The 144,179-nt window shown below is 39.9% G+C and overlaps 8 protein-coding genes and 1 pseudogene across 15 annotated transcripts; 5 read left to right on the top strand and 4 right to left on the bottom strand.

Moving 5' to 3' along the window:
- The first annotated feature begins 37,219 nt into the window (after positions 1-37,219).
- Positions 37,220-67,528, top strand: LOC115693028 (disease resistance protein RGA2-like). Of its 5 annotated transcripts, none has more exons than XM_056305612.1 (6): positions 37,220-37,366; positions 38,378-42,667; positions 42,773-43,125; positions 43,204-43,415; positions 43,448-43,517; positions 67,152-67,528. In XM_056305612.1, exon 2 carries the CDS (start codon positions 38,414-38,416, stop codon positions 42,359-42,361), a length of 3,948 nt encoding a protein of 1,315 aa, XP_056161587.1. In that variant the 5' UTR covers positions 37,220-37,366; positions 38,378-38,413; the 3' UTR covers positions 42,362-42,667; positions 42,773-43,125; positions 43,204-43,415; positions 43,448-43,517; positions 67,152-67,528. The 5 variants fall into 5 exon arrangements, with proteins under 5 accessions (XP_056161587.1, XP_056161586.1, XP_030475865.2 ...); XM_056305611.1 differs by lacking the exon at positions 67,152-67,528 and adding an exon at positions 44,674-44,909; XM_030620005.2 differs by lacking the exons at positions 43,448-43,517; positions 67,152-67,528 and having other exon boundaries at positions 38,378-42,465; positions 42,563-42,667; positions 43,204-43,436.
- Positions 58,801-60,911, top strand: LOC115665709 (glutamine synthetase leaf isozyme, chloroplastic-like; annotated as a pseudogene).
- A 1,211-nt stretch (positions 67,529-68,739) lies between the features above and the next one.
- On the bottom strand, positions 68,740-74,781 carry LOC115691356 (protein FAR1-RELATED SEQUENCE 7-like). 2 transcript variants are annotated; one of them, XM_056305613.1, is made up of 4 exons: positions 73,763-74,456; positions 71,129-73,403; positions 69,299-69,371; positions 68,740-69,196 (listed from the first exon to the last, which is right to left on the bottom strand). In XM_056305613.1, exons 2-4 carry the CDS (start codon positions 73,348-73,350, stop codon positions 69,134-69,136), a joined length of 2,358 nt encoding a protein of 785 aa, XP_056161588.1. In that variant the 5' UTR covers positions 73,351-73,403; positions 73,763-74,456; the 3' UTR covers positions 68,740-69,133. The 2 variants fall into 2 exon arrangements, with proteins under 2 accessions (XP_056161588.1, XP_056161589.1); XM_056305614.1 differs by lacking the exons at positions 68,740-69,196; positions 69,299-69,371; positions 73,763-74,456 and adding an exon at positions 74,500-74,781 and having other exon boundaries at positions 70,542-73,403.
- A 3,297-nt stretch (positions 74,782-78,078) lies between these two features.
- On the top strand, positions 78,079-85,802 carry LOC130134348 (F-box/LRR-repeat protein 4-like). Of its 2 annotated transcripts, none has more exons than XM_056305723.1 (8): positions 78,079-78,490; positions 80,706-80,957; positions 81,224-81,630; positions 82,026-82,211; positions 82,999-83,191; positions 83,972-84,048; positions 84,358-84,508; positions 85,204-85,802. In XM_056305723.1, the coding sequence occupies exons 1-8, from the start codon at positions 78,224-78,226 to the stop codon at positions 85,498-85,500; spliced, it is 1,830 nt and encodes a 609-aa protein (XP_056161698.1). In that variant the 5' UTR covers positions 78,079-78,223; the 3' UTR covers positions 85,501-85,802. The 2 variants fall into 2 exon arrangements, with proteins under 2 accessions (XP_056161698.1, XP_056161697.1); XM_056305722.1 differs by having other exon boundaries at positions 78,079-78,520.
- A 2,227-nt stretch (positions 85,803-88,029) lies between these two features.
- LOC115691361 (pyruvate, phosphate dikinase, chloroplastic-like) lies at positions 88,030-96,445 on the bottom strand. Of its 2 annotated transcripts, XM_056305606.1 has the most exons (20): positions 96,201-96,445; positions 94,913-94,969; positions 94,437-94,670; positions 94,101-94,238; positions 93,696-93,858; positions 93,339-93,574; positions 93,119-93,247; positions 92,690-92,869; positions 92,177-92,314; positions 91,279-91,443; positions 91,044-91,205; positions 90,854-90,943; positions 90,591-90,729; positions 90,289-90,466; positions 89,718-89,847; positions 89,418-89,546; positions 89,166-89,303; positions 88,976-89,053; positions 88,623-88,714; positions 88,030-88,312 (listed from the first exon to the last, which is right to left on the bottom strand). In XM_056305606.1, exons 1-20 carry the CDS (start codon positions 96,270-96,272, stop codon positions 88,270-88,272), a joined length of 2,691 nt encoding a protein of 896 aa, XP_056161581.1. In that variant the 5' UTR covers positions 96,273-96,445; the 3' UTR covers positions 88,030-88,269. The 2 variants fall into 2 exon arrangements, with proteins under 2 accessions (XP_056161581.1, XP_056161582.1); XM_056305607.1 differs by lacking the exon at positions 94,913-94,969.
- A 9,372-nt stretch (positions 96,446-105,817) lies between these two features.
- Positions 105,818-109,783, top strand: LOC115691362 (uncharacterized). The gene is made up of 9 exons (XM_030617968.2): positions 105,818-106,204; positions 106,328-106,517; positions 107,556-107,689; positions 107,943-108,055; positions 108,238-108,490; positions 108,926-109,078; positions 109,220-109,299; positions 109,382-109,431; positions 109,647-109,783. The coding sequence occupies exons 1-9, from the start codon at positions 105,818-105,820 to the stop codon at positions 109,781-109,783; spliced, it is 1,497 nt and encodes a 498-aa protein (XP_030473828.1).
- Positions 109,784-112,552: 2,769 nt separating this feature from the next.
- Positions 112,553-113,414, top strand: LOC130135858 (uncharacterized). Its single transcript, XM_056305668.1, has 3 exons — positions 112,553-112,730; positions 112,818-112,863; positions 112,964-113,414. The coding sequence occupies exons 1-3, from the start codon at positions 112,590-112,592 to the stop codon at positions 113,017-113,019; spliced, it is 243 nt and encodes an 80-aa protein (XP_056161643.1). The 5' UTR covers positions 112,553-112,589; the 3' UTR covers positions 113,020-113,414.
- A 3,648-nt stretch (positions 113,415-117,062) lies between these two features.
- Positions 117,063-118,986, bottom strand: LOC130135820 (peptide methionine sulfoxide reductase B5-like). The gene is made up of 3 exons (XM_056305599.1): positions 118,687-118,986; positions 117,545-117,701; positions 117,063-117,462 (listed from the first exon to the last, which is right to left on the bottom strand). The coding sequence occupies exons 1-3, from the start codon at positions 118,779-118,781 to the stop codon at positions 117,307-117,309; spliced, it is 408 nt and encodes a 135-aa protein (XP_056161574.1). The 5' UTR covers positions 118,782-118,986; the 3' UTR covers positions 117,063-117,306.
- Positions 118,987-134,373: 15,387 nt separating this feature from the next.
- On the bottom strand, positions 134,374-135,678 carry LOC115691363 (S-adenosylmethionine decarboxylase proenzyme 4-like). The gene has a single exon (XM_030617969.2). The coding sequence runs from the start codon at positions 135,550-135,552 to the stop codon at positions 134,482-134,484; it is 1,071 nt and encodes a 356-aa protein (XP_030473829.1). The 5' UTR covers positions 135,553-135,678; the 3' UTR covers positions 134,374-134,481.
- Positions 135,679-144,179: the final 8,501 nt, after the last annotated feature.

The following is a 144,179-nucleotide window of genomic DNA, read 5'->3' as shown; positions in this document are numbered from 1 at the left end:
GGTTTCATCGAGACATTTTAGCGAATGGTTGGTGCGCACATATAAAATGGGAGGACTTCGGGCTATTCCAGGGCTCAGACCGGCTTCGATAGTCATGACTTACCTTCGAAGGCGACAATTAGACTTAGGGAAAGAATGGTATGGGTCGGGATTCGAGCGAAATGGCCAGCACGAATCACAGCCAAACCGCACACAAAAACAGGGCAAAACAGGGGTAGTCGAGGGCCGGGGAAGCTTACCAGTCGACGGCACTTCTGGGGGGTCTTCGGCCGATCTAGAGGCGACTGTGAGGCTACGGGCTCCCTTCTCGTGACCTGTGAACCCTCGGTATACTCTCTCTCTCTCTTTCTTCTCAAAGTTTCTCTCTTCTTCCCTTTCTCTCTTTCTCTTTTTTTTGTTCAAAGGGGATTGACCCTCTCTCTGTCTCTCTTGTCGGTTTATATGGCCGACGTCCTGCTACTTTCTCTACTCTCATCTCCTCTATTAATGGCTTGCACCGGCCTATGCCTACTCAAGACTTTTGTGGCCGTTTAGGCCGGTGCAAGGAGCTGCTCTAGTTTAGGGGAGAAGAGAGGAAGGAGGAGAGAGGGTCGAGCAGGAAATAAGGAAGGAGGTGACTGGCTATCAATGCTAGTCCCCTTGTCATATTTCCCTGTCCATCCTCTGCTTGAAGGGGACAGGGAAGGCCACTCCATCGTCCGTTGGTTGGACGGTGGAGAACAGAGCAAAACAAAGGAAGAGAGAGAGAGGTTGGTGGCGAGGAGAAGGGAGAAGAAAGAGATGGACCGGGCTCGGCCTAGCTCATGTGGAAGGGAAAAAAAAAGAAACGAAAGGAGTGGGCTGGGCCCGCGCAAAGGGGAAAAAAACAGAGAGGGCCAGGTCGACACTGCCCTGACCTAGTCCATTATGAATTTTTGTTAAAAAAACTTTAATTAGTGCAACTAATACTATTTTATCCACTGTCTATATGCAATGCAATAAATAACAAATATTTTTTGGTTTTAGGAATTAAAGGAAATTAACTCCTAAATTTTGCATAATTAATTTTGGGCAAATTAAAATAGGTGTAAACAGTCTGTAAGCGCTTCATCAATTCCTTTGAGTTCGATCTTAGATATTAAGGCCAAGATATTGATATTTTCTTTATGTTTGGATCGAGTCTTGATGCCATCTTCTACTTCTCCAATAATAAGATTCTTCGGATGACTGGATTTATGCTTCCAGTTTTTGTTGAATCTTTCCTTTTAAGTATTATCAGATTCTGATTATTCTGGTTGATTCTGAGTAATTGATGAATCTTCCTTTCCTTCTTCAATAGATTCAACGATCTTTGGCAATTCTTGTTGAGCTTCAGACATTTCTTTAACATTGTGAGAACGTTCAAATTCATCTTTTTGAGTATGAACATTTTCATCAAATCTCACATTCATTGTTTCTTCCACAGTCTGAGAGTTTTTGTTAAAAACTCTCTATGCTTTGCTTGTTGTGAAATATAAAAGGAAAAATCATTCATCTGCTTTCTTATCAAACTTTCCGGAGCGATCATTTGGATTTTTTTAGTATAAAGCATTTACAACCAAACACACGAAAATATGAAACACTAGGTTTTCTACCTTTGTAAAGCTCATAGGAGGTTTTATCAAGAATGGGCCTCAGAAAAACTCTGTTAATGATATAACAAGCTGTAGAAACTGCTTCCGCCCAAAAATGATAAGGAATCTTGCTTTCAATCAAAAGAGTTATTGTCATTTCTTGCAAAGAACGATTTTTCCTTTCCACAACACCATTCTATTATGGTGTATAATGAGTAGAAAAATTGTGTTGAAAGCCATTTTCCTCACAAAAATCTAAAAAACTTTTTCAAATTCTCCCTCGTGATTAATTTTGATGCTGGAAATGGTATAATCCTTTTTCATTCTGAACTCTTTTTGTAAATTTTGAAAAATATGAAAGGGCTTCATTTTTGTGAGCTAGAAAGAATACCCAAGTGAATCTAGTAAAATCATCAACAATAACTAAACAATACTTCTTACCACCAAAGCTTTGATTTCTGGTTGGTCCAAACATATCCATATATAGAAGCTGCAGAGTACGATTAGTAGAAACATGATGTAAAGACTTAAAAGAACTCCTTACTTGTTTCCCTAAGGTGTAAGCTATGCACAATTCTATTTTCCTATACTTTAGACTTGGCAGACCTCGAACAAGTTTTTTGTTTGAGATTTTTGAGATTTGCTTCATGCTGATGTGTCCCATTCTTCTATGCCATAGGTCTTCATCTTCCTTGATAGAAATTAAGCATTGAGTAGAATCAGAATTTACATCAAGAAGATAGATGTTACCATGCATTCGTCCTGTGAATGTTTGAGAGCAGTCTTTGCTAGAGCCACAGCAGATGTTTTCTTGAAATTTTATTTTGAAGCCCGTGTCACATAGTTGACTTATGCTGATCATATTGTAATTGAGACCTTTTACCAATGAAACATCATTGATAGTAAGTCCTCCAATTTCAACGGTTCCTTTTCCAACAATTTTTCCTTTGTTATTTCCTCCAAAGAAAACACTTCCACCATTTAGATTTTGAAATTTGATAAACATTTTTGGATCTCCTATCATATGTCTTGAATAACCACTGTCCAAGTACCATTTCCTTTTTCTTTTGCTGGTAACTTGCAAAAATCATATACATTCAAGCTTTCTTTGGTACACAGATTTGTTTGGGTCCTTAAGAGTTAGTAGTATAAGCTGTTTTTACAAAGTTTCTCCGAATTAGTCTCCAAACCTTAGGACAATCATTCTCAAAGTGCTATGGATCTTCGCATTTTGAGCACTTGAGTGCACTTCGGCCAACAGGTTTTATGAAATTCCTTTGGAAGTGATTTTTGTAAGCTTGTCTAGGAGGTCTTTGCCTTAATCTCTCCTTGACTTTTGGAAAATCAATCAAATGATCACTTTCTTTAACAAATCCGAGACCAAATTTGTTATAGTAAGGAATTTGTATAGAAAGAATATATTCCAGCGTTTTTGAACCATTTGAAAATTTGGAAGTAATATAAGAAACCTTCCTTTTCAAAACAGAATTTTCTTCAACTAGTTAATCTCGATTTTCCTTAATTTGATGAAATTCTTTTTGCAAAAAATCGATTTTATCCTTATTAGAAATATCATGTTGCCTCAACACTGAATTCTCCTTTTTAAGTTCGGAGATTCTCTTAAGAGCAGCCTTAAATTCCAAGCATAATTCATCAATGTAATTTGATACTTCAATTGGAATACCTCAATCTCAACTTCAGTGTCAGAATCTGAGTCTGAACTCGAGTCTGACTTGGCTATCAGACAAAAATTTGTGATATCTTCATCACTGTCTTCACACTCTGTGTCACTTCAAGTTTCTGCTTTCAAAACTTTCTTTGCCTTTCAAATTTGCTCTTCTTTTTCTTTAGAAGTGGACAGTTTGGCTTGATGTGTCCACGCTTCTTGCAATGGAAGCATATTACTTCTTTTGATTTTTCTACATCATTAGGAATCCTCTTTTTCTCAAATGACTTCTTCCCTTTGAAGTTTCTTCCTTTCTTTTTCATCTTTTTGTACTTCTTTATGAAGAGAGCTAGTTCTTCATCATCAACATCTTCTTCTTCTTCTGAATCTACATCATCAAAATCAATATTAGATTTTAAATTAATTGACTTCTTACCTCTGGATTTATTCTCCTTATTCAGTTGGTCAGTTTCGTATGATTGAAGAGTTTCAATCAGTTCATTTACTGATAGAGGCATGATCCTTTGAGTTTCTCAAAGTGAGGTTTTTATGTTGTACCACTCCTTTGATAGTCCCCTCAGAAGCTTGTTTACTTTCATTGCATCTGAGACTGGTTGTTCTTGATATGCAAGACTATTCACTATGTCAGTAAATCTGTCATACATATCAGCAACTGATTCTCTTGACCTATGTTGCACTGACACGCGACACGACACGACACGATACGCCGACACGTCATTTATCAAAAAGTAGAGAATTCCGACACGTTGGGACACATTATATATTTTAAATGTATATTTTTATATATACACGATAAATTATTATTTTTACTATTATTTCAATCAAATAAATTTGATTCAAATCTATAAACAAATAAATAATAACAAAATCAAATTAATTTGATAAATTATTCATGACATAGTTTATTAAGCCATGTGATATAGTAAAGTTCCTTTGGCCATATATATTTTTCTCTTTGTCTATTTTCGTTTTTTCCCCCACAAAAGATTACAAGTATATTCATCCGGTTTCCTTATGAAAACGAGTGATGCCAGCGGCACCGTTACTTTTGGAATAGTAACGGTGCCGTTATCTTAGCATTACTCCTCTCTCTCGGTCAGACGAAACCCTACCCATCTTCTCTTCCGTGGCCACTCTTCTCTTCCATGGCCGAAATCGCAAATTCCCTCCTCAACCCCAAGCCCTAGATTTCCAGATCCTCCCTCTCTTCTCTTCCATGGCCGTTCCTCTCCCTCACTTCGCAACTTGCCCTTCCTCCTCTCTCTCTCTCTCCTCGTAGGCTGTTTTCCCCTGCCATCGCCGCCGCCGCCGCCGCTACGCTTCCTCTCTCGGGATTGCTCTCCTCGTCGGCACTCCACCGCCTGTGTTGCTTCCGCCAGGAAGTGTAGGTTCATCTCGCCCGATTCTCTTCGGTCGCTTTTCTTTCTTCTTTCTCAGCCAGGAGCTCCTCGTCGGCGCTCCGAACTCGCATGTTGCCTGCGCGTTGACCGCGTGTCGGCGTGTCAAACGCTTATCGTGTCGTCGGACACCGACACGGTGGCCTCCGGAGCGTGTCGGTGCAACATAGCTCTTGACTTCATTGTGAAGGATTCATATTGTCCAAGCAATATATTGATCTAAGTTTCCTTGGCTCGATCTGTTCCTTCGTATGTTGGATAGAAGGTGTCCCAGATGTAGTTTACTGATTCACAAGAAGCAATTTTCTTATATTTAATAGGTGCCAAAGCATAATAAAATGAATAAATTGCTTTTGAATCTAAAGCTTCTCTTTTTTATATATCAGCTTGAGATAATGGAACTTCTTCTGATTTGCTTCCATCTAGCTTTTCTTTTGAAGTAGATGCTAGTGCGGAAGACTTATGATTAACTCCTCTGATGACAACATCCCATTTAGAAGCCGCTCAATGATTAGGTGCATACCCAGCGCCACTTTTGCCCAAAGGCCGCTCAATGATCAGGCTTTTACCCCGGCGCCACCTCTATCAAAAGCCGCTCAATGATCGAGTATATATATATTGCCCCGATGCCACTTCTATTAAAGCCGCTCATTGTTCAGGTCTTATGGCCCTAGAGCCACTCCTCGCCTTCATCAGACAGAGTTACATTAGCAACACCAACCTCCACTTCATTCAATTCCGGGCTATACACTTACTAGAGGGGAACCTGCTCTAATACCAAAACTCCACCTCCTACACCACTGTCACGTCCTGGCCAAGACCGTGGCCCGTGGCTCAATTCATGTTGTCATATTCTTATTATCTTTCATTACAAACAAGCAGTAGCAAACATCGGGACAACTACAATCCGAACAATAACGGGGTCAAAACGAACGTTAATAGCAAACCATATATTACATGATAGCTAAGACATTTTACATGCCAAGCCTATTCACATGCCCTTTTTCTTTTCTTACGGGCCGATTTCACACATACTTTGTAGCCACTATAACAAAACGGTTGCGTTCCTTCAAAAGGTTCTTCCACAAAAAGTTTCTTCCCAAAAACTCGCTCAGTCATCCCCAAGTCCGGTTGGCCGTCTAGGCCCCGTTCATGGCGGTCCTGGGTACCGATCCGTTGGCACTACCGAACGGGCCATTAAACCTACGAAGGGGTTCAATTAGTCTACCATCCTCGGTCCACTCATACCAAGGCTCAAACACATGTGGGACGTTTTACTCAAGGCCTTCATTAATCATGACTTGAGAGATGACCTTGTAATAGGCTCTCCCTCCGGCCATATTGATCACATTGATCACATCTACTAGCAATTCCATGGGGGTTCCAAAGCGGACGGGATGAGCCGCCATCCTACAGGTCTAGAAAAACAATGGGAAGTAAGTCATTGACTCAATAAGTAAATCCTCTAATTTCAAATTAGGAAGGAATAATCATTGTCGGACACGAGTCCAACCTTACCGTCTTGGAATCACTAGCATATCAATAGCAAAGGTACAAATACCTTGTCTAAATTCAATTCGCGGCTCACACAACGAGAGAACATCAAGCACGGCATCAAGCTATGGGTGAACATCAAGACAAACAACAACAAGTGAATCCCAACAAAGGCTTGGGTGAGAGCATATGCCAACAACGTATCATAACTTCCTATCCCGAGATTAGGGAATCTACTTACACTACTTGACAAAAGCGAGATTTTGCGTGGACCAAGTGACGTGAGAATGAAGTGGTGATTTGCGTGAGCAAGAGGAAGGTGGCGTGAACAAGAGAGAACCAATTGGTGGGGTAGGCGTGCATGGTGATGGTGTAAGGAAAAATGAGACTAAGGGGGACAAAAACCTATTTATAGTATGGTCCAATCATAGTCCTAATGAGCTAAGGCCGAAATCCATTAATGAAGGGACCCTAAAGTCTAAGCTTCATTATGATGAGACCTTGAAAGTTTTTGGTCATAATTAAGTTTCTTATGCAAGCCTTTAATTGAGACCATTCATCTCAAACTTGGTCTCTAAGTTTCTACCTTAGGGTCATTAGGTCCTATTAATTCATTTGAGGCCTAAGTAAATCATTATAGTTTCTCTCTCTCTCTTTTCCTCCCTTTGGCCGTGAGCCTCTAAGTTGAGCATGAATGATAGTCTTGGTCTTCAAGACTCAATTATTGAAGTCTTTCACAAGATTCCTATCTCTGTTATTAGGGTCTTCATGGTCAAACTTCCTTAGGAAGTTGTTAATTATTTGTGCTATATTTCAATTATTAGACAACTTCCAAAAGAAGTTGCTAATTTGTCCTCTAGTCCATAGCTTCTTCCTTGGGCGTGAATCACATTCTAGAGGTCACAATTATTGGCTCATGTAAGACAACTTCATTATTGACCCAAGCTCTATTATTGGGGGTAGGTCTTCATTATTGACCAACTTATCCAAGAAGTTAGCAATAATGCACAAATAGTCAAGTCATCATGTCTTCTTGTCCAAGAAGCATGCTAGGTGTAAATCACATGAGTATATCAAGAAACACTCAATAATTGGGTCCTTACTTAGTTCTAATGGCACCTCCTTCTTTGGACACTGAGATTTCACTAAACTTGGCTTGGCAAAGAACTAAGAGAATCAAGTTTTCAGGTGCCTTAAACGATCGACCCTCCCATTTGGAACTGAGGTTCGATGTAAAAATATGTCCTAATATGCTTGGACATAACCGAGACAAAGACCGAGTTGAACGGCACAAGGCTGAACCAAAAAAATCATCTTGGCACATGGCCTAGTCGATCAGGCCTGGTATAGGCCGGGCCACTCGGGCACAAAACTGGGCTCACGGCCGAGCCATACGGGTACTAGGCCTGCTGCACGGGCACTGAGCCGAGTGAATAGGCACAGCACCAGGCCGCACGGACGGCGTGCTAGCGCAAGGCTGGGCCACACAAGCAGCGTACTGTGCGTATGGACGAGACGCATGGACGAGGGGCTGATTCATGGATCGGATGTACGCATTGGCTCATGAACGGCACAATGCACAGCCCATAGCCAAGTCTGGCGAGCACAAAACTAGGTTTGGACCGGAACCCATGGGCATAAAGGTAGGCCACAATGGCTGGCACACGGGCAAGTACAAGGCTAACTCGTGGCCTGACTGACAGGCACACTGCTGGTCCATGGCCAGGCGCAAGGCCTGGCACATGACCTGTCCATGGCCTACCCAATTCAACGTAATGATCCATGGCCGATTCACGACCTGTCCATGTTCGAGCATCAACGATCCATGGTCGACCCTCGGTTGTCATGTAGCCGCGTGAAATCGAGTACCACGGAGTCGGTTCGTGGATGCTCGTGACCGGTGCATAGCCGAGCGGAATCACCTGCGACCGACATATGCCCGCACAACGTCGATCCACAGTCGCCCGGGATCGTTCCACTGCCAACCCTTATGGTCGAATGGTAGATCTATGGTCGAATCACTCTAATCGACTAGCGTGATCAGGAAGTCATTTCATTGGCGATCCCTTAACCGATCCATGGACGATCTTTCGATCGAACCATGACCGATCCTTTAGACACCGTTCTGTCCATACTTACCAATCCATGACCGACCCTTGGAATGGTCCACACACCATTTTCAAGGCCTTTTCCTTCAGCCATCTCGGTTCCATTTGGGGGCCAAATTTGGGGATGTTACATGCTTGGTCTCCATAATCAGGTTCAAGATTGACTTTTTTTTTTGCTTACTTCCCTAATTTGGGAGTTTTTCTTTCAATTTGGTCACGTCTGTGCCAACACTTATGGTAATTCTTCTAGATTATATACAATTACAGGACGGTATCAAAAGCCTGACAATGCATAGTTGGAGCAATAGTTATCATGCTTGAAATTTAATTTTTGCGTGACATGATTGTTCCTTGTTACATCGCACTTGACTCCCCTTTAAATGACGAATGTCGAGTATTCCTTTGGAAAGTTGAATCCCGTGATTCTCCGGTGGTATTGCAACGAATAGTGTCGTAGTCATATGTCATTAAGGTGAGGATGCTATTTAACTTGGTGAATCGGCTATCACTTTCACGTCAGTTGAAGCAATGGCTTGACATATAGTACTCACTAATTAGTTGCACCTCACACCTCACAGTGTCCCGATTAAAGCTAACTAATATACCCGAATCTATCTCAAAAATTTAGAGAATGACTGACCATCCTTTGAGAAAAAAAGAAGAAGAACGAAGCCTTAACCAAGAACGGTGATTTTAAACAAATATATCAACTAATCAAAACCTTTCTTATTTTTTTTTTGTCGAAACTAATCAAAACCTTTCATTGAATGATAATTATGACAAAATCCAATTAAGCATGAATTAACCCAAAAAAAACTAGAAATTCAATAAGCCCCTCTGAATCGCTCTCCCAGTGTATTAATAGTAAAAGTCGAGGGTACCTACAATGTTTGAAAATTTGGGAGATTTCCCATCCAATCAAGCTGAGTTATGGAATAATTGTTAGAACTGCATCACAATAAACCATCTATTATAAATGATAATAAAATTTGCGGACATTATTGTAACGTGACATTTAACTTCGCACACCTCGCAAATATGAAGACTTGCCCCATGGTCTACAATCGATCTATAAACTTGTCTCGTGGCAAACATGAAAACTTGCACGAACGGAAAATTTAACAATGAGAATTTTTTTGTCCTTCAAGTAAAGTTTTGTCCATATGTTTTAGCAGTTTGAAATCTATGGATATGTTTTGTCCATATGTTTTGTCCCATGGACTACAATCGTAGGATTACCGCCAACTGTTTTAAAAACTTAAGCTCTCTGATACATTTTTGTGGGACTACCTACCGTCAAGTGTTGTATATGCAGTCGCGCACGGTTTATTATTTAATATTCTAACACATCTTATTAAAAAATCACAACAGTGACAATTTACTTTGTAAGTTCCGTTCATGTTCTGCTACTTCATATTCTTTTTGGAGGCAAATATAACAAATTTGTATGTTAAAAATAACTCTATACTAAAACTAATAAATAAGACACCAAATTTTTCCGGGAAAAAGATGTTGAACTAGTCTTTGAAATGGTAATTTTGGTAAAGGTAGGCAAGGCGCAAATATGAAGGCCAATAACAGCATAATCCTCTAAACTAGCCAATATCCTCAATGCCCAACCCATTGGAGCATCAAAATCAATAATCCCCCCTAGGATTTTGTTTTTAGATTATTTTTAGAAGCTTCTAGAAATCTTGAGGTTTCTCTCTCTTATAACAAATTTTCGTTTGTGTTTGGCTATAACTGAGGGTGCGTTTGGTTCAGCATTTCCAAGGGGCTTTGAGGGAATGCAAATACCTTTAACTTAAAGTATCTTGGGGAAATACAAATTGCATTTGGTAAAAAATATTTTGTGAAGCTAGTTTGGGCCAAATAGTGTTAGGCAAATCTTATTTTGCAAAGAGCTTTGGAATTTTTTTTATTAAAAAAAAAGCTTACCCTTTACCGGAGCTGGCGATGGGCTAGGGCCGCCGGTGAGCTAGATCTGGCGCTGGCGGCTGTCGCATGACCCAGGCTACTGTCGCTAGGGTCACACGACCTCGCCGGCCCCTCGCTAGCACTTTGCCATCCCGATCTTGGCCCAGGCAGCTCTAGCCGGCCGTCCTCAGCCTAAAGAAGATGAACAGTCATGAGGGGCAAAATTGGAATATTAAAGAATTGGTGAGGGTAATTTGAGAAGAAAAAAATTGATTTCAGCATTAGGCAAATGCTGAAAGCTCAAAGCTAGTCCGGACCAGCCTTGGGCTTTCACCATTTCCAATGCTGACTTTCAGCCGAAAGCTCATTGGAAATACTCACCAAATGCCTCATCATTTCCCCAAGGAGTTTTCGACTTGGGAATGCTGAACCAAACGCACCTTAACTCACACATTATGCATATTCACATGAGCAAGAATGGACTTTCATCGGGGGAGCATTTTCGTCTTTGTATATGGGAATTTTTTTTGTGGTCGGAAAATATTATATGGGAGTATAAAATGGAAATTTTTTTGGTTTTCTTTGGGGAGGGGACGGAGGCACACGCTTACTCACAAAAAAAAAACACACAGAGAAGGATGACTCTCGTCTTCTTCTCCTCAACCACAACCTCCATGGCTCTTTGCTTCGTTGTCGTCGCCGTCGTCTCAAACTCAACAGCAGGAACTGATCCATGGCTCAGCTTATCGCGCGACCAATACTCTACTAGGATCTTCATTGACGAAGAAGTCGAAATCACTCATTCTGGCATGTTTTAATAACGGAATCGTCGTCGTTGTCCACGGCCTTTAAGGCTTCATCACGCTACAATGTCTCATTCCTCCTGCCGCAACATCGAGAAGATGACGTCTCCGGCGTTCCCGTTCCTGGAGCCGCTGCTACTGATATTCTGTTCTCCTTAGCCTCGCATGTGCCTGATGTTGTGCAACGAGAGCTCGATGATCTTCTCCCGTTTACGACTTCTCAATTTTTTACCAGCTCCGTGAAGCTACGTCAGCAATGTTGCGGTTCCATGTCACCGAATGGGTATCTCGCCCTCTTCAAATTTCCAGGCCGTGAAGTCCGAAGAGCTTAGATATTCATTCGGAGCTTCTTCGCGGGACGCGGATCACCTTTGACGACGCCTCCTCCAAGTCCTGTGTCCGTTATTCCATCGCTGGTCGTGGCCGAAGACAAACTTCAAGGCATGTACATCATTGCTTTGTTTTTTATTGAGTTGAATCCGAGATTTGTGATTAAGGTTTTGAGTGAAAGTAAAATGATGATTGTGGATCTGTCACTAGTTTAAATACGTTCTGATGTCATTGCAATTGTCTATATTGGAATTGACACTCCGATTATGACTCTGTTATGTTTTTGAACCGATCACCAAAAATGCCCGAATGAAATCGGAATACAATTTTGAGAAGCATTCTTATGCTTTAGTGTCTGGAATGATCGTTGTGTAATATACATGTTCGACTCACTTACGGCGTCTATTTCCGGTGACTTTAGACTGTGGCCGAGATCTCCATATGCCATGATGAAAGACATAATGGGTGGACCGCCCAAGATGGGCCAAACCCAGCCCGTGAGCCACAAGGGCTCACAAGGTAGTTATTTGCCTATCACTATAAATAGTAGGCACCCATATGCAAAAGAACACACTCCTTCGAACATAACATTTTCTCTATTTTTTTTCTTCGAAACGCAAACAAGTACGAAAGACGATCAAAGAATTCTCATGCGCAAAGTGGCACTTAATCTGTGACAATACCAGGTATGTTCGTTGTGTGATATGCCTGTACGATCAGTGATACAAGTTGAAGGTCATCGGGCACGTTTTCTGCATTGATCGAATTCGTTTCGAATATATTTCGAATGTGTCGATCGGGGATTGAGTTTTCCCAACATTGGTATCAGAGCCCACTTACTTATTTCCCGATCATGCATGTGCATCATCTCTAACATTGAAGTGTATACTACTTATTTTTTCATTTCGGCCTCGTTTTTTTGTTCGTTTTCTTCGCGTCGCCGAACTGTTCATGCGTGTTTTGATTTTTGTTTTTCGTCAAAACTTGAATTTTATTGCATAGACAGATAGTGCTCATCGAGACGAGCAAAATGAGCGGCGATGCGTCGCCGGAGGAGGCCGCACGCGCCCTCACACGCTGACAAGGGTCGTGGGTGCGACGGCCCGTGAGGCCCATGCGCGGCCGTGGCGAAACGGCGCGTCAGTCGTCGCCGACCACCGACGATGACGTCAGCGTGGATCTAGGTTCGACCCGTGACCCGACCCGATTGATCGTTGACCCGACCCGATTGACCGTTGACCTGTTGACCAACCCGTTGACCATTGACCCGACCCGGATGACTGTTGACCGGTCAACGGTGGGACCGGTCAAACCGGACTAGTTCAGACTAGGCAAAATGACCCATTGTGTTCTTTCGGCCCGTTCGAGCTCATTTGAACTCCGATTTGGGCGTTCTTGGTATTGACGTGCTCGTATCGGAATGCTCTACATTATGGTATATTCATATGACATGTTTTATGCACTTATGAATGTGAAAATTCATGATAAACCCTATGTACACATACTTAGGGGTATATTCTTTGGCATTTTCTCTAGTATTTCTCTATAATTTTTTGAAATACAAGTGCTAGATCATATGTATATGAATAAGCATTCCTTATCTTAATGTATCGTGGATTATAAGTAATCCCTTTGTTCTGCATTCGTTGCAGGAACAATGGTACATTGGAGACGCACTACGATAATCCCAAGAACGGCAGCTCAAAAGGAGAGGCTTGAGAAACTAAGAATCAAGCTAGCTCTTTATCGATGGGACGCTGGAGATGATATGATGACACACATCATCAAGGTTAACAAAATGATATAGGATATCATTTGGAACGGTTTTGTAATGCCGGAATATGTAATGGTCGGAGCCCTAAAATGCACTATTCTTGAGGAGTTGGGAAGAATGCTTGATAAGGTTAAAGAAACCTTAAAGGGTCCAAGCTATAAGATGTTTGTGAAGAATTTTCTGCAAGCATACATAAGGGTCGGGGGAAAGAGAACATCAACCCTTGCATTGAATGGGTCTCGGCGCAAACCATGGCCCGGATCTAGGGGTTTTCTAGGAGCCTCCGTTTTTGTTCCAAAGAAAATAGAATTTTCTAAAGAATTTTATGAGTCATTTCCTGTCTATGTGTTGGATTGGTACACTTGATATTGTTCTTTTAGGATTTAGAATCAATTATGTACATGTTTCAAGTTGATATTACATGTTCTTAAATATTTGTGAATATGTTATGAAATATATATATGGCTATGAATTTTTGTGATTTCTCATTTTATATTGCCATATTATATGTTATGTCATATGTGGGAAGTTCTTAAAAGTTTGTATAACTTTTGAAGAACCAATTTCTTTACATAAATGATTATGTTAATGATAATGATAATTAGAATTTTTAGACGATGATTGGGAACATAGTGAACTTTCGACTCTAAGACATTTTGTGAAACTATTCATTAATATGATTAGTTTATGTAATCATGATGCTGATGAAGCATTTAGATAGGCTTTAATAATTCGTGCGTATGTGTCTGAAATGTTCATATATGATGACTTCAGCAACTAAGAACATAGTGACTGAACTTAATAAGGGAGAAAAATTGAATGGCGACAATTATGAGATTTGGAGTCTCAAGATTCATTATGTGCTGAAAGAGCAAGAGGCACTCGAAGCTCTTAACTAGATTATGGAAGAACCTGAGGATGGAACAACTGCCCAACACAAAATGGACAAAGATGCCTTTGCCGTTTGGAAAAGAAAGAACTCTCTTGCTCGCATTACGTTGCTAAGCAGCATGGACAATGACATCATGCGAGAGTTCGGACGTTTTAAGAACGCCAAAGACATGTGGGCTGCACTAGCATCAAGATTTGGTCGAACTTCTGTGACCAAACTGAGACAACTCACTATCCGTTTCGACTCATATAAGATATCTCATGGAAAGACTATGAAACAACATTTGAGGTAGATGTCGAATATAATTAGTGAGCTGAAGGATGCCGACCACATACTCACTTATGAATAGCAAGTGTAGGCAGTAATCCGCTCCTTGCCTCAAAGCTGAGAGCACATGAAGATCCATTTGGCCCACAATGAGGGTATCAAGACCTTCGAGGATGTTATGCGGCATCTTGAGCTGGAAGAGGATCGCCTCATGGCAGCTAAGCCAGAAACTGATATTTACTTTGCTGGTTCTAGCTCGCATGGAGTTTCGGGCTCCAAGAGGAAGCACCCTGCTGGGTCAAAGAAGTGGAAAGGTAAGGGAACAAGTCCTTGAGGGAAGAAACCGAGACACAACCAACAGGAGAAAGGAAAGCGTCCTTTCAAGAAGAATATTTCAAGAGTGAAATGTTACAACTGTGGCAAGAAGGGTCACTTTGCTCACGACTGTGGCGAGCCAAAGAAGGTAGAAACCCTTAGCATTCATGAAAATGCTATTTATGTGTCTAGTTTAGTGTTTCTAACTGAATCTAATCCTTTGTGGACTATAGACTCGGAAGCCACAAACCATGTAGCGAAGGATAGAGAAGCTTTCGTGGAGTTCCGACAAGTTCCATAAGGAACGAAGTGGATATACGTGGGGAACAATTCAAGAGTGGAGGTCAGAGATATTGGCACCTGTTAACTACTTATGAGCAGTGAACGCACATTGTTCCTACATGATATGCTATTTGCTCCAGAGATTCGTCGGAACTTAGTTTCTATGTTAGTTTTAATTAGACTTGGTTTTAATGTAAACTTCCATAACAATGGTGTAGACTTGTCTTTAAATACAAGTTATTATGGTTCTGGATATTTTTTAGATGGTTTCATTGTATTAGATGTTAACTATTATGAAGTTAATGTTAGTTATTCCTTATTTACATCATCTTATTCTGATGAGAATGATGTGAATGTGTGGCATGCTAGACTTGGTCATATTGGCCAACAAAGAATGAATCAATTGGCTAAAGATGGCTTATTGGGCAATATTAAAAAGGTTGATTTGTCCATATGCGAGATTGCCTAGAAGGAAAAACAATGCGGAAACCATTTGGAAAAGGAACAAGAGCTGAATTTCCTTTGCAATTAATCCATACTGACATCTGTGGTCTAATGAATGTAAAAGCAAGGCACGGGTCTGTTTATTTCATCACATTCATTGATAATCATACTCAATTCGGATATGTCGATTTGATTTCTCATAAGTCCGAGGCTTTAAATTGCTTTAAAAGATTTATGAGCTTAGTGGAAAATCAATTAGACAAAAAAATAAAAGCATTAAGATCCGATCGAGGTCGAGAATATCTGTCTGATCAGTTCAGAAATTTATGTGATGAAAAGGGAATAGAAAGACAACTGACTATTCCACATACTCCTCAACAAAATGGTGTTGCGGAAAGAAGAAACATAACCTTAATGGAAATGGTTAGGTCAATGATGGCACAAGCTAACTTACCCATCACCTTTTGAGGTGATGCTTTGTTGACTGCTGCCTACATACTTAATCGTGTGCCTTCTAAATCAGTTGCTTTTACTACATATGAGTTATGGACAGGCAAAAAGCCTGATTTAAGCTTTCTAAAACCTTGGGGTTGTGCTGCCTATACTCGTGAGTCTTCTCACAAGTATGGAAAATTAGGCCCAAGAGGCAAAAAGAGTATTTTTATAAGATACTCAGAGCACTCAAAATGATATTTATTCATAGGTGAGCAAGAAAGCAGAAGCATAACTGAATTTGAATCACAGGATGTCACATTCTTAGAGAATGAATTTCCTAAAAATGGCGAAGTTGGTGGAAATTACTCACTATACAAATCTGTGGATCATGATAGTGAAGTTAGTAGGAGCATTGTGACAAATGGATAGTTGAATGCAACCCAGTCTCAATTGCAACCACTTAAAGAGACAACACCACCATTATCTAATTCGAGTGGAAGCGCAATGGAACGTGATGAATCATCAGGAGTACAGCATTCCATACGACAGTCAAGTTGTAATAGGATTCCCCGTCGACGTTTTGACATTGAAGGAGAAACTTTCATAATCGCCACACAAGATGAAGATGAGACGAAGAATGTGAACGATGCTCTAATGTACCCTGATAAGGAAAAATGGATACATGCAATGGAAGAAGAAATGGAGTCATTAAGATCAAACCAAGTTTGGGAATTGGTTGACCTTCTAAAAGGATGCAAAGCCATTGGGAACAAGTGGGTTCTCAAAATAAAGCGTAAGGCTGATGACTCAATAGAGAGGTATAAGGCTCAACTTGTGGCGAAAGGATATAATCAATAGGAAGGAGTTGATTTTAAAGAAACTTTTTCTCCTGTAGTTAGATTTATCTCTATTTGCCTTATTCTAGCAATAGTAGCTAGTATGGATCTTGAATTACATCAAATGGATGTAAAGACTGCATTCCTCAATGGAGAATTAGAGGAAGAAATTTATATAGAACGACCTGTTGGTTTCATTACAAAAGGCTAGGAACACAAAGTGTGTCGACTATTGAGGTCGATATATCGCCTTAAGCAGTCTTCAAGACAATGGTATATACGTTTTTACAATGCCATAATGGCATATGATTTTGTAATGATTAGTGAAGACAATTGTGTATATATCAAAAGATCCAAAGATCAATTTGTGATCTTATCATTATATATTGATGATATATTAATTGCCGGAAGCAGTATGGAGTTTGTTAATACAGTCAAGAATTGGTTATCTTTCAATTTTGAGATGAAAGATATGGGTGAAGCTGCATACATTCTTGGAGTTAAGATTTCAAGAGATCGCTCAAAGAAATCCCTATTCCTTTCACAAGAGACGTATGTGAATAAAATCCTTAAGCGATTTTGTATGCAAGACTGTAAACCAATAGATACTCCTATTGCAAAGGGCGAAGCATTAAGCGACAGAATGTGTCCTAAGACTTCACAAGAAAAGGAGCAAATGGAACAAGTTCCATATGCTAGTGCTGTCGGAAGCTTGATGTACGCTATGATGTGTACAAGACCTGATATTTGTTATGCAGTTGGAATGGTAAGTAGATACCAATCCAATCCAAGTTAAGCACATTGGATCGCCGTCAAAAGAATCATGAGATATTTAAAGGGAAGTGCCGACTATGCGCTGACTTATCAAGGAAGTGATCTACACCTTGAAGGCTATACTGATGCTGACTGGGGAGGAGATTTAAAAGAAAGGAAATCTACTTCTGGATACGTGTTCTTACTGAATAATGGCGACATATCTTAGAGCAATAAGAAACAACAGTGTGTAGCCTTATCTACAATGGAAGTCGAGTTCGTGGCTCTATCAGCAGCGGCACAAGAAGCTGTTTGGCTTGGCAGATTTTTGGGTCACTTAGGTGTTACTGAGAATGCTGTAAACCTAGTATTGGTCTATTGTGACAGCCAAGCAGTAATAGCGTACACTAAGGATCCCCAGTACCATGGAAAGACCAAACATATAGATATCAAATATAACTATGTCAAGGACATGGTTGTACGAAAGGAAATGAACGTGAAGTACATATCTACACAAAGGATGATAGCAGATCCTATGACGAAGCCGATTCCTAGAGAAGTTTTCCATGATCATGTGAAATCTCTAGGACTATGTAGAATATGATGTACTGAATATTGTAATTTTCCCTAAATGTTCACTATTAATGAAGTTTGTTATTATCAATGCCTATAAGTTTGTATGACGTTTGTGAATGTTGATGCTGAGTGCATTTTATTGAAAAGGTATGTCGGACAGACGAGAGATTAGCCCGATCACACGGGTAATCACCTCTACTCACTGTGTGATGAATAGAGATGAGACAGTTTTAAGCTTGTTATCTAGGTGATAATTGAGAGCTCAAGCTTGAAGCATGGACGTCGCCTTAACTGAATGTTAAGATGAGGATATATAGATTATTATGTCCGAAAGTGAAATGACCCACATATTTCACTTTACCTGTCTTTAATGCCAGATGTAAGTTCTGGTAGATGCTTATGAATCGAGTAGATTTGTGAACTCAAGTTAGGCATTGAGTATGTCTAAACTATCATCTATACGGTATTGAGAGTAAAGACATACGCTCCATGGGAAAAGGAGAGAATACCGTAATACGTATTTCATATTACGTATGCATGGGACGACCGATAGAAGTTGACAAAAATTATTATCTCAACTTTTAAGTCGTGTGAGACTCTTGAGGAAAATAGTTTTTTCTCAATTAAAGTGCCCTCACGACTCTTACTTATTTTCAAAATTTCTATTCAGTGTTTGCTATCTTAGGATGTTGCCGATGATCATGATAATTCGGTCTAACGGGGTATTTCTAGAAAAGCGAGTTGGACTGAAATGAAGAGGTTTAAGGAAAGAGGAAGATCAATTTAATTTATGATGTCACATTCTATATTTGTATTCACAGGTTGACCAATTATGATTTTGAGTAAATCATAGTTGTGAATACAATATACGAGATACTAAAAGAGATCAAGAAAGATAAAAAATGTGACTGATTGATCTAGGGAACTGCATATTAATTCTACTTTGGATAATGCTCAATTTGAGCTGTTATATATTCCTAACATATATATAACAACGAGCTCTCGTAGTATGCTAGTCGCACGGATTATTTGCCAATATGAACTTTGCAAGGAAGAGAGTTGTGTTTAACCCATCGTGAGCGAGTGAGAGATGAAAGACATAATGGGTGGACCGCCCAAGATGGGCCAAACCCGGCCCGTGAGCCACAAGGGCCCACAAGGTGGTTATTTGCCTATCACTATAAATAGTAGGCACCCCTTGGAAAAACAAACGTGTTTTTTCATATGCAAAAGAACACACTCCTTCTAACATAACGTTTTCTCTGTTTTTTTTCCTTCGGAACACAAACGAGTACGAAAGATGATCGAAGAACTCTCAAGCGCAAAGTGGCACTTAATCTGTGACAATACCGGGTATGTTCGTTGTGTGATATGCCTATACGATCGGTGATACAAGTTAAAGGTCATCGGGCACATTTTCTGCATTGATTGAATTCATTTCGAATATGTTTCGAATGTGTCGATCGGAGATTGAGTTTTCCCAACACATGACTACTTGATTTGTTTTTCAAATCCATCCATATATGTTGTCTCTGATTCTGATATTATGCCAGGTATAGATTCATGTTAATCAAATATCTAGACAAGCAAACTTACATCACAAGTAACGTATACCCAAGGGGTCATGAGTTCATTTCAGCATCTGATGAATTATATTCGCAGGATTGAGATTATGCTTGCCGGTTGTGTATCCTCTTTGCTCGGCTGATTGGTGTTGGGGTCTTAATTTGATATCGCTTGAACGATGCTTGATAATTTTGCGCTTCCAAATTTTGATTACACTCGTGAATTTCCTTTGAGCCGTCACGTGGGCTGATTGAGGATTTCTCGATTGCACTGATTGCATTGATTGCTATTCGTCATAGTGGCCAGGGAAGCTTTCATATTGATATGATAGGATAGCAAATCTCTCAAGAGGCAGATGCGCCTATTGGCTTGCATTATAATGTGATTTTGTCCGGATATAATGTGAAGGTAGAACCATTTGTCGTGCAAAATACATGGACCGGTGAATTCTGACTGGGTAAAGAGGAGAGATGTCTTACTCTTGAATCTATTGAGAGCCTGGAAGGTCTTACCTTAGATGGATTACTTCTTTGCCATGAAGTAACATTAAAAAGTATGAGGAAAGAATAAAAACAGGGAGCAATGAGGTGTTTGGTGAGTGCTTGTGCATATATGTGTGTAAATGAGTAAAGAATGGAGAAGTGAGTATTTTTTAGCTAAATCTTCACAGTGCCATGCTAACATCTTCTCTAATTACTATTCATGCTTTGAGATTATAAAAATATCAGTCCTCGTTTTATAGGTGGTAAATTGGTCGTTGTCCATTCTTGCACGAGTCCTATATGAAACTAAATCAATACTGAAGTATGTTTGCCAAAATTCGAGTGGAACCGTGTTGATTCTACTTGTCATATGCTTAATGTTGGATTAAACTTGTTATACTCTTCTTGTTGGATTAGATTTGTCATTTTTTTTCTGCTAGTGCTTAAAATGTTATGTTTACTGGACATGTCTCCCTTGTGAATGAACAATGGTGTCTGCTGAAATACACTGAATACGCTGCAGAGAGCTTGTCTCTCAAAATAGAAGCTCGGAGAAGCTCGCTGACTGCGCTTGACAAGGCCACAATCATAACTATGGACTCTCCATCCTTCTCTCTTGATTTCGTTGTCTTCATTACATGTGTTTCTTCTTTTCTGTCCGTCATTCACATTTTTGTTATTGCTCTGTTTCAAGGCCCCGCAAGGACGAGGTCGCAGTTGTACAGCACTGGGTGAAACTCCTGCTCTATCCGCATCCGCATTGCTCGCAACTTGAAAGGTTTGAGTACGGGTATATGCATGTAAATTTGGTAAGGAAAGATCAATTCAGTACAGATGAATCCTTCTTTGCCTTTCTCTCTTGTTTTTTTTTTTCCCCTTGCTATCCTCGGTATTATGTTGTGATCGTATTTGGAAAGCTTGAGGTCTAGAATATTTTAACTCCCAAAAAAATTTGTAGTAGCTGCAATTCTTTGGGGAATTATTGATTGCTTTAGGAGAATTGGTGTCTTGCGATTTGTGAAACCAAGTTTTTAGTAGTCTTTGCTTGACATTTGCTTTTCTTCAGTCCTTCTACCAAAACCCCTCTGGCATGTGATGAAGCTATATCAATACGATCTCTTACCTCAGCATTTTTATGGATAGCCTGGGATTAAACTAGACCTGTTAAAGGGGTGAATCGGGTCGAGTTATAAATGGTCCGATCCAAATTGACCCATTAACCCGTCTATGATCCATTTATTGGTAATGTAAATATCCCGACCCATATCCAACCTGACCCACATTACTAAAACATTTATATATTTAACTCAATATAGGAAAACTTATTTCTTTTGACTTTTTTTAACAATTATACTACTAAAACATTGTCAGACAATACAAAGTTAGTGAACAATTTTTATAATTTCTATTTAAAATTGAGGTTCTGTTTATTTCGTGAAAAATACAACATTTTTATAAAATATTTTTCATGAAGTCATTTTTCAAGAAAATAAAAAAAATTTCAGTGTTTGGCTAAAACCTGAAAATGAACTAGAAAATATTTTCCGTCGTTTGGTATATAAAATCTGATTTGATTTTACTTCATGCATTCATTTTAATAATTTAAATAATTTTTTATTTTTATTTTTTTAAATCTAATTTTTAATTTTAATTATTATTTTTTTCTTTTTTTCTGTTTCCTTTATTTTTGGCCGGTGGCCAGCCAACACCACGACCGGCCACTGGCCATCGACCATAGGCCAGGACGAGCTCGAGTCTCGCCAGATCGGCGAGGCCTCGGGCTCGCCGGCCTCCGGCATAGTCGTCCCTCCCCTGTTGCCGGTAGCCGGCCATCGCCGTGGCCAGCCACCGACTGAAAATAAAGAAAAAAGAAAGAAAATAAAAAATAAAAGAAAAAGAGAGAAAATTAAAAATAAAAATAATTTCGATTTTTTAAAAAATAATTTTATAAAAAGGGGGAAAGTATGTGTGGGCTTAATGGGTGGGTTGGAAATGGTTTCCACACTCAACCTATTAAGACTCATTTATGATAGGCTTAAAACTTTAAGACCCATTTAAGATAGGCTCTTCAATGTTGTAATGACCCATTTATTTTTTAAATGGGTCATATATGGGTTTAAGACCCATTTAACAGGTGTAGATTAAACCAAAGTTTTGATTTGATATTAAATCATAATTGGAGTGTGTGTTTTGTGTTCTGTTTTGCAGCCTGGACGTTTATTCATATGGCTGATACTTGCATATACTTTTCATAAAATGAGTGGGCAATGAATGGGTGTAAAGAATACAAGTAAAATTTGAAAGAAATAGAACCATTGTCATGTTTGATCAAGCTGGAATGAAATTTGGACTTGCTGGCTTATCTAATTGGAGTTCAATTTCGATTTGTTGTGATGTCATGTTTATCATGTGAACATGTATGATGATTTAGGAGAATGTTATGGTGAATTGATGTTAACTTTATCAACAAGTAACCATGTTGCTGTGCCTTGAACTTGCTGGATATGGGCTGTCATCACCATTCCTTTGGCGGTCACTCTCTTTGGGGTGTAGATTGAATTGATCAGAAGCCCATCCATGTCACGCCCCGCACTCCTCGGCGCGCCACATCCCTCGCAAAGGTCGATTCGTGTGCGACGTCCCAGGACGCGTCGCCGACCCAACACCCAACACAGAGATATAAAGCACATGCGGAAGTAATTAAAACCACCCGTACAATAAAATACACATAATCCAGGATAGCCATACAACAACCAGCACGGATAAATATACACTTGTTTTGACATCGGGAAACATATATAATATTCATAAACAGCCCACACTCAAAAATCAAAAGCGGGGTACGTGGCTCGGCGATCAACCACTATATCTAGCCGGGGCTCCTCCCAAAACGTTTCAATACGCCCGCCATCCTCAAGGCCAGGTCCGAAAAATTGGGTTTCAACAACAAAGTGAGAATAAATCTCGCGAGTAATTCCCTAAACCTAAATTAGGCTAAAGTGCACCTCCCGACGAGTACTAAATCAACACCCCAAGCAAATCATAATTGACTTAGGCCCTCGGGCCCAAATCCAACACTCTCACCTTGCCCTGCAGGTTAGGCACTTACAATTCAAGCATAAAACATAGGACCCAGTCGCAGCACATGTACACATCATTTGGTCACAACGCATGTCATGCTTATGCTCGTGCTCATACGCGTGCTCACGCCTCATCAATGCATTTTCGCACGCTTGCACTCTAGCATACTTGCCATTTATCAATTTCTCATCCGACCCGCGTTAAACGCATCAGGTCCGACCCGCGTTAAACGCATCAGGTCCGACCCGCGTAAAACGCATCAGGTCTATCACTATCCAAGCACTTCCCCGGCCCGCGTAAACGCATCGTGCCCAAAGTGTCTCTAGCCCGCGTAAACGCATCGTGCGCAACACCGATCTCCATATACGGACCGAACCCGCGTAAACGCATCGTTGGCCGTCTTCCGGCAATCCGGCATCGTCCCGCGTTAAACGCCTCAGGACGGGTTCACTACCCCGCGTAAAACGCATCAGGGTTTATTGTGATCACACATTCACAAGCACCAATTTTCATCTGAACCCCGCGATAAACGCATCGGGGCATTTTAGGTGATCACAATGCACATGTCACTCGAGCACACTTGTAAATGCACATGCCGTGCCAATGCTCGTGATGCAAACTCATGGCTATAACGTTCACATATGGGCATTCACTTGCACCGCACCACTTACTCAAATCACGATGCAATCATGCGCACTTGCACCACGCATATTCAATTTCATAAATCAACATGCCCAATCCGACAATCAATTCAAATCAGCCATGACATCAACTTGACACACAATCCATGCACAATCCACACAACCGGGATAACAAGAACCCTCGCATTCGAGGCCCGCCAAGCTATTCCATTCTTAGTCCCGCTAAACAAGCAACATGGCATCCTAAAATCAATCACAACAAGGCTCATTTAGCCAGTCAATTGATCAATGCGATCATTCCCTAAATTGCACAATTAAACTTCAAATTGATCACGCCTCGCCTAAATCAAATCCTGTCGTGACCAGCCACTATACCGCAATGTCTAGGCCAATAAATATCTTCAAAATGTCCCATTAAACTCCCCAAACCATCATTCTAATCAGCCACCACAAAGATCAAATGAGGCGCGCACTAAAATCCATATTTAAAGTCCGAACTTACTCCAAACTTGGACCGCTCCGTACCAATCTGTCCAGCCCTCTCACGGCACCTCGCGGGTCACTAAATCTCAACTAAATTGTCGCACTAAGCCCGTAAAATAGCCACCAAGACAGCCACCATTCGGTCTCCCAATTTCACCCGCTAAATCCACAATTCCGTCCAAATCACGGCACCTATGCCTCGCCACATCACAGCACACTATAGTCCACTAAACCTCAATTAAATCATCATTCTCGGTCACCAAACGGGCCACAAAAATCAGCCCCTAGCGGCCTCCACTCGGTCCTCAATTTGCACCCGCCAAATTCACATTCTCGCCCAAATTAAGGCGCCTATGCCCAGCCGACTCACAGCACAATACGGGCCTCTAAATCTCAATTAAATCATCACGATTCACCACCAAAACAGCCACGATAACAGCCCCTAACAGCCTCCATCATTTAACCCCTAAAATACCCTAATTAACCCCTAAAACCCATTTAGAAATGCAAATTATCCTAATTAGGGTTTAGGGTCAAACTCACCGGGTGTCCTAAGCTTCAAACAGAGCCGAACACGCGGCAATGGCGGGCCGGACAGCCGGCGACGCCGCCGGAACAAGAACGCAGCGGCGGTTTCGGCGAACGCGCGAGTCTAGGCGGAGGGTGGCTGGTCGCGGCGGTCGGGAGAGAGAGAGGACGGATCGGGTGAGGCCGGGTGAGGCGTGGGATGGTGGTTCCGCGACGGCGGCGGCGGCGGCGGCGGCGGCTCCTCCGGTGAGGTGCTCCCCACGGCCAAACAAGAGAAAGAGAGGGAGTGATGGCCGTGGGGTGGAAGGGCTGCCGGGCGAGGAGAGAGGGAACGGCGGCCCACGGTCGGCGCGACGCACGGCCGAGCCGGCCGGCGACGGCACGGCACGCCAAGCCGAGGCGGAGGGCAGCGGCGACGGCTTGCTGTCACATGCGCGTGAGGGAGAGAAAGGGAACGGTCGGGGCGGCGGTTGGTGGTCAATGCGACGGTGGTCGGGCTTGCTGGCGGCGGCGACTGGCGAAGTAGCGTCTGGCGGAGGTGGAGGGCGGTCGAGCGGCGGACGGCGACTGGGCAGAACGGAGTAGAACCAGTCGCGGGCGAAGAAGGAGGAAGAAGAAGAAGAACAGAGGAAGAAAGGAAAAAGAAAGAAAGAAAAGAAAAGAAGAGAAAGAGAGCAGGTGGGAGTGGGTGAGCTGAGGGGACGTGGGCAGGGGGAGACGTGCGCGGAGAGGACATGCGCGGCAGAGGAGAGAGAGAGAGAGAGAGAGAGAGAGAGAGAGAGAGAGGGGAGAGAGGGGAGAGAGAGAGAGAAAGAGAGAGAGAGGGGGGAGAGAGAAGAACAAAAATAAATAAATTTCATTCATATAATAAATGCGATCCGATGGCCCAAATTCAAAACCGAAAGTGGTCTACGGGTCCAAAATAAGCCTCGCACATAAAAAGGGACAAAGGCCAAATTAATTAGACCAAATCATAACGAGGGAAGTCTACTAGTCCAAATTTGCACCTGGTTAAAAACTTCCCTTTTTCCATCATTCCTGACAATCTCAACGTTGGCTACCATAATATTGACACTGTCCAATTTATTTTGTCCCGAAACTCCCGGAAATCGATTGCCAAGTTCGGGATCCAAATAACGGCCAAATTTGATCGAGTGCGATTCTAGCGAAATCTCTAATTTAAAATGATAACCGGGAGTGATCAGTTCCCGGGCAAGATTTTACTATAAGCACACTGACAAATTACGCGTTTTATAAATCCCAAAAATGGGCCAAAATTCGGGATGTCACATCCAAGTGTTGATCTAATTACCCGTGATGTGTTGTTTGTATGTTGATGATTTCTTAATCATTGGGCATGTTTGTTTCCATTTGCTTTGATTGAGGTATACTTCCGTACCTCACTTGATTTCTAGTCAACCCCAACAAATTAGTGGCGACTCCTATTTCACATAGAATATTCATAGGCTAAATCAAACTTAATGAAACCTAACCTCGCGCAAGGCGAGTCCGCACCTAATCGAGGGCCATCGGCCCACCTTTTAGGCATTACCTCTAAACTAGTCTTTTCCCTGACCACATTGCAGAAAAAGCGGTCTCGACAGTGTGATGATAGAATGTGCATTTTTTGGAGAAAGTAAACAAAAACATAAGTTAGCGGAGAGAGACAGCTTGAAAAGTACTATAAGGAACAGTACATGCAAACCCTGCATAGAATACATATTTTTTGTGGTTCATATTTGAGCAATTGATGGGATTGGAATCAAGTGTGGGGGAGAAATGGCTTTGGTTTAGGTGATTCGTTCTACTCTTGGCTTCTCTGCTCCCGCTATGGAGCTCGGCTTGCTCTGTTTTTCCTTATAGCTTATCCTCATCCATGTGATGGAAATGTCAGTTCTTGAAGGTAATGCCCCGTTCTGTAAAGGTTGTTTTAGTATAATTTTTTGGATTTACTTATATTCTGTATCCAGTAGCGCCTGCTGGTAATGGTAGATTTTGATGAAAACTATTGGAACATACATCAGTTATTTCAGAACTTGATCCTTAGACTTGACTCGGATGAGACTGATTAATGGAACTCTCTTTCGGAGGTTGATGATTCGCTTCTGAGGTGAGATTGTACGATGTCGGGCGAATGTCTGGCCAATACTATTCAACAGCATAACAAATAATTAGCAATAACACAAATGCTAAATTATGTATGTTGACAACTGAATATTTGCCAGCAAGTCGAGTATGCATTTATAAAATAAAATAAAGATAAAGAAAAAATTGATGACAAATAAAAAATAACACATTAAAACCAGGGCCAATCAAACTTCAATTCATTAAATCCAATTAATGAAGCCCATGAAGTTTGAGAGTTGGACCCGGCCCATCAAAGCCCATAGCCCGGCCGCCTTTAGTTCCGGTCAGTATTTTCGTCCAATCCATGCTTCTTTCTAGTCTCGGGCCTCACTTGGGCTCTCTCCTTCACGCACCTCACGCACAAGCTCGGCTGAGGACACACTCGCTCACGCTCACTTTGGAACAGTATGTGAATGTGTACTTTTACCAAGATAAAAATGAAGCGGAAAAAAATTGTGAAGTTTTCTGCATTTTTATTTGATTTCATCATGGCAACAAAATCATGATCCCAATTCACGTGGTATTAGAGCAGGTGTTCCTTAATTCCAATCTTTCAAGTCGCCATTGGCCACCCTAATTACATATTTCAAGTTTTAGTTTTAGGTCAAAATACATTCTACGTGTGAGGTAAGTGTTAGAATATTTAAATATTAAACCACACGTTCATCTTACAGTTCAAGTTTAGAAAAGCTGTGGTCTCCCAAAATTTTGTCGAGTAGACGGTCCAGTTCATGCAAAACCCAGTCATCAGTTCAACGTTGGCAGCCGAACTCACCATCGAGGAGTGGTACCTCCTCTCCATGGCCTCCACGAACATCGTCGTCCGCTGAGTTGCACAGTTGCTACTAGTGTCCAATTCAGTTAGGCTCTGCTTCTGATGCTCTGATTTTGGCTTTGTTCAGGTGCAATTGTAGTTCAGCTTTCCATTCATACCTAATTCAATAGTCTACTTGCGATTATCGTTGATAACCTCGGCGTCACGCCGGACTTCACAGCTTCGAACATGATCTTCGTCCTCGTCAAAGAGGAACCCCTGCTTGACACGATTAGTCTACTGCAAGGCTAGAGTTGGCGATCTCAACTATCCACACGATCCTCTTGCTCTCCTCGAAGGCAAACAAAAGAGAACATGTGGGGCTCTTCGAAGTGTTGGATCAGAACCAGCAGTTGGTTTGGAACTAGACAAGGTCAAACCCGTAACATCAAGTTTGACATTGACCAGTTTAAACAAACCACGCACAAAGTTCACCAAGTCCCCCTTTTTCTCTTTCAACACCCAAAAAAAGGAGAGCATTCTTCCTCCAAACAAATTCTTACAAATTAATTTGGCATTGGTGAATTAGTTAGATTATTGGTAACTTACGAACCACACTTGTAAAATTTAAAAAATAAGTAATTTATTTATTTATTTATACATTGGTAAATTCCTTACAATATGAGTAATCTACTAATTTTCATTGTGAAATTTCGACAAAGTGGATAATTCACTAAATCATCGATAAATTCCTTATAGTTTTGGTAGTTTATGAACCACGTTTGTAAAATTTGAAGAAGTTGGTAGCTTACTAATTTATTTGGGATGTGGTATTCCACTAACCACTTGGCAAATGTTGTGTACTCCTGTTCCAAGCAGGTGATATAGTGAGTTGATAAGTTACATCTCGATTTTTCACATAGTACAAATGACCTAACTTTGCCATAGAATTGTAGGTACAAAATGATAGATATTTAAAAAGAATAACGTGATTTAAAAGCTATGGAATCTATATATACTATAGAAAATTTAATTTTTGAGATTAAGTGCACTATAAAAAATGGAATGAGTATATTCATTTTTCAAATAAATGTTTAAGAGCTTTGCCAAGAATATGAGAATTAAAGGAAATTCTTTTGAAATCTTAATAGATATACAGATACTCAATTACATTACTCTTATATATGCTATAAAATTGAATATGTACAATAGTTAATAAATAGAGAAAATTATTTTAAAATGTCAACCATACCATGATTCATGTACACATAGAAAAATTCGGCTACACACAACACTATAAAATATACTAAGAAAGATATATCTTAAAACGTTTAACTATATCATGATACGCATATACATGATAATATTAAGTCAACTACACACGAGGATAGAATCCATTATCATATTCTTTGAATGAGAATGCGTAAAAGTGAGATATGAGCTTTCAATAGTTGCTTAAAACATGCAAAATATGGGCAAGAACACTAACTTTGCATGTGAAATTGACATTTGTTATCTCGGTCAAGAGACAGGTGACCTGACATTGGAAATTCCACAAAACAATATTTCCGAATGAATATACAAACAAGCATGAAAAGGGACCAAAAAAAATAAGGGACAAAATTTAGTAATATCAGTAACAAACACGAATGCATATCAACAAGTATATTATGATCAAAGTTATTTAATGGGTGAAGTCATATGATTTCAATATGAATAAAAATGAATTTCAAGGGATATATAATGATAAAATACTTTAACAAAACTAAGTAAAAATATACATCTTATGTTGTAGAATTAGAACAATTTGAGAAATTTCACAAAAAATATTTTAACGAAATTAAGTAATTATCCACCGACACAATTCCTCAGTGGATAATTACTATGTCAAGATAAGTAGTAAATTTACTTAAATTAATCTCTCATAAAATTTTAATAATCGTTGGTAAGGAAGCACGTGGTTGCGCTATGCATCCCAACAAGAGAACTCATACCCGTTCTTAATCTATAACGCTAACTTATATAATTATATATGACGTCAATAAAATGACACTCGTTTCTCCCCATTCCAAATGTTGCCCAACAAATCGAAAATTCATGTATCGTTCCATGCAAAAAAAAAACAATTTTTTAAATTGGGATCAAGTCATGAACCACATGCAGATTTTCAAAAATGAATCCATGTCATACAAAAATCATTCGTATATGAACTTCCATGTGTCCAAGTAAATATACTTTATCTGCGTTGTTGTTTTAACCGCCCTCTTCAGCAGCCAATGAAAAAGAGGGGCTCTTTAGTCATTTTCAAAAAAAAAATCTCATGGGGAGCTCAAGCGGGGATTTTCACTCGCTCTTCTCTCGCCGATCGCGCATCTGTCCTGCCGATGCTCTGTCCTCGCGCCTTCACCGTGCTGACAAGGTGTTCGATGAAACGCCTGAGAGAAGAATAGATTGAGATTCTCCTTTCCTTTTTTCCTCTCGGTCTCATACCGACGCCATTCCAGCATCATTTCCTCTTTTGGCTTGCCCATTTTTTTATCTGGACAAGGCAAGTTCAGTTTTATTTTTGTCCTTCATTATCCTTTGGTGATCTATTGATTAGATGATGTAAGAAAACTGACTCAATCTGATATCCATTGAATCGAGTAGGACACCTATCATTTGACGCTTCAATTGTGTATTTTCTGTAGTAGCCGGGACCTTCAAGCTGAGGAACATGTACAGTCTCTGTTTGTACGCGCCTTTGTCTGCATGTGTATATATCTCTGTTTGCAATATGTCTCTGTTCGCAGCTCCTTTTACCTGGAAATTATGCATATATGACCCTTTTTTCTTCAGAGAGAGAGAGAGAGAGAGAGAGAGAGCTTCGGACATTAACGCACAAAACCAGAAGATCCATAAAGAAAAAAAAAAGCTCTGGGGATCTCTCTTTCTCATCTCTTCAGTAGAGACATCTCCTTCATCCATGGCAGTCACCATCTTCATCTCCACCAGCGGACAACACCCCTCTCTCTCTCTCTCTCTCTCTCTCTCTCTCTCTCTCTCTCTCTCTCTCTCTCTCTCTCTCTCTCTCTCTCTCTCTCTCTCTCTCTCTCTCTGTTTGTCTTTTCAGGCGAACACAACCTGAACAGTCATCAAGACCCCCTCAAGCTCCAAATGGTTCCCTCTGAATTTCTTCTCCTTCAGGCGACACCTCTGCTCTCTCTGTCTCTGCTGGAAAACCCACTCCCACAGCCCCCTCTCCTTTCTTCTTCCTTCAGCCAGCGCAAACCAGACGGCCAGCTCCAGCTCCGACTCTCTCCACATTCATTTTCCCTGGATCTTCCATAGAGATTCTCATATGCACACAAGACTCCGAATCCATTAAGGCACGATACACGATCAGGGGCTCCTCTCTTATTCTATGGATCTTTCTCAAGCTCCCACTCTGGCGGCTCTTCCCTTGTTCGGCCAGGTCGAGTCTGGCCACTTCATTCAGTCATCACCCTCAAGAGCAGCCTAGTCTGTGACTGATGCACGACAGGGTAAATACCAGGCCATGGCCGAAACGCAACCAGGCCGTGGTCAAGGAGCAACCAAGTTGTCCCGTCGCATTACCGGACCAATCATCAAATTTACTCAACGATGCAGAAGCTCTTGTTCAATAGAAAGTTTTGTCAATAAATTTAACGACTGAGTTTAGCTGATTTTTTTTGGGTTGATGATGGTGCTTTTTTGTTTTTTGGTCGGATGATGATGGTGCTTAACAATGCTGAGCTTTTGAAATGAAAACAACAATCAACAATCATTGGGAGGTGCGGGTAGAGATCAAAAACAGAGAATAGTGAGGCATCCTGTGGATGGTGAATAAATAACAGAGAGTCGTTCATGTATTTGTGGGAGGATAATCACATAAACAGTTCCTAAAATTTTACTCAATGTGTAATATGGTCCTTAAACTTTTAATTTGTTCAATGTAGTCCCTAAACTTTAACCGAATATTCAATATAGTCCCTAAACTTTTAATTTGTTCGATATAGTTCCTAGACTTTAGGTACATGTTCAAGGTAGTTCTTGAATTATATGAAAATATTCAATGTAATTCCCGAACTTGAATTAATGAAAGGACTATATTGAATATTTTCATATAGTTCATGAACTAAATTGAACATGTACCAAAAGTTCAGGGATGACATTGAATAAATTAAAAGTTTAAGGACCACATTGCATATTTGGTTAGACTTCAGGGATCTTATTGAACAAATTAAAAGTTTAGGGATCATATTGCACATTGGGTCATATTTCAAGGACTATTTATGTCATTTTCCCATTTGTAGGAGCTCAAAAGGAAAAAAAAAAAAAAGGCCACAAGTAAATAAGGAAGGAAATTCGACCAAAAAAAATAAAGAAGGAAGAAATAAAGAATAGAAAAAAGATGTAAAAGAAATAAATGAAAGAACGAAAGATCAAAGAGGTCCGTGCAAGTGAACATTGTGTGGGGGGAATAAATCGGTGAGAAGAGTAGGACAAAAGAGAGAGGGTTAAGAAACTCGTCGTTGTACATATGAGGTGAGGGGTCGAAAAGGAAAAAAGGAAAACAGAAAAAAGGAAGGTTAATATTACCAAAAATCTCAACAGTAAATTAATTTTTGCATCACAAAAAACTCTAAACAGCTACACACATACCACATTTTATGCCAAATTAATTTTTATGTCACAAAAAATCCTAAATTGGTATACACATGCCACATTTACCCCAAATCGGTACACCCGTGCCACATTTATCCCAAATATTGAGATTTTTTGTAATACACAAAACAATTTGAGAAAAATGTGGCACGGGTGTACCAATTTAAAATTTTTTGTGTCATCAAAATTAATATGGGGGTAAATATGGCACGGGGTATCAGTTTGAAATTTTTTGTGACACGAAAATAAGTTTGAAGTAAATGTAGCAGGAATGTACTAGTTTGGGAGTTTTTGTGGTATCAAAAATTAATTTACTTATAGATTGGTATCATCCGAATGGATGTTGTATGTCTTGTGTTGACAACATGGGAGCATCCACACGTCATATATGCTTAAGACAATTTTCATGAAAGTCCAAGGTTAAAGAGGAAGGTTTCTAGCCAAGTCGTTCTTGTTTTCTTCATAGCGAATAAAATGCCATAGGACGAAGGGCTACGTTTCAAAAATTCGATCCATAATATTACGTCCTCTTGCTTGTACGATTCAAGTTGCATCCAATCGCTTCCCATCAAGAGGTCATCGTGTTAGCATTATTATATTATCTAATTTCTTGGGCTGACATTTCTTTCGCAACGAAATCACCGGAACCGCTCGTTTTCGAGCGGCATTTCTGCTACCGCGATCTTCGAGGACCGTCAATTTCTGATTCGTTTTGTTTATTTTAGTAATGTCCAACATGCATTTAGGATGGATAATTTATGGTTATAAATAAAAATGATGATAAAAGAGGAGCATGTTTATTCCACATTGTTATCATATTCAGGATCATTACACCATATCATCTCACATAGATTTAGGTTACGAGTTGCTAGATGTGCCATCTACATGTTTAAAAGTCTTTTTTTATAATAATAGTACAAACGATATAACACACATTCGTGAAATTTGGGGCTTAATCCGACTTAGGCATTTTGCGAGAATTTGCATTCCATATATTAGGGTAATCTCATGCCTAGCTTAGGGTACCACTCATGGGGTTCCTATCCTGGGGTGTAATAACGAGGCTTTATTTAATTTGCCCCATATGGCTCGGGTTCTTTATTTTTCCATACTTTATTTACTCTTTTTTTTCAATGTTGCGTAATTACGTTGTTATGTGATTAAGTGATTGATAGATATAATTGCACAATTTTGCAAATGCATGATCATTTAGATGGCTGCGCTTAGAGACTAAAAATGGATAGGATCGTATGATCAAACGTTTACGAAATAATTAAAAAAGGTACCAAAATTGGGCGCTCAATAGATTTTAGTGTAAACAAGTAACCGTTCCCGAATCTCTAGTTTGCGAAAGTGAAGTGAGCTCCCAAGTTTCACTTAACTTCTAACTAGGCTCAAATAAGTTATTAGTGACTCCTAAAAAAAGAACAAAACTTGCATAATCAACCGAGTCAATCAAAATCGTAATTGGTAGGGTTTGGAAAAACCTAAACCAATTGTGAGCATCACCTCATAAGAGGAACCATCCACACTCCCTTAGTGATCCGTTCGCTCACCTCGAGGTGGCACTATGCCCTTGACAAGGCCCAAAAATATTATTGGCTATGGTTAAGCTCCAAAAATCACATCAATTATGAATAAACCCTGTAAAGGTCGTGATTAGGCCTCAAAATAATATTGGTCTGTGCACCCACGCACACACAAAAGTATATATAAATAGCATTTCAATCTAAAATATTTCCAGAAAACATTAATGAGAGGCTCAAAAGTATTCGATGCTTAATCAAGTTTTCCAAATTAGCATGCCATAGAATAATATTTATTTATATACCTTAAAATTACATGCCATGTCACATCACAATATAGCTTTTTCTCGGTAAATAATGTCATGAAATTTTTACAAAAAATGGAAAGCGATAGAAATTACTTACCGCGATAAATCGCTAATTCAAACCGCACAACACAATCTCATATTTCCTTCGTCCCTAAACAACAGCCGAATGCACTTGGGCTGAAAAGCCCATTCAGACCAAAATTATGCAAATGCCCTCCGAGACTTGATTTCATGTCCATGGCCCTGACACACACCACATGACCCAAAAAAATATTTAACTCTGTGAGTCATCTGAAATAATCATTCTTTGGGGAAACTAACTTATATTATTTTTCAGAAAACTGAAACAAATTAGATATTTTCAATATTGCGCTCACTAACCTTTTTTTCTTCAATAATTGCACTGAACTTTTCAAAGGAGTTAGAATTTTCCACTACCAATATCTATATTCAAACTAACTGGATCGAGTTGAAAATTTTTGGATGTCTAGAAACCATGTTCCATGATTTGCACAATTTTCACAATTTCTAAGTAATAACAGAAATTTCTATATTTTCAAAAATCATGAAAATTTCACCTAACATAGTAGTCTCAGCGTTTGAGTTTAAAGAGAAAATAGTGTCGCAATACGACTTTTGGATGGACTGCACGAGCCGCCGAAAGGAATTGCGCTGGTGAAAACCCAAATTATAAGAGGTGCCCGCTTTGTGCTCTCAATTCTCACTCTAAGGATAATCGAATCAAGTGGCTTTTGTGCCGTTGGAAAGACCTCATGCGATACTATAGTTTCATAACAAGGATCGACCCTGAAAGTAATCCAAATAGATTGTGTTTATGCAAGAAAGTTGCACTTTTACCAGCCTGCGACCGGTACTTTGGAAGGTTTAATTTCCAGACGAAACATGGATATCACGCAATGCCAAATCACAAGGGTTCGAGGTCAAAGGAAATATCAGTTCAAACTTCAACCCATGGATGTCACCATTTAGAGTGGTTTTCCAGCGACGAAGGACACTCCCCAGCGAGCCTTGGGCCTCTGGCGTCACGGTCCTCTCTGCCCTCTTGCCTCTCTCTTTGGTTTTGGGTGATAACGGCAAATGCCAATCTTAGGAGGATAAGAAGGCAACAAGCCAAGCTATGCAAGACAAGTTCCATAATTATCTCTCAAAATCGCTTCTTGCCTTCTCAGAAAAAATCCGGATGTCTAATCTTTTTCTTGTTTTTCAATATTACGAAATTCCCTTTTTGGTTTGGAACATTAAAATCTACCCCCTAAGAGAATTTCATCATCGAAAATTGCTATATCTGAACTTTTGATTGAGTGCGGATACTTTGTTTCATATCTTTCTCAAATCCCAAATCACTTCTCTTCGATGTGATTTTGTCATTGCACCTTCGCTTCACACAAGGTATTAGCTTTTGGCCCAGATATGTATGTTTTTGGCAAGGTTGGTTTGAGGATTCGTCCTTCTCTCTCTCCCTTTTTCTTGAGCGGAAATTAGAGTGTGACAATTGGGCTATGCGATAAGGGGGAAGGACCAAGATGAAGAATGAGATTGATGGTCATGATTTAGTCTCAGAGGACTCAAAACTTTTTACCGAGATCACATTTGCTTCGGTTGCTGAAGTCCATCTATTGATCTTTACAATTTTTGTATCATCGTGCTGGAATCGACTAAAAGAAAGCCCATCTATTAATGAGCAAAAATTAAATAAGTCAACATTTGATTATTAATTTCTAGAGTTTTAAAAGCGCATGGTCTCTAACGCATGATAGAGGAAGAAGACGGACGTGGCACAACAAAACAAGAAAGAAAACAAAACAAAACAACAAAGTGATGTTTGATAGTTAATGATGGTCGAGTTAATTGACCTTTTGGCCAATGTCTTATGTCAACGCAGTACAGCTTCAGAGACGTGGACCTCAGTGAATAGCCGTGGGACCCAATCCACCGTCTACACAATGACCAATCCAATTTTGCCACGTACCAACAGTATCTCCGCCCCAAAAGGTGATCGCGGCCGCACCTGAAAAAATGAAGGGTTTGCCCTTGGAGACGCAATTTGCCTTCTCAACTTGGTCCCCCCATTCTCCTTTTGCTTCTGGGGCCTCGGGAACTGTCAAGAGAAAACAAGCTGCTGCTACATAAATATCGACGTCACTTTCAACGCCAGCATTTTCATTGCCCTTGCAAGCTTGCTAGACTATTCAACACTAGAAGCACGAAAAGTCTTTAGACAAACCAATCGCGGTCCTCGGACCCAACCTCGGTGTGTTTGATATGCATCATTTACTTGGGCTTCATCTTTCCATTATGCGTGGCTAAGAATAATTCCTATCTTCTAATCCAGAGAGAGAGAGAGAAAGAGACAGAGAGACATGAAGTTGCTATACATGTCTTGAAAAGTCTCTAGCCTGGAACCACTGGACTAATATCTTCTAATACACAGAGAGCGAAAGAGAGAGAGATAGAGAAAGAGAGACAGAGATAACAAAAATTTGCGGAAGCTCTCAACGGGAGCATTGCTGGAGATATCATTGCTAAGCTAATATCTATGAATATGTGTGTATATATAATGAGAAAGTAATATAGAACGAAGCCTATTGATTGAGCTATGTCATTACAAAACTTCATTCCTTCCCGCTTTCCCTAACATTAATTAGACATATTGCTTTAAAATAAAGCAGAAAAAACTTAATTATGCATTTTTTAATCTAAGATAATGCTTTTAGAACAATACATCAACATCAACTTACCTTATTTACTAAATTGGATATATATATATATATAAAGGTTTTGCAATTGGTATTTGTCATTTAAATATTATTTATTATTATTATACACTTGTATTATCTTTAATGGGGTTTTCATATAATAAATGAGGTGGGCGCCTATATTAAGTTTTATGTAATAAATGAGGTGGGTGCCTATAATTTTTGTAAATCATAAAATTATAAAAATAAATGGTTTGGAAAAATTCAAAACAATGCTAAATCTTTTATATTTAAGACCCTTTCTACTTTCTTTTAATTCTCACTCTCATAGCGAGCCTCGCTCCTAGACTTTCTAGTCTCTCGAGTTTCCCCTAACAGTGCCCTCCCTCTCTCTCTCTCTCTCTCTCTCTCTCTCTCTCTCTCTCTCTCTCTCTCTCTCTCTCTCTTTGGAGTCTTGCCCACTCTGTCTCATCTCATCTCTCTCTTGGTCTTGTCGACCCCGTCTCCTGTCCTCCTCTCTTGATCTCGCCAGTTGTGGCCTCGCCTTTGTTGGTCGGCCGTCGATCAACCCACTATTAGCCAGGTTCTTTCTTCTTATAGCAACTAATCTGTGAGCTTTTCTGAAGATAAATAGCTTGAGCACAGTACTATGCGTTTTCCTTTTTCTTTGGCAAAATTCTAGGAAAGCAAGGAAAAATAGGAAATTTGAAGCAATAGGAATGACAAAATGACAATTACCACCAAAGAATTTCTCTGCTCACTACAAACATAATTTTGTTTTGGCCATGAACTATGAACTGCTAAGCCAGTAAACTCATCCTGCAATTGGGCCTTCACAAAATGAAAAATGAAACATAAAAAAGTAGACTGGTTCAAAGGTCGGTTCGGTTAAGCTCTGATACCAACTTTGTCGTACATCAAATCCAACCCAAAAATTTAGAGAATGACTGGCCATCCTTTGGAAAAAATAAAGAACGAATCCTTGAACTAAGAATAGTAATTTTAAACCTATATATTAACTAGGCAAAATCTTTCATTGAATGATAATCATGACAAAATCAAGTAAATCATGAATTAACCAAAATCTAGAAATTCTTTAACCCTCTCTGAATTGCTCTTAACGTGATTAATGCAATTTTTGAAAATTTGGGAGATTCCCTATCCAATCAAAGCTAAGTTGTGGAATGGTTTTTGAAACTGTTTTGAGATAATCCTGAAAAAAATAGATGAAAAAGGCCAGCTTCTTTTGAAAAATATTGATATACGGGGAAAGTCAATTTCATCAGGAAATTATGCACCAATAACTACACTAGATTTAATTCTTAATAACAGCTTACAATTAGGCTTGATTTAGACAAACCAATCGCGGACCTTGGACCCGACCTTGGTGGGTCATATGCATTATTGATTTAGGCTTGCGTGGATGATGAGGATTCCTATCTTCAACAACTCGAGTCGGTCAAAGAAGTTGAAAATTAGATTTGTCAGGATTTTGATTTGCCAGTCTTTCGTGAGCATCAACATAAACTTATTGTACATGTTCTGAGAAGCCTATAGCCTTGGAACGTCTGTACTAATATCTTCTGATCCACAGAGAAGAGATAGAGAAAGAGAGATACGAAGAACAAAAATGGCGGAAGCTGTCATTGTTAGCATTACCGAAAAGATCGTTGCTAATCTGGTTCCTCAAGCAATAGAACAGGTTGGAATGTTATGGGGCGTCAAGCATGAACTCAAGGCTCTCAGGAACACTGTCTCCACGCTTCAGGCTGTACTGGATGATGCAGAGGAGCAATATTACGAGAATCGCCAAATCCAAGTTTGGCTTGAGAGACTGAAAGACGCATTCTATGAAGCACAGGACGTGCTTGAAGAATTCAACATAGAAGCAACACGACGAGAATTGAGGGGCCACGATGAAATGATCGCGGAGGTAAGGACATTTTTCTCAAGTTCAAACCAGCTTGCTTTTAAACTGAAGATGATTTACAAGGTAAGAGCAGTGAGGGTGAAAATAGAAGCCATTAAGGCTGATAAGAGGATCCACTTAAACGAGCGCCCCATGGATTCGCAAGTAAAGCAAGAGTGGAGGAAGAGAGAAGAGACACATTCGTTTATACCTAAGGGCGATGTTATAGGGAGAGATGATGATAAGAAGATGGTTATGAAATTTTTACTGGATTCTAACATGAAAGAGAATGTTTCCATCCTTCCAATAGTTGGTATTGGTGGGCTTGGAAAAACGACTCTTGCTCAATATGTGTATGATGATAGTAAATTTGACTTGAAAATGTGGGTTTGTGTCTCTACTGACTTTGACGTGCAAAAGATAGTGAAAAAGATGTTAGCTTGTGCAAAGAAGGAAGAACCAACCGAGTTTACGATGGAACTGTTGCAAAGCAAACTAAGGGCAGAAATTGATGGAAAGAAATATCTCTTAGTTTTGGATGATGTGTGGAATGTAGAACAAGAAACATGGCTAAGGTTGAAAAATTTATTGGTGGGAGGTGCTAGAGGAAGCAAGATCCTTATAACTACACGCCTTCATTCGGTTGCGAATATCACGGGCACCACCTCGCGTCATCTTCTTGCGGGCTTATCTGAAAGAGCGTCTCTTGATTTATTAATGCAAATGGCTGGTCGAAAAGAAGAAGATATACAAGATCCTGAAATGCTAGCTATTGCCACGGAAATAGCGAGAAAGTGCTCTGGGGTTCCTTTGGTTGTTCGAACTATTGGCGCTTTACTATCCTTTAAAGAAAGTAAACGCGAATGGTCACAATTCAAAGATAAGGAGCTCCTAGATGTGTTTCAAAGCAAAGGCAGCATAAAATCAGTTCTTGAACTAAGTTATAAACATCTTCCTTCACATTTGAAACAGTGTTTCGCGTTCTGTTCATTGTTTCCCAAAGATTATGAGATAAAGAAGCAGACTTTGGTAGATCTTTGGGTGGCAGAAGGATTTATCCAGCAATCAAATAAAAGTCAACATTTAGAAGACATTGCTTGTAGATATTTCCAGGATCTACTATGGAGTAACTTCTTTCAAGATTATCGGGAAGATAAGAAGACCTGCAAGATGCATGATTTGATGCACGATCTAGCCTGCTTAGTTGCACGATCTGAGTGTTGGGTGGCATGGGATGACAAAAAATCCATATCTGAAAGAACTCATCATATATCATATGGTTCATCTTTCAAATTGATGGGTGAACTTCCAATCTCGCGCTTGAAAGCAAGTGCACTGAGAACATTTCTGTCTACTGCTAGTTGTTGGGAAATGGAACCAACAAGTGAAGCATATGTATTCCAACTAATTCAAAGTTTCAAGAAGTTGCGCGTCTTGGATCTGCATTTCACATCTCTCGAGAAGGTGCCAAGGTCCATTTATAAGTTGAAGTATCTCACGTATCTTGATCTCTCTGGCAATCAAGAGCTAAAAAGGCTTCCTAACTCCATTACGAGGCTGCAGAATTTGCGAACTCTTAATCTTAACGGTTGTCGTGCCCTTGAAGAATTGCCAAGGGGTATAAGGAAGTTAGTCAGCCTTCGAAATCTAGATATAGATGGTTGTTATAAACTTCGTTATGTGCCATGCGGACTAGGGCAATTGAGTTCTCTGCATAGGCTAACACGCTTCATTTTGCCCAAAGATAAAGCTCTTGCTAAGGATTGTTGCGAACTTGGGGAGCTAAATGGGCTTAATGACATCCGGGGAAGCCTTTGCATTGAGAATTTGGGAAGTGTGACAGATGCAGTAGCAGAATCTAAGGCTGCGAACTTGATAGGGAAGCATTATCTGGAATCTTTGAAACTTAAATGGGACGATTTCGATATTGATGATGCAGTAATTGGGAATAGAGATAAAGTGCTATTAGATGGACTGAGGCCGCACTCAAATCTGCAGAAGTTGAAGATCTATGGATATAAAGGTGAGAGCTTGCCAAGGTGGATGATGGACAATCTTGTGTCTTCCTTGCCAAATTTAGTTGAGGTATGCTTCCACGGTTGCGGAAGATGTAAACATCTCCCTCCATTAGGCCAACTACCTGGCCTTAAGATTTTAGAGATTTCATGGATGACTGAATTGGAATACAAAGAGTTAGGCCATTCATCCACTTCAATAGCATCATTTCCTAGTCTATTGAAATTAGATATCAATAGTTGTGAAAAATTGAAAGCTGTCCCACCAACTCCGCATCTTGAGGAGTTACAGCTGGCTAGGGCCCATCCAGCGTTGATAAATATGATAGTTGGCCTTAATAAGTTGAAGAATCTGGAAATATGGGATATGGAGTCCCTAGAATGTGTGCCCGAGGAGTGCTGGAAAAGTCTCACCTCCCTCGAATCTCTTCGCATAAGCTATTGTCCTGGGTTAACTTCCCTCTCAAAAGCACCACCACCACCACTGGGTACGGGACATCAATCCAACCAGGTGGATCTCGATTCTTCGGATTCTGAGGAGCTAGATTTATCCAATTACGACGAAAGCAGCGGCGGCAACAACAACCACCCCATCTTGGAACTTCACAGTCTCCGCTCCGTGGATCTCTATAGCCTTCCAAAACTAGCATCTCTCCCACGGTGGCTTCTCCAGCTCAGCAATCTCGAGGATCTCCGAATTAAGAATTGCTCCAATTTGAAGGCATTACCAGAGCAGATCGAGACCCTTCAATCACTTCAAAAGCTCCAAATCTTGTCTTGCCCCTCCTTGACATCATTACCCGAAGGAATGGGAAGGCTCGCATCCCTTACTCACCTAGACATCTCCAGTTGCGAGGAGCTCGAATCATTCGAAGACGAAAGCGGCAACAACAACATCTTGGATTCCCATGGAGGACTTCACAGTCTCCGCTCCGTGGAAATCGGGAGACTTCCCAAAATAGCATCTCTCCCACAATGGCTTCTACAGGCCAGCAATCTCGAGGATCTCCAAATTGAGCATTGCTCCAATTTGAAGGCATTACCAGAGCAGATTGAGGCCCTTCAATCACTTCAACGGCTTGAAATCATGCAGTGCCCCTCGTTGACAGCATTACCTAAAGGAATGGGAAGGCTTGCATCCCTTACTCACCTACGCATCTCCGATTGCAAGGAGCTCGAATCATTCGAAGACGAAAGCGGCAACAACAACATCTTGGATTTCCATGGAGGACTTCACAGTCTCCGCTCCGTGTTAATCTCTTCCCTTCCCAAAATAGCATCTCTCCCACAGTGGCTTCTACAGGCCAGCAATCTCGAGGATCTCCGTATCGGTTTTTGTGATGAGCTGGATATATGCAAAGACGAGAGCGGCAACCTCATCATCTTGGATTCCCATGGAGGACTCCATCACAGCCTTCGCTCCGTGAGTCTCGGTGAACTTCCAAAACTAGCATCTCTCCCCCAGTGGCTTCTACAGGCCAGCAATCTCGAGTGTCTCTATATTCGGGGTTGCGACAATTTGAAGGAATTACCAGAGCAGATCGAGGCCCTTCAATCACTTCAACGGTTTGACATCAGATGGTGCCCCTTGTTGACGTCATTACTCGAAGGAATGCGAAGGCTTGCGTCCCTTACTCACCTGATAATCTTCTAATGCCCAGAATTGGAGAGGAGGTGCAAGAGAGATGGAGGCGAGGACTGGCACAAGATTGCTCATATCCCCCACATAACTCACAATCCCTATTCTCCATTCTGAAGGTATGCGAGGACCTTTTTACCCGGAAATTTTACATGAAGAATAATTCTCGAATTGTGTGTTTCGATACTTGATTTGATTCTGGGGGGACATGGACAGATCGCTGAAGAGAGGGGAGGACAGATCACCGGTACAAGATTTGCTCATATCCCCCACATTCAACTTGGGCGGCGGCAGATCGAGCCCTAATTTTCTTTATTGAAGGTTCGTGGGACGTTTTTTTCCCCAGATTTTTTCATGAATAATGATTTTTCGAATATGGTGTTTGACATACTTAATACAATTTTTGGGGGATACGATAACGGACAGATCGGTGAAAGGTTTGGGCATATCCCCTTGGATGCTTGATTCGATTGGGGATTAGGGTGTATGGGAACAAAGAAAAATCTGTACCCCTTCTCGTCCAGCTCCGAGCTCGTCGAATCTGGCTCGTGACTCATGCCACAGATATGGTGCGCAATTTGCTCATTCGTATTCCGCAAGGAGCAAAGTTGCCTGCACAGTCCAACGATTCTAGGAGGACTCTCATGCATGAAGCGATGAATTGTTCCCATGGAGGATGGCTTATGGTTTTGCTTCCCTTTAAAAAATAATCCTTTTGTCCGCGATGTGTCCCCCATGGAATCGGAGGTTCCAGCATAGATCTGCCCAGCGAATCAAGGGTATGAACGGCGACAATAGATTATGTGGCAGTTTTCCTTTTCACATGCTGCTACTGATCTATTAATTCCTGAAATTAGGTGATCCCTAGACATGTTGAGTACCCATCTGAACTTCCAAAGTGGAATTACTATGGATCAAGTGCCGGTCAAGCTCCGGGGGAGGATAGTGAGGGTGATCTTATTGTTTGCATTTGACAGCAATATTGTGTAAACTAAAAGCTGCAAATTGTTTTGCATTATAGTAGAGTTTCTGAGGTCTCTCTGTGAAGAGTTTGAAGAGAAACGCAATGGTGGGGAGAGAGAGAGAGAGAGAGAGAGAGAGAGAGAGAGAGAGAAAAAAGGGAAATGCACATTCTTGTTTTGCTGTTCAGCCATTCTGCAAAGATTCTCAGGTAAGTCCTTTGCCAATTTTGAGCACCATCTGAAACAATTGAGTAAATGGTTGCATTAGAAGAGGCCTTATGACTGTTGGACCGGAAGTCTAATCTACGACTTCTCCGTTTTGATCAAGTGCAAGGTTGTCCTGTTCATTTTGTTTGGTTGACAATTGACATGTTCTTCATCTCTTGTTGACGACAGTGTTTGCAAAAGAAATGTGTTCTGTGTGAGGCAGAATGAATGAATGAATGGAGCAGTAGTCATTGTTGTCGTTTCTTTTGATGACTAAGTCAATCAATACCAATGCTAAGTCTATGTTGTGGACCTCGTGTGGAATTGGTTTCTCTTGTATCCACTCTTGTCTTGGATTTTTCTTGTTCTGTGACTTCAATTGGTCATGCTGATTATTGCTGTGTTTGGTAGTCTTACTCTGCCATGGCGATATCTAATGGATATTTTCGCCAAAGCCATTGGCAAGGGTAATTTGCAATTATGAGAAGTTTGTGAAAGAAGAAAGTACTTCGATGTGATTGCCTTTTGACTGTGAGAGGAATGAATTAGGTGCAATGTCAAGATTCATGAGTTGATCATCCATTAGATCTAATGAAATATCATGATAACATGTTTGCTGATTGATCCTTGGTGAGGTGGAATTTCATTAATCTCTTAAACTGTTACACTCTGCAGTATGCTTCCTTCAACTATGTAACTGCCCTCAGTTTTTTACTTGTTCTTAAGCTCTCTTTCGGGAATGAGGCCTGAGAATAACGTTGAAATGGTTCTAAAAGGATAAGTATAGTTATGCCATTGTTTTTAGTTTATTTTCAAAGGAGAATGTGGTAGTGTCCTTAGGGCAATCAATAAAACTCGCTATTTATGCTTCAAAATGTAAGTTTTTCCTATTTGAAACTAGTCTTCAAAAAGCAGTTTTCTACTTTTTGGCGCTAGCACTTGCTAAAGAGACTCTTTCTTTGAAGTACCCAATCTTTGGCCAAAAAAAAAAAGTACCAAGTCCATTCTTTTATCTTTTCAAAACTAAACTCTCATGCATACCAGAAGGCCAAGTCACACAAATAAAGCTCGTCATTTGAACTATCTTTCATGAGATTACGCTCCCAGGTTTTTTGTTTCAGTAGAAATGTCCATTACTCACACTGCTTTATTTTTCAGACTAGGCAGAAATTGCGCAGATTTTGGCACCGACCATACAATGCAGAGGAGGATCACAAAGAAATCACTGACCACCAGTCCCGTGACAGCAAACACATGGATTTCTCTCTTGCTAAAACAGAAGAAGAGTGGAAACATCAAGAGCCTTTTTAAGGTCAGGGTGAATGCTTTGAAGTCCGAGAACAATACTGTTACTAGCACTCGAGTCTTCTCAACTTGGACGTCATGGCCTACACCAATACTGTCACGCCCCGCACTCCTCGGCGCGCCACATCCCTCGCAAAGGTCGATTCGTGTGCGACGTCCCAGGACTCGTCGCCGACCCAACACCCAACACAGAGATTTAAAGCACATGCGGAAGTAATTAAAACCACCCGTACAATAAAATACACATAATCCAGGATAGCCATACAACAACCAGCACGGATAAATATACACTTGTTTTGACATCGGGAAACATATACAATATTCATATACAGCCCACACTCAAAAATCAAAAGCGGGTACGTGGCTCGGCGATCAAACACTATATCTAGCCGGGGCTCCTCCCAAAACGTTTCAATACGCCTGCCATCCTCAGGACTGGGGGTCTGAAAAAAATTGGGTTTCAACAACAGTGAGAATAAATCTCAGCGAGTAATTCCCTAAACCTAAATTAGGCTAAAGTGCACCTCCTGACGAGTACTAAATCAACACCCCAAGCAAATCATAATTGACTTAGGCCCTCGGGCCCAAATCCAACACTCACCTTGCCCTGCAGGTTAGGCACTTACAGTTCAAGCATAAAACATAGGACCCAATCGCAGCACATGTACACATCATTTGGTCACAACGCATGTCATGCTTATGCTCGTGCTCATACGCGTGCTCACGCCTCATCAATGCATTTTCGCACGCTTGCACTCTAGCATACTTGCCATTTATCAATTTCTCCTCCGAATTCGTTAAACGCATCGTGTCCGACCCGCGTAAAACGCATCGTGCCTATCACTATCCAACACTTCTGGCCCGCGTAAACGCATCAGGCCCAGTGTCTCTAGCCCGCGTAAACGCATCAGGCGCAACACCGATCTCCATATACGGACCGAACCCGCGTAAACGCATCAGGTTGGCCGTCTTCCGGCAATCCGGGCATCGTCCCGCATTAAACGCCTCAGGACGGGTTCACTACCCCGCGTAAAACGCATCAGGGTTTATTGTGATCACACATTCACAAGCACCAATTTTCATCTGAACCCCGCATTAAACGCATCATGGCATTTTAGGTGATCACAATGCACATGTCACTCGAGCACACTTGTAAATGCACATGCCGTGCCAATGCTCATGATGCAAACTCATGGCCATAAACTTCACACTCGGGCATTCACTTGCACCGCACCACTTACTCAAATCACGATGCAATCATGCGCATTTGCACCACGCATATTCAATTTCATAAATCAACATGCCCAATCAGACAATCAATTCAAATCAGCCATGGCATCAACTTGACACACAATCCATGCACAATCCACACAACCGGGATAACAAGAACCCTCGCATTCGAGGCCCGCCAAGCTATTCCATTCTTAGTCCCGCTAAACAAGCAACATGGCATCCTAAAATCAATCGCAACAAGGCTCATTTAGCTAGTGAATTGATCAATGCGATCATTCCCGGTAATTGCACAATTAAACTTCAAATTGATCACGCCTCGCCTAAATCAAATCCTGTCGTGGCCAACCACTATACCGCAATGTCTAGGCCAATAAATATCTTCAAAATGCCCCATTAAACTCCCCAAACCATCATTCTAATCAGCCACCACAAAGATCAAATGAGGCGCGCACTAAAATCCATATTTAAAGCCCGAACTTACTTCAAACTTGGACCGCTCCGAACCAATCTGTCCAGCCATCTCACGGCACCTCGCGGGTCACTAAATCTCAACTAAATTGTCGCACTAAGCCCGTAAAATAGCCACCAAGACAGCCACCATTCGGTCTCCCAATTTCACCCGCTAAATCCACAATTCCGTCCAAATCACGGCACCTATGCCTCGCCACGTCACAGCACACTATAGTCCACTAAACCTCAATTAAATCATCATTCTCGGTCACCAAACGGGCCACAAAAATCAGCCCCTGGCGGCCTCTACTCGGTCCTCAATTTGCACCCGCCAAATTCACATTTTCGCCCAATTTAAGGCGCCTATGCCCAGCCGACTCACAGCACAATACGGGCCTCTAAATCTCAATTAAATCATCACACTAAGCCTCGAAATCAGCCACCATATTAGCCTCTAACAACCTCCACAATTTAACCTCTAAAATACCCTAATTAACCCCTAAAACCCATTTAGAAATGCAAATTATCCTAATTAGGGTTTAGGGTCAAACTCATCGGATGTCCTAAGCTTGAGACGGCCAAACACGCGATGAAAAGGGGCTGGGCAGCGGCGGTCCCTCGCCGGAACAGTAACGGCGGCGGCGGCTCCGGCGACGGCAAGCGCGGCGGCGACGGTTTAAGCTAATCCACGGCCTAGAGAGGGAGAGAGAGAGGGCACGGTCGGAGATAGAGAGAGAAATGGAACGGTGGGCCAATTTGGGCGGGCGAGGCGACGGATCTGCGCCGGAACAAGGGATGCGGGCGGCGGAGCTCCTCCGGCGAAGGGCCTTCCACGGCCAAAACAAAGAGGAAGAGAGGGAAGGGGGCTCACGGGTTGGAAGGGAGAGGGGCCGAATCGGGCCGAGGTGAGAGGAACGGCGGCTCACGGCGCGGCGGCACCGAGGTGACGGCGACGGCACCCGTAGACGGCAACGGCGCTCCGGGCTGAAGACGCACTGCCACCGGTGAAAGGGGGCGAACCCGGTGGTGACGGGGCAGCAAGGCGACGGCCGGGACGATGGCGGCGACGTCCGGGTGTCGGGGCGGTTGCAGGGAAGCTGGCCTGGACGACCGGGACGATGGGCAGGGACTCGCCGGACACGGCGTGCGAACCGAGCTTCTGCGCGGGCGGGGAGAGGAGGAAGGCGGGCGTCGGGCGGAGCCGTTTGCCGCGCGCGGCGGCGCGACGACGGTGCGAGGGAGGACGGCAGCGGCGTCGTCGGCGGTTGCTGCCCAGGCGGCGTCGAGGCGGAGCTGGATGGGCGGTCGAGCAAGCACTCTAAGCGAGCGTAGCGGAACGAGCGAGAACCGGCCGGTCGGGCCGAAGACGAAGAAGGAAGAAGGAAAAAAAGGAAGAAGAAAGAAGGAAAAGAAAAGAAGAAAGGAAGAGAGAGAGAAGGAAGGTGGGAGTTGGTCTGCATGGCAGGGGCTAAAGGGACGTGGGCAGGGGGAGACGTGCGCGGAGAGGACAGGCGCGGCAGAAGAGAGAGAGAGAGAGGGAGAATAAAAGAAAATATTTGAACATTCAAATATTATTTGAAATCCGATGGCCCAAATTAAAAACCGAAAGTGGTCTACCGGTCCAAAATAAGCCTCGCACATAAAAAGGGACAAAGGCCAAATTAATTAGACCAAATCATAACGAGGGAGGTCTACTAGTCCAAATTCGCACGTGGTCAAAAACTCCCCTTTTTCCATCATTCCTGACAATCTCAACGCTGGCCACAACAATATCGACACCGTCCAATTTATTTTGTCCCGAAACTCCCAGAAATCGACTACCAAGTTCGGGATCCAAATAACGGCCAAATTTGATCGAGTGCGATTCTAGCGAAATCTCTAATTTAAAATGATGACCGGGAGTAATCAGTTCCCGGGCGAGATTTTACTATAAGCACACTGACAAATTACGCGTTTTTATAAATCCCAAAAATGGGCCAAAATTCGGGATGTCACAAATACGACAATTGCAGAATACAATCGGCATGTTTTAATGCCTAGAACCTTTAAGTCTGGTGCACAAATAGATGAACAATACTAGAACTATTTTGTACTAAGATAATAAGTTCGCATTTTTTTTGTCAATCTACCATCAGAATAAATATGTCGTATGCTTTATGCACATTCAACAAGTGACCTTTTTTATTTTTTCAATTTCTACATTAGCAAATCTTGTTTAACGTTTTAATGTTAATCTAACTATGAGACAGGATCGAAGGTTCTGGCATAGATCTGGGCAGCAAATCAAGGGTATGAATGGCGACAATAACATATGTAGCGTTTTCCTTTTTGTGTGCTACATGCTACTTATCTATTGATTCCTAAATAATCGACGATCCCTAGACACGTTGAGCACTGTTCGAACTTCCCTAGTGGAACTAGGATGGATCAAGATTGATCAAGCTACAGGGGAGGATAGTGAAGTGACCTTAGAGTAAGCTAACATAAACCCAAAACTGTCATGCTGTATTTACCTTCACATCATTCCATCAAGTTCTTGATTTTTTAACAGCCCTCAAGCAATTTTCAAGGATCATTTTGTGATGTAGCTAGCAAGGATCACCTAGAGGGGGGTGAATAGGTGATCTAAAACAATTTTTAGTAATTTATGCGGAAACAAAATAAATCACAGAAGAGTCTGAATAAAATTCAGATTCAAGACAGATTATATAGACTGTGCTCTTGATGTGCAGAATGTAAAGTAAGAGATAAGGGAAAGAGAATCTGCACACAAGTTTATAGTGGTTCGGCTTATAGCAAGCCTACGTCCACTCTCACGCTTACTGCCTTACCGGGCTGGATTTCACTATGTAATCAAGAGGAATTACAACTTCGAGTGTTAACACTCTTGTGTATGATAGGACTCTCTATCTCACACAATCACTCTTACAAAGTGTCCCTCAAGATCTTAATATTTGGCTCAGAATGACAAGAGAAAAATGATTGGATTAAGCTCAGACTTTGGACTTGTTGATTCTTGATTCTGTACTGCCTTCTGCTGCTCGTTGATCTCCTTAAATACTCCTCTGCTTCCAAACTAGCCATTGGACAGCTTTCAGAGGATCATCTTCCAATCTTTACCTTGGACCAGATTTGTATAGTAAGGATTGAGTAGCCGTTGGTTGACAGATTCTGAATCCCGCTGATTCTGGTCGCCCATACAATCAGAATCTTGGTTTCCATAAGTAGAACTTTGTCCGTTGTAATGCATTCTTGTCATGATGTTTGATTGTCAATCAGTTTGATTCAGATTGAGACAATCAGAACATTCCTTCTGTGAAATCCATGCCAGATCACTAGCTGTTGTGTTACGTTCTGAATTCTGCGTCTGCATCAGAAGAACTCATGCGTCTGCGTCTGAAGAATTTCTGTGTCTGAATAATTTCTTATGCGTCTGACGAATTTCTTCGTCTCGAATAATTTCTTCGCCTGCATCTGCATCCGAATAACTTCGCATCTCGCATCCGAATAACTTCTCGCTTCGAATCTCGAACTTCGATTATGTGGGTCTTCAAAAATATACTTGACGATTGCAAAGTCGAATAACTTTCTTCCGAGCTTCCAAATATATAGACTGGAATAGTTCAGAATAAGTATCAGATTTATAATAACATAGAAGGTTTTGTCAACTTCAAAATTAATAGGAGTTTTCCTCAACAATCTCCCCCTTTTTGATGGTGACAAAACTTTCTTTGCAGATTGAATTATTTTGAAAATAAACATATTAAGCTCAATAAACACAGATTGAAATAGCAAACTCTGTTGATATCTGTGTCTTTCATCCTTTGAGAATAACCTGTAAATCTGCAATATAATTTCTCCCCCTTTTTGTCATCAACAAAAAGAATAGTAATTGATAGAATAAAGCACTGATATTAAGAAATCAATCAGTCTAACAATAAGTATGAGAAATATTACAGACCAATTGAAAAAAAATAGAGAGAAATGTTGAAAAACAGGCTATTTTTTAGGAGTACGAATCAGTTGAAAATTTTCCAATATTGAAACAGCCTCCTCAATCTTCGAACTGCATTGACCTATGGCTTTATCCATGCTGGATGAGCACATAGCAATGGCTTCCTCTAATTCCGCTTTATCTGCTGCTGCTTGAAGTTGTTGAGCCTTGGTGTTTTCCTCAACAATTTTACCGTAGGTTCTCGCAAATTTTGTTTTAGAGACCGCTTTGTCCTTTATCTCGAGCGTAATAGAAAGGATGTTCGATTTTCGGATGGCGACCTTGGTCATTAGCTTCTTCGGATCGATTGTACCTCTGCGGTTGATTCTGTGGAATCTCCCCGAACAGTGATTGTTCTTCGAAACATGCTCTTCATGAATTGGTTCAAAACATTTGGGCTGGTTCGGGAACATGTTCTGTTCTGCAGTGTGACCCGATTCAAAGTGTTCTCGCTCGCTTCATCATTTTCATCATGCGAAAGAGTTTTTCTTTTCTTTCTGTACACTTTGATTGGGGTTGGAGAATCAGTTTGCTTGCTTGCTGAACTAGTTCTTTTCCTTTGCTCCTTTTCTGTCTGAACTTTCTTGCCAACAGATTTTGCCTCTGACTTTCGAGCCTCTTTCCTTTTTACTATGTCCCTTACATCTTCAAATTTCTTCATTTTGGAGAGCATTTTTTCTCCAACAAACATAAGTGGAAGCATAGTTTCTCGCAACTCACCAGGAATAGATAAATTGAGATACATGAAGATACGAGTGATCAAAGCTCCATATGGCAGATGACCCTTATCTTTCTGTAATGCTCTGTACATATGGAATATTATGAGGTGAGGGAGAGAGAAGGATTGACCTGTCAAGATAGCCCAAATGAGCTTGATCTCTGATTTCGAAAGGTCAGTTTTTGAGGCATCCTTTGGCTTTAAACAATTGATGATGATCTTATGCAAGATCACCGATCGTCTTGATAAGTCAGAATAGGAGAGATGTCTTTTTGATCCTTGAGCAAAATTCGGATTTTCAGAAGCTAGCTGAGAAGCCTCTTCAAGACTTACTGCCAATGGAGTAAAAGTGGAGTGTGTGGCTCCAATTATCCTTGCCAACTCATGCGCCTTTAAATCAACTTTCTTGTCACCAATAGTAAACTGTAACCAATTTGGTGACAGAATTGAAAGATTTGAATAAAAGTAGGCAGTTAATTCAGCATAAGTGTTGGCAGATTGAAGGCAAAATTCATAAACCCCTAATTTTTCAAACGGGTTAAATACGAAATTCCAGCCTTCTCCAAATACTCGAAATCCACAGTTCTATTATTCATTACTCCTCTATCAAGTAACGACTGTAGTACATCGATGCGCGAAGTGCTTCCGAATAAGCCTCCTGTTCCAGGCAAGCCAGATGCTATTCCAACTTTCATCTCAAAATTCTCAAAAAATCGTGCATCATCATCTGGAACAACAAATTTTGACGCACTAGATGTCTTAGGGCTTACATGAACCGATTTCTTTTCAGATGGAGTTGAAGCTTCTCCAACTTTTTCTTTGCCCTTTCTTGAAGAAGTTTCTTGTGGAGTAGTGCTGGTTGGAACTTGCCCTGATTTAGTGCAGTATTCAGAATAGATTTTCACAAGGTGAGTTTCAGAGCGAAGATCGTTGTCTTTCAGACAAGCACGAAGGGCCGACTCAGAGGCATTATTCCTTTTCAGCCTCTGATAATTCTCCCACACACGTTTAATGTTTATGAACCGAAAATCAGTTTTACCAGACGATTTCGGTGGAGACGAACGCTGAGGGGTTGACGCTTCAGAAGGGTCGGCATGATGATCGGATTCTGAGTCTGAAACTTCTAAAAATTCCGCCGGTGCGGTAGATTTTGAGTCTTGATTAAGAATACGAGAAGATCTTCTGTGGACCACCATCTTGACCGGCATTATGATCACCTTTGAAGACGAAAGTTTCGATCTTTTGGAAGAAGAAGAGGAGAGTCTCTGTATATCGGAAGGTTTTTGAGAGGAAAAGATCGTACTGATAGGGTTTGAAAAGAGAAGGACGGGCTTAAAAAGGAGGTTGATAACTTTTTGGAAGGAAAAAAGTACTTTTAGAAATTAAGAGATATCCCAAACAAGTAGGAAGAAAATATACTCTTTAAAACTTAACCAAACATATCAATATATTAGGCAGATTTTAGCAGATAAAATAGAATGCATACCTGATTTGCTTCCAAGTATAACGAATTATAAAAGTATCCTGCCAAAAATGTTAATTATATACCCGCCAAAATTTGAATAAGGAACGTACCTTTCGTTGTGAGTCTGAAAAATGTTCAGACTGAGAATACTTGAGTCTGAACAATTTCCTGTCTATCAAACACTTCAAGAAAATGGATAAGTAATGCACAGTTTTTCTCTGATGAATTCAAATGAAGATTTATCAAGAGGTTTTGTAAATATATCAGCTAATTGATTCTTAGAATCAATAAATTGAATATTTACATCACCATTTTGAACATGATCTCGAATAAAGTGATGCTTGATTTCAATATGCTTAGCACGAGAATGAAGAATTGGGTTCTTTGTCAAATTGATTGCACTTGTGTTGTCACATTTGATTGCAACACTTGATTCTTCAATATCAAAGTCTTGTAATTGCTTGCTTCATCCACGTAATCTGTGCACAAAGAACTTCCCAATGCTACATATTACCCGTTTCATGAAAGTGCAACCGTACTCCTGCTTCTTTGAGTACCAGGATACCAACATATTCCCAAACAGGTTGACATGTACACGAAGTACTTTTCCTGTCCACTTTACATCCATTAAATCAAGCATCGAATATCCAAGTAAGAGTAAAATCAATCTTTGGAATACCAAAGACCTAACATTGGATATGTTCCAATGTATTTGATTATTCTTTTTCTTAGAGAAATGAGATTCCCTTGGGTCGATTGAAATCTTGCACACATACAGACACTAAAAAGAATGTCAGGTCTAGATGCAGTTAGATATAATAAAGAGCCTATCATGCTTCTATATACCTTCTGATCAACATTTTTACCATTTTCATCTTTGTCCAGTTTGGATGAATGAGACATGGGAATGTCTGTCTTCTTGCAATTCTGTAATCCAAATTTCTTGATAATCTCCTTTGCATACTTCTCTTGGCAAATGAATGTACCATCTTTGGTTTGTTTTACTTGAAGGCCAAGAAAGAATGATAATTCTCCCATCATACTCATCTCGAACTCATTCTGCATATTCTTTGAGAATTCCTTGCATAGCAATTCGTTAGAAGATCCAAAGATTATATCATCAACATAAATTTGAACAATTAAGAAATCCTTACCCTTTTTCTTAACAAATAAAGTTGTATCAACTTTACCTTTGGTAAAGCCATTTTGCAGAAGGAAGTTACTTAACCTTTCATACCAAGCTCTTGGTGCTTGTTTCAGACCGTAAAGAGCCTTCTTGAGTCTGTAGACATGATCACTCTTTCTTGGTTCTTCGAAACTAGGTGGTTGTTCTACATATACTTCTTCTTTGATATATTCATTCAGAAAGGCACTTTTCACGTCCATCTGAAATAATGTAAAGTTATGGAAACAAGCATAAGCTAGTAGTAGCCGAATGGCTTCTAACCTTGCAACTGGTGCATATGTTTCATCATAGTCTATGCCTTCTTCTTGAGAATAGCCTTTTGCAACCGATCTTGCTTTGTTTCTTGTAACTTTCCCTTTGTCATCCAAGTTTGTTTCGAATACCCATTTTGTTCCAATTCGGATGATTTTTGGGTCTTGGCACAAGCTCCCATACTTTATTGATTCCGAACTCGCTGAAGTTCCTCCCGCATAGCATCGATCCAGCTTTCATCTGATAAAGCTTCACCAACTTCTTTTGGCTCTATTTCTGATATCAAAGCCAAGTTGCTGATGTTCTCTTTGTGTTTGGATCTTGTCTTGATACCATCTTCTATTTCTCCAATAACGAGGTTCTTCGGATGACCTGGATTTATGTTTCCAGCTTTTGTCATATTTTTCCTTCGAAAATCTGCGGACTCGAACTTTCGGTTGAGTCCGTATTATATCTTCTTTGCCTTCGATGCTTCGATAATTCTTGAATGTTGGGAGATGGTTCGATTCATCTCTGTGAGTCTGAATGTTTTCTTCAAACCTCACATTCATTGATTCTTCAACAGTCTGAGAGTTCTTGTTGTAGACTCTGTATGCTTTACTTGAAGTTGAGTATCCAAGGAAAAATCCTTCATCTGCTTTCTAATCAAGCTTTCCAATGCGGTCATTTGGATTTTTCAGGATATAGCATTTACAACCAAACACGCGAAAATATGAAATGTTGGGCTTTCTACCTTTGTAAAGCTCATAGGGGTTTTCTCAAGAATGGGTCGAGAAAAGCTCATTAATGATATAGCATCTTTGTAAAACGCATCTGCCGAGAAATAAAAAGGAATTTTGCTTTCAATCAGCAAAGTTCTTGCCATTTCTTGCAAAGAACGATTTTTCCTTTCCACAACACCATTTTGTTACGGTGTGTAAGGAGTAGAAAAATTGTGTTGAAAGCCATTTTCCTCACAAAAATCTGAAAAACTTTGATTTTCAAATTCTCCCCCATGATCGCTTTTAATGCGGAAATGGAATAACCCATTTCATTCGAACTCTTTTTGCAAATTTTGAAAAATATGAAAATGCTTCATTTTTATGAGCAAGAAAGAACACCCAAGTAAATCTTGTGAAGTCATCAACAATGACTAAACAATATTTCTTACCACCAATACTTTGTGTTACGGTTGGTCCAAATAGGTCCATATGAAGAAGGCGCAAAGCACGATCGGTGGAAACATGATGTATAGACTTGAAAGAACTTCTTACTTGTTTTCCTAGAGTGCGAGGCATTGCATAACTCTGTTTTCCCGTATTTCAAATCTGGTAGACCTCGAACCGGTTTCTTGTTTGAGATCTTTGAGATTTGTTTCATACTGATATGCCCCGCCTTCTATGCCATAGATCTTCATCCTCTTTGATTGAGATCAAGCAATGAGTGGAGTTTGGATTGACATCTAGAAGATAGATATTGCCATGTCTTCTCCCCGTAAATGTTTGAGAAGAATCTTTGCTTGTCCCCGAGCATGTATCTTCTTGAAAGTTGATTCGAAACCAGTATCACATAGTTGGCTTATGCTTATCAAGTTGTAGTTGAGTCCTTTTACCAACGAGACATCATTGATTGTAAGTCCTCCAATTTCAACTGTTCCTTTGCCAACGATTTTTCCTTTGGTATTTCCTCCAAAGGATACTTTTCCACCATTCAGATTGTGTAGATCAACGAATATACTTGGATCTCCTGTCATATGTCTAGAGCATCCACTGTCTAGGTACCACTTTCTTTTTCTCTTTGTGGTAACCTGCAAAAAACACAACATCTCAAGTTTTCTTTGGTACCCAAATTTGTTTGGGTCCTTGAGCATTAGTATAGGCTGTCTTAACAAAATCTCTTCTAACAGGTCTCCAGACCTTAGGACATTCATTCTCAAAATGTTGTGGATCTCCACATTTTGAGCACTTGAGTGCACTTCGACCAACAGGTTTTACAAAATTCCTTTTGAAATGATTTTTATAAGCTTGTCGAGGAGGTCTTTGTTTTAATCTCTCCTTGACCTTTGGAAAATCAATCAAGCTATCACTTTCCTTTACAAATCCGAGACCAGATTTGTTGTAGTAAGGAATTTGGATAGAAAGGATATGCTTCAAGGTTTCTGAACCCTTTGAAAATTTGGAAGTAATTTCTGAAACTTGCTTTTTCAAAACTGCATTTTCTTTGGAAAGAAAATCTCGACTTTCCTTAACTTGATGAAATTCTTTTTGAAGGAAATCGATTTTTTCTTTTTGTGAAACATCCTGTTGCCTCAGTGATGAATTTTCCTTTTTCAAAGAAGAGATGCATTTAAGAGCGATCTTGAATTCAAAGCATAATTCATCAATGTAATTTGATACCTCAATAGGCATGTCGAATGTTTTACCTCAATTTCCACTTTGGGATCAGAATCTGAATCTGAGTCTGAGTCTGACTTAGCCATTAGACAGAAATCTTCATCACTGTCTTCACATTCTGTGTCACTCTAGGTTTCTGCTTTTAAGGCCTTCTTTGCTTTCTCAAACTTGGTCTTCTTTTTCAGAAGTGGACAATTTGGCTTGATATGTCCACGTTTCTTATAGTGAAAGCATATAACATCCTTCGATCTTTCTGTCTCATCGAAAGATTTCTTCTTCTCAAAAGGCTTCTTTCCCCTGAGGTTTCTTCCTTTGATCTTCATTTTCTTATACTTCTTTATAAACAGAGCTAGTTCTTCATCATCAACGTCTTCATCTTCAGAATCTGCATCAGAATCAATGTTAGTCTTCAAAGCAATTGATTTATTACCTTTGGATTCAATCTCCTCATTTCGTTTCTCAGTCTCATATGATTGAAGAGTTCCAATCAACTCATTCACTGATAGAGGCTTGATCCTTTGTGTCTCTCGAAGAGATGTTTTGATGTTGTCCCACTGATTTGTCAGTCCTCTCAGAAGTTTGTTGACTTTCATTGCATCTGGAACTGGTTGTCCTTGATAAGCAAGACCGTTTACTATATCAGTAAACCTGTCATATAAATCAGCAATTGATTCTCCAGGCTTCATTTTGAAAGATTCATATTGACCAAGCAGAAGATTAATTTGAGTTTCCTTGGCTCGATCTATTCCTTCATAAGTAATAAGAAGAGTATCCCAGATTTCCTTAGCTGATTCACAAGTAGCAATTTTTTTATATTCAATAGGTGATAAGGCACAATAAAGAGAATAAATTGCTTTGGAGTCTAAGGTTTCTCTTTTGGATATCTCAGTTTGAGATAATGGAGGATCTGCTGCTTTACTTGCATCTGCCTTTTCTTTTGAATCAGAAGGCTTTGGATTGACACCTCTGATGATGACATCCCATTGCATGTGATCAATTGACTTTATGAATGCCTTCATCTTATTCTTCCAGACACTATATTCCTTGCCATCGAAATAAGGTGGTCTGTTGTTGCTCTGTCCTTCAATGAGCCCTGGACCACCATAGCTAGCCATATAGATCGTTAGCTCAGAAGTAAGACACTTCAATAAATGAGCAACCTGCTCTGATACCAATTGATGTAGCTAGGAAGGATCACCTAGAGGGGGGTGAATAGGTGATCTAAAACAATTTTTAGTAATTTATGCGGAAACAAAATAAATCACAGAAGAGTCTGAATAAAATTCAGATTCAAGACAGATTATATAGATCATGCTCTTGATGTGCGAATGTAAAGTAAGAGATAAGGGAAAGAGAATCGCACACAAGTTTATAGTGGTTCGGCTTATAGCAAGCCTACGTCCACTCTCCCACGCTTGACCTCTTGGTGGATTTCACTATGTAATCAAGAGGAATTACAACTTCGAGTGTTAACACTCTTGTGTATGATAGGACTCTCTATCTCATACAATCACTCTTACAAAGTGTCCCTCAAGATCTTAATATTTGGCTCAGAATGACAAGAGAAAATGATTGGATTAAGCTCAGACTTTGGACTTGTTGATTCTTGATTCTGCATCGCTTCCCGCTGCTCGTTGATCTCCTTAAATACTCCTCTGCTTCCAAACTAGCCGTTGGACAGCTTTCGAGAGGATCATCTTCCAATCTTTACCTTGGGCTGATTTGTATAGTAAGGATTGAGTAGCCGTTGGTTGACAGATTCCGAATCCCGCGATTCCGGTCGCCCATACAATCGAATCTTGGTTTCCATAAGTAGAACTTTGTCCGTTGTAATGCATTCTTGTCATGATGTTTGATTGTCAATCAATTTGATTCGATTGAGACAATCGAACATTCTTTCGTGAAATCCATGCCGATCACTAGCGTTGTGTTACGTTCGAATTCCGTCGAAGATATTCTCGACGCATCGAAGAACTCCTGCGTCTGCGTCTCAAGAATTTCTGCGTCTCGAATAATTTCTTACGTGTCTCGACGAATTTCTTCGTCTGAATAATTTCTTCGTCTGCATCTGCATCTGCATCTGAATAACTTCTGCATCTGCATCTGAATAACTTCTGCTTCTGAATCTCAGAACTTCGATTATGTGGGTCTTCAAAAATATACTTGACAGATTGTAAAGTCTGAATAACTTTCTTCTGAGCTTCCAGAATATACAGACCTGGAATAGTTCAGAATAAGTATCAGATTTATAATAACATAGAAGGTTTTGTCAACTTCAAAATTAATAGGAGTTTTCCTCAACAAGGGAACAATATCTTGGTAATCATCCACGGAACGAGTTTTATGTTGTCAAAAATTGTTCATTTATAAGATGATTTGAACAGGTTAGTCAAGCGAGAAAGGACGTTTCAATTAGTTTATGGAGAATACTTGTTTATCTGCAGGTAATTTGCGATTCATACACACCAGTTGGGGAGTCGATCCCAACAACCAAACGTGCCAGGATTGCTGAATTTTCAGGAACCCAAAGAATATCAATGAAGTTTCATGGTAGAAGATCCAAAAACGTGAGTTTTCTATAGTGAATTATAAAGTTTTGAAATGGACAATTTCATGACTATAGACTAAATGTTCACATTAGGTATGGGATTGAGCAAGAAAACACCCTATGGCAGACAAATGTTCAATGGCCATAGGGTTGGCCTGTTGGAGGATATCCAGGTGAGAAATTGTTTCACAATGAATTTGCCTATAGATTGATGGATTATAGGCTAAGTTGTTTTTATTGTGGTACGAGGTTTTATGTTCATTTAGGGGCCTTTTTACTGTGGTGTTGGGGTGGATAAGTCATTCGGCCGAGACATATCCAATGCTCACTAGAAGGCTTGCTTATATGCTGATATCAACATTAGTGGCGCCAATGGAGAGGTGATGCCAGGCCAGGTAATATCTGACCTCCATTTTGCCTGGTTTTACAAAAGAAAAAAACGCACAGAACTGTTGCCATCAACACTGTCTTCTATCGTGCAGTAAGAATACCAAGTGGGACCAAGGATGGGAATTGAAGCAGGGGATCATAAATGGTGTTCAAGAAACCTTCTTGTGGTGAAATTTTTATTAGTTGCTCAAGAAAATAACGGAATGCCATTAATGGCTAACAGAATAAGTGTCAAATTCTTAATTGTTTATTTTGCTTATATGACAGAGAATAACTGACCAAGCTGTTATTGTCCTCACGTTAGATCCGAAGCCGATAGAGGTAGCTGACTTCACTACCACTATTTAAGCAATATATTATCCCAAAGTTGATAAAAATACTCTCCTCCTTCTCAGGGTGACTAGAGTGGTGCACGATGCTACACTAACTACAGGTTCACACAAAAAAATAACATGGACTTGGTTAGGTATTTTTGTTCATTGAATGACTTTTAACTTTTAAGAGTGTGTTCCCCATCTTTTCTGCAGTACAAAAAGCTTGAGAGAAAGAGGGAGGCTTCGAAGTGATAAAGACGGGTATTCTGAATCTCTCACTTCGCCGTGAGGAGCACAGTAGCGCCTTTGGAGAAGGAAATAAGAGAAGGTTGACGGGAAAGCATGAAACCAATATCGACACATTTTCTTGGGTAATACTCAGAAGAAGCATACCAGCTGCTTATCAAATTTGAAGATTGCCTATTAAATTGAACGCAATTTTTTTTTGGTGATGCCTGAATTACTTGAATTTCGTTATGCAGGTAGTTGCCAATCACGGTTGCTCAATCCGTGTGGGCCATGACACCAAGGAGTAAGAAAAAGGTACCAGTTCCCTTCTGTACTTTGACTGAGTATCAATCAAAGACCCTTAACTTTCATGGATGATTCAAGAAATGCTACCATAAAAAAATAGTACATAGAAAGTACTTACTATTCTTTTTAGTCTCAGTGGATTCTATGATTGTTACTATGAAAGAAATTTTAACTGTTATCACTCATAAAGCATTCCCCCACTTTTCTTCCTAAACAAAGTAAATCTTCATATCAGTCATTACTAATCCAATATTTACGGAACTTATTTTAAGTGAAGACTTGGACATTTTGATTCTTTTAGTGCCTCAAAAAACTTTCTAGAATGCTCCATTATTTTTTAATATTGATAAAACATGGAAAGTTCACCTTCCTTGCTCAGTCAATTCATGGCTTAAAATGATATACAGGTTACTTGGAAGATGGGTGTCCCGCCTCAAACATGGACCCATATGCCGGGACCTTGTTATTTGCTGAAACTACAATTTTATGGGACCCCACCCTTGAGGCCGAAGCTCTTGCTTCTCAGAAGCTAGCATTGAAGGTCTAAAATTTGAGCTGCTGGTTAAGAAAATTCAAATGTATTAACCAAATCCGCGAAGGCCTTATAAGCTGAGAGACTGTGAACCCCATTTTCCTCCAGAAATAAGCTGAGAGACTGTGAACCCCATTTTCCTCCAGATTTAGGTCATTGAGAGAAGATCCTCGTGTAAATAAACCTTCCCATAAGGAGAGAAAATTAGGTGTCCAAGCTCAGACGTAGTTTCCTTTACATTGGTTTCATCTTGCATTCGCCATTAGTCTCAACATTTCTGGCATTTGAGTTCACCATTACCCTTTAGTGTCATGGACATCTTCTTGTGTTCGAATTGTTACTTAGATATTTTGGCGCAATTCATCGAAATTTTCAGTGTCCTCATATGCTAAAGTCGTTCGATTTGGCATGTCCGACTTTCTTTTGAATGGAAGGCAATTTGGCTTTTGATTCAGTGAACATGAGATGTACTAGTTTGTTTCATCTTTTCCAATGCCTTCTTTAGAGAACTTTGGGAAGTATGGACAGATCGCAATCCTCGGAGTCATGCAAGTTTGTATGTGCGACACGGCAGTTTGTTTTTTCTTTGGGAGGCAGAGAAATGTACTCATTAACATGGAAAGTGCAGTACAAACATAAAAACAGCAATTTGGCTATACCTACCATTTTGCTTTTACAGAACTGAAAGTTACTCTAGTCTTTTTTCTTTTCGTCTCTTCACACCAATTCAACCGCCTTATTCAACAATAGAACAAATAACTAAAAATGATATTGTTCCTAACTTATCTAACATGCCGTATCTAGCAGATAGAAAAATTTGAGAAGTAGGAGAGGTGTTTCTCCTGAAATATGGATGGGAAGACACGTTGATTGAACTTTAGACGATTCCAGGGTTCGATTAAGGGAAAATCTGCAAAAATTTTCTGCAGTTAATAGATTTATGAAATTGCTGGTAAATTTCTGATAATGTTAATAAAAAAAAATATTTGGAATTTACCAACTCAAATGAATTAGTAAATTACCAACTCTTCTTAAATTTTACCGATATCACAAGAAAATTTCCTACACTATATTAAATTTACCAACATTCCAATAAGTCAGTAATTCATCAACTTTTTTGAACCATTACAAGTGAATTTAGTAAAATATCAACCCCACAAGAAATTTACTAATATCCCAACAAATTAGTAAGCTTCCAACTTCTTTTAAATTCTACCATTGTTGCTAGTAATATACTAGAGTACTATAAGAAAGTCACTAACACCTGATAAATTATTAAATTACCAACTTCTTAATTTACACCAAATATCAACCTTATATGGAATTTGCCAAAATTCCATAACATTAACTATTTACCAATTTCTTTAAGATTTTACAAGATAGAATGGTAAACTTCCAACACCATAGAGAATTTACCAAAATTCTATTAAATTAACAAAATTACCAACTTCTTTGAGGGAGTTAACAAGATCCCATCAAATTAGTCCATCTTCCATGAAAGTTTACATGTATGGTCGGTAAAATAACATTCCCATACGGAATTTACGAGCGTCTCATTAAAGTGTCTTTCATGCTAGTTTAAAAAGGCCCACTACCCACTAACAAAGAGCCGACCATTAACTATCTTAATCTGAAACTAGCCCTCTAAAATAGAACACGTAAAGCTTTATTCAAAATAGGAAATGAGCACACAATTTTGCTATCTAGAGAACTATCAGTACCAACCGTATGTGTTGTTCGATTCTTTAATTCATGTTGTCATGTTTTAATGATTTATATGTTTTGAGTTCCAGGTAGTTCTGCCTAAAATTTCACATTATTAGTAAAACATAATTTCACTCCTTCCTCATAGTGAAAAATTAATCTTATATTTAATATTCTTTACTTTCTTGCACCCACTGACAAATTGTTCTAAGTTACAAAATAAGCTAATAGGGTTAATAACTTGTTACAATGTAAATAATTTGTTGCCGTGGCACATTTATTCTGATATTACGAAAATGCATAATTAGATTTATGACTTGCTATGATTGTCAAAATTTGAAATGATACTTCCACATGTCCCCGAAACCAAAGACTGTGGATAGGTGCATCATAAAAAGTCGTCAACTTAGAGCAAACATTTTGTGACGAAGGTCTTTCCTGTCGTAACTTACTGATTATCAATATACAACACTTGTAATAGGTCATAAGTTGGAAGCAAATGTACGTGGCCAATGGACATTTCCATCGCTACCTTGTCGTTTTTAAAGTTGTGATAGGTCGTACGATTAGAGGGAGTGCATCATAATCAGGGCGATTTTGGTCATAACTTACTGATTTTCGACTTATTGCACTTGTAACCTGACTTAATACTGAGTTACAAAACAAGCTAAAAAGTTTAGAACTTTCTACGATGTACATAGCCGTTGTTACGACACCTTTAGTTTGTTTCATCCGTTTTTCTCATCTTGAAGGCAATCATCTCAAAGTAGACAATCATGGATCGACAAAAAAAAATGCAAATGAGTAGATTGATCGTAACATGCACGTAGGATAGAATTGAACTGAAGCATGACCCAACATAACCAGGTTTACAATTTGTTACAACTTATGCCTCCAAGATCTATCACGACTTTCATCCATTGTGTTATAATAGAATAGAACCTAAAGTATCTTTCAAATTAATTGTATTAGATCAATTTGACAGACAAATTAAATTTAAAAGGTCAAATAAATAGATTGGTGAAAATATGATGGAAATTCTCCTTAATATACAAAGTCTCACTGTTCTTGTTGTAACTTATTAATGTTGTAAGATCCTATGCATTGTCTTGTAACCAAGTCTACACTCATTGTAAATTATTCATGGCATTGTCAAGGGTTGTTGTAAGCTGTCACACAATGTTTCGTAACCAAGGCCAGTCGTGTCAGAATTTACTAATTTAGTTACTCTTATCTTTTTTAATGAAGTATGCATAAATTGACCAACACATGTATCTGCCGATAAAAAAAATGAGCTTGTTATGACTAAACGGTTTTTAGTTACAACATAACGTCACGAAGGTTACGACATGTGATTGACACTCTTGTAAATTTATTTTTTCTATCTAGATAGATAATTGGACATAATGACGAGTTACGTATGATGGACTCATGTAACAACATAACCACGTATTAATATGTCCAAACGAATTTGATGACTGATCCATATATAAACGAAGATAGAAAAAGCTATTGTCCGTCTGACAATTTGTCACGCCCCAAACCCTACGAGCGCGCGATCATCCCTTCGTGGTCGTAATGTACGCGACATCCCAGGACTTGTCGCCGACCCAATCGAAACACTATCGAGTAACGCATGCGGAAGCAACCTCGAACTCTCCGTACAACATATAAACAACGGGATAGTAAAAAGACAAAGAATACACATCAACAAGACACTTTTATAAACATAACATCGATTACAACACATACATTTGCAAGCCTTCTACGAGGCCACTATCTACGAACCACGCACAATAACATGGATCGGGTGGTTGGTAAGCTTAACTCCTCTACAAAAAGGTGCACTCAAAAGACGGGGTAACTCGACCTATCATCAATCCCCGTAGTATCCTGGCAGCGTCTCCGGATCAATCACGGTCGCGGGTCTAAAATGGTTTGATTATACAACCATGAGAACACTTCTCAATAAGCAACTACCTAAGCCTCGCTTAGGCCAAAGCGTACCTCCGAACAATTCTAAACATGCAGTACCGACATCCAACATGTCATAACAATCACAGGCGCCCTTACCTCGCCTCGGCACATACGCGAGCCCTGCACGTTAGAATACCGCCATAACATGGCAATTCGCTCCTCGAGCACATAATACAACCACATGACGTAAACGTGCATAAAACGGTTATTAATCCAGACATGCTCAACAGCAGCACAAGCACATTGCATTCCCCAATGCATAACACACGATTATAAATGTCCAGATTATTAACGGCCCCTCGGGCCACCGAACCCCCGCCGGTCTTCTGGCGTAACCAGGCATCGTCCCGCTACTTCGGCGACGGCAACGTCTAGAACCCCCGCCCAGACGGCATTCCACAAAGGAGCATCGATCCGGCCTCCACCGCGATCGGCAACGTCTAGAACCCCCGCCTAGACGGCATCCGAACTCCCGCCGGGCATCGTCTAGAACTCCCGCCTAGACGGAACGTGTCGTGACCATGCACACACCTCAACAATCATTACCAATTCTTATCTTTGTAAATTAGCCCAATGTCAACTAAATCCGCCAAATGCCACGATAACATCGAATAGTCCCCGAGAGAGAGAAAACCGGAATTGCACACATTCGGGCTATTCTGGGCAGTTTGCGCAACAACCGAAATCTCTTTGAAATAAATAATAATTCCACTCCAAAAATTCTGAAATTTGGATATGTTGTACAAAACATCTTGATAAACATTTTCCATGCAGAACTCGAAATCCAGTTCCAACCGTAAACACCTCTTTTTGTCACTTGAAGTCAGACGAAATGCAACCCGTCCGGTCAGGCCGCCTGACCATCAAAATGCATCTCATCCAGTATCCAAATCCCTTTGGAAAGCCTTGAAATTTTTATATGTCATAGAAAAGAATGTTCTTAACAATTTTTGTGAAGGAAGTTTCTTGAAAAGAGGTCTGGAAAAATTTATATAAAATCGGAAAGACCAGAAGGTCGGGTGAACAGTAAATCCGGCTGACTGAATACGGTCCAAAAATGGACTTACGAATGACCCTAAATGATCTCCAAAAATTCCAGATTTAATATATGTCATACTTCAAGATGTTATGAACAACTTTCATGAAGAACACATCCTCAAATTCGGCCCACAAAAGTCACAGTAAAAATAGCAAAATCCAGCGACGCAGCAGCAACCTTACCGGGAATTAACCAACAAGCACCTCCAAGCAAACCAAGCACAACCAGCCACTAAACCAACTATCCACAGCCCTTAAACCATCCCTAACATGTCCATTAGTCACCCCTTAGCCTAGTCAAGGGTTAGGAAGCCACTTACACTTAGCCTAAGCAAGAAAACCGAGCGAAAGGAGCAGCCTACCACGGCAAAGCAAGCAAGCCGACGCCGGAGCAGCAAGCAGCAGCCTCGCCGGACAGCGGCAGCTCACGGCAGAGTCGGGTGGAGATGGGGGCTGAACGGTGGTGCTGGTCGGGTTGGAATGGAGGGCGAGAAGCAGCAGAAACCAGAGGAAGCAGAATGAAGAAGCAAGTAGCAACGAAGCAGCAGCAGAAAATGAAGTAGAAGCAGCAGGCGTGGGGGTGGTCAGCAAAGAAACAATGTAGGGGGAAGTTAGCAGCAGCATAGTAGTGACAGAAACAACGTGGGCAGCATGGGCAGCTTGAGGAGTCAGTGGATGCAGCGGTAAGAAGCAAAAGCAAGCCAGAAATGGCATGGGCGGAGCAGAAGCAACACGGCACAGAAGCAACAGGGAAGTCCATCATGGCAACATGGGGAGGTCAGCAACGTGGGGAGTCACCTGAAGTATGGGAGAGTGATGATGGCTGGTGGAGTTGGTGGAAGAAGTCAGCAGCAGCAAGAGCAAAGGCGTAGAAGCGTAAACAAAAAGCGAAGCATGGGTGGAGCAACGTGAGATGAGGAGTCAACAACGTGGAGGAGGGCAGCGGGGAAAGAGGAGGAAGTCAGCGGCGTGGGGCAGCGGCGACGTGGGGGAGGAGAGAGAGAAGAGAAGAGAGAGAAAGTCAAACGCACTTGAGTGCGATCCGACGACCATCGTTCAAATCCGAAAACGATCCAACGGCCCACGAAAAACCCTAATTATAAATTAGGAAAAAGGCCAAAAGATAATAACTAAAACACACTATGAGGGAGGTCTACTAGTAGAAATCCGCACCCGGTCCAAATTTCACTTTTCACTTATCCCGGGCAATATTGACGCTGGTCACAATAATATCGACACCGTCCAATTAAATTCGTTATGAAACACAGAGAAATTCGACACCAAAATTCGGGCTCTAAATAACGGCCAAATTCGATCGAGTGCGATTCTAGCGAAATCTCAATTTTAAAAACAATAACCGAGAGTGATCAGTTCTCGGACGAGAATTTACTATAGGCACACTGATGAATTATACATTTTATAAATCCCAAAATTGGGCCAAAATTCGGAATGTCACACAATTCATCGCCTATCTATTACAAGTATTTTGCTTTTGTTGTATAAGTTTGGTTAAATGTTTTTAGCGAAGGTGATGCTTGTAAAATGTGCATAATTAGTGCCCGATCACATAGAGAGATAATTATCACTCTGAGATTCGCTCACCCCTTTTCTTTAACCTTTCCAGTTCCGTAGCCTATGATGCATTGGAGGAGCGGCTTCAACATGCGGCTTATTGGCCTATATTCTTTTGGTATTAGCTTTCGGCCCAGATATGTATGTTTTTGGTATGTGGCAACATTGGTTTGAGGCTTCGTCCTCCTCTTGAAAGACAGCCATGTCACTCCCTTTTTCTTGTGCGGAAATTAGAGGGTGACAATTACACTATTAGATAGGGGAAAGGACCAACATGAAGAATGAGATTGATGGTCATGATTTAGTCTTGGAGTACCCAAAACTTCTTACCGAGATCATACTTTCTTCGGTCGCTGAAGCTCATCTATTGATCTTTACAATTTTTGTATCATCACACTGGAATCGACTAAAAGAAAGCTTTCGTGTGTAGGATGTGGAAACAAACAGAGAATCAGTTTTTTTCAGGTCGTAGATTTAGCAGCAAGTCCATTTACATCTGTAGGTATCATATCTTGTGTCGAAGTTATGAGCCCGTGGAAAAAGAAACTTCTTGCTTATTTTCCTAACTTTTCAGGCAATGTTTCTTGCAAAACTTACTTCGATCATCCATCCAGAAAACAAATTGGGCATGAGTTTTAACTAAAAATTTCTCAATGTAATGAACTGTGACTGGTCACAAAAATCTAGTATCATATCACATAATAAGAGCAAAATTGCAAATGATGGAGAGAGAGAGAGAGAGAGAGAGAGAGAGAGAGAGAGAGAGAGAGAGAGAGAGAGTACATGTTTTTCTTTAGACACAAGTTATTTTATCAATCAGTTATGCAGTAGAAGATGAAATAATGCAGAGACTACATGTTTTTCTTTAGACACAAGTTATTTTATCAATCAGTTATGCAGTAGAAGATGAAAATAATGCATTAGTCTCGATTGGCATCACAGTATGTATTCGGAAAGGAATGTACAATCATACATGATGCATGAGAGCGTCTAAATCCTTCTCCAGGGACTAAAGTTGAGCCTGCAATCTTCTTCAATAAAGCTCTCATTGTATAATGCCACAAGCCTGACCAACTCTTTCAAAAGCTCATTCACTCTGCGATATTGTCATTTTCAAATTGAAACCTCACCTTTTTCTCTTATGCTTCTCCCACGGTTTGAGACCAGGTCTCATCCCTACGGCCAACCCCCCAAAGCACTAATTTCTTAACTCTACAATTTGTCAATGCTGTACCATGTTCATTCACTATGCACCGTATTTTCTCATCAGACTCGACCATCTCAATCATTCTTGTATCGTCAAAATTTAGACCAAATCATACAAAGCAGAAAATCTCACTTTGACAGCACAACCAAGGAATACAGCAGCCAAACCAAGATGAACTAGTAATGCCATTGACCAATATTAGTAATGATGCTTGAGATGAATGACATGCTTCATAGGATTTTACAGTTAAAAAAATTGCGACATATGTTTCTTGCCGATTCTCTGTTAAGTGTTCTGTAATTTGGTGTTTGGCATTCCAGTGCACCCGACTAATCCAACAGGCTCATGATAGTCTCCCCATTGAGCACAACCAAACAATTTCCATGGTAAGAGGTGACTAGAGATGACCCCAAAGAGCAGCATTCAGCAGGACTTGGGCCATTGCCTTCCGACAAGTAGTTATCGTAATCATCTTGACAACCCTAAGATCATGTCTTGCCTATTCATTTACTCTAAGAAGGGCACAGCGGCTAACTCCTACAAATTCCTTTAGAAGTATAAACTAAAATTAGAACTGAACTTAGAAGCATTTTATGTTGCTACTCACATTTTAAAAAGGTGAAGAAAAATAAAGAGAAAATGAAGCACAGACAGATCACTCCAAAGTCTAAAACTATCCTAACCCAGAACAAATTTGGACAAGCAGGCAATACCTTTCTCAGAGATGGCCGATGCAAGCTGCAGAGCCAACTCCAGGAAAAAAAGCTTCACCAAAACATGCTTCAATGCCCTTTCAAGTTCTTATTCTTTCTGCTCGAAACTTTTTCTCAGTTTGTAACTTTACCACATAAAACTCTAGCAACAGTTGTTCTGTTCTCTTTTTCTTGTTTCTGTCATCATTCGGGATTTTGGATCAATAAACATAACCTACACAGTCTCTCAAGCAGGGAGGTTCAAGTACATAGTTTTCTTCTCAGGATGGCATGGGTCACCTGCTTTACTACGATGCTCTTAAAGAGACGCATAGACAGTGACCCAACAATCAAAACATACTCTGACATTGGCCTGAAAGAAAAATTCACAAAAATAATGAGAAATCTGTTCGTTTTGTATGATGTCAGCAAGTTTCAATTATAGTGTATCAAGCCTAGTTAAGATTATACAACTAAAAAAGAAAATGTAAATTGAATTTAACTAGGGGAAATCATGATTTATTTTTGATCTATGATTTTTACAAAGCACTAGGCATATTCAGATCTCAACTAATATTCAAGCTCAAGGTTTCAAGTCAAGGCATCAGGAGACAATGTTAACATATCATACCATACCAAGGTGTTCCTAAAATTTTTCTAGGATGTCATATATGATATGAGCATGGACTCTATGAAGCACTTGACCAGGCAAATCTCAACTCATGCATTTCTGAATCTTGTCTCATTATGGGTGTTGTACATCAGCTTCAGCCTCAGTAGTCTAAGCTACATATCAATGGCAGCCCTGACCTACTTATCTGCCCACAAGCAATTCAACTCTAAGCTAGCTATATACGCCACTTGGTCCCTTGGCCAAATATTCTCTGATAGTTTCTCCTGGTGAGAGTAGCCTAACTAGCTATAACAAGAAGAAGCTCATTTCTGTTGCCATAAGGACAAATCTATCTGCCAGCACAGTAGCGATTGCCCTAGTTTCCTCATATATTGAAGTGCTAATGGACAGATATCCATTAAAGAGCTACTCGTGCATCTTAAAGAGCAAATTATGCTGCTTCATGAGCCAATATCACACATACAATGGAGAGTTTCTACTATACTTCTGTGAGATATTTCATTTTGCATTGTCTTCATCAGTATTGCTCTTCGTACTCAAATCTGCACTACAAGAGTCATTCAGCACACTCCAATATAGTGGAACATTTACACATCGTTGAATAACAGAAGTTTGTCGGCTATGATATGTCCTATTAAAGCGACATAGGGAAAGAAAATGTATGGCCAAGAAATAAGATGAAACACAAAAAATGATACAAGAAAGCAGCCACATCATGGAATGTCAAATGGCATTTCCAAATATAGCTGGAAAAGTCATTACCAAATAGAAAATCACATCAACCGAGTAACTTTCTGCAACTACAACTGAGGTGCTGGAGTGTGATTGATTATTGAATCAAACGTTTCTATTAGATGAACTTCACTTTTCTTTTTATGTTCATGTCAGATTATTCAGGGTGAGGAAAAATTGAAATGCAAATCACCACAACTCATGTATATCATTAACTTCACTATGATTAGCTCATTAGAAGGCCAGACCAGCAGGTGTCTCTTGCTAACTTCTGCACCAAAACTAAGAGTTATCCATGTCTCCCATTCCTTTTGCCAAAGTTACACTAGAGAGAGAGAGAGATTGGATAACTTGGAGGAAGTTACACCAGAGCACAGGTCTACAGATTCTTCAAATATCAGGTCAGCTTCTCAAAGACACACAGTCAGCGGGCTTGTGGTGGCTTCCCCCTGCTAGACGTTTGTTGAAATTTTCCTTTTGAAACTGAAGGTATAACTTTATTGCAAGAAAATTTTAAGCATGGTTCTTCATTCACTCTCCGCAATTTATCCCCTCCCTTACCCCTAGCCTCTGAGGTGAGATAAACAGAAGAAACCAACAAAAAGAACTAGTAGAATGCATAATTTCATATCCACATAATTTCACTTCTGACTGAGAAAGCTTTTATACCGTATAAAACAAGTTGATGCCCTTTAGTTACAAAAGTCAGGCCTGCTGGAAAAGAAACAGACGCACTCCAAACTACAAAATTATCCTAAACTTACCTCTGCCAGCAAAGTTTCCTCCCACCCTCATGCATAATTTCATAAGCAAGTTTGTATTTCTCAAAAGATGTGGCACCAAACTCTATATATTTGGCAGCAATTTCACGAAGACTCCAGACCATCTTAGCCTTACTTTCGTGGGAGCTACCTTCTGATTCAAAATCACGTACAGTACCATACTCAGCACTTCTCGTCCACCTATGTAAGATGTAGCGAGATGGAAGCTCCCTAATATCTAGAATCTGGAACAATCTCAAAGCATGTCTACACAGTACGCCCTCTGATTCAAACATTTGACAGCCACAACTCACATCGAGATTGGATGAACAAAAGGTAACGATATGTTTCTCATTCTCATTGCCGCACTTACGGATCAAATATCTGCTGATGGCCCCTTGTTGATGAATCTTGGCACCCAGATAACTGTAGCTTTGTAAAAGTTCCCTCTGGAAAACTTTGAAAACGGAAAGGGTATAAAGCCTCCTACATTGCTCTTCCATCGGTTCATTTGTCTGCAAAAATGCCTGCAAGTTGAATGAATTATAATCTTCTTTCCTTTCATTGCCACGACGTTGCTCCAAACCTTGCTCATATCTCACAACAAATTCCTCAAGTGATGTTTGAGAATTTAAATATGGATCAAAAAAGGCATCTAGACTTCCATCAATGGGAATTCCAGCAAAAAATGTTCCACGTAAGTACAGTGGAACCCAGTTTTCATGCTTTTCATACATTTCCTTCAGCCAAGCATTTTCCCTCAGGCCATATTTGCTGAGAAGAGCATCCCATGCAGCATCAAATTCGCCAACTGTATGACTTTGATAAACACACTTCTCATATTCATATTTACAATCACTACTCAGTGGACTCAAATGCTCCCGTTCTTTTGTCTTAATTTGCCACATTGAGAATCGATGATGGCTTGAAGGAAAAACCTGTGCAATCGCTTGCAGAATGGAATCATCATGATCAGCTATTATCGACTTGGGATGGCACCCTGACATTGCCCTGAGCCATGTCTCAAACAACCATATGAAGGACTCCTTCGATTCATCAGCAAGTAGAGCACATCCAAGAAGAACCGGCTGCTTGTGGTGATTAACACCAACAAAAGTAGCAAATGGCACCACATAATTGTTTTGCTTATAGGAGGTATCAAAAATGATGGCATCACCAAACTGACTGCAGGAGAACCTAGATCTGCCATCAGCCCAGAAAAGACTCCTACAGCAACCCATCTGTACTTCAACAGCATAAAAGAATCCGACGTCCTCAGCTTGTCGGTTCTGAAAATAATTATGAAGCACGGTATACCAATCACTTCCTATGTTGTTCGCACGATGTTTCTTTATGAGGCTCCCATTGTGCTTTTTAGCAATGTCTAGTTTTTCCGATGTTTCATTAATCTCATCTAAAAATTTCCTAGAAGCTGAACCTCTGTTGGCTTTCATTTGCATCTCAAGCTCATGGTTATGCTCTAGTTGATAACGATCAACAATCCACCTTCCATTACCATGCCTCTTAATCCTCATAAATGCACCACACCCAACCCTAGAAGGATGCTGAAATCCTTCCTTCGAGCAGACAAATCTCCGAGAAGTAATCGAACCATCGTTCTTTGATCGAAACAACTGACCGATACGAACTCTAAATCCCACATTCCCAGCATATGCATCATAATACTGGTATGCTTCGTTAGCTGAATCAAACTTTAGACCCACATAGAGCTCAATTTTCACTTGTCCTTCATTTGCCCCCGGTTTAATGCGTTTGGCACTAACAATACTTGAAGAAGATGAGCATCCATTATCAACAACATCAAGCTGCTTTATCCGTGGCTTACAGCACAAATCAACTACTTTAGCAGTTGTTGCTGAACTTTTGCACCGGGAATTGACAGGATGATTCTCCTCACAAGCGTCAATATCATGATTATGATCTTTCGCAAATTGGTCAAGGACCCACTTGCCAGAATCAGATCTTTTCACCCTAATGAATGCAGGGCACCCTGTCCTTGAATTAATCTGAAACCCTTCTTTCCAGCACACAAATCTCCTATTACAAACCGATCCATCCACTCGCGATCGATACAATTGACCAGACCGTATTCTAAAACCCACTTGTGATGCATAATTGCTATAGAATATACGAGCATCATCTGAGGTATCAAACTCCAACCCCACATATGGCTCCTGTTCAAACTCTTCTTCCCCCACCCCCATTGAAATCCCTCTCACATACAGCACCAAGCATTCCTCAGTCTTTAAAGCTTTGCCTGAAATAAGAAAATAAAATAAGCGAGATCACATAGAAACCTCAATAAATCAGCTCATTGTAACTATAGCTAAATATCGGAGAATCTAGGACTCGAATAAGCAACATTACTTTAAAAAATGACAGCATTGTCAACATAGAAATAGTCATTCTAGATTTACTTAAACTAGTCTACAAAATTCGAATACAAAGTGAAACGGCCAACTGCAAGTGCAAGTGGCCCTTTAAATAAATGGATCATAGTCAACACTCAATAGGAGTTTGCCATGGTATACCAATTTTTGTAAACCACATCTGTACACCTAGCATTATCCTTATACAGCCAAAAACTCATTTTAGACATTCTAATCTATCACTGACCATCTCCTGATTTAGTTCAGCCTCCAGGCCCAAAAGAAAGCAGCATCAGGAATATCAGTAGTCGTTGTTGCATCGTCACATATTCTAATTTCTACCCTAAAACCAAAAGATCTGTAAGGACAATAGAACAGACAGAATGCTAACTTGTTCTTCTTCTCTGAATAAGAGTCGAAACCAAATCCAATCGAATCAATTCTAAGCAAAGCGACCACAGGTACGGTAGCCCAATGGCCGGATGTCTCCATGACAAGATTTCGCAAGACGTCTCGGGTTCGAACCAATCTGGGAAATTTTATCCACGGGGCCACATGGATGCACCCGCTTCGGTAGTTGGAATTGCGGTAGTAGTAGTTGCTTGGGCCAATCCCTAGTAGTTGGTGGGTCCCCTTAGGCCCGTCCCCTGAGAACTCCACGGCGCAATAGCTACGACTGAAAAAGCAACCACTCCTAGCGGGTATCGAACTCCCGCTTCGTTGGTCATTCCTCCACACCCTTTTGGTCCGTGACAAAAGATTCCAAGCAAGTCGAAAGCAGGTTCGCAGCACGAAATGCAACCATTCATCAAACGTCGACCCAACAAACACGTCACATCGCATCGCGAACGCGCGCGCACAGATACCACAGACAGTAATCCTCGCAAAACCGACCGAGGATCTTGAAACCCTTTGGGCTCCAGTGAAGCACGCTAAGCAAGAACGGTCCCAACATTCAAGAACGCCCCGTAAAAAGAAATTCACCTCTCGAGACGGAGGGGACGGTGCTGGGTTCTCTCCCGAGTTGCCATGTCTCCGGCGATGAAGAGGAAGAAGAACGAAGTGGGTTTGGCAGAGAACCTTCTGCTCCTCCTCCTGCTTCTCCTTCTTCTTCTTCTTCTTCTTCTTCTTGGGATCTATGGTCTCATTCTTGGTTCTTCATGCGCAGGGGAATTTGACTGATGATGGCGAATGAATTTTGGAGCTTGAGCGGTGAGAGGGGATGAAGAAATGTAGGGGGGCGCTTCTGCAATGGCAAGGACGGAATGGCAAAAAAACCAAAAAATATGTGCAGCGTTGAGGTTTTCTTTTTCTCACGATTTTAGCCCCCCCAAATTGAATTTTTATTCAATAGAGGCCAAAACTATTAGTGTTACATCATTTTTGGCTCCCTTTGTTGGTTTATTATTTTGGTAATGATATAGTCTTGGGTTTGCTCTTAAGTAGCATCCAGAGATGGACCTTGTCAACAGGTGCCTCTGTTACACTAGTCAAACTAATCAACGGCAAATTCGTTTTACGGAAAATAAGTGATTTTGAATAAAATGATTGCTTATATCGTTTAGAAAAATTAATTAACAAAAAATATTTTCATTATTGATAATAATTCATGCCTAAATATTTTCGTGGGCAATGAAAAAAATTGCTATTCATTTATTTTTATAAATAATATTAGCGATCATTTTTCGGAAAATATTTTACAAATCAATCATTTTCCGCGAAACGAACACACCATAAATGGAAAATAATGGAATTCTAAACTCTTCAAGAATGAAAATAAAAAGATATTTTGGTACATTTGCCATTTAAAGAATATATTTCCCGGACTTACTTTTTCGAACTTTCACTTGTTGGTTCGTAAAAAATGATTAGTCAACCGAAAACACCTTCCAGTCAAGGACAATATTCATGCATAAAAATTCTTAAGGTAAAAACACTTTCCGAAATTGCTGCACTTGAATTTTTTAATGTTTTCTTTTTTCTTTTCTTTTTCTTTTTTCTTTTTCCTCTTCCTCCTCCGCCAATCGCTGGGCCTCGACGAGGGCTAGCAGCTGGCCACAGTCACAGGCCGGCGAGGCTTGAAGAAGGAAAAAGAAAAAAATAAAATAAAATAAAATTTAAAAATCGATTTTTTTTGCCCAAAATAAAGTCATGAGATTGAAATCATTTTTTAAATGACATCCAAATATCAAAAAACTTCTTCGATCACATATCACCAAACAAAAGAAAACTAAACATTTTTCTAAAAAAAAATTTCCTATAAAGTATTTTCCCTTTTCATGAAGTTTTCCCTCAAATACACATATTTTCTAGGAAAACATTTTCGTTTGATTCGCTGAGGAAAATGAGTCAACGGAAAAGGTTTTTTTGCCGAAACTTAAATTCGGGAAAATGATTTCATCTTTGAAAAATCGAAAAACATTTTCCAAACTATAACTAGGTATCAATATTTGAACTCAAAACTTTTCATTTGGGCACAAAAACTCCAATGTTGGTGCCCATATCCAGGCGTTCAAGACCAAGTTTCTGGTAGCTGGGGCCAAGTCCATGAAGGCCGAGCCCGAACCCCTAGTGCCAATGCCTAATTCCCTGACACTTGAGCTCTAGTCCATAAAGGGCGTGTTCGGGTCATCGACACTCGAGCTTTAGTTCCCGACACTCAAATTGAGCCCACAAAGGCCATGCATGAGTCCTTGGCGCTCACGCTTAAGTCCTTGGTTAATGAATTATATGTTCTTATAAAATGTTTTTTTTTATAAAAATGGAATTTTCAATTATTATTTATTTAAAAAAATCAATTTTTTTATTTTTTTTATTATTTTTATTTTTGCTTCTTCTTTGACCGGTCATCGATCACGGTGACGCCCGGCGACCAGCCACAGGCAAGCTCGAGCCTCGCTTGAGGGTGGCTAATGGTTAATGAAACGTTCGTGTCAGTCAAATATCAAAAAATATTATCATTTATTGAAAATGACTTTCCGGAAAACATTTTTTAGCAAGACTACATTTTTCGCAAAATAAATAGAGCATAAAAATATAAAGAAGTACAGAAGCAGTGAAGTGATAGGGTGGCTGGTGAAGCTGCCACCACCCTTGGCAACCCTTTAGTTGGGGACGATCGGCACTTTTGGTAAATAATCGTCGTAGGTTCGTTGATGTTTTAGTGTTTTATGTAGTAACGTACTATCAATCATTTCATACTCATGCATGAAAGCACTTTCAATACGAATGTAAAATTAAAAGTGACAGTAGGCGTGACCGTTACACCTCAATTAAACGATATCAAAACTGCGTGCGTCGTGCATGCCGAATGTGTTAATCGTGCATTTATTATGTATGAAAGTACTTTACACGCAGTGTGGGATCGAATGATTAGGAAGGACAAGAAGGGATTTAGACGATTATGAGGGGAAAGAGGAAAAATGATATGCTAGAGAGAGAAAAGAGATTAAAAACAATTTATTATGATGTAGATATCTCTTTATCTATTTATAAGTAGATGTAAAAATTCAAGTACAAGTGAAAAAGAAGAACAAATTTCTTAAGTAATACACAGACATATCCAAATCCCCCAAGTACCTCTATATATCTATGGATTCGAAGGGATTTAAATTGTATATAAATTTGACAAATGATCCCTGTATGGAAACGCCACACATATTTGTACACAATGCAAGTGAATGTTAAAAGTGTTGGTGTCAGCTATGTCCGTCAAATCGTTTATAAGGAGTGCCTATATTAGGTATATCAAGAGCGATTTACCAAGTAATCTAATCTTAAATGGCCTTCTAAATAAGTGGGTCGTGCCCTAGATTCGTCACAAGCTGTCACATCGCTTAATATGTACAGTCATGTGATGAACTTGCCTAAGTATAATTGACATTGTTCCATATATCTACCAAATCATCTGTTACTATGCTGAACTTGTCATTGGCGCGTAATTATGATAGTGTTTTTTTGGTTGCATTTCCTACCAAAATCAAATATTTTCCCTTTTAGAGCCTGATTCCTTACCCAAATTAGCAGCCTTACCAAAAGAGGACTTAAAGTAAAGGCAAATTACACTTTTGACATCGATCGATCGAGACAGCCAAGCATGATCCGTAACCTGTTTGGTCATAAACCCGAACCCCTCAGCCGCTCTTCCATCTCGGGAAATGTCGGCGCCCTTGTGACGTGCGACCGTCACGCATGCCGTACGTGACTTTAATGCGATCTGTACTCGGTAATGTGGCAATAACGAACTCGCTTAAAATAAATAGTAGTTATGGTTCGAGCTGAATATTTCGATCTCACGCTCACGATTTCTATAATAACGGACGAAAGGTTCTCAATGTTTTTTTGTTGGTCGGAAAAATGTTACACCGATGTTGATCGTTCCTTCCTACCCAATTTACCCCTGAAAAAAACAAACCGTTATACACTTGAGCACCCGCAAATATTAAGAAAATCAATTTAACAAAAGAGAAGAAGGAAGGGTAAAAAGGTAAAATCGAAGCGGACCGTTTGGCTACATGTATATATAAACCCCCTCCCTCCCTCCGCCTCTTGCTCCTGCTCCTCCGCCGTCCGCCGCCGCCCGCCGCCGCGCGCGCTCGCCGGAGAAGCACACACCCGACCGACGCACCTCCCATTTCTCTCTCCCTCCTCCCTCCCTCCCCGTCGTTCTCATCCCCGCCGGTCGAACCGACCGACCGACCGGCCGGCCATGCGGGGCCACGACAGGATCAACGGCTGCCTGCCGGACGAGCTGATGGTCGAGATCTTCAGTCGGCTGGACTTGAAGTCGAGCCACGACGCCTGCTCCCTCGTCTGCAAGCGGTGGCTCGGCCTCGAGCGGCTTACCCGCACCACCCTCCGGGTCGGCGCGTCCGGCACCTCCGACCGCTTCTTCAAGCTCCTCTCCCGCCGCTTCACCGGCGTGAGGAACGTCCACATCGACGAGCGCCTCTCCCTTACCCCCCGGGCTCGCCACGTAAGCTGTCGAATTCGCCGTCGCTTCCTTGTGAATTCTTCCTTGTTTCGTGACCTGTTGCCTGTGCGATCGTGGTGGGGCGTCGTCGATTGTGGAATTCGGTAGTGGGTCTCGAGAGCTAGGGCTGTCGGAGAGGCGACTCTTGATCGCTCCGTGGCCTTTGTTCTGCTGAAGTTATCTCGTTCTCTGTGATTATGTGAGTTTAAAGCCCCCGTGTTGTGAAGAATGGATGGTGTTCCTGTGCATGGAATGGTGGAGGGAAATTGGGGAACGTTGCATGTCTAGAAGCGGGTACGACGCGGGTCGATTTCGATAATTTTCTACCTAGAAATGGTATATAGATGGTTAAGTTCTTCGATGCTGAACTAGAAACTGTCACTTGGTATGAATTCGGAGATTAATTGCTGAGATCCTACGTAAGATCATATGAAAGATTGCAAGCCATCTGATGACGTCAACACGGGCGATCATTTGTTAGCAATATCATCCTAAACATTAATGTGGGAGGACTACTTCGACTACTAACCTTATTTAGGTTTAGTTCATGGAACCAATGAGAGAACGGCTTAAGTCGTTCGAGGATGTAGCTGGCGTGAAAGATTCCCTTTATTGAACATTGAAATTGTTGATATTGACATTCCAGATCATCAGTGTACGATAAATGAAGTATCTGTTTTAAATCATGATTGTCAGGTGAATAATATATTTTGATGAGCCGCAATAAATTTTGTTGAAAGGAGTCTTTGGCATTTGATTTGCATGACTTCACGATCAAATCATTTCTTAATTTTAACGTCTTTGCCTCTGGAAGTGTGCTCCTTAATTATCGAATTGATTTATGGCTGGGATTCAATCTTACTCTCTTGTAGCATTTCATAAGAAAAAAGAAATCCACCATGAGTTTGAGGCATGAAATGCCAACCCTCAAAAGAGCTCAAAGCCAGTACGGAGCTCATTTATAAAGTCACAGAATATATGGTATCAATCAAAGCATTTACATCCAAGTGTAAATCCCCACAAAATCAAATGGTTGATTTGCGATTAATGCCTGAATAGCAGACTCTTGCCCTTCAAAGACTCTTATCTGTCTTTCCAAACCAATCAAACTGTAGAAAGAGAAATTAAGGATACCTGTTTTGTCTTATAAGGAGGGATCTGAATATCCCGCCACACCCATAATTCTTAGTTAACAGACTGACTATAACCTAGCATAGGCTTAGCTCTATAGAGGCAACAGAATTCTTCTTGTACCAATGAAAATCCTTTAACCATCGTTTTTAGTTGGACATTGTTCTTACTCTTGAGCTATTGACCTGTTGTTTGTTATCGTAATAGTATTCAAGCCTGTATCTTCCAAAGGGAAAGATAAGTTGCATATATCTAAATGCACCCTTTGCCTTTACTGGTAAAAGTAGTAAAGACAAATAATTTGGCAAGGGCTCTTAGTCTATACTTTCTGGAAGAGGTAAAAATAGTTGCTATGCTGACTGCTGTAATTATTTTATATTGATTTTTTTTAAAAGACTTTCTCTCTAATGGTCCTATTTTTCTCTAGAAGCTAATTGTGTTGAAAGTACAGTCGACTTTTAACAGGTCATTGGATCACTTTGTCTATGATACATGAATGATTTGTTTTGGATAAGTTCTGAGAAATTTGCTATGAGGCACCAAGGGAGTGCTGCCCATTTACAAAATGAGCTTGCAGGCAAAAAGAGCTCAAGGAAAAGCACAAATGATGTTAGTAGTTATCTTTGTCATTTGTGGCACTTTCGGATCAATAATTAGCTTTTTCTCAACACATAGAGTGTGAATCAAACCCACGTTTGATACAAGTTTTTCCCTTCTGAATGAGGTTGACAATAAGTTCTTTCAAAATTGACTATTTGTCTTTCTATTAGAGGTGTTCCAGAAATGTCTGTGATTTAAGGAGGTTTAATATGAAAATGGGAATGAAGAAGAAGACAAAAACAACTCGATATGAAAAGACATAAGGGAGAAACTTTTTGGCATAGAAGAGTCCTCATCGCACCTGAAAGTTAGTAACTAATTGAGAAGTAAATAAATGGGGTTGTGAAGCAGCTAGACTACCATGTGCAAGTGCATCATGGTGGCAAAACCAACCTCTTCAGCATGGGTTTAAAGTGGCTTCTATATCTGTTTTAAGCAGGTTTATTGTCAATTGCATGGTTTGTGAGAAATTTTATTAACCTTTCAGGGAAGAAGGCGTCACAATGATCAGTTTGCAGACGCAGCGCTTTTATTTCTTAGGTCGCATGATGAAACTGAGAGAAGCAATGTTGCAGACGTAGTTGAGTCTTATTCATTATCAGATGATGGATTGGCTGTTCTTGGTGAAGGTTTTCCGAATCTGGAGAAGTTAAGCTTGATCTGGTGCTCCAACATCTCGAGTGTGGGGTTAAGATCCGTTGCTGAGAGGTGTGTGTCCTTGAAATCTTTGGACTTGCAGGTAGGTACTTTACTTTATTAATTGTTATAATTTTCAGGACTCCATCTCTTTATATGTAGATTTTGTTGCTCGATCTCATCAAGCTTCTACCTAGTGTCTAGACTCCTTTTATTTAATCAGAGCTTTCCAAAGGAGACATTAGTTTTCGTACAAGCTAGTAATAGTACATTTACACTTTTACTTATCAAGAATGTTTAATGGATGCAGTTTCTATTCTATTCTCTCTTCCTTCTGCAATTCCAAGGATTTCTTTTTCCCCTTTCTAGGGTTGCTATGTTGGAGATCAAGGCTTAGTTGCTGTTGGAGAGTGTTGCAAGCAACTTGAAGAGTTGAATTTGCGGTTTTGTGAGGGCTTGACTGACAGGGGGTTGGTTAAATTAACCGTTGGGTGTGGGAGATCATTAAAATCTCTTGGTATTGCTGCCTGTGCAAAAATAACCGATGCTTCCCTAGAAGCAGTGAGCTCTCACTGCCAATATCTTGAGACGTTGTCATTGGATTCAGAGTTCATGCATGATACTGGGCTTCTCGCTGTGGCGAAAGGATGCCATTTTTTGAAGGTCTTGAAGCTTCATTGTGTAAATGTTACAGATGAAACCCTGAGGATTGTAGGCAGGTGCTGTTTATCATTAGAGGAGCTAGCTCTACACAGTTTCCAGAGATTCACTGATGTGTCAGTAACTCTTCAATCTTCTTATTAAAACTTTACACATTTCCCCTGGCTAGTTCTTCTCCGTATATTTGATGAAGCTTTGCATGAATACTTCCACTTTCTTGTCATTTTTGGTTGATGATGCATGAAAAGGTTTTAAAGCTAAGAAGTAGCACTGTAGCAGATACTATTCTCCCCCTCATGTTATTCATTATTATTCTTTTAATTGGAATTGTTGATTGATCACTTCCACAGTGCCTAGGATATGCTTTTATTCTGTTTGGGCTTGTCTGGATAGGGTATTATGTTAATAACCTTTTTATCTTACTCTGTATCATGTAAAAGCTCACTCGTCCAGCTTTTCGAAATTTTTCTTTATGGTGGTTTCTTTTGACTTTTGCTGCATCTTGTTTCAGGGGTTTACACTCGGTTGGGAATGGGTGTAAAAGTTTGAAGAGTCTAACTTTGACTGACTGCAATGTCCTCACCGACGATGGTTTGGAAATAGTTGCAACTGGTTGCAAACAACTTACTCATCTTGAAGTGAATGGTTGCCATGGCATTGGGACTGTTGGACTGGAGTCAGTGGGGAAGTCTTGCCCGTATGTTTCTATAAGTTTTCCATAGAAAAACTAGTAGAGCTTCTTTAGAGTTCTTTTTGTTGCCTTCATTTGGATGGTAGCTTCTTTTGGTTGTTCTGTCAGCCCTTGGTTGCAGGCTCATAACTTTGAGGAATATTATGAGTCATAAGCCATAACATGTAGAATTTGTGCTTTTCTGCAAGTAGCTTGTTAATTTCTTTTTATTTGGCTGCTTTCTTGCTCTCATTAGTATTCTCTAATGAAGTTCATGTATATTACAAGGTTCTCATCCTTGTTCCAATTGATGTTTTCTCCCATCATGAGAACTATTACCTAGTTTTTTCGCTGGTACTGCATTTTGACTTGATAGATTGCTTGCCCACGTTGTGATTAGGACCTGTAATGAAATGTATCCTTTGATTTGGTGTCATGTCTTCATGTCCGATGTGTGGACCGTATGATCAACAAATTTGTCAACTTAGATAATCAATTTAGCCATGCAATTTGCAATACGTTTTGGTGTCTGTTGTTTTCAACTAGACAGGTAGAGTTATCCTTTACTCTGGTCATTTTACTGATAGATATGGTTTTCATGGAATTAGGTCTTGGCTATTTTTCTATGTTCTCCCTTACATTCCGAAATGGATATAGTAGGTTCAATTTATCTTCAACCAAGATGAACTATTATAGCTTGCATTTGATGCAGAAAGAGCAAGATGTATCCCATGTCTAGATCTTCACATTTAGCTGAGCAATATAATTGTGGTTTTTTTGTTTGTTTTGGCTTAAAGCTCTCAATCGGATGCAGGAATCTCACTGAGCTGGCTTTGTTATACTGCCAAAGAATTGGCACCCGTGCACTTCTTGAAATTGGTAGGGGCTGTAAATTTTTGCAAGCTCTTCACTTGGTCGATTGCTCCAGCATAGGAGATGATGCAATTATTAGTATAGCCAAAGGCTGCAAAATATTGAGGAGACTTCATATTCGCCGATGCTACGAGGTTGACTCTCTGTGCCTCTTATTGCCGACTTTATGGTGCTAGTAAATAATACCGCTGTAATTTTAACCAGAAAGTACCACATATTATGATTCTGTCTTTTTCTTAAGTCTTTCAGGTTAATTTCAGTTATGCTCGGCGCTATTTCACTTGTTGTCTCTGGCAGATGCCAGTCATATATAAGGATATTAAGGAGCTTTCTCTCTCTTAATCTTGCCGTGATTTGATTCTTTTTCAGAAGAACGAATGTTTCCAATAGAGTTTTTATCATTGTTTTTGTTTATTTTTATTTTTTTGTTTTTCTGGGGATGGGAGGATGGTTTGGTTCCTTACTTTGCCCCTTTAATGTAAAATATTCATTTAATACAAGCGAGCGTGGTGGCCATGGACTGTATTCTTGAACTTACATATTTTGGGAAGAGGGAAGCAATTGAGGCCACGATCGAAGGACGGTGAAAAAGCGGGTGGAGTTGTAGAAACGACAGCAATGGCGATTTAAGCTGAAAGTAGGATAGAGAAGAAGAGTAACAGGGCAGAGAGAAAATCATTTAAAAATCATTTGCGATCTGCACATTAAGATTTTTGCTCTGTTGGGTCTGTTTCTTAAACCATGGCACTGTCCTATTAGGTCTTTAAGTTTACTTCTCCCAATGAAAACCTTTTGCTGTTCTACACCGCATAGTGGTCGTCAGAGGCAAGGAGGAATTCATGGTTGTTACATGGTTGTTATTTTGTTCTCATGTGACATGAATTATCGTTTAATCATTTTCTTCTCTCAAATAGATTGGTGACAGGGCAATTGTTGCTATTGGTCGGCATTGCAAGTCTCTGACAGATCTGAGCATTCGTTTTTGTGATAGGTAATGGTCTTCTAGATATCTTCCACTTCTGTTCTGCAACCCCCCCCTCTCTCTCTCTCTCTCTCTCATTTGTATTTTAAATGAGTAGCTATCATTTGTTATAGTTAAGCTGTCAAGCTTTTTTATTATCTGTTTTCTCTACCCCTTCAATAAAGCCTACCCCACTTATCTGCACTTCTCAATAGTGGAGTAAGGTTTAGTTTGTTGTGGTTGTTGTACTCTTTTTGGCCCCTCCTTTGTAACTTTGTGAACTTATTGGATTTCTTGATGCCTTCTATTATTGCTGACTCTATGATTTTCTTGATATAGAGTTGGTGATAGGGCCCTAATAGCTATTGGGAAGGGTTGCAACTTAACCGATTTGAATGTCAGTGGCTGTCATCAGATTGGTGATCGTGGAATTATAGCCATTGCAAGAGGTTGCCCTCAGCTCCGCTCCCTTGATGTTAGTGTCCTTCAGGTCGGTGCTCTCTCTTGCTCTCAAAGACTTTTGCTCCTATTTCTTCCCTTCAAATATTTCTTTTTCTTTATAAAGTAGTAATTTGTTAACAGGGAAAACTGTTTTGAGTACATGAGGAATATAAAATAACAGTAGAAGGAAGAGTAATAAGACAGCTAATTCAAAAAAATTGGCACATGAAGCCCGTAAACGCTTTCTTCCCTCGAAATCCTTCTGTCTAGTGATGTACTGCATGTGTTTATGCCTTTCTGTTGTGGCAAATTTTGCATTCTGTCTGTCCATAATCCTGTTACTGCTTGCTCTGTACCCTTTGACAATAAAACTCTGCAGTTGCGTAGCTTTTCTTTGCAAATTTCACAACAAAAGGAATTTTTTGTTTTGTTTTCTTTTCCAATAGGAGTCCTTTAATTTCTTCTTGTGAATCTGCTCACTATAGGGTGTGCCTAGTGGCCGCTGGCAATCTTTTTCAATTTGATGGGGGACTGCAGTCGTATAGGAGTGCAGTGTTTGCTTTCGTTGATCTGTCTTAATATGTAGTTAGCTCTCAATCTTGTTTTTCTCTGGATTGCCGCAAACCCAATCTTTGATTCCTTTTGGCTTTTAGATGCGAGGATGCATAGTTAATGTTCAATTAATTTTTCCCTTGTATCCTATTAGACACGAATTTTTTTGCGAAATCGAAATATTCTCCGCAGAGATTGGGGGACATAACAATGGCTAAGCTAGGAGAAGGGTGTCCCTTGCTCAGAGATATGATCATTTCTCACTGCCGCCACATAACCGACGCCGGGCTGTCCCATCTGGTCAGAAACTGCAGCATGCTTGAGACGTTCCACATGGTTTATTGCCATGGCATAACCTCAGCCGGGGTCGCGACCGTGGTCTCCGGCTGCCCCAACATCAAGAAGGTCCTGGTCGAGAAATCGAAGGTCAGCGAGAGGACCCAACGCAGGGCCGGGTCGGTGATCTCCTACCTGTGCGTGGACCTTTAGAAAGAGAAAGGGGCTCTCTACATGGAAAGTTTAGATCCTTTATCTATTTTTACCCAGAGTTTCCAGGGACATGCATTTTCTGGTTGTGAACTCTGTTGATATTTTCATTCAGGGTCAGGCGCCATAGCTTTCTAAGGTTTTTAAGTTAAACCGAAGTGACACAAGGTTATTTTGGTGGTTTTCAAATGTCTTGTTTGCATGTAAAGACTAAATAGACTTGTTGCATGCTGTTCTTAATAAGGTGGAGTCTTCTGAACTTCAATAATGGGAAAATCAAGACGAGAAGTCTCATTTGGACGTTATTTCTTTCTGTTGTGTGCCTTTCAGATTTCCAGCTGGTGAAATTTATGGTGGAAAATTAGGGCGCGTTTGGTAACGTTTCTATTTCTCTATTTTTCTATTCTTCTGTTCCCTGGAACAAAAAAAGAACATAAATCCGTTTGGTAACGCATTTTATTTTTCTATTTCCTGAAATAGAAAAGTGGCCAAGAAATAGATTTGGAGCAGAAATAAGAAGTAGATTTTTTCTACTTCTTTTTTCCTAGAAATAAAAAAAGAAATAGAAAGGTCCGGTCCTCAAGCCGCAACCTCAGCTCCTCCTCCATCCTCCGTTGTCCGTAAACCGTCTCAAAGCACAGGTCCGTTCCATTCCCGGTAGGAATAATAATAATAAATTCATAAAAAATTAAAAAAAATTAAGAAAATTCCAAAAATTCATAAAAATCAGAAAAATTCTCAAAAAATCCATAAAAATCTGAAAAATTCAGAAAACCCACAAAAATTCGCAAAATTATGAAATTGAAAAAATTAAAATTAAATTCATAAAAAATTTCTGAAAAATAAAAATAAATAGATTTAGGGAAAGTAAAAAATTTTAATAAATTTCCTTACCAAAAATTTTTTTTTAAATAAATTTTACCCCAAAAAAATAAAAAAATTCACAAAATGGCTTGAAATACCTGTGGCCACCAACTTTGAGTGAAATTTAAATTTTTTGAAGTGCCCAAAAAAAATCAAAAAATTCAAAACTTCACAGAATGGCTTAGCATACATGTGACCACCCACTTTGAGTGAAATTTAAATTTTTTTAGGTGCACAAAAATAATCCAAAATTCAAAAATTCAAAACTTCACAGAATGACTTAGAATACCCGTGGCCACCCACTTTGAGTGAAATTTAAATTTTTTGAGGTGCCAAAAAAAAATCAAAAAATTCAAAACTTCACAGAATTGCTTTGAATACCTGTGGCCACCCACTTTGAGTGAAATTTAATTTTTTTGAGATGCCCAAAAGTAAAAAACAAATTCAAAAATTCAAAACTTCACAAAATGGCTTAGAATACCTGTTGCCACTCACTTTGAGTGAAATTTAAATTTTTTGAGGTGCTAAAAAAAATCAAAAAATTCAAAATTTCACAGAATTACTTAGAATACCTGTGGCCACCCACTTTGAGTGAAATTTAAATTTTTTGAGGTGCCCAAAAATAATCAAAAATTTAAAACTTCACAAAATGGCTTAGAATACCTGTGGCTACCCACTTTGAGTGAAATTTAAATTTTTTGAGGTGCTAAAAAAATCAAAAAAATAAAAAAATTCAAAACTTCACAGAATTGCTTAGAATACCTGTGGCCACCCACTTTGAGTGAAATTTAAATTTTTTGAGGTGCCCAAGTGGTATTTTTGAAGATTCCTTAGTTTAGAAATTAAAAAGGGTTTTAAACCCCTAAAAAGGATTAAACAAACCAATAAACCATGCTTATTGATTTTTTTTCACTTATAACTTGTACTTATAGTTAAATAAAAAATATAGATTTGAATGCAAAAAATTGGGAATAGAAATTTTTTTGGTTGTACCAAACGCATTTCTGTTCTTTTTCTATTCCAGGAATAGAAATTTTGTGCAGTTACCAAACGCATTATTTTGCTCGGAAACTCTTTCAGGAAATAGAAATAGAAAAAACTATTTCTGAAAAGAAATTGTTCCCAGAAATAGAAACGTTACCATACGCACCCTTACTTTTTGATCTTTCTACTCCTTGCTTTGACCATGATACCTTGGGATGTGGACCCTAAGGATCCATTTGTATAGTGGAAAATGACTTTTTTGTCGAAATATATTTTCAAAGGAATTCATTTTCAGGAAAGATGATTTCATTTTCCTACGCTTTGTTGTAGTACCCCCCTCTCTCGATAAAATTTTTGCAGGGGCTCAGTTTATGGATGACATGGACAAATATGATCATAATGTCCGAGCCGCCGGGGAGTTTATGGCTTTCAGTGAACACTAGTGTTGGTCTCGCATATTCTTGAAACGTTATCGAGCTCGATTGGTCTAGTTGACTTATGAAGGATGAAGTGGTCTGTTTGTAGTGTACTGGTGGGTCTCCGACACGGCTTGGGCCATTAGGGTTACGTTGATTGTGCAACGTGTGCTCGGGAGTGTCGCGAACTTAGAGATCCGACCCGAAAGATTGCATGGTATCATTACGATCTATGTGACAAATCCATTCAAAGATATGGACAAATCCAGGGCACTCAAAAGACCTACTTAGTAATCCATATAGCAGAACTTCAAATGAGTCTTATACAGATAGGGTGCGTACAGAGCTCAGAGTCAGGCCGTGTGCACGGCACTCGCATACTCTACTTATTTTACAAGGAATTGATCATCATCATCGTCATCATCATCGTGAACATCCTAAAAGGATGAATTATTTTGCAAACCAAGGCTGCGCTAAAAAAACCGGAGAATTTAGCCAACTCTACTCTTCATAGAGCAACTTGAGCTGCAGCTAGCCTTGCAATTGGAACCCTGTTTCAAGTGTCAATGCATCAGCACATCATCAGGTGAAACAAAAAACAGTTTTGGTACGCACAATATCAAAGGCAACAACAACAATTGTAGGCATAGCGTCTTCACTTAACTAACTCGGTTCACTAAATGATGGGACGGACTTTGATCGAGTGCTTAAATGAGTGGAGTCATTGTACGAAGTGGTGGGCTCGTTTAAACACCCATATAATTTCGTGACATAAATTTGGTCGGTAGATGTGTAGTGTCTCTAGCGTTGCTCAGAAGTGAAATTGCCTGAAACTTTGATGAAGGAAACCATCGTTCTTACCTAAATGGCGAACAGGACACGTAGTCCAGCCCAACCTCTGCGAAGAACGCGACAGACGACGGTTCTCCCCCATGCTCCCCGCATATTCCAACCTGTTTTATAAACATCAAGTCGGCTAACCTCCTATACATGCTGGTAAAATAGAGAACCTGGCTCATCCTCAAAAACGAAACAAGAAATGGCCGATTTTGCTTGTTTTGGCGTCAACAAAAATGAATCAAGGATGAACTTCTGATAGTGAGAGTCATGAGACCGGAATTTCAGGACTATGGTAAGGCTAGTTCTTTGAACTAACTCTCAAAATGTTCATTTAGTCCTTCGCTCGCATGTATTTTGTGGGATTTGTTCATTACCTTCAAGGCAGGCCGAGCTTTCCGTCCCTTTTCTATTGCCATCTTGATCAGCTCCCCCACGCCTTTCCGATCAAGTACCTGCAAGTTATTTTCAACATGGTCATAGTAACGAGTTAGAAGGATGATGGTCTAAAAACTGTCGAGGGCTTGATCATTCATGCCGAGTGGTCGATATATATAACTAGCTCACCACAAATGGATCGGCTTGCAAAATGCCCTCTGAGAGATATGTCGGCAAGAACTTGCCGACATCGTCTCTGCTGTACCCAAAAGCCATCTGTGTAAGATCATTCGTCCCGAACGAGAAAAACTCCGCATTCTTTGCTATCTACCATTATTGAATTAGAGGAGAAGAAACAAATTTGAAACTCCAAAATCAGAGAAACTTTCAAGTTGGAAATGGATGGAGAAGAAAATACAGTAAGGATTCATTCTTTCATACCTCGTCCGCGACAAAGCATGCCCTCGGGACCTCGATCATGGTCCCCACCTGATAGCTTATGAAAGAACCGGTCTTGGAGAACACTTTCTTCGCCACACCTTCTATCAGAGTGAACTGATGCTCTAGCTCCTGCGCGTTAGCATTTACGACGGGCCTTTACCTCAAAATGGAAATACTGCAAACCGTCTATTATACATACTATGATGCGTGCAATCTTGAAATGAATTTTCTCTGCTGTCGATGCATAATGAACAGTAATTGGTGGAAATATTGGTTAATAGATAATCGAAGAACTTATACCTCAGGTGTTCCAACGAGTGGAACCATTATCTCGGGAAGGACCTTGATGCCTTCCTTGCTTACCAAGAGTGAAGCCTCAAATATAGCGCGTGCCTGCATCTCCGTCAACTCAGGATACGATATTCCAAGCCTGTACACACGCAGTCAACACTTTTATAAATAATGGTAATGATCTGTCCTTGTTGGACCCAACATCTCACGTCCGTTAGTTAGGCGACTATTTTGGCATCATAATCTTGATCTTAGCTCGAGAATATGATGAGTACATGGCCTAATCCTGTTCTAGACATGTTTTTTTCCCTCTGAAAAGATTGTAGAAGAAGCTGCAAGAGACAAGTATGCTAAGGTGAAGATTGGAAGCCTTAGCTGATAATCTGTCAAAGGTGATCAAGAAAGAAAAAACGAAAAAAAAAAGTGTTTCTGGTTCTGTTTCAGGGATTTCTATGGAAAAATGCCATTCAGTACAGCAGGTACAGATCATGGTGAAAATTAACTATAAAAAATGGATCCTAAATCATCTTGAAACGTCATACAAGATCCCATGAATGTACTCTCTAGATGTACCACAAACCTGCAGCCTCTAAGACCAAGCATTGGGTTAACTTCGGACAATTTCTCGATCTTTGACAGGATTTCTTCCTGACTAATACCAGTCTCCACTGTCAATTCACTGATGATTTCCTCAATGTTTCCTTCAGGGAGGAACTCATGAAGTGGTGGGTCTATCAGACGAATCGTAACAGGAAGACCTGAAGTAGAGAAAATTACGTTGCAATGTTAAAAAGGAGGTCATGAGAAACCGGCCAACAAAAGAGTAGCTTTGATAGAAACTGTATTAAATTGCTTAATTGCTGATCAGCAACAGAATAGTACCATCCATAGCACGGAAAATTCCTGCAAAATCCGATCGCTGAAAAGGAAGCAACATGGTCAACACCGCTTTCCTCTGTTCAGGCGTCACAGCCATGATCATCTTTCTCATATACTTTATCCTCTCTTCAGAAGCGAAAAACTGATCAAACAGAGTAGTGTGCAAATCAACTGTCAATAAGAACAACAGATACAGCTTTGTAGCAAGACAATGTTGCAGAAGATCAAGCAATTGCATGGATTATAGTGCAACAGCAAACTAATACCATGTGCTCGGTTCTGCAAAGTCCAATGCCCTGCGCACCATTTTTTCTTGCGGTTGCAGCATCTTCAGGCGTGTCAACATTAGCCATGACCTTGCGAGCATCGTACCGACATACATGTTAGAACTGATTTCATGTTGGAAGCACAAAATCGACAGAATGCTCTGCTATCTATTATCAATTGAGGAAGCACCTTAAGATGCCTCATTTCGTCAGCCCACAACATAAAGGTCTCGAGATCTCCGCTCAAAGCCGGAGGAGAGAGAGGTTGTTTTCCCAGTATCACTTCGCCTGTTGACCCGTTGAGCGAAATCCATTCTCCTTCCTTGATTACCAAGTCGCCTATCACTAGTACCTGCAAAAAAGACGATCTTTACGCTACATGAAGTACTCCTTTTCAATATACCCCACATGTTACTGCATTGTACCTTCCCAGTGTCATCTACTCGCATATTGGAGCATCCAGAGACACAACATTTTCCCCACCCGCGCGCCACAACAGCCGCATGAGATGTCATGCCGCCTCTAGCTGTCAAAATACCGGCCGCAGCATGCATTCCTCCAACATCTTCTGCGCTAGTCTCTGTCCTTACCTTTAACAAGAACAGAACAAAATGGCAAAATGAATCACAATGAAGGGCAACCAATAATCAGGGATGCATATTTTTTACAAATATTTGCTATACTAGCCAAAGCGCATCAACTTGACTACATAACATTCCAGTGATCAGTTGTTGGATTGTGAGATAATTTATGAATCTTTTTCCTACGAATTGTACTCATGCAACCCAGGTCATTGGAACAGTCACTGAGGGGATTATAACTTTGCGTGACGAGTGCACTGAATATGTTTTGAGTTTAAAGATTTCACTGGATTTAGTTTTCTTCTAATTGATACATACAATATTTGGTAATTCAAATTTAACGAATTAGAATAAATGGGCACTGCTTCCATGAACACTAACAAAATCTATTAACTGATCTTCGACATTTCGACCTGACATTTGGCATATTAGATTATCCCTCTTAGCCGAGCACATCCTCTGCCACAACATCTTATATAATACTCGTTACCTGAGTTTTTCAACCATTATGTTCGTAAAGTTGAGGGGAACTGCTTATCTCTTAATCATACGACTGTTCTTGCAAGTCGACAACATATACTAGCGACATAACTTGTTCTTATGATCAAGCTGCTCATACTTCACTTTTCAACCAAACTGCTCATAAAATTTGCATTATTCACTTTTATCTATCAATAGAATGGTAGAGACTATATGTTTACATATGTATCTGTATACACAGAGAGCAAGGGAGATCGAGTACCAAGATGACATGTTTTCCTTCAGCATGCCACACTTCAGCATCCTCTGCACAGAAAACGACCTGGCCAACTGCGGCACCTGGAGATGCAGGCAAACCCAAGGCAACCACTTTGTCCTTGTAAGCAGATGGGCTATCAAACTGTAGAAAAAAAAGAAAATAATTATCAGTATCCATACCACATTGCATTGTCATCGACCTATAAACTGGTGCATGACTTTTTTTAACATGCACACAGAGCACAGTCCACCACCATCGGAATACACAATGAAGATTAAGAGATACACATATTCTTAGAGAAGACAATTCTGCTTGAGGCTTTTTGGGCTAGGATGGTTGACTTGAGCCCATGTACAAATCCTTGAAAAAATGTGATAAGTTATGTAACGAACACCAAAACAAAACTTCTTTTTTTCTTCCTTCACAATTGCAATTACCACTGAACACTCGACTGTGCTCTTTTCTTTGATACTCCTGACGCAATTACAGGCGACAGACTTAGATCGACGCTACTACCTGTGGATGAAGAAGTTGGTTGAGATGCTGTGGTTCCACCATCTTGATTGCAGAACGCTTATCAATTAGCCCTTCCTTAACCAAGTCTACTGCGATCTTCACAGCACCCGCACCAGTGCGCTTTCCAGTCCGGCACTGCAACATCCACAGCTTATTTTCTTGCACAGTGAACTCTATGTCCTGTCAAAGCCAATATTGTACCAGCTCAATATTAGCCAATATTGCACCAGCTCAATATTAGCCTTTTGCTAATTATGCTGATTCTGCAATAGTTGCACAAAGAATTCAAATAAATCAAGCGAAGAGATCTGGATTGGCAGCTTTGACTTGTCACTCTGGATCATCCGAGAGCGAGGAAAGAAATGCAAGCAAGAAAAAAATATACTGGATCATAGGACTGATCTTGCCATTTTGAGGAAGGACTTTTACCATCATATCTTTGTAGTGTGCTTCTAGGATTTCACAATTCTCCACCAGCTCATTGTAAGCTTCGGGCATGCAATCTTTCATGGAATCCAAGTCCTGAGGCGTTCTAATTCCCGCAACGACATCCTCTCCCTAGAGCATATTCAGCCAGCAAACCATGAGCCAGTAAAGCTCATTAATGCAGAAATTCAAGCAAGAGTGCATTAAAAACCAGCACAATTACCTGAGCATTCATGAGAAACTCTCCATAGAGTTTCTTGTCGCCTGTGCTTGGATTCCTGGTGAAAAGAACACCAGTTCCCGAGGAGTTCCCCATGTTACCAAAAACCATGCATTGAATGTTCACAGCAGTTCCCTTTAGACCCGTTATCTGATTGATGCTTCGATACTTGATGGCCCTCGGGTTATCCCACGAATCAAAAACAGCATGTATAGCCAATTCTAGTTGTGTCTTTGGGTCTGTGAATAGGTTAGAGCAACAGAATGATCAATTCAACTTCTTTTTTAAGTTATTCCAGATAACTTTCATAATCAATTTTCTAAACATTGAATCATGTATTGCTGGGTCTTCGTTCAGTACCTGCAGGAAACTCTATGCCTTTAACTCCAACATAAATCTTCTTGTACTCTTCCACCAGATCTTTGAGATCAGAGGCTGATAAATCAGTATCATGGTCCACACCTTTTGCGCTCTTCATCAACTCTAACTTCTCCTCGAATGAGGAGTGTGAAATGCCCAGTACCTTCAGAATGCAGGAAAAATTTATAAATAAGTCAAAGTAATAGAAAACAAGACGGTGAAAGAGTCATTCCCTATCAAGAAAGTACTCAACGTCAGAGTTTGACTGGTTCTGCCTTGTTACCGAATCACATGAAAAACAAGCGAACAATCTTACTAATGGACTGGTTTATGAGGAAAAAAACTGTATAATAGATTGTTCTCTAGTTTTTTGTGTACAGAGTTGAAGGAGAACAGTCTACTTACAACATTTCCAAACATGTCTAAGAATCGCCTGTATGAGTCATAAGCAAAGCGCTCCCCACTTTTCAGAGCTAAACCAGCCACCACTTCATCATTCAATCCCAGGTTGAGGATAGTGTCCATCATGCCAGGCATGGAGATCTAGTACACATTTCAACGGGAAACAATCGGTAAACAGATATGCCTCAGCATCAAGATAAAAGACACTGAACATCCCTTTAACTAACATACAATTACTTCAAGAGTAAAAGCTAAGCCATCCAATGCCTGGTGGCTCCAACCTCTTTTCCGGGTTAGTTCAACTGATTAAGGACACAGAAGTTGTGATAGAGTTCTTACAGCAGCACCAGAGCGAACAGAGACGAGAAGCGGCTTCAAAGGGTTGCCGAGTAAAGCCCCCATTTCCTTCTCGATGTGTTCCAAAGCTGTCAAAACCTCATCCCACAATCTATCTGGCAACTTTTTCCCATTGAGCAAGTATTCACGGCATGCCTCAGTCGAAATTGTCAGTCCAGGTGGCACGGACAAGCCGATGCTCGCCATCTCGGCCAAGTTGGCTCCTTTCCCTCCCAACTATTAATACATTGGCACGTTAAAGTTCACGAATTATTCCATGATTAATGCATATTTAGACTTCTGATACGAAAAAGCATTTTAAGTGATTACAATCTCGAAAAAGTGAGAAGTAAAACTATATATCAAGGAAGACTAAACACATAATGCTTAACATATACTTGGAATTAAATATTACAACAATCGGTATAGACAATAATTTGTACTTGACTCGCATCTCTATGAAGCTCAAGAATGCTCACCAGGGACTTCATCCCTTTGTTTCCCTCGCACCGTCCCTTGCCAAAGATATACACTCTCTGGCCATCAAGACACAGGAAAAGCAACAATGATATTACAATCTTGATAAATTTTCGCTGCCTTCACAGACCAAACAGGGGTCATCTAAAGATGTACCCAATAACATAAGGCTAATCACAGAGGTTGGAACTGGAGACATTCTGAAAAGGAAAGAGCTAAAATTTAAGCTCTCTTTCAGATAATTCATCTTTATGAAAGAAGAGTACATATCTAAGTTATTTCTCATCTACGTCTTAACTTTGACCACTTCTGGAAGTGCAGGGTACATGGACGATGTAAAGCAAGGTGTTTATGTCATGTAGGTGAGAAGTTCTTGTGTACTTCAGGAGTTCCATGTCACTTCATTGTCCTATGTCGTCCACTCTGGCAACGGTTGAACTTCCATAAATGTGGACCTCACTATCCAATGAACTACATGCATTAGGCCTAAAGTGCCAGATGTATGCAATAATTACTCGACTAATTGAGTGATTTAAGTGGGGGGACTCAGATCGCATGAGGTGGTGACATGGTGCTCTAGAACTACACAAGTATCTCCTTGTAAGGTTTCCGAGGATGATAGCCAGCATATCAATTTTCCGATAGAAGGTAATTTCTGAGGTTTGATGTTGCCTAATGTGCTCGACCTTTTTGCTCCAGAAGAAGAGGCCATGTTTTCCCTCCAACCATTCCAACCATACCTGATCAGTAGCTTTAAATCACCCACTTTTAATTTTAGTTACTTAGGGTGCTGTCCATAAATTTTAATCCACTAATCAGGGGCATGATTGGAGAAAATTATATAGCCCAAAGAAAAGGGAAAAACTATAAAATGGCCCATGTCCTCAAAAATTAATTGCATGCCTAACTGTTCTCGATCCTTCATATTAAGCAGACCTGTGAGAGAGGGAAAGGTCCACCTCATCTTACAGTTCAAGAGCCAGGTTAGAATCTTTACTACTCCTTGAGCGGAGTCAATGACAGTGCAGAGGTAGATCATGTCAGGCTCCCTCTGTTTTTCTTTTACTTTTGTGTTAGTCCGGTAGAGATTTTTACATCCTTGAATTGGTAACACCACCTAGTATGGCACAGAGAACTAGTGCAGCGGTGTTGGCACAGTCTGCAGGAGTTCACTCTCGAGTACAAGAAGAGAAAAACTTCGCACAGACAGACAAATAGCCCAAAGGGTAACCAAGACACAAGACGTCTAAAAAAGACATTAGAGGAGAAGACAAGGAAGGTCTCTCCTACCTTCTTCTCAAGTGAGGCCCTGTTGTTGACTGATGAGTTAACACATGCATGACCATTTGTTCGACTCTCCATCTTCACCAACACACACACACACACTCTCTCTCTCTCTCTCTCTCTCTCTCTCTCTCTCTTCCAATTCTTGTAGAGAACTGCTGTGGGGAAGTTTTTGTTTTCTTTGAAGGGTTTGAGTGCTGGAGTGAGAAAATGGCAGTGTCCTCAGCGTGTGATGAGCAGAGAGGGTGAGAGAGGAGACCACCAATTTATAGTTTCTGGAGGGGCAAAAGCGTGAGCCACCACAACTTGGTGGCGGCTCCTCAAGCTGCCAGCTCGGCTACCCTCCACTACCTGGCTCGGCTCTGTGGCTGCGCTCTCTTCCTCTCTCTCTCTCTCTCCCCGGAAAATACGTGCAACTCAGGAAGAAGTTCTTTGTATGCGTCTTGTCCGAAGCTAACAGCAAATATCAAAGTTTTGTTGTGTGTTTTCCACTGAGTTCAGATAAGTTTGTCACCGGGTCATGCCCGCTGCTTCTCATAGCGGATTGGATGACATCAATTCTGGGATTGAATCACCAACCTTATTCCTTATCTGTTCTTTTAGCTCTTATCAATTTAATCAATGTAGGATTGTAGACTCTCTCTCTCTCTCTCTCTCTCATGATAGTTTTAGGTATAACTTGATAACGCAAATTGACACCCATTGGGCATGCAGCTCAATGTGAAGGGAATTGGGTAGGGGTGGAGTGGGTTAGGGACGTTTAATTTCATATGTGAGTTTGACTCACACTCTCTGCAAGAGCAAAAATATGAGAGAGAGAGAGAGAGTAGAACAAATAAAAAGAAAAAAGATAATGCAACTTGACATACGAGAAATGTCAATAATAGGACCGATTGAATAAGAAGTACAAGTTAAAAAAGAAGAAGATGCAAACCATGTACTCCACATTTTGTATTGGAATCCAATCCCACCGTGAATAATGACGTTTTCAAAAATTACATTTTGCATCGTGATAATATAATATAATATCGATTTCATGTTTTATTACTCTAATTGCAAAATTTATTCTAACATTGTTGACGTTCAGAAAATCTCTAAATTCTGTTGTGTTTCTAAAGAAATGAGATTTTTTCCTTACCGGTAGAATTTTGAAGAATTTGGTAATTTCCAAATAAATACCTTTCTCAAAAGTTATCCGTCACTTAATTTCCTAGTAATAACATGATAACTCACCAATTCTTCATTAGTTACTTTTCTTATCTTTAACCAACTTTGATTGAGTTACCGACTAGTTTTAGGTTACAATCTCTTGTTTGAGTTGCGTATAACGTCTATTTATTGTTTCTTAAAGTTATTATCTAATCTATTTACCACTTTTATCTACCTTGCTTGCTAACTTCTTAAATTTACCAACTCTTTTAAAAATCAATAACTCTAATAAGAGCGATTACCAACTTTTCTCTGATTAAGTTACCAATTAATTTTGCGTCACCAATTCTTATTTCAATTAGTTACCTACGTCTGTTTTTTTTTTATTTTAATTAAAAATTTCCCTTATATCGGAAAAAAATTTCTTATTTCTTACTTGCTTTTAGTTACCTTCTTTAATAGCACCTTAAATCTTTCAATTGTTTTATGAAATGAACAACATTTTTGTGTGATTCACTGATTTTTCTCTAATTAAATTACCAACTAACTTTGAATTACCAGTACAACTTTCATTTACCTTACTTATCAACTTACTTACAATATCAATAAGGACGGTAGACCCGATACAGCGATCTCTCACCCAAAAACCCCAAACACACATGCATATGGAACACATTTTTCTTAAAATACTAATTAACTAAAATTATAAATTCATTTTCTCACTTGGCTGGGGAGGACTTTAATTAATAAACTTCTGAAACATTAACTGAAAAAGAAAATAATGTATGCAATAATTTCTTCCTCCTATGAGAGATTGCACGAGTTGAGCCTCTCTACTTACTCATGATCAAATCCTAACTGGGGATGAATTTTAGGCGTGACGTATTCACGTAGGGTGTCGGAGTTCAAGTTCATGTTTGCAGCTCCGACAAGGACAGTTAGATACTTAGAATATGTCCAAAACATGCAAAGATTCATACGATGAGAATTCACTCAAGTCTGGTCCTCTTCCTTCGAGTCCCGAGGCTCCTCACGAGCCATCGTCATCTCCGCACGCCAATCCAAAACATCTTCGCGACGATACAACGTAAAGTACAAAATCCACAAGGGAAAGAGAAAAAAAAGACAGCATATGTCATGAACAAATCCAGACTCGCGGTCCAGCTGCTCCTAATAATCGTTCACAAGCGTTTGTCGAAAATGATGCCAAAGTCCGTTGTCCAACATTTACCCCAATTTTGCTTTGGAGTCTTTGGGAAGCCCGAGATACAGTTGGATTGATCCATATTCGAAATAACATGATAGATTGTAAATACATATATAGACGAATAGGGTCATGTCTAAATCTAATAACAATTTGTCATATCAATTAGTTTATCGGTTTCGGGTTTACGATGCATAGCATTTGTAAACCAGCTTAACCCACACGCATATGGAGCTAACATAAACATGGTGATGTAGTACGGTTCACGTAAACCAACCAGGATCAATAACGTTTGTGCAACGCCTATATGCTGTCGCTGTATCTATTCTTCCCCGTGTCGATTAGTTCAAATGGACACTGGATGGCAAGAGAAAAACGATGTCCAGTTTCGCCCGGATTGACATTCGAAAAGACAAGAATTTCCAAGATTTTAATGTTTTTAATATACGATGAATATCTTTGTTTGAAAGAGGGTAATACCATGGGCTCCGGCGGATTGTAAAACTGGGGGCTGGTGATGCATGCATCTGACTTGCTTACGTCACGTATGTTTATTACAAAGTGACAATGAACATGTAGCTCGTTCCACGCACGATTCGATAATTTTGCCGCAGTGTGTCATGCAATAATTCCATAATCTTTTCTCTGCATCGACGTGGCTTTTATGGTTAAGAAAGACAAGTGGGTATTATATTACTTTTCAATTAGCAATAAGCGTGTGTTAATAAACAAGCTACATGTACACCCAAAAGGTTACATAAAATCTGCGTGTTTTTCTGTGCAAAACATTAATACATATAATAATGATAGCAATAGGATGCGCGTAGAAATGTTATGTAGCGTATTCGAAGTTGAAGCGCGCGGGACAGCGACCACAATCTAATGACATCTTCCTTCCTATTTATTAAACTTTAGTGCAGTTTTAAAAAATGACCAAATTATCCTTATTGTATGAGGAAATCACTCACAACCCTCTCTCCCCATAAAAAAAAGACGAAAGAATCCTAACTTTTGCCCCCTCTTTCCACCTCCCATCCACCCTTTACCGCTGCAGTGAGGACCCTTTTCCTGCCGTCAAACCGTGATCATCGCATCCTGGTTGCCGTCGTAACCCAGCCATATTGTCACATTGCCCGTCAGTCGTGTCCGTTACTTTGCTCCGTGGCTCGCCTATTCTCTTCTCTCCTCTATCGATGAACACAGAGAAGAGCGGGGAAAATTACCAAAAAAGTCATAAATCTATTGTACTTATGTCAATTTAATTATAAACCTTTCAATTGTGTTGATTGAGTCCTAAAACTCTTGATAATGTGCTAATTTAGTCTTTCCGGTTAATTTTGGCTAGAAATTGCTATTGTGAACATTGGCCATCCTAATGGCATGGTTGGCACTGACAATGGACAATTTTTAAAAAAAATTTCAAAAAAAATTCAAAATTTTTAAATTTTTAAATTTTTGAATTTTTTCTTTTCTTTCTTTTTCATTTTCCTTCTTCCTCCATCAGCCATGGGGGCCTCGGCGAGGGTTGGCGACCAGCTACAAGCGAGGGTTGGTGAGGCTTGAGCTTGCCGAGATCTAGTGAGGCCCGACGACTGGTGGAGGAAGAAGGAAAATGAAAAACAAAATAAAGAAAATTAAAAATAATTAGAAAATTTGAATTTTATATAAAAATTGTACACATTAACGCCTGCCGTACCACGTGGGACGGTCGGCGTCAATGTTAACAATTTTTAGCCAAAATTGACTGGAAGAACTAAATTAATAAATTGTCAAAAGTTTGAGGACTCAATTGGCACGATTGAAAAATTTAGAATTGAATTGACATAAGTGCAGCAAATTTTAGACTTTTTTGGTAAGTTTTCCAAGAAGGGCGCAGTGGTCACGATGTCCCAACCATACAATCCACTACCACGACAATGTTCCTACAGAGAGAATAAGTGGGTACTGTAGTACTTTTGATTAGTAATAAGTGTGTGTTAATAGACAAGGTTATGCATACACCCAAAAGAGTACGTGGAATCTGCGTGTTTTTCTATGTAAAACATTGACATGATAGGAATAAAATGCGCATGCATGGATTGAGATCATAGTATGTATCGACCTGATTTTTCACTTACTTGAAATATTACGTAGCTTATTCAAAAGTGGAAGCGCTCGGGACAGCAACCAGAGTCTAATGACACCTTCCTTCCTATCATTAAAAATTTAGTGCAGTTTCTAAAATGACCAAATTATCTTTATTGTATGGGGAAATCACTCACAACCCTCTCTTCCCATAAAAAAGAAACAGAAACCCTAGCTTTTGTCCCCTCTTTCCACCTCCCATCCACCCTTTGCCGCTGTAGCGAGCACCCTTTTACTACCGTGACTTCGTGACCATCGCGACCCTGTCGCCGTTGTAACCCAGCCATATTGTCGCACTGCCCGTCGTTGCGTCCGTTGCTTTGCCCCGCGGCCCGCCTCTTCTCTCCTCTGTCGATGAAGACAGAAAAGGACGGAGGAAATTATCAAAAAGTGCTAAACTTATTGTACTTCTACTAATTCAGTCCTAAAATTTTCAATTATGTTAATTGAGTCATAAACCTTTTGACAATTTGTCGGTCTAGTCCTTTCGGTTAATTTTGGGCGGAAATTATTGACATGGACACCGGCCATCTTACGTGACACGATCGGCGCTAACGTAAACAAGTTTTACAATTTTTAAAAATTTTTGAATTTTGAAAATTTGAAATTCTTTTCTTTTCTTTCTTTTTCATTTTCCTTCTTCCACCAACAGTTGCTAGGCCTTTGTGACAGTTGGCGACTGGCCATAGGCAAAGGCTAGCAAGGCTCGACCTCGCTGGGATCGAGCGAGCTCTAGCAAAACATTAATTTTTTTCTTTTCTTCTCTTTTCCTTCTTTTCTTCTTTTTTTACTTTTCTCTTCTTTTCTTTTCTTTTTTCTTTTTCTTTTTCCCTCCATCGGCCATTGCCGGGCCAGCGGAGGTTGCCGGCCTCAAGCGAGGACCGCCCTTGCCGGCCCAGGTGAGGATGACCCTCGCTTGAGGATAGGGAGGGCGGCCCTTGCTTGAGGCCGGCGGAGGTCTTTGGCCATCGACAAGGCCCGGTGATGGCTAGCAGAGGGAAAAAATAAAAAATAAAAAAGTAAAGAAGAGAAAAGTAAAGAAAGAAAAGAGAAGAACAGAAAAAAGGGAAAAATAAATAAACAACTCAATAAAAAATTTGAAAAAAGATTAAATATTATTAAAAATTATCTACGTTGGCGCTGATCTTGTAATGTAGGACGGCCTGCGTCCACATCAGCGATTTTCGTCTAAAGTTGGCCAGGTGGACTCAATTAGCATAAGTACAAAAGCTTTATGACTCAATTGACAAAAAAAATTAGGATTAAATTGTCACAATTGCAATAAATTTAGGACTTTTTAAATAATTTTCCCTATTTTGTTGAGTCAGTCAATGAAGCTTGATTCCGAAATTAATTATACAAGTTAATGCTCCTTCCCGATGTCCACATTGGAAATCTGACAAAAAGATTATGAATAAGCTTAATTAGGAAAATCTCAGTGAAAGAGCCTTCACATAGTTATTACCATCATTGAGGAAGAATCCTCATTAAGGGCGGTCCTCGCTTGAGGCCGGCGGAGGTCTTTGGCCATCGACAAGGCCCGGTGATGGCTAGCAGAGGGAAAAAATAAAAAATAAAAAAAGTAAAGAAGAGAAAAGTAAAGAAAGAAAAGAGAAGAACAGAAAAAAGGGAAAAATAAATAAACAACTCAATAAAAAATTGGAAAAAGATTAAATATTATTAAAAATTATCTACGTTAGCGCTGATCTTGTAATGTAGGACGGCCTGCGTCCACATCAGCGATTTTCGTTTAAAGTTGGCCAGGTGGACTCAATTGGCATAAGCACAAAAGCTTTATGACTCAGTTGACAAAAAAAAATTAGGATTAAATTGTCACAATTGCAATAAATTTAGGACTTTTTAAATAATTTTCCCTATTTTGTTGAGTCAGTCAATGAAGCTTGATTCCGAAATTAATTATACAAGTTAATGCTCCTTCCCGATGTCCACATTGGAAATCTGACAAAAAGATTATTAATAAGCTTAATTAGGAAAATCTCAGTGAAAGAGCCTTCACATAGTTATTACCATCATTGAGGAAGAATCCTCATTAAGGGCGGTCCTCGCTTGAGGCCGGCGGAGGTCTTTGGCCATCGACAAGGCCCGGTGATGGCTAGCAGAGGGAAAAAATAAAAAATAAAAAAAGTAAAGAAGAGAAAAGTAAAGAAAGAAAAGAGAAGAACAGAAAAAAGGGAAAAATAAATAAATAACTCAATAAAAAATTCGAAAAAAGATTAAATATTATTAAAAATTATCTAAGTTAGCGGTGATCTTGTAATGTAGGACGGCCTGCGTCCACATCAGCGATTTTCGTCTAAAGTTGGCAAGATTGACTCAATTGGCATAAGTGCAAAAGCTTTATGACTCAATTGACAAAAAAAAATTAGGATTAAATTGTCACAATTGCAATACATTTAGGACTTTTTAAATAATTTTCCCTATTTTGTTGAGTCAGTCAATGTAGCTTGATTCCGAAATTAATTATACAAGTTAATGCTCCTTCCCGATGTCCACATTGGAAATCTAACAAAAAGATTATTAATAAGCTTAATTAGGAAAAACTCAGTGAAAGAGCCTTCACATAGTTATTACCATCATTGAGGAAGAATCCTCATTAAGGGCGGTCCTCGCTTGAGGCCGGCGGAGGTCTTTGGCCATCGACAAGGCCCGGTGATGGCTAGCAGAGGGAAAAAATAAAAAATAAAAAAAGTAAAGAAGAGAAAAGTAAAGAAAGAAAAGAGAAGAACAGAAAAAAGGGAAAAATAAATAAATAACTCAATAAAAAATTCGAAAAAAGATTAAATATTATTAAAAATTATCTACGTTAGCGCTGATCTTGTAATGTAGGACGGCCTGCGTCCACATCAGCGATTTTCGTCTAAAGTTGGCAATATGGACTCAATTGGCATAAGTGCAAAAGCTTTATGACTCAATTGACAAAAAAAAATTAGGATTAAATTGTCACAATTGCAATAAATTTAGGACTTTTTAAATAATTTTCCCTATTTTGTTGAGTCAATCAATGAAGCTTGATTCCGAAATTAATTATACAAGTTAATGCTTCTTCCCGTTGTCCACATTGGAAATCTGACAAAAAGATTATTAATAAGCTTAATTACGAAAAACTCAGTGAAAGAGCCTTCACATAGTTATTACCATCATTGAGGAAGAATCCTCATTAAGGGCGGTCCTCGCTTGAGGCCGGCGGAGGTCTTTGGCCATCGACAAGGCCCGGTGATGGCTAGCAGAGGGAAAAAATAAAAAATAAAAAAAGTAAAGAAGAGAAAAGTAAAGAAAGAAAAGAGAAGAACAGAAAAAAAGGGAAAAAAAATAAATAACTCAATAAAAAATTCGAAAAAAGATTAAATATTATTAAAATTTATCTACGTTAGCGCTGATCTTGTAATGTAGGACGGCCTGTGTCCACATCAGCGATTTTCATTTAAAGTTGGCAAGATGGACTCAATTGGCATAAGTACAAAAGCTTTATGACTCAATTGACAAAAAAAAAAATTAAGATTAAATTGTCACAATTGCAATAAATTTAGGACTTTTTAAATAATTTTCCCTATTTTGTTGAGTCAGTCAATGAAGCTTGATTCCGAAATTAATTATACAAGTTAATGCTCCTTCCCGATGTCCACATTGGAAATCTGACAAAAAGATTATTAATAAGCTTAATTAGGAAAAACTCTGTGAAAGAGCCTTCACATAGTTATTACCATCACTGAGGAAGAATCCTCATTAAGGGCAGTCCTCGCTTGAGGCCGGCGGAGGTCTTTGGCCATCGACAAGGCCCGATGATGGCTAGCAGAGGGAAAAAATAAAAAATAAAAAAAGTAAAGAAGAGAAAAGTAAAGAAAGAAAAGAGAAGAACAGAAAAAAGTGGAAAAATAAATAAATAACTCAATAAAAAATTGGAAAAAAGATTAAATATTATTAAAAATTATCTACGTTAGCGGTGATCTTGTAATGTAGGACGACCTGCGTCCACATCAGCGATTTTCGTCTAAAGTTGGCAAGATTGACTCAATTGGCATAAGTGCAAAAGCTTTATAACTCAATTGACAAAAAAAAAATTAGGATTAAATTGTCACAATTGCAATACATTTAGGACTTTTTAAATAATTTTCCCTATTTTGTTGAGTCAGTCAATGAAGCTTGATTCCGAAATTAATTATACAAGTTAATGCTCCTTCCCGATGTCCACATTGGAAATCTGACAAAAAGATTATGAATAAGCTTAATTACGAAAAACTCAGTGAAAGAGCCTTCACATAGTTATTACCATCATTGAGGAAGAATCCTCATTAAGGGCGGTCCTCGCTTGAGGCCGGCGGAGGTCTTTGGCCATCGACAAGGCCCGGTGATGGCTAGCAGAGGAAAAAAATAAAAAATAAAAAAAATAAAGAAGAGAAAAGTAAAGAAAGAAAAGAGAAGAACAGAAAAAAGGGGAAAAATAAATAAATAACTCAATAAAAAATTGGAAAAAGATTAAATATTATTAAAAATTATCTACATTAGCGCTGATCTTGTAATGTAGGACGGCCTGCGTCCACATCATTGATTTTCGTCTAAAGTTGGCCAGATGGACTCAATTGGCATAAGTGCAAAAGCTTTATGACTCAATTGACAAAAAAAAAAATTAGGATTAAATTGTCACAATTGCAATAAATTTAGGACTTTTTAAATAATTTTCCCTATTTTGTTGAGTCAGTCAATGAAGCTTGATTCCGAAATTAATTATACAAGTTAATGCTCCTTCCCGATGTCCACATTGGAAATCTAACAAAATGATTATTAATAAGCTTAATTAGGAAAAACTCAGTGAAAGAGCCTTCACATAGTTATTACCATCACTGAGGAAGAATCCTCATTAAGTTTCTTCTCCAAATTCATCATCAAGACATGAAATAGGGATACATACATGAAAGATGCACCAGGAAGTGTTAGCTGTCTTTGTGATTAAGAACCCAACTATTGACCCTTTTTTGAATTATACAAGAATTCGAACACAAAAGACCCCAAGGAATTGCATAATCCATTGCTGGCAAATTTGCTATATAAGGTCATGACACTCTCTCATTTCATTGTCCTATTTAGTTTTGAATTCATCACAAAAAATTTTCTTTCATCTCCTCAGGCGATGACTCTTTCTTGGCTCTCTTTGATTATCCTTTTCGTTTCATCCGCAGCTCCCGTCTGTGCGCAGAAGTTCGATTTTCCAAGCCTGAGTTTACACCGTGAGAAAACCCTCCAAGATCCCAAACGCAGGGTTCCGGTACCCTTAACCAATGATTTCGAAACTTTCTTCTTCAACCAAACGCTCGATCACTTCAACTATCGACCCGAGAGCTACACCACCTTCAAACAACGGTACTTGATCAACTCCAAGTACTGGGGCGGTGCCAATTCTAGCGCTCCGATCTTCATTTACCTCGGTGCCGAAGAGCCGATCGAGAACGACCTAGAGGCGATCGGGTTTCTACCAGAGAACGCTGCTCAATTCAAAGCTTTATTAGTTTATATCGAGGTATCACATTTGGATTTGATCATCGTTTTTTTTGGGTCCATGCATGAACGGTTTGATCTATTTAGTCGTCTAATACGTAATTAGATTCGTTTTAATTTTGGTGAAATACTTTTCCCTGTTCAGCATCGGTACTATGGTACGTCAATCCCATTTGGTATGAGCTTGGAAGAAGCCCTTAAAGACCCTAATGCTCGTGGATACTTTACCTCGTCCCAAGCTTTGGCCGACTACGCAGCTATTATCAGATACATGAAGGAGGAGCTAAAGGCTAAAGATTGTCCTGTGATTGTCGTGGGAGGATCATACGGAGGAAGTAAGTAGAATTAGTGCGTATATATAGCCTACGAATATTAGTAGTGTCCACAAACCTATGGAATGTTTGATTGCTTTTCAAAAGTCCGTGCGATTTTAGGGAAAATTGTCCAAAATATCTTTAACCTATTGCACTTTTACCAATTTGATCTTAAACCTTTTAATTTTGCTAATTAAGTCATGAATCTTTTCACGTTTTGCTAATTAAGTCCATCTGATCAATTTTAGCCGGAAATCGCTGACGTCCTAACACCGACGTGGATAATCTTTATAATTTTTTAAAAATTTCGGAATTTTTATTTTTATTTTTTTCTTCTTTTTTCTTTCTTTCTTTCTTTTTCTTTTTTCCTTCCAAGCCTGGCAAGGGTTGGCCAACTCTCGCCTTTGGTAGGTGAGGGTTGACCGGCCCTCACCAGTGATGGGCGAGGACCGGCCAGCCCTTGCCGGACTTAAGAAAGAAAAAGAATAAAGAAAAAATTATAAAAAAATCAAATTTTTCTTAAAAAAATTATAAAAAATTATCAATGACAGCGCTGACTATTCTACGTGGCACTATCGGTGTCCATGTTAGCGATTTCTGGTTAAAATTGGCCAGATGGACTCAATTGGCAAAACGTGAAAAAGTTTAGGACTCAATTGGCACAATTGAAATATTTAAGATTGAATTGGCCAAAGTGCAATATTTTTAGGACTTTTTGGAAAATTTTCCCTACAACTTTATATTAGAATTGATAAAAAAGTTGATAGAACACTTATCAATACATTGTCAAAACATGTACATATATACAATTGAAGCTTCTCATGCATATAGGAAAAATTAAACACTCAATAATCTCTATATATAAGAGAAAAAAATGGGGTTTCGTCTCACCTATGTGGCACGCGCATAGCTACAACACCATTTTCAATTATGCCGGAACGATGAGCTGTTACTACCTTCATTGTCAAGGACTCAAGGAAAATAGGATTTTTTTTCAAGAAAGAAATGTAATTCATTCAATTTATCAAATTGTTGATGGCTAGCTTATGGGGATTTCAGTGCTTGCTTCGTGGTTCCGGCTAAAGTATCCGCATTTGGCCTTTGGAGCTCTGGCCTCGTCTGCTCCGATACTGTACTTTGACGGCATTACCCCACAGGATGGTTACTTTTCGGTAGTCACCAAGGACTTCATGGTAATCACACTCCTCCTAATCTTTTCTTTTCGTTCTAATAACGGATCGCCCAAGATTTTTCGGGTACCCAATTTGCATATCCATTAGATAAGGCAGTCTCCCACCGAAAGGTTGGTACAAAGAGAATGTGCTAGTGTGGTAATTTGAAAACAGGACTTTAGTGAGAAAGACGGATGCACATATCCCTCGAGCAATCTTTGGGACCTTAATGTTTCTTTTATAACTCGTGCTCTGCCTTGGATGGTTTACACAGGAAGCTAGCAAGACTTGCTACCAAACTATAAGGGACTCGTGGGCGGAGATCGATAGAGTTGCTTCTGAACCTGGTGGCCTCTTACGATTAAGTAAGATCTTCAAAACTTGTAGGTATGTCTTTATATGCATCGTTTATATATTATGTGTGTGACAATCTCACGACTAAGTGAGATCACACATATGTGCTACTTAACGACTTTTTTGGTCGCTCGAGTCGATAACGTGTCATCAATGTTCGAAGCTAAATTGACGTTTAACTAGCACTTGTTTTGAATGTTCTTTGGGTGACTTAGGCCTTTGGAGAGTGGGGATGAGCTGAAGAACTATCTGATATTACAGTACGCGGGAGCAGCTCAATATGATGATCCACCAACATATCCAGTGGAAGTAATGTGCAAAGGCATTGATGGAGGAAATACTTCTGAAACAAACATTCTTGAAAAAATATTTGCAGGCGTCGTTGCCTCGCATGGAAACTCCACATGCTACATCGCTCCTCCCACCGGCACTACCCCTTCTCAAACCAAGTTGGGTTGGGGGTGGCAGGTATATTACTCTACAGTTTCATTTGGTTTATTGAGTGAAGTGACAAATCGTTGGTTCTTCGATATGATCCATTTGCTTCAAGGAACTAACTTTTGTAAATCAAACATATATAGGTCAAACATTGCTCATTTTGACCATTAAAGACGATCACGGGTTTGTCTAGGCTATACAAATTTACGAAAAAAGTACTTTACAAAAAAGTATTTTGTGCAGGCTGTTTCATCATCTGTCGTAAGTATGTATTGCTTGCATTTTATATATCCTTAGGGTACGAGAAACTTGTACAACATTTACGTCCAAGTAGGATGAATTGAATACGCTCATCCCATAAACGATCTTTGTTTCCGCAATTATCATGGTCAGGAGATGTCCTAATGCAATTCTGTAATTAAATCGCCTCGTTTCGCTTGGACTGAAAGAGAGAGCTGTTTGCAGAGATGCAGCGAGATGATGATGGGCGTAGGCATTACCAACAATTCTATGTTTCAAGCAAATCCTTTCAACTTGAGCACCTTCAATGATCGATGCAACAGCTCGTATGGCGTCGTGCCTCGGCTGCATTGGATCACCACTTATTACGGCGGTCATGTATGATTTTCAGTGATTTTTCACAAAGATATGGCCTTGATATTTTGTCGTTAAATGAAATTGATATCCATGCATCTAAAGATCATTGAAAAACCTTCAAGTCTTTGCTGTTCACTTGTTTCTCTTGTTAAAAAATTGCAGGATATAGAACAGGTTCTTCGGAAGTTTGGCAGCAACATTATTTTCTCAAATGGACTTCGAGATCCTTACAGTAGTGGCGGGTATAGAAACTTCACAAATTTACTTGCAGAAGATTCGAAATTTCCATTTAGTTTGGTTTAACAATTTCTTTATTTTACTCAGGGTCCTCAAGAACATTTCAGACACTATCATCGCTATCTATACACAAAAAGGTATACATACTTTCACAATCTTGATTTAGTGGATAAATCAAGAGGTTATTCCATAACCAAGCATGTACCTATTTGCATTAGTTTCAGGTATATCAGATTCCTTTTTGTTTACAAAAAGTCGATATGAGTGCGCTGTAAGATCTAAATTAAGTGAAAAATAAAAGGTAAAAGCCAATTCAAACAATCCCCTAATATTGTGGCTACATATTATGCAGGTTCTCATTGTCTGGACATACTTGTAGCAGACCAAACTGATCCAAAATGGTTGGTCAGGCAACGAAAAATGGAGGTTGAGATTATAAAAGGGTGGATCACCAAGTATCATGCTGATCTACCGGCTTTCAAACAATGATACAAAGCCTTCATGCCCAAAAGTAGCCATTTCAATAAGAGATTAGAACAAACAGACGGGCTTGAGTCTTACCATAAGGTTGTACTTGTAACTTTTGGCTCCATTAACAGTGAACTTTATAAATGAAAAGAACTAGTTCACGCAATGTCATTTTTGTAGGTTATTTGATTCAGCGCGGAGCTTTACATAAAATAGCCTTTTCGTCATTATAAAAGAAAAATGGATAAGTGCATTAGAAGTCTTAGACTTATTGTGATAGTACAATTATGTCCTAAAATTTTCAAAAAATATAATTAAGTCATAAAACTTGTCACAAAAATGCAAATGACGAAAATGCAATTGAGTTCTAAAAGTTTTAAAAGTGCAATCAAGTCCTAAAACTAATCAAATTTGGTCCAAACAAGTCTTTCCGTTGATTAAATTTTTTAAAAGTTTTAGGATTCGATTGCACTTTCGCGATAAGTTGCATTTTTTGAAAGTTTTAGGATTCGATTACACTTTCCTGATAAATTTTAAGACTTTCAGTGCATTTATCCCAAAGAAAAATAAGCTGTAGCCAATTCCATTACAAAAAGATGAAGAAAAGCAAGCAAGCAAACTCTAGGACTTGTACGATCTAATAGTCAAGACTCAAGGTTGTGTTATGTTGCACGATCCATTTAGGACCATTTGTAACGAGGGAGGAATTCACCTCAAGTGGTCTATCATCTTTAATTTACCATTTTGAATCTTAATGGGATGACTTAAATTTTCATTATTCCCTAGTCGTCGACCACCTACATCCTTCAAAATTTTTCTTAAGTGTTTCTGAGAGCGAAAACCTTCGGCCAGGAGAACACGATTTGGATCGAAAGTCATCCGCAACCTAGATCATTATAGATTTTCAAAGTGTTCCTTAGTGCGAAAGAACTCAGCCACCACGAACCGATCTGAAATGAAAGCCATCGGCCACCCAAATCGTCGTAAATTTTCCAAGTGTTCCATAATTAGAAGCCTTCAGCCGCGCGGGGAACACGATTTGAACTGAATACCTTCAGCCACCAGATCCTTAAAACGTTTTCAAAGTGTTCCTAGTATCGAAAGCCTGCCGCATGGAAGGTAGTCTCGCGTACGCATCAAGAATCTACTCTATGAAAGGTGAATGACTCCAATTTTGCGTGAGCTGAGTTGTGAACACATCAGGAAAATGAAGTTTGAGAGGAAGTACCGGGATACGAACTCTCGACTTTTGCTCTGATACTATGTAAACAAACATTTTTTTTTCCTCAAAAGTATAGGTTATTAGGAACCGGGTTAACAATGTATTTATAGCATGTATCTCAGATAATGAGACTCCCATACTAAGTTGCATTGCGTGAGATTGTTTACGAGAAATGATTAGATAACTGACATTAATCTTCTATGAGATTAACAACTTATTCTGGATCACAAAAAATAAATAATAAATAATTAAAAATCGTTATGAGATCCATCCCTTTTAGGATTTGCGCCTCTCATCATATTATTATTCTCACAATCCCCCGAAACTATTATGCTAGTAGCAAAACTCATTGTTTATATCGGATTCGACATCCCATTATATTTTTGTTTCTTAAGAAACATAAGAAAGGCACTCGGTTTTGTCGAGTCGGTCAATGAAGCTCAATTCGGAAATTAATCATACAAGTCAATGATCCTTGTTGAAGTACCACAGTGAGAAATTGACAAAAAAGAATATTAACAAGCTTTCAGTTAGAAAAAAATTCAGATAAAGAGCCTTTTCACATAGTTACTTTACTACCATATCTGAGGAAGAGTCCGCATTAAATTTCCAAAAACACGAGCACAGGAGATCCCATGGAACAGTTGACCTCAAGAAATCGAATTGCACCATTGATTGCTGGAAGAATGCTGTATAAGGTCAGGACTCTCTAATTTCATTGTAATATTAAAGGTGTGTTTGTTTGAGTGAGCGAATTAATTTTCTAAACTTTTACGTATTTGGTTTGCTGAAAATAATCGGTCAATGAAGAATGATGCATGGTTAAAGAAAATATGCATATTTAAAATTAGGAAAATTAATTTCCTAACCGAAAAAGGGGAAAACATATTCCTTAAAAGTGATTTTTCAAAAAGGATTTTTTTAGGGTTAATACTACGAAAAATCCCAAACTGGTACACCTGTGACAAATTTATCTCGAACTAATTGTTTTATCACAAAAAATCTCAAACTGATATACTTGTGATAGAAATGCCTAAAATTATATATACTTTACTTTGAGCTTATTAAATTCGAGTTTGAAATCGAGTCCATCTATGTCTCTAATCACGACGAAGTCGAGTCAAGCTCGAATATTTAGATGTTTCGGTGCAGTCGCTCGAATATCTAGATTTTTTTAATGAATTCTTACGTGAATCTTGTCTCGCATAAGTTCATAAGGAAGGACGGCTCAATTCACCCCTAGCTCACCGGCCACTCAAATTTCTATTAGCCATTGGGAACTCGTCTTTCTTATGTTTCAATGTGAATTTTCCGAAAAATTTTCTTAGAATTTATTTTGCAAGCAAATAAGCGAAGCCTAAGTTTTTCACGCACACGCAATGTGTATACATTTTGCTAGTATGTGTCATATCAACATGGTAGAACAAAATAATCAAACTTTTTTCGCGCCAGTGGCGGGGCATCTTAGTAAAGATTGCAATCGGACGGGTTTCGGGATCTCATGTATTAAATGGACCGGGCTTTGCGAAGCCCATAAAAAAGTAACCAAACTCAAACTTAGGTATTCATTTTTCCCAATGAGCTATTCTATTTGACGATCCAACCATGGCCTCATCGCCGCCGTTAGCCGGCGGGCAAGTTCCGCCGTCGCCGCCGCCGCCGCCGATCCACCAGAGGGACGCCGACGAGGATGACGAGAACGTGAAGCAGCTCCGAGAGTGCTCTTCTCTATACCTTTCGTTGCAGGTACGTGTGTTCTGAAGAACCCTAAACCTCCCGGATGATTCCCTTCCGCTGCTTCTGGTGATGAAAATCCTACGTGGGTATCTTCAGGATTGTCTTGTCAACCACGACAGAAACTGGAAATCGTGTCAAAAAGGTACGCCGTAGATGGGATTGTCGCGAAATTTACGTTGATGAATTAGCGATGCATCTGATGACGGCGATTGTGCCTTTGTGTTGTTTGACATGGTCAATAGAAGTGCAAGCTCTCAAGGCGTGCAATGAGAAGAGGAGTGGCAGAGGAAGGAAATGAAGATTCGAGTGAGGTTGGACATTGAACCGCTCCGCTTGCTTTTGTGTTCTAAAGGGCTAAGAAATACTGACTACTGAATTGTGAACTGTGGGATTAGCAAGATTTTGTTTATCTTGTATTGATTGACCTTCAGGAAGCAGAAAGTTGACCTTTTTTTTGGGAATTCTTCCTGTATTGGATGTTTATTAGAGAAGTTAGTTAATTTGATTCCATTGATGGAGCAATAAGCACGGCTTGTGTATCTGGAATCGAGGGTCATGGTCGAATATTCTTGATTTTGTTCATATGACATCTGCCTGAAGAATTCGGCAAGCTGAGATCTTCCTCTTTGATAAACCCTTTGAGGCGGCTCCTGCAGTCTTTGCTTTCCCGCTGAAATCGGCGAGTAGAATCAGGCTATCCCATCTCATTATGCTTGATATGAATGAGATGTTGGAGTTGATGGTCCTTTTGATTTCTCCTTTTGTTTATCGGTTTTGGACTCTCAGATTTCTACTTAAGTTTTGATGTGGTGGCATTGGAAATTCGAAGTCACATGCCTTCCATCATAAAATGTATGATGCATCCATATGTCCACATTTGGCATTTATGTTATCGTTTTATGTTTAATAAAGAAGCAGGAGATATCAGAAAATTGATGGAGTTTAGTGCTGGAACTCCTAAAAAATAAGCCTCCTTCAAATATTGAGGATGAAACTCCTGGTGCATGTGGTGTCTGAAGGTGTGTCATCCGAATGCAGTCAGTTTTTCTTACAAAGTGAATATCTTGTACTGAATATCGATCCGTTCCTCCTCTGTTGAATGGGGACATACATGCGTATTCTCCTTGGTGGGATTCTTAGGCTTGCCCTTGTTGCTGTTCTACTGTAGATTGTTCAACTTTTTCTCTCTATTTATTGTCCCTCTTTTGCTTTGCTGCCTATAATACCTCTTTCTTTGCTTATCTCTAGTTTGAATACAGCTTGAAAATTATTTCGGAATCATGAGAGTTGTACCTTTAAGGGCCTTTATTGGTTAGACATTTTGTTAGGTGGATATCCTAAGATGATGACTCCAATATTGCATCTCAACGATGTGTTTGAAGCTGTTGCAAATCAAAAGATATGACCAGTTCATGGTTTAGCATATGAATTATTGGCTGAGGTTGAAGCTTCCCTTGGAAGGTCGCAGGGCTTGAAACCAGTAACATGAGGTTTAGGAAAATGTATGCGGCTTGTGAGCAGATCTTTGTTAAAACTGAGGAACGGATGATTGTAGAATATATTACTGTTCTCACATAAAGTCCGTTGTGTTTTTCTTTATTCCAGGAGATGAAGGAAGCCAATTTTTGTCCCTATTAATATCAACCATTTTACGGGTAGAGATCTTTGCGAGGTTATGCTCGGCCTGGTCCTCCAAATGAGCTTGATATGCAAATGCACATTGGTTTTTGTCTTAGTAGACCTGTGTGCTCATTGCTTGCCACTTTCACGAGTACAGATGCTGGAGTTTTATAGGCACTGGGCTACTGTGGTAACCAGAATTCAATAAAATTCACATCAAAGCTAAGCCAATTGTTGGTTATTCCTAATAGTGGCCACTGCATCCAATACTGTCTAACATACACCAGTGTAATCTCCCATTTACTCAAATGGAAAACCAAACGAAAAATCTGCCTTTACTCATCTTAGGTTAAGTACATGCCAGAATACAACATAATTTCGTTCTTTGTTGCAATAAGACACGATTAACGCAACAGTGGGAGTCGAGGGACTTGGTAATTACACTCCATTTTCCTGTTATCTCCAACAAGAAGTCCCATTTAGTCTTCCATTGTTGTCAAATTTCTGAGGATACGCCTGTTGTTCTCGAGGTTCATGAGGATTTCTCAGACACAAAGTTTATTGAAACAGTGTTGGCACAGTGCCGTCCGGCAATCGGAGTCAGAAGCACCTTGCCTTCGAAAACATGGCCCGAATGCCAACCACAAGCTGCATGCTTAATCTCAGTTGTTCTTCCATCTGGGTTCAGCTGTGAATCTGTTCTTTTTGTAGGTGCAATATTCAAAACATTGATTTTGACCAAAAACAATGTAGATGAAAGATCACATCACAGCACGATTGCTCTCGGTACACCCCCTAGATAGCTAGCCCGCTGCAACCGAACCAAACTTGGATGTGGACTTGTGAACTGGTGTGTCGCAACATTATAAAATACCTGCAAAGAACTTGTTCTAATTTTTTTTTTTATCAGGAATACCAGCAGGTATAGGATTTGACACTTGCTAGGAGGCAACTAGAGTCTGCAAAAAGAGTCTCGTGTGTCTTTTTTTTTACTTAATTTGAGAACTTAGCGATCCAATTCTCCCCATAAAAATCTGCGAAAAAGGGGGAATATGCTAGTCAATAGATGCTTTCTATGCAAAAGAGAATGTGAGACATCTCCTTTGTTGTCCTTGGACAAGAATGCTCTGCGCAGGTTAGCAGATTTGGAAAGAGCAAACAAGATAGCATTTGAAGGAAATGGTGTCTTCTGTTTTCGTAACTGTTGAAGCTGGTTCGACATACTTATAGAGTGGGAAATTACTTGGGATGAATGCATTGATTCACGTTGTAGTTGCTTAGTCTTCTGAATGAGTCGTTTTTTGGTGTTCTCAGCTCCTTTTGTCCATGGGTTTGCACTCCTTTGCGTTCTATAGTATCGAACAAATTTCATTGAACATCAACGTAGAAGTGTAGTCATGACCACCTTCACGAGCTTAATGCCCTTACCATGCTTTGGATAACCCGAGTGAGGCAGCAAGAGGCAGGCTGATTGGCCATGTCAAAATAGGTCCTTTGATCCTAAGTGCCACCTTCCATGTCGTGATTCTTTTGTGAAGGTCAGGCTGTATTCTCTGTCGCGGGAAGAAGTGGAAGGAGTTACGAGGAGGGAGCGCAAAAGAGGCTAAGACACGCTGTCTCATTCCAAAGATGCATGCTAACTTTTTAGGAATGCTCTCGCTTCTAATTTGTTTCGAAGGCGTGGTCTCTGAACAATATTCTCCAGTGAATTTTGATTAATCCCCCTGGAACCGGACGAATACTGCACTAAGCTCGAGTTATTTATCTTCAATTGAGGTCAATGGGCTGAGAAGACACTGTAGAATTCATTTTTGTACATGACATATTCTGCCTAAACCTCTTGTCACGGATTCACGGCATGCTTTTCCTTTGTAGTTAACCAAATGAAGGAGCTGTCACTCTTCCCTGGAAATTGCTTGCGCTTCTAGTCTAGGTTATGTGATCCATCTCCTGTCGATGGCGGTTGTGTTTCTCTTTAACCTGACCATGTCTTCGTTTTCTATCACCATCGATGAGAATAGAGTAGAAAATGTTAGACTTATGCCTAAGTTTCGACATGGCCATCCCTCAGTCGCACACAATTTGATTGCAAAAATCTCAAAAACATCTGATCTCCACGAACTGCGCTTGTTGTACTACAGTCTCAGACCGAATGAGGAAGCAGAGCATGAAGAAAAACTGATAAAGGCAAAGTGCTGGGATTCTCTTGCCGATGGTGTTTTCACTATTGGGGCATGTGACCGTGAAACTGTATAATTAGATAATTTGCCAACTCGTTAAGCCATTGTACACTGGGAGAAAATTAACAGCTCATTCTTTTAGATTTGGATGGGGGGATGCATGGCGTCATGTCTCATTGATGGGATCGTAGACTTGTTCTTACCGCTCTTCTCCTCTAAAGCAAGACATATGCATTATATGAGCAATGTGGTGAGCAAAGCCAATCAAGTAGTGTTCTTCAAAGAGTGCTATGTGGTCGTTACGTATTCGTAATATGTGATTTGCCTATCAGAATAAGTCCGGGCAATACTAACTTCCTCTGAAGCTTTGAATCAATCTTCTTTTGGGACGTCTCCAACCTATCTGGTTGCTCTTTTGCTTCGTTTCTCCATTCGATGTTGCCTAATTCTCTGTCTCTCTAGATTAGATACAAATTCAAAACAATCAATTTGCAGATCAGTAGTCGCACTTTTGAGGGCCAATAATGCTTAAGATGCTCAGTTAGGTGGAAGTTAGATGATTCGGAATCTCAGATGAAACAACTACTGAAACCAGAATTCAATCAGTTTCACAGCAAAGCCAAAGCGGAATCTTCAGTTTAATCTCCAGCTACTCCGCTCATCTGGACTATATCACAGAGAACACATTCTATGCAAAACCATAATGTCCTTTCATCACCCATAAGTAGGTCCCATATTTGCCTTCCATTATTCACTAAAATCCAAGCATAGTCTGTTCTCGAGTTTCACGAGGATTTCTCGGGTGCAAATTTGATTGAAACGCTGTTGACACAATGGCGTTCATCAGTCGGTGTCGAAAATCCCTCGCCTTTGAAAACATGGCCCAAGTGCCCGCCACAAGCTGCACATGTAATCTCAGTTCTTCTTCCATCTGGGTCCGGCTGAAAAACAGTTCTTGTTAGAGGTGCAATTGGCAACATTATTGACAACCACGACAAAGACTGAACCAAAGATTGAACTCACGGTGCGATTTATTGCACCAGGGAAACCCTCATAGAAAGCTGGCCAGCCACAGCCAGAATCAAACTTGGTGGTGGACTTGTAAAGCGGAGTCCCACATCCAGCACAGTCATAAACACCTTCAGCAAAGAACTTGTTGTACTCCCCCGTGCCTCGCAACCTGCACAAAAATCAAATCTAATCCTCGCAAACATACGGTATTCTCCAAATCTATCAATCTGTTCCAGATTTTTAATGAAAGACCACAAAAAAACATTCACTGATTACAGCCTGTGAAAGTCCTAACATAACAATTCACGAGTTCCCGTCATAGTGAGAGATAGCTTGTCGTGTCATAAAAGTTCCAGCTTGCTCGTGGGAAAAGAAGCATCGGTACCAAATTCAAATTGAAGATCCACTCTCACTGAATACGACCCAACTCGCTGAATCAGAACTCTAAAGCACAAGCGTAAGCAGCCTGTCTCTTGGGGTGCAGTAACTACTTGTACCCAGTAGAGCACCCAACAGATGTGTCTCAGCTCTGTTGTTTGATTGTACCGCAAGCAACAAAATTATATATAAAGACGTTCTGAATTTGCAAAGACAAGATCATCTGCTATATCAACTTAGATGCAGACTCACCATCTTATACAACTGAAACACTCCACCTTGACCCTTGTTCCTTTTTCATTCCCCAGAAACCTAAAATGTTACAAGCCTCGAAGATACATCACAAGCTTTTTTTCGGGTCTTTCGCAGTGTGTATAAACCAATAAAATATTCCACAATTCGAACTCACATTTCACTAATTTAGATTTCTCTGAGATCTGAAACTTTCAACTTCCACAAATGGACAACCATCTTCGCTTCTGTAATCATTCTAAAACCCAACTTCATCAGAGTCCGAGCTGTTGAAACAGTTTTGGTTCCATCAATCGACAGCACGCCGACCCACCACACTCCCACCTCCATTGAACAATCAAGAATCGATGAATCATCAAACAAAGGAACAAATAAGAAAATTCACAAACCCTGGAAGCCAAACCCCCCAAGAAAAAAACTTGGGAATTCGACCATTAAACAGGACGAGGCTGGAATCGACTCAATTCACCAGATAAACGAGCGATTTGCGCATAAGGAAAAAGAGAGAGATGGAGAACAATTACTCGGTGCCCTTTGCGCGGAGGATCCGAAACTGCTCGGGAGAAAGAACAGCTCTCCATTCCTCCTCCGTCTTTTCGATCTTACCAGTCGAAGCCATGTCTATATCGAGAGAGATCGAGAGACAGAACTGCTTGCTTCTTCTTTAGATAAGATTGGATCGTGCGTGGCTTCTATTATATGAATTGGAACTGAACAAGGGGAACGTGCGAACGTAGACGCTTTCAAGGAGAGGCCAAGTGAACGGGGACGTGAACCGGGGCAATATCCGGTGCAGGTTGTAATCTTTGTGGATTAGGTGAGTCGAAGGCTTTGACTTTTTTTTTTTTTTTTGGATATGTTGCATCTAAGGTTGTAAATACTTTATTTAGATCTCTAAGCGATTTTTGTTGTATATTCGAATTAGGTATTTTGTCGAAAAGCTTAATGAGAAAGTCAATGTAGATGTTAGGTGATAGTAGTGTCCTACACGCAGCAAGGTGGGGGGAGGGGCTACCGTTGGCACCGTTGAGCTCGCAAGGGAGGTGTTGGGGTCACCAAACGGTGTCGTGGGGCTCGGACTATGGCTAGGTTGCCTCACCGAGTGAGGTGGGGGCAAGAGGCGATGGCAACATGGGGTAAGGTGACAGTGGCGATGTGTGAGCATGAGCATCGCCGGAGCTAGACGTCGTCTCGTCCTTGTTCTTGCCAAAACAATTTTGAAAAGGGAAAAATTATCGGGAAATTATGATGAATACGTGTCTTTTATCAGAACGAGATGACATTACCTGAATATGGTAACTCCGATCCTAGGAGATAGCGACTATTGCGTCATGGTCACTATTTCTATAGACCCTCCGTCTGTGCGTGTGCACGTGAAGGTGCGCTTGTGTACATATGTGCACCGTGCAAACATGTGTGCTTTCTAAGCATAAGAAGTCATTGGCACCACATAAGTCACATTGACACCACATAAGAAGACATTATTAAAATGTACAATGGTTACTTATGATCGAGAAAAGTGGACAAGCAATGTTGCAATTTTAGTAAAGGTAGATGGATCATTGATAGTGTCGATATCTAAATTTTGATGACTCCATTTAATCGTTTTACTACATAAAAATTAGGGATCGACCATTACCCTAAACAAAGATAATATTAATTTGCATCTATATATTAGAAAAATTATAGTGATAAGCTCACATAAATTGCATTTTAATTGGACCGGTGCTGAATGGGTTTAAGCATGGAGACTTTGAGCTTAATAAAATTATTTGGACTAAGCCTACAAGAGCATGAAATTTGGCCAAGCCCATTGAAAATCCATACTGGCTGAAGATCACATGTAAGGTGCACATGGGGAGTGCTAAACTCGGTAAGCTTACATTCCCTAATCAAATTAAGGAACAAGGCATTTTGTGCTCAAAATTTCGGTCATAAGGGAGGGAATGGAGAGGCATCCTAATTTCCTATCTTAAATATATCACATAATCTCTTTGGTTCAATATTAGAAATTGATATCTTGAGAAGAGCCTTAAATCTAGGGGTGAGCAAAGGAACCACACTGAATTGGCCTACTCTGGACGGTTCACGGTTCCGACTGTGAATATCGGTTCAGTTCCCGATTTCACGTGTGGACCCATTCACTTGGATCGGACTGATATATATATATATATATATATATATATAAATGTTTCAAAACCCTAATTAGAGTGTTCCATCGAGCCTTCCTTAATCCCTCATTCACTTCACTCTCCCCTCACGTATTCACACTTGCTCTCGCAGCCTTGCTTCCTCATGAGTCACGACGCCCATCACTCCCTCTCCTGTAAGTCCTTAGTCCCTCTTCGGTTAGAGTGGTCTACATGAGAAATTAAGTAGATTTGTCATGTAGACTGTGTATTTGAAGTGAAGCTTTTGAACCATGGCAAACTCTCGTAGTGATTGTTGTGTTATGATTGTTGAAGTTTGTGGCAAACTCACAAGTGGTGAAGCTTGTGAATTTGCATGTATAGCCAATTTTAGACACGGCCAATTTTATGAACCCACCTGGGAACCGAACCGGATTTATGGTTCCGTTTCCGAGTGAATCCAAGTATCAGTGGGTGATTCCCGATTTTTAGTTTATGGAACTAGCCCTTCGTGGATGATTTCCAGTTCCAGGTTGAGAAGGGGGCCACCTTAAAACTGATAGTCCCTATTTAAATCTATACTTATATAAGCATTCTTTCCTCACAATAAAATATGGGGGGGGGTGTTGTTTCCCATATGAGGTTGGCAAAGGCTCACAACACATATACACGATATACACACGACGCTAAATATAAGGTGCTCTTTTCTCCTTAAGTTCACTGCTTACCCTTAGGCTGCTGCCACCGCACCCCACCACTCGATTAGCACCTCTGTCAAGTTTTGTTACACGCCACATGAACCGGCGAAGCACCTAGCAACCCCTCAGTGAATTCCATCACTATTGCAAGCTCCTAGACCTCCCATCACGGCCACCACTGTAAACCTTTGCGCCAACACAGCACCACCGTCGGCCAACAGATTAGGACGATCCCTCATCCCAACAACCAACGTCCTCCTAATGAAGCAGCCCAGCTCTTCGGCCCTTACTCATTAGCTTGGGATCATTGTCCTGACACCTCATGCACCACTATTGCACCTCATTGTCGTGCCTGGTGGAGCAACCAACAAGCCTTCGTCGTGCCAGTGTACTCCCTGTAGTGTCCTAAAAAAGTCTCAGCGTCCACCTGCATCACCGTTGACCCTGCAATAGCATCTAGCTCCTTTTGACGTGCTTGGCTAACTCCCGGCGCTCCAAGCCAGATCCTAGCAGCACTTGTGAGTCCCTCGACAGCTTCTTGTAGCGTTTTCTAGTAAGCACTATGTCACGTCCTGGCCAAGACCGTAACATGTGGTTTGCTTTGCGACATCCCGTTCATTATTATTTTTTCGTTACGAACAAGCGGATGCATGAAATCGGGACAATCAAAACAATCAAAATCAGAACAAACATCAGGATCAAGATAAGCATCATGAGCAAACCTTTTTACATGATAGCTTATATATACATTACAAGCCAAGCCTTTTTACATACCCTATCTTTTATGGGCCGATTCACACACATACATATACCCGCTATAACAACATGGTTGGGTTATGCTTAGCACCTCTACCGTAGTCATTCAGCCAAGCTCCAAAAAGGGTCTCCCAAAAGTTTCCTTCAAAACTTGCTCGGTCCCTCTTGAGCCGGAACCACTGCCTAGACTTCACTTGCGGCGTTCCCGGGTGCCGGCCCATTGGCACCACCGAAGGGACCATTGAACTCGCGGAGGGGCCCAAACAAACCTTTGCTCGTCCACATGTACTATGCTTCATACTTGTGGGGAACGGGATTCTCAAATCCCTCATCTACTAGGACTTGCGAGATCACCTTCCGGTAAGTACGACCCGTTTCCACATCTACCACATCCAAAGCATCAACTACGAGTTCTACAGGAACATCGAAACGCATTGGCAGAGCCGCCATCCTACAAGTCTAGGAAAAACAACAGGGAGTGACACTGACTTAGTAAGTAAATCCACTAATTTCAAGTGAGGAGGTACAAATCGTCGCCGGACCCGTGTCCGACCTTACCGCCCCAGGTTGTCACTAGCAGATCAATAGCAAAGGTATTTCTTACCTCGCCTATGTACTACTCATGGAGCACACAGTTGCCAAGAGAACATCAAGCATGGTATTTACATGATGCATGCAAAAATAGAACACACGAGATTCATTCATTCTTGACGGAAATCCACCAGTCCTTCCAAAATCCATTGGGCATCCGAAATCTATCGGGCAACGTCTCGAAATCCATCGTAGACGGCTTTAGTCTCACGTGTGTCCATGCGTTACAACCATCAAGCAATCCAATTCTTATCTTTCTTTTATAGCCATGCAAACAATAGTCCGAAAACATAAGTGCAAGTGCGATTCATGGACTTAACCGAAATTAACTATTATGTCGGCTACGGTCCAAGGCTCGTGACTTGATCCGATGCGCCAAGCGATAAACCAAACCAACTTAACTCGGATCCGATACGCCTCAATATTGAACCTTTGCCAAGCAAGTTTCGACCTATGCACCATAGCGTGCGTACAAGACATACGTTCCTTCTTTCGCGGCCGAGTCATGCATCAACTCGAACTTGTAGCATGCAAAGGACAAAATGACCAGCAAGCTTTATGCAAAGTCCAAGCACAAATCGGGTACAAACACTAGCCAACAATGCATTTCATCATCCTATCTCGGGATTAGGAAATCTATTTACACTACTCGACAAAAGCGAGATTTAGTAAGGACCAAGAAAGTGACGTGAGAAGAAGATGGTCATTGGCGTGACCAAGGGAGACGATGGCGTAAGGAAGAAGGGAGAGGAGCCGGACGGTGAGGTGGTGTGAAAGAGAGAGTGGGGTGAGAGTTGGTGGTGTGAGGAAAAAGGAGGCTAAGTGGGGACCAAGCCTATTTACAGTGGACCAAGCCTATTTATAGTGTGGTCCACTAATGGTCCTTAATGAAGATGGAGCCAAATTTAATAATGGAGGGCCCTAAAAGTCTAGGTTAATAATGAAGAGGTCTTGAAAGTCTTTGGCCATTATTAAGCTTCTTATTCAAGCCTTCAATTAAGGCTACTCATTTCCAACTTGATCTCCTAGGCATGAACATGGTGTGCCTATCTCAAGAGCACTCCATCATTGGGGTCCTTACTAGTTCTAATGGCACATCATTTCTTGGACACCCAAATTTTCACTAAAACTTGGCTTAGCAAGGAACTAAGGTAATTTTGTTAGTGGTCTGCCCTAAGAATCAATCAAGGTTGATACTCTAATATTATTTGTGGATTATGTTGTGTCGAAAAATCGACCTTCACTATACTTAGGTAGTCATAATGTCTTGTTATAGACCGCTTATGACTTGTGGGCCAAAAAAGGTTTTGAGCACACTACTAATGTTTAGTGAACCTACAAGGTCGCACACAATAGCGAACTGAGTTAATATTTTCTGTGTGCCGGGATCTACTTAAAATAAGAAGTAGATTTTAATTTATTCTCCTATTCAACTTATCTACGCGGTCGTGCACGTTATGAGATAACGATTAAACGTACGATTGAAGGTGGACATTTTGGCGAGCCCAAATCGCCCGGCCCCATTTCTTTTAATTCGCGTAGATAATGAGGCTATATATATAGCGTGTGGGTGATGAAAAAAAACCCTAAGAAAATACGAAGAGAATCGTTATCTGTTTAGAGATCTTTGAGAGAGTCTCGAAGATCAAAGGTGATCAGGAAAAAGAAGTCCAAGATCTTTAGCTAGTACTTGGATCGTTGGAGACTTCCATTCGTGTGTGTGGATACCGGTAGAGGCGCAACACTTGGGGCGCTAATCCAGACACAATCGATTGTCAATTTACCTTTGATCTGCAAAAGGTATATGTCAAACTTCTGTTTAGATTTCAATATACGCATGGATCCTGTCTAGGGTTTCGATTTATAAATTCCGCTTCGTTTTTAGCACTGGAGGAACCCAATAGTGGTATTAGAGCAACTTGCGATATATTGAAGTTGAACAGGAACCCTACAGGATTCTAAATTAGAGTTAGATGAATTGGGAATATGAATTGATATGATCAATTCGAGTAATTTCACATTGAAACGAATTTGAATTCCTGCAATAATGTGGATTAATGTGATTGATCCAAAAGCATTTTGTTAAAAAAAAATAGAATTACGAATTTCGTTTAGGGTATTGGAAGGAACAAAGCAGGACAGCCTTAGAGACGGTTTAGTTGAAACTGCCTGCCCTAGCAAGGACGGTTTAAGGGGATGAATAGAATCCTGAGAAAATAGAATTGAGAATTCTGTCTAAGTTTGGGCGCGCGCCCGAAGCCCTACAAGAGGGCTCACGCCCTTGACCGCGGCTGCCGCCCTCACCACAGAGGGGCGCAGCCCTTGACCCCGCATGGAATTGTTCATTCTCATATGATTGATGTACCTTTATTATGATAAGTGATGCTTTGTTTTTGTTCATAACATGCATACATTATATCACTAAATAAACATTAATAGTCCCTAATAAAAATTAAGTAATAATATGATGCATTTTCAATCATACACCTATTAAGACTTGAATCGTCAAAAGATGGATCTGCCAAAGCAGGGTGTCTTTAACTATTTGAGTAAAATAGAATGGATAATGGTTATCCATAGGTCAAGATTGATTTACTTAACGAGGCTATCAAAACAGTTTTGGGTCTTGAGGCATAATGTTTGGGGATAAGATATGAGATGTCAACCCCAACAACCAAGAGTTGTATTCGATACAATTGACAAAGAGTTGTCTACCTAAATAACTTAGTCTTGAGCGATAAGCCAAAGTTTACTCGAGTCTTGGTAAAATATGGATCTTGGTCCACTATACTTATTGGGACACATATTATAAAAGTATAGTGAGAGTTTATTATAAATAATATTAATGAACAATTCACTTTGCATATTTGTTATAGATAACGGCAAATGCTTTTGCATCAAACTTTTTACTGCGATCTGTCCTTGAGAAGGACAAATTGAATGATTCAAACTTCTTGGATTAGTATAGAAGCTTGAGAATTGTTCTCAAGCAGGAGAAAAAGGATTATGTCTTGGAGAAACCACTTCCCTAGAAGGCACCTCCTTCCAATGCTCCCCATGCTGAAAGGAATGCTTATTAGAAGCATAAAGATGATGCATTGGATGCATCATGTCTAATGTTAGCTACCATGAACTCAAACCTTCATAAGCAGTTTGAGAACATAGATGCCTATGATATGATCATGAACCTGAAAAATTCGTTTCAGGAGCAGGCACTCACTGAAAGGTACCAGACGGTAAAGACCTTAATTGAGTGCAAGCTAGCAAGTGAGAACTCAGTTAGCCCACATGTCATAAAGATGATAGGTTATATTGAAAACCTGGAGTGGCTGGGCTTTCCCATTAGCCAAGAGTTGGCTACTTACATTATTATTCAGTCATTACCTCAAGATTATGACACGTTTGTTATGAACTATAACATGCATAATTTGAATAAGTCTTTGACTGAACTGCATGGAATGCTCAAAACTGCTGAGCAGAATATCAAGAAGGACCCTACCCCTAATGTTCTCATGGTTCAAAAGGGGAAAGGCTTTAAGAAGCCAGGTAAGGTCAAGGATAAGGGCAAGGGCACTAAGCCCAAACCCAAATCCAAGACCAAACCGAGTTCGACTGCTGATGCTGTATGCTTCCATTGTGGCGAGAATGGACATTGGAAGAGGAATTGCGAGAAATATTTGGAGGATCTGAAGAAAAAGGGAAGAGAGACTTTTGATTCATGTATTTATGTTATAGAAGTAAATGTTACTACTAGTTCTACTTCATGGGTATTGGATACCGGTTGTGATACTTACATTTGTATGAATGTGCAGGGACTAAAACGAAGTAGAACACTTACAAAAGGTGAAGTGGAACTACGTGTTGGAAATGGAGCAAGAGTTGCTGTATTAGCCGTAGGAACATATGATGTAGCTTTACCTTTTGGCATGATTTTAGAACTGAATAATTGCTACTATGTACCTGCTATACGCAGGATTATTATTTCTGTTTCTTATTTGGACAAGGAAGGTTTCTGTTTTGATATAAAGAATAATAGTTGTTCATTTTATATTAATGAATTGTTTTATGATAGCGCCCATATTGTGGATGGCATATATGTTCTAAATCTTGATGTGTCAATCTGTAATATAAATACAAAAAGGTTTCTTCAACATACAAAAACTTCTAAGGATATTGGCATCCCCATTGATTCCTCGTCTTCACTAGTTGACCATATCAGTTTCCAAATATCTCCAAGGATATCAGCATCCCCGCTGATTTATCATCTTCAATGATTTGACCGAGTCAGCTTCTAAAGATCTCCAAGGACACCACGTTGGTTTCTTATTTTCACTGAACTCACAAAAACCATCAATTTTGTCACAGTTTTCCACCTCATTTGAAATCGGCAGCTGCTCTTATGCCAACAATCTATTGATGTCGATCTTTCTTCCTTCCAAGCTTATTGGCAATTTCGACTCTATCAAGTTGTTCATCTTCATGGTCCTTCCAAGTATTACCAAACATCTTCATTCCAGGCTCGTTCACCATTAGGAAGTCCATCCAACTATTTACTCGATCTTTGTACCTCTAAGCCATCCTGAACATCCCTGTTCTTCTCGACTTGTTCACCTTTGATCGAGGTCCTTCCAAATGTCACCTTTTCTGAAGATCCTTCTAACTTGTAGACATCTTTAACACCTAATTTCTTGTTCATCTCAAATATCAGCAGAGCACTTTAGACATTGGTAGAGCACTCCTCATATTAGAATCTTCTCATGCCGTTTATGACAACATCTGCATTTTGGCTTATGCATATATCACTTGGTAATACTCAACCAATACACACATTAGTAACCTTTGATTGTCTTTATCATCGTCAAAACAACATAGAGGATTTTCCGAACAAGAAATACCATTTCATCAATAATATTATAGCAAACATTAATAGTTCAATCGATTGATTAATCTTATCAAATCACACATTGATAGTCCATTCCATTATTAAATTTGGTGCGCAATATCCAACTATGGTCACTCTTAATGCCCCGTGACGAAGGTGAGCAAGTTCTCGCCCCCTCCCTTTCAACTAAGTCTCAACCTATATTGACGGTAGCTAGGTTCATAAGGATATCCCTAGCAGTATGCAACACCCATAAACCCTTCAATGGGTTTAGAACATATCGACGTAAGCATCAAACCACTAACATCGTCCTCCGATAACTCACAAAGCCAATTCAAAGTCCATATCAGAAATCAAATTTACATAACAAAATATATAAACTTTCACATTTCAATTTATTAGATAGAATATCTTTCATAAACTATGTTCGCAAATTAGTATTTACAAGCTTTCATAATTTCTTTCACAAAGTTTTTCTTAAACCAATCGAAAATAATCAACTCAAACTATTTTAAAGGGTATTTTGTTATCTCAATTAACCAAAAAGGGTAGTAAAAGCCCAATTCAATATTTGTGAAATAAATATGCTTTAAACATCACTTTTTTTCCTTTTAACCAAATCATACCTAGCACATAATGTGTCTAATCTTTATCACTTTCAAAATATGAGTTTACAAATTCAAAGAAGAAATAAACACCACTCACTTGGGGTTATAAAATCAAACCCCATAAGTTGCTCGAGCCGACAAACTCAAAATCTTATCAATTTAGCCAAAAACGTCATCAAAATCAATTAAAATGCTGCTTTACTATGAATAGATTAAATTAAGCGTTTTTATCTAACAAAATAACTCTTACACACCAAGAAAAGCTCACCCATAGCATGACATTGATTGTTGCCCACCAAGAAAAGCTCACCCATAGCATGACATTGATTGTTGCCCACCATGCCCAGTTTACGTGTCGAATTTGGTTGCGCCACAAACCTCTCGATTCAAACGAGCTTACTTTCAAAAGAAAGCTCTTTGAAGTACTAGAAGATCTTAAATTTCACCAACTTAAAAGACTGCTAAAAATCATCGCCAAGCACATCAATTCGTAACTAGGTAGAAATGTGCTCAAATCTTTGAAAATTCATTTCGATCAAATCGTAACTCAAAATCGACTCTATAGAGTCCAACGGCTTCACAATACCCTAAAGGCTCAATACTCTAAAAAACCCCAAACTTTAGCTTCAGTCCAAATTCTACTCGAAACATTTTTCATCTAAAAAAAATACTTTCAACTTTCACTTAATTTCCAAATCTACCTCGACGTTAACCCTTTGTCCAATGTGTTTTGATGTGGCATTTCCACATCAGGGATAAATCCATCTCAGCATTTGCACATCTCAGTTGACATGGATTTAAGCGTCGTTTATATTAACTATTCATCATCTTCCACCTCTCATATCTTCTTTTTTCTTCCCTTTTGCACATATTGTTCATTTTCTTTTTCAGCAAGCTGACATGGATTTAAGCACCGTTTATATTAACTGTTCATCATCTTCAACTTCTCATGTATTCTTTTTTTTTTTTCCTTTTGTGCCTATTGTTCATTTCCTTTTTCAACAAGCTGACATGGATTTAAGCACCGTTTGTATTAACTATTCATCATATTCAACCTCTCATATCTTCTTCTTCTTTTTTTTTTTTTTCCCTTTTGGGCCTATTGTTCGTTTCCTCTTTTTTTTCTCTGTTTCTTTTTCCGGAAATGAAAGGAAATCTTCACTAGCAAAGTTGAAGGGGCAAGGACGAGAGAAATCTTTACGAGCGAGACTTGCGACCTACTATCTTCACAAGAAAAGGTCGAGATGTCATGGACGACAACCTCAAACGAGGTTGTCCATGGCTTCCAAGACCTCGGATCGAGATGGTGGGGTTTAGAAACCTTAAATCTACGGTCGAGCTGCCATGGACGACAACCTCGGATAGTGGTCATGGGAGCTCGGCAACGACGAATCCCAAGGAGAGTTACAAAAAGAAAGTGAAGCGAAGCATTTAAAACAAAATCAGAGAGGAAAAAATTAGCACAAAATGGAACTAATTTGCTTCTCTTGGTCAAAGGTAGCTCCTGAATTAGCTCCTTAAGGTTGCAAGAAACCCCTGAAATGCCCCAAAAAAAAAAAAGGAAAAAAATGAGGGATCTTGTGTTAAAGACGAAGAGTGAACTTCATCTTGGGGTGTTGAAAGTACGAAGATGAAGACCATGAACGAATTTGATCTTGAAGTTCAGTTCACTTCAATTTTTGTTATACAGCTTGAAGGAGTCTCGAAGATGATGAATCTTGGGTCGAAGACAATGAACAGTTGAGCTATGGAGAGGTGGAAGGTTAGCATCGAGGTAGAATTATAACTTGAATGAAAATTGAGGGGTTTTTATTTTAACGAAAAAAGATTATGGTAGAATTGGGGTTGAAGCTAAAGTTTGTGATTTTTAAGGTTTTGATCTACACTCTAAACTATCATTCTCATACAATTTCGCAACTTAATAAGCTCTAAATAAGTCCAAAAAACTGATAGCTACAAATATTCAAATTTATGACTTAACTCTGAGAATTCCTCCGATTAAATGAACAAAATGTTTGATTCCTTTCTGGGTACTGTGCAAATTTTTAACCCAACCTATCGGAATGGTTGAGACGAATGCGTGCGAATTTTCCTTTACTCTCTCTCTTTCCTGTATTGTTTCTGTTTTATCGTTCCCTTTCTTTTTTTCTTTTTAGGCGGTTAGGGCAAATAATGGGCCGAGGCTTTGAACTTTGGTTGAAGCCTAGTTACTACCACCTAAGTAGCACCGACATCGACACCGATACCGACATGTGACATAACACATCGACATGTTATTTCTAAAAAAATAGAGAATTCCGATACGTTATGATACGTTGTATTTTAAATTTATATTTTTATGTATACATAATAAATTATCATGCTTAAATTTGATTCAAATTCATAAATAAATAATAAAAAAAGCCTTGAATGAATTTATACTGAAATTATTAATCCACCATTTATTAATAAAAAAAAGTCAAGCTAATAAATAAGACTAGAAATCTTGGAAAAAGAGAAAACAGGGGGGAAAGTGGTGAAAATTAAGAGTTATTAATGATCCATCACTTCACAGATAGGCCATCCTTATTTCAACCTTCCTTCTCTCACCTAACCATAATTTGAATTTACTTCTTTTTCTATATCAAAAAATTAAAAAAACAAAGCATAAAACGGGAGTAGCAAGAGGAGAAACGCTCAAGCTGATCAAGGAGAAGGTGAAGGGCGCTGTCCTTGGTGCCGGAGAAGCAGGAGGCGGAGGAGATGACGACGCGCATGGGTATGTCCTTGGCGTCGGAAAAGCGGGAGGCGAAGGAGTTGACGGCGTGGGGGACGTCCACCTTGAGAGTGTAGCCTCTCATCTTGAACTTTCTCTGCACCTCTTCTTCACCACCACGCTTATCTCTCTCTCTCTCTCTCTATGACGAGTTGACTTGTGTACTGGCAGCATGTCCGGCGTGTTGACCACGTGTTGCATGTCCGACACGTGTTGACTGCATGTCGGAGTGTGTTCAAGCATGTCAAACACCGATACGACAGGCCTCGGAGAGTGTCGGTTCTACTTAGACTATCGCAATCCTCCATATCACCACCTCAGCGCCTCGATATTTTGCAATGGTTTATAGCTTTTCCACGTATAGTCGCCGCCTTGGAACCCCTGGTAGTATAGGTGTCAAAAATCGAACCAAAACTGAAATCAAATCGAACAAAAAATTTGTGCATTTTTTGTCCGGATAATAACTAAAGGAATTTCATTAGTGTGATGGTTTGGTTCAGATCTTATCAAATTTTAATTTCTTTTTTTATCCCTTTGCGCTGACACACTCTCTCTCTTCACTACTGCCCTCCTCGGACTACCTTCCCTCCCCTCTCATTTCCTTTTTCTGCTTTATTCTCTCTCTTCCTCTAACTTCACACTCGCGTTCTTCTTTCCTCTTCCTCACTTCCTCTCTCTTTCCCTTTTGTGTTTTATTCTCTCTCTTCCTCTTCCCTCCCTAGTAGAAAAAGATGGAAAATGGTCAGTAGTACCGGAACAAGGATTGATTGTCATAAGCTCCCATAATTGGATTTCAATCACCCCTAGATCCACCACCTCTCCCCTCCTTCCGCCTCTCCCCCACATGGCTCACCGCCACCACGTGCCGCCACCCCCGACCCCTTGTTGCTGCAGCAACTACTACTCCCACTCCAGCACACCCCACCACGCACCGCCTCAGCCACTGTTAGACCCGCTCGTCGAAGCCCTCATTTTGCGCCTCCTCCAACCTCCTCCTCCTCCTTCTCAAAAACCCCACAAGCCATTTTCGCGGACCCACCAAGAAACAAGCTTCAGTCAATCCCATCACCACCACCCGCAACAGCAGGTCCAGCATCACCCAGATTCCATCTCGTCTCTCTTCGATCCAATCGAAGCTGTTCATGATGGTCATGGCCTTTCTTGAGATGCCAATGTTTGGGTGGACTTGCTTCAGCACCTTGAAGATGTAGATCTTGTACATCACGACGCTCCTCTTCGCCCCACTTCTTCTTGTCGCTAGCCCCCTCCTTCGGGAGCTTCTTATCAGCCACCACCGCCTCCTCGTACTCGGGGAAGCTCGCAGCTGCAACGAGGGGGCGACGGCGAGTTCGGTGACAATGTGGTCTTGTTGCTAGGTGAGGAAGGGAGGGTGCAAAGGGAAGAAGCGCCAAAAAAAAAAAAAAAAGGAAAATCGAAAACCGATTCGATTTGAATCAAACCGCATTTTTTGTTTGGATCATATTTGGTTCGTGTCGCATTTTGGCTCGGAGCAAGAACACATCCAAATTGTTCGATTTGGTTCGGTTTGAATTTTCTAGAAATCCGAACCAAACTAAACCATTGATATTCCTACCTAGTAGTGTGCAGTGGTCAAGTAACCCTGATTATTGCCATCGAATGCAATTTTCATTCCCCGAACGGTCGCCACTATCACCAATGTGGAAAACATATTTCATATGATGGTCATATAGCCGAAGTAGATTAATTGTTCAATCACATTGCCCGCGCAATATGCATCGCAATTAGCTCTTATGTTTGAATTTTGAAACTCTCCTTTTTTATAAACCGATCTCTCCACATGATATTAGCGGTGAGTGGTTCCATCTATAATTTGAAACTTACTGGTTGAAACAGGTTCCCTAATTTTTAAATCCTTGAACTTACCATGCATGCCTAGGAACCTAAAACTTACCCTGACACAGGTTTCGGGGTTTACCCACGTTTCACTAGTTTTGTTAATTGAATGATTTCAGTAAATCATCATTTCTAATTACCACCATTTGCTATAATCCACTCATCACAACTCATTTTTATACACACAAATAATATAAAAAATTAACAAAGTAAAAGTCTTAGTCATTGATATCGTCGGGAATAAAAACTCATACTAGTAGTTTCAGATTACAGACTCATCATTAGATGCCATGGAATGCTGCATGATCGTGCGAAAACATTAAACAAGAAAAACATAAAGACTTGTTCCTCTACCTGGAATTTGATCATTGAAATAGATTACTTAATTTTTTGAACCCGAAACCTACCCTGTATGTCCTAAAACCTGAAATCGGACCGGTGAGAACTGGTCTGGTTCTTGAATTTTTGGTTCTACCTTGATATCATGCTCACCCCTACATGATACAATAACCACCGTATATTTTCTCCATAGATAAGGAAGCTTTTCAGGTTCCGTATATTGATTTGCTACACACGTCCAAGGCCATTGGCAGGCCTGAGGTTCACCATGGTCATGTATTCGGTCTTGGGCCTTGTGATCCTTTGGTTGCTTTTAGTGGGCCTTTTCGGCCTTGTGGTCTTATGGCAACTTTTTTAACCTAGATAAACAAAATCTCTTTTGAGATCCATGGATGTTTATTCTTGTCGATGGTTTAATTATGAATCCGAGGGCGAAGAATCTTGAAGCAGATGTCCACATTAGAAAGAGGGACAGAAATGTGAATAGGCGGATCTAAAATCGACCCCATTTACAAAATTCGAGTATGTAAAAGAGTAATACTAGGTGCAAAGAAGGTTATTTACAGAAATTGAATTATTAGGTGATCCGACAGAAGTTGAATATGGTCTTGTTAAATGATTAAAAAAAAATGAATATGAGCCTTGTTTTTATTATCCAATTCATCTCGTCATATCATTTATCTAGTGAACTAGTTTTTCATGAACTTCTTGCTTCTTAGTATATATAACATTTACTCAAAATTCATTAAAGAATTCAAACCACATCATGAATCTATATCAGCAACGAGTTGGACACCTCCCAAGGCTCACAAAATAAAAAGCTTGACCTAAGTACTTATTTGTCTGTATGGTTCTATGAAGAGAGCACATGTTTATGTGCAGTGTCATCCCAACTGATCTCCCCTTCTCACTCTTTTAATTATAAAAAAGAATGTCATCCTAAAAAAATATCCACGACAAGTTCAAGAAACGCCATTGCTAGCGATGAAACTCCTTGAAAACTTTTGTGCTTGCTCCAGGTTGATTATGGCTCCAACGACTCAATAGGTGGAAGAAACAGACATTCCAAGGGATTGTCATAGAACTAACATTCTTGAGGATTGGAAAATCTGATCATCTGTTTACGAAGAATCTAGGAGAGAACGACAAAACAAGGTACGATGGAAAGAAAAACGATGAGAGAAGAAAGAACGAGAAGAAAAAGTGCAAGAGAGAGAGGAAAAAGACAGCTTTAATCAAAATAAAAAGTGAAGGGAAATTCAAATTCCTCTCTTACAATCCCTCCACATCGACACTTAGCCACTACACAAAGAACCTCGAATGATCTTTTAGGCGTGACAAACCTGAGTGGGAGCATTATCATGATGTACATGATCCTCCCCATTTTCTCTCTCAACTTCAACATCATCTCTCTATCTTCTTAGTACTCTCTCTCTCTCTCTCCCATTTTTTTTTTTGGTAAAGATCTCTCTCTCCCATTTTTATCCCTCGCTAACTACATAACCCATCACCCAATAACGTTATTACCCATCTCGAGTCCCATGAACATAATTTAATCAATCCATAACAACCCCCCCCCCAATTGTTCTAAAACCCTAGTCATTCCCCCTTCCCTCTCTCATAATTACTCCTTTTTACCCCTCTCAAACTCTCTACCTTCTAACCGGAGAACTTTGCCAGCGCTTCTCACTTACGGCGGGTCGTCGTGAACGTTTGGAAGACGATGGTCCCGGCGGCAGGGAATTCGTCGGCCGAGCAACTCCGGCATTTGAGCCCGACAAGCTCTAGGGCCTTGGCCACCCTTCTCCACACGTCGTGGCTAGCGCAAGTAGTAGCCACCGACACTGTCCCAGGTCGGAAGACCTGCGCCACCTTCTTCAGAACCCTAGAAATTTCATGCGGGTCATCGTAGATCGACCCGACGCATTCATAGCTCGCATAGCTGAACCCGTCCTCAGGGGTCACGTGTATTGTCGAGTAACGGTCGCCGTCGATTCCGTTCATGGAGTACCCGCATGGATCGAACCCGAAATCACAAATGAGAGCCCTCGGATTGATGTCTCCGATCCCAGTGAGCCCTGTCATCTCCCTCCCGACAGAGTCCCCAGAGTACTTCTCATCATCCCCTGCCCCTCTACGGAAGAACTTACGAGCCGAAGCCCGGTCGAGCTCGGTCATGCACACCTCAATGGTGTAGAGGGCATCATTATGATCTTCCCCTAGCTCATGATGATGAGATGAGTCATCATCATCATCACCATCACAAGCAGTGAAGACATGCCACGAATGAGAGGACACATTGGAGGGCATGACACAGGCCTTTCTAAAGCAAAGCCTGCTCGGCAAATTCTCCTCCAAGAAGATGACTTCCTCTTCGAAGCTTGTGTGAGGGAAAGGCTGGGCTTTGGGGAAGATAAAGCTACCTCTGGTGTACCTACACATGCGCACCGTGAGGCCGAGGCGATCGCTGGCCAGGTGGACCAACGGACGGACGGCTTTCAGCAGCTGGGTGGTCCCACATGTCTTGATGATGATCTTGGTCGGGTAGACGAAGAGGCTCGACTCCGACAGAACGTAGGCGTCAAAGTGGCGATTGGCCACGGCCGAGACCACCGTGCACTGCACCGCGTGGAGTACTTCCTCCAAGCACTCGAAGTCCAGATTTCTGAGACCCATCGAGCCCGTGAATAAAGGGTCGTCGCCGAAGAAGTGGAGCTCTATGCGCTTCTCAAAGCCCTCAAAACCAGAAGCAGCCATTTTAGCACAGAAGAAAGAATATAAAAAAGTTTGAGGCAAGATGGTCTGTTTTTCTGGGAAGTTAAGGTAAGGTTTGAGAGAGAGAGAGAGAGAGAGAGAGAGAAAGAGAGAGAGAAAGTAATAGTGTGAAATGTGAAAGGTTTGGAAGTGAGAGAGAAGTGGGAGGTGGACAGTTTTTATAGGTGGAGGAAGAGAGAGAGAGAGAGAGAGAGAGAGAGAGTAAGTGGGTTAGGGGAAGTGAAGGAATGGGGGGCATGCGGGTGAAGCAACCAAGAACAATGATTGCAGGCATTATGGAACGAATACGATGGTGTCTAAATTTTCTGGTTTTTTGTTTCTTATTTCTTCTCGTGAAGTCTTGATTCTTCGGACAAGAACAGAGGAACGAAATTTTTGGCCACGCGGATTTTCTTGTTCCCCCATTGCCAAATGCAAACCTATTCATGAGTAAAGCTTGTCCGAGATTGAGTCACATGATTTGTTCTCAAGTAAGCTGTAACTGATATTTTTGTTTTCATGGTCACTTTAACAAATCTTTAATCTTAGCAAATCTCTAATCTGCATATCTAAATTTATGCAAATTTTGGTAATAAATATATCATCGAATGTACAAGAAATAAGGGATTAAGCGTATTGAGTCTCCAGTTGATGTACAATAAATAATAGAATCATGCATATTTTATTAAGAAATGTTGAAAATAATTTTTATGGCAGGATTCTGAAAGAGTTCGACAATCAGTGATACCTATTTCATATTTGACTCATATTCGACAAGTATTGATGGTAAATAATCAAATATTGTATTGGGCTCGTATTTGACAAAAAAATTCATTAAACTCGTATATGATGAATGATATTATTAAAAGATCATCATCAAGACATGTAGATACAGTTCATCCTAATATGAGAGAAGAATATGATGATCGATGTAGTATTTTCCAATTTGCGATTTATACTTCGATACTGTTGACACCAAAAAATGATCATTATAATCAATAAAGTGACAGATTTAGTCAACAATAGCAGAGTTTGGTGAATGAAAGTCATCAATGATTAGAACAGTAGAAAACTTGAAGAGAATCGACAACTTTGATAAAGTTATCGACAACAAACATAATTTATCGACGAGAACCTTCACCGGGGATGAAGTCATTAACATCAACATCAATATGAAATTTCTGAGTAGCGATATTTTCAAGTATGTCATGTGTTTGGGATAAGTATTGCTAGATAATAGAAGATTGTGTAAGTTCTTGTATCCGCCTATAATATTAGGAATTTATTCCTTTTTTAGTAACCGTTGTATGTAACCTCCGCTTGTAACCACCGGTAAAGGGTTATAAACACTTTAAGTATGCTCTTTGTAAACCTCTTAACCAATCAAAGAATTCAACGTTCTTGCAAATTTCTATTTTATTTGTACTTTCCTGCAATTTACATGGCTGGTCGCAATTGCTTCAATGTTCATACCTTTAATTTTTTTGCCATCTACTTTCCTGTTCAAAATCAATAAAGGACCCATCACAACTTTTGTCGATTCACTTATTGATCCATCTATACTTCGAAAGATATTTGATCGACACACTCAATGGGACACATTTTATTGATTGAAGGACACTACGATGGCAAGAACCATAAATCAACAAGAGTCCGACACTTCTGCTGGCAACAACCATTTATTGCCACAAACTAGTAATGAGATACTTTAGTTGCTAGGAAAGCAGCAAAAAATGATTGACGTGAGGAAGTTGATCTTCTAATGCATCACACTAATGAGTAGTTAAGAGAAGTTTCACCAAATCCAAACATGGTGTCAACAATGAGAAGAATGTTCGAAGAGCAGCACAATGATATGGCAAACTTCATTGTGAGTCATATATCCAACATGATCAAGTTGATCGTCATCAATATTGTGAATGAAACCCTCTCATGGTCAGAATCGTTCAACGAGTATGTTACTAGTCTTTCTCCATTGATTGATGCTAATAATATTGGTCAACGTAGTCAACGCCCTATAAGAATTATGCAAAGGCCAGAATAATGAGAATAACCAGGATAATGTTGGTCAAAACAACCATATTGGTAACAATAATATGGTAAACCAAATTGGTCAACAAGCCAGTCAACTGCCAAATGTTGAAAATGTAAGTCCAGTGACTCCATTGGTACCACCTAATATGAATATTCTTGTTGGGCCTAACATGTCGATTAAAGTAAATAATTCGATAAGACCAACATCATTGGTTACGGGGCAAGATGGCCAATCAAATCCACTCTTAAACCCTCACAGTTTGTCGAAAAAGTTTGGCAACAGTTGGGGTTAGACAATGGTGTTCTCATACATGTGTAGGAAATCGCATCCCCAATGGGTCGATAATTAGCCCTTTCCAAGAAGTTTCAAAACCTTTGACTTTTCCATTTTTATTGGTGAAGATGAATAATCAACCATCGAACATATTGTTTGATCTATAGTCCAACATGGGGAAGCAGGGATAAATGAGTTTCTAAAACTTAGATTATTTCCTTTGTCTTTATCAAAAATTGCTTTTACCTGTTACAATAATTTACCACTGTGTATAATTGGGCAAAAATGAAAAGCAAATTTCATTCTCAATTTTATAGAACGATATCTGAAGTATCAATCGTTGATTTGGCTAAACTTTATTAGTATAATTGTGAGTCAGTCATCAGCTTATTGCTCGGTTTAAGAAGGCTAAAAATATATGCCTCACTTTGGTTTTAGATAGAACATTCATGAATTTGGCTTTCATTGGGTTAAAATTTAACCTATGAGAAAGATTTGAAGGCCAAGACTTTGCCGAGTTATTTCAATGGGTAATGCGAGTGTATAAGTATGAGCAATTTGTAGAAGACAGAGAAAGGCCACATCAAGGCTTTACAAAAACATGACTTTAATGGAAAATCATGAGTAAGAGTATGAATCTGACCCGAATGAAAACATTGAAATAAATATGGCAAAAATGATGCACAAAAAGCCTTACATTTGTTGATCTTTAAAACCTGCCAAAATAAAAGAAACAAGAATGTTTTGGGCTAAAGACTCTCAAGTTTACTTGTTCAACACTAATAAGTGGGACCAAATCTTCGATTTACTCTTAAAAGATAGCATGATAAAAATTAACGAAAAGCCAAGTTATCTCGATTAAAGAAGATTTGGTAAACAAAAAATATTTTGAGCGACACAATTCACGAAGCCATAGCACATTTGTTTGTATTGTTTTCAAAAAAACAATTCAATAAGGAAATGTTAAATTTGCCAATGACAAGGGGGCATATGTGACTTTTGATTATCTAATTTAAAAGAATTGAATGATCGATGAATTATTCCATTCCTTTAAAAGGGGACATATTATGACACTAAAAAATGACCAATTTTTTTGTTATAATCGACAAGTGATAGACTTAGTCGATAATAAAAAAGTTTGGTGGACAAAAGTCATCGATGAACAAGATAATCGATAATTCAAGGAAAATCGAGTACTCTGATAAAGTTGTCGACAACAAATATCAGGGATGAGAACCTTCACTAGGGATGAAGTCATCGACATCGACATGTAATTACTACGTAGCGATATTTTCGAATATGTAACTTCTTGTGCATAAGTATGGTTAGATAATAAGAGATTGTAAATTCTTGTACACACCCATAGGATTAGGAAGTTATTTCTTTTTTAGTAAGTGTTGTATGTAACCACTTTTTGTAGCCGTCAGTAAAGAGTTATAAATACCCAAAGTGTACTCTTTTTGAACCCCTTCAAACTATCAAAGAGTTCAACGTTGTCGCAAATTTATCTTTTATATTTACTTTCCTGCAATATACATGGTTGGCCGCGATTGCCTACGGTTTTTGTACCTTTAATATTTTTGTTATTTACTTTCCTGTAAAAAATCAATAAAGGACCCTTCAGAACCTTTATTGATTCACTCATTAATCCATCTATATTTCGAAAGATATTTCATGGACACTATTTTGGTGAAACAGATACATTTCATCCTGATTAGCCATCTTAATTAGGGTTCCTCCACATGAAACTTTTTGTCCCTAGAAAATCATCTCTATCTTTTCAATAAGCAATCACGCTCAGGTAGATTGGAGACCATACATGTTGCGAGAAATGAGGCAGCACTCAAAGAAAGTCGGGCATGCATCTGGTCAAACCCTAACCATGCACAGTGTAAAGAAATTATAAGTGTTCAAATGATTCGCACGACAGTTCTCTCCAAAACACAAACACAATCATACATAAGTCTAAATGTCCCTAATGCATGGCAATCTCTGCATGTCGCTCATAATTAGTAGATTCCGATATCATTTGCCAGATAATTTGCTTCTTCATAGGTGCTCTTAAATAGCTCTATTTACACTAGTGGACAAAATAATTAATTCGAAAATGATCACTCCTTTGTTTCTTTTTACACTCAGATAATGTTTATATTATATGTAAAAGAAAAACAAATCATATATAAGAAAATTAAGAGCCGATAATTTCCAACATTTTCCTTGAATTCGGGAGGATCGTACATGAAATCAAAAAAGTTGACCATTAACTTTTGTAGATGAAGTTACAAGTGGTGGCAGTATCATATCATTCTCTTTTTTTTTTTTATCTTTACTTGGACATTGATTGCGTTTTCGAGATTTCCAAATTTCAAATTAAGTTCCCTCCCAGGCATCAAATCAACTGTTACGTATATATGCTGTATTGAGATCAAGTCTTTTTTGTTTTTGTTTCATCCATAAATTTATCATTTCCAATTTAATCTTTTAAATCGTTTTGTATTGATAATGTTTCCAATGAATTATTTAATTTGGTAATCTAATCTACTTAACGTAATTGAGGATAATGTTTATGCGATCGGGATTAATATATTATTGCTTTCTATATATCATTGTTAACATAATGGAAACTAATGGAAGGCATTAATTAACAATGGGAAAAATTACCAAAACATTCATAAATATATTGCACTTGTACCAATTCAGTTTTAACCTTTTAACGATTTACAAATGCAATCCTTCCGGCCAATTTTGATTGGAAAATACTAACGTGATGGGTCCAATCAGCACCGGCTGTTTATGTGACGTGGCCAGAGCTAATGATGATAATTTTTAAAATTTTCCTGAATTTTCTCTTTTTTCTTTTTCTTTTCTTTTCTTTTTTTTTTGTTTTTTCTTCCCTTTTCGCCGATGGCCGGTCTCAAGTGATGATCGATGAGGGTTGGGCAAGGGTTGCCCTCATCCAATCTGACGAGGACCTGGGCAAGGCAGCCCTCGCCCGTGGCCTACCGGGGCTTTGGGTGAGGGCCTCAACCCTTACCAGTGGTCAACAAAGGCTTGCAGGCCCTCAACTAGTGGTCGGCGAGGATCGTCGAGCCCTAACTGGCCATAATAAAGAAAAAAATAAAAGAGAAAACGAAAGAAAGAATAAATAAGTAAATCAAATTATAAGGTTTATGACTAAATTGACACAAATACAATAGGTTTATGACTTTTGGTTTTTGGTAATTTTCCCATTAACAATGCAATAAGCAAAAAGCTCACAACCTAAAAAATCCACATTAGGACACGTGGCATATAACAGAACACTCAACTGAATGCAGCAGGAGATATAGACTTAAGATAAAACTTCAATCTAGGAGTTCAAATATGGAATTTATTAATCGCAACATTCTCTAATCCTCAAGATCAATAGCTTTGGGGGATTTAAACAAACTTAACTTGAAAGATCCCTCCAGCATAGGGAAAATCGAGACAACTACTTTTAAATTTTTAAAAGATAACAACAGAATTCCTTAGACAAAATCGAAATACTCATATTGACTCTTGACCCAACATAAATCTAAGAACCAAAGACAACTAATTAGATTCAAGGAATACACAGAAAGGTTAAAAGACTCATTTTTTGATTTCCTAAGCAACGCAGTTTTTTGGGGTATAAATTTCTCTAAAAAACGCCAAAATATATAAAACTTGATTCGTTGAAATAAGTACATACGGCTATCCAATCTTATACTATTTGACCATACTGAAGCAAAACTTCCTTTCAAATATTTTTTTATAGGAAAGTAACCACAAAATTCTGACCTAACTTCCATTGGTCCTTAACGAGGTCGTAGACTCCTTGCTAGACTCAGGCGAGGGTCCAATTCACCCTCGTCCTAAACTTAGGCTCTATTTGTTTCACGAAAAATATTAAATTTCTAGCAAATGTTTTTGAGAAAGTCATTTTCTGGAAAAATGATAATATTTTCCGGTGTTTGGCTCAAATCTAAAAAGAATCATAAAATATTTTCATCGTTTGGAAAGGAAAATCTACATATACTATTCAACGCTAGTGACTTGCGCAAGGGCAACCGAAGAATTAAGCATAGTCACTAGGATGCCGGGTCCAGCCTCGATAAACCCCGACTCAGGTGCCAAGGACCTGGCAAGGCCACTTGGGTCCCGGGCAAGAACGTAGGCACCAATCCTGTGCCCACAAAAGCAAAAATTGAGAATCCAGTGGCCATGCACGGCTTCTTGGCACCTCGGCTTGGGTCCATATAAGCCGGGCCTAACGCCTCGGTGCCCGTGTTCGGATCCCCGACACCTGAAGAAGGGTTTACAAGGGCCGAGCACGGGATCCTGGTGCTCAGGTCCCTGACACTTGAGCCCTGGTCCATCGAGGCTAGCTCGGGAACATCTATGATAGTGCCTGGGTCCCTAATAACTAGACTTAGGTCCTCAGTGACTAGGCTCGGTTCCATCGAGGCTAGGCTTAGGATCGTTGGTATCTAATACCTAAGCTCAGCATCGATGGACATGGACCTGAGCTCTTGGGACCACGGCAATGGCGCAGGGATTCTAGGTTCGGCCTCAATGGACCTTGGTACGAGCACTATGGTCTTGGGCTTCGACCTCGATGGACTCAAGCTTGGGCGCGGGTGACCCAGGCACGGACACTAGGGTCTTGAGCTTGAGGATCTGGGCACGGGTACGGGGTTCCTTGGCTTGTTCTCGATGGACCCAGGTATGGGCGCCGGAGACCCAAGCACGGGCACTGGGGTCCCAAGTCCGACCTCGATGCACTTTAGCGTGGGCACCGAGGTCTTGGGTTCCAGCCTCGTTGGATCGTGCATAAGGGATCTAGGCACAGGCACTGAGGTCTCGAGCTCGATCTCAATGGACATGGGCCCCGCCTTTGTGCACCCCAGCCTGGCCATCGAGGTCTCAATGGACATGGGCCTTGCCTCTGTGGACCCAAGCCCAACCACCGAGTAACTAGGCTAGCCCTCAATGGACTCGGGCATGGGCGCTACGGACCTAGGTATGGGCACCGGAGTCCCAAGGTTGGCCTTGATGGACTTGGGCACGGGTACCACAATCTCAATCCTAGGCCTTGATGGACCTAGGCTTGAGCACGAAGGATTCGTGCACAGGTATTGAGGACCCGAGCACTACCTTTGTCGACCCAGACCTAGGCATGGGGGATCTGCACATGGTTACTTGGGTCCTACGCTTAGTCTTTATGAACATGGCCCTAGTGTCGGGGCATCAGGCATGGGTATTGGGGCCTCATGCCCGGCCTTAATGGACCCAAGCCCTGGCACGGGCACGAAGGTCCTAGGTTCGACATCGATGGACTTGAGCACATGCACCGGGGACTCAGATATGGATGCTGGGGACCCGATTGGGTGCGGGAACCAGAGCAAGGGCATGGGTGTCGCGGGCTTGGGCGTCGGGGTCCCGGTCCTAGATGTCGGAGACCTGAGAATGAGCGTTAGGGTTCCCGTGCCCAGGTGCGGGATGTTTTATCCAAGCACCACTATCTAGACATATTTTGAAAAATGATTTCCGATTTTTTAAAGAGTAAATCATTTTTTTGAATTTAAGTATAGGATTTCCGTTAACTCATTTTCCTAAATGATCCAAATGCTTAGAAATGAGAAAAATGTTTTATGCGAAACAAACGAAACTTTAGGGAAAAGTTTATTAACTTTTACCCAATTTAAGATCGTCAATCCTTATCAGTAATTGGATGGACATTAGTTGCTTGTCAATTTCCGGCTCTCTCATTTTTTTCTGATGTGGTGCCACATCGACCTCGTTAGACATGGAAAGTAGCTATTGGAAGCTCTATCTATTGTCAATAAAAAATTTGTATGGGCAATATGGTGGACCCATCACGACCACACATTGCGCCCCCTGCCTTGCACGCGCATCACCATGAGAGAAGTAAGCCCACATCTTAGACGCAAGCCAACACATGCATCATCTCTCTCACACACATTTGGTCAACCACTTTCCAAGGTGTGGAACCATGCATGCATATTCTCGAACCGAATCTGCCCAAAAAAGTCCCCAAATCAAACTCCCACACTAAAATCCTAGCCCCCCCTTTTCACATAAAAAGAAGTTTGACAAAATCTTCTTTCTTTACCATTATAAAATCAAGTCTTTTCAACTTTGAAACTTAGAAGCTCAAAAGAAAGCAAGTATACAAAGCTAGTAGCTACGAGCAAGCTAGCGGGCATTTTGTTCCCACAAAGTGGAAGAGGCCTTTTCAAATATCGATTATTTTTAGAGTATAATTTGTTTCGTATCAATCACGAAATTATTGTCCAAA

Source organism: Syzygium oleosum, unplaced genomic scaffold (assembly GCF_021117445.2).
Source record: "Syzygium oleosum isolate NSW1041296 unplaced genomic scaffold, Sole_v2.1 Sole_v2.38, whole genome shotgun sequence".
NCBI classification, from domain to species: domain Eukaryota; kingdom Viridiplantae; phylum Streptophyta; class Magnoliopsida; order Myrtales; family Myrtaceae; genus Syzygium; species Syzygium oleosum.
Note: the sequence above shows the minus strand (reverse complement) of the source record. Positions and strands in the feature narration are given on the sequence as shown.

Bases quoted from the DNA above. Each gene is read 5' to 3' on its own strand.
- LOC115693028 (XM_056305612.1), top strand. From the start codon at position 38,414: ATGGCGGAAGCTGTCATTGTTAGCATTACCGAAAAGATCGTTGCTAAT.
- LOC115691356 (XM_056305613.1), bottom strand. From the start codon at position 73,350: ATGGGGGTGGGGGAAGAAGAGTTTGAACAGGAGCCATATGTGGGGTTG. The intron at 69,372-71,128 runs GTAAGTTTAGGA...TTTTTCTTTCAG, and splicing joins AGGAAACTTTGCTGGCAGAG to GCCAATGTCAGAGTATGTTT. The intron at 69,197-69,298 runs GTGACCCATGCC...GAATGATGACAG, and splicing joins AGAGCATCGTAGTAAAGCAG to AAACAAGAAAAAGAGAACAG.
- LOC130134348 (XM_056305722.1), top strand. From the start codon at position 78,224: ATGCGGGGCCACGACAGGATCAACGGCTGCCTGCCGGACGAGCTGATG. The intron at 80,958-81,223 runs GTAGGTACTTTA...TCCCCTTTCTAG, and splicing joins TGAAATCTTTGGACTTGCAG to GGTTGCTATGTTGGAGATCA. The intron at 83,192-83,971 runs GTTGACTCTCTG...TCTCTCAAATAG, and splicing joins ATATTCGCCGATGCTACGAG to ATTGGTGACAGGGCAATTGT.
- LOC115691361 (XM_056305606.1), bottom strand. From the start codon at position 96,272: ATGGAGAGTCGAACAAATGGTCATGCATGTGTTAACTCATCAGTCAAC. The intron at 94,239-94,436 runs GTAAGAACTCTA...AATGTGTACTAG, and splicing joins CTGTTCGCTCTGGTGCTGCT to ATCTCCATGCCTGGCATGAT. The intron at 89,054-89,165 runs GTGAGCTAGTTA...AATAACTTGCAG, and splicing joins TGCAAGCCGATCCATTTGTG to GTACTTGATCGGAAAGGCGT.
- LOC115691362 (XM_030617968.2), top strand. From the start codon at position 105,818: ATGACTCTTTCTTGGCTCTCTTTGATTATCCTTTTCGTTTCATCCGCA. The intron at 106,205-106,327 runs GTATCACATTTG...TTCCCTGTTCAG, and splicing joins CTTTATTAGTTTATATCGAG to CATCGGTACTATGGTACGTC. The intron at 109,432-109,646 runs GTATACATACTT...CATATTATGCAG, and splicing joins CGCTATCTATACACAAAAAG to GTTCTCATTGTCTGGACATA.
- LOC130135858 (XM_056305668.1), top strand. From the start codon at position 112,590: ATGGCCTCATCGCCGCCGTTAGCCGGCGGGCAAGTTCCGCCGTCGCCG. The intron at 112,731-112,817 runs GTACGTGTGTTC...GGGTATCTTCAG, and splicing joins CTCTATACCTTTCGTTGCAG to GATTGTCTTGTCAACCACGA. The intron at 112,864-112,963 runs GTACGCCGTAGA...CATGGTCAATAG, and splicing joins CTGGAAATCGTGTCAAAAAG to AAGTGCAAGCTCTCAAGGCG.
- LOC130135820 (XM_056305599.1), bottom strand. From the start codon at position 118,781: ATGGCTTCGACTGGTAAGATCGAAAAGACGGAGGAGGAATGGAGAGCT. The intron at 117,702-118,686 runs GTAATTGTTCTC...ATTTTTGTGCAG, and splicing joins CTCCGCGCAAAGGGCACCGA to GTTGCGAGGCACGGGGGAGT. The intron at 117,463-117,544 runs GTGAGTTCAATC...ACTGTTTTTCAG, and splicing joins CTGGTGCAATAAATCGCACC to CCGGACCCAGATGGAAGAAG.
- LOC115691363 (XM_030617969.2), bottom strand. From the start codon at position 135,552: ATGGCTGCTTCTGGTTTTGAGGGCTTTGAGAAGCGCATAGAGCTCCAC.